The sequence below is a fragment of the Pinus tabuliformis genome, chromosome 1_2 (assembly GCF_031772625.1).
Source record: "Pinus tabuliformis cultivar Carrire ecotype Pingquan chromosome 1_2, CPIR1, whole genome shotgun sequence".
Classification (NCBI taxonomy): domain Eukaryota; kingdom Viridiplantae; phylum Streptophyta; class Pinopsida; order Pinales; family Pinaceae; genus Pinus; species Pinus tabuliformis.
In genome coordinates, this window is record NC_142298.1 from 320260485 (window position 1) to 320404663 (window position 144179).

Below are 144179 nucleotides of genomic sequence, written 5' to 3' on the forward strand. Positions count from 1 at the left end.
TCATCTCCATACATTCAATCATTTTTTTCACAATACATATTCTACGTCGTTTCTTATCACAGTTTCACTTCTATGGAACGAAGTGCATTAAACACCTTCTTGCATGCTTCATACTCTTGCAACAACTAATGTATTCCCTCTATATTACAATTAATCACTTTCATACATTTATCAAGATCAACTTCACAAGGAAGTTTGGGTTCCCAATCATTATGCAATACATAAGGATTTCTTAAAAAATGTGCATTTCCTTTAATAGGCACTTGACCCTTCATGTCATTGCTTGTCAAGGTTAAATGCTCAAAGTAAATGGGGAAGCTTGGCTCCCCCTTAATTTTCAATGCAAGGGAGCCAAATTTAAATACATATCTCAAGTCCCCCACTCAAACACATGATTCCTATGCACCCAAGCTTTAGTAGATGGATGTGGGTAGCTACCAATGGATAGATGTGTATTCTCTTACCTTTAGAAAATGTTGGAAACCCTCTCTCATAGTGCATAAAGGAAAAACTATAGTGAGAGGTAAGTTTGGAGACTAAATAAATACTATACAGGGTTTGCCTAAGGTCAACTTCCACCCATAAAATCCGAGTTTTGTCACAAAATTACCGCCCCTCGAGAGTTAAACCATATGAGTTGAGATCGCCTACATATTGATAGACTGTGCTCTTATATCAAACCTGCGAGTGATCATATTAGAGGCTAGGTTCATGCTTGAAAATGAGGATATTCAAATTGTAAGTAGAGACTATTGTACATTATGTAAGGTCATGATGTCTCCTTGTAAGGTGAACAAGGAGGCTTGTAACTTGTCTACCATTTTTAGCAAATAGGTATGAGGATTCTTTAATATCTCATTTAGGGTTATTCACCACTACAACCAATCTCCCATTATATGCCTTTGTCCTGTGAAAATTTCTGGACTCCAAGGAACCCCTACTGCAACAAATCTGAATCTACTTCACCTACTTGATTTTTAAATTACATTCATCAAGTTAATCTTCTGAATACTGAAGCAAATTACTTCTACAACCTACACTAATTAAATATTGATCTCATGAAACAGAAAACATAGCAAAGAACAAGATACATAGGACACTTATTTTTGGACACAATAGTCCCCGGAAAAACCCAATGTAGGAAAATCGGTGCAATAACTCTGAGGGTTTGATTATTATGCAGGAGAAATATATGACTACAAATCTAGGATGCTCATCTAGCAATCCTGTAAAGAGAAAATACTGGCGGAAAATATGAGTGAGTTTTACCTCACTTCACCTGGCAGAATTCCGACTGATCCGACACAAGATTGGCTAACCTCGACTATTTCTGCACTGGCTCTGCGTCAACCCTGTGTCACCTTCTCTGCCCTCTGCGTCAACTCTCCCGACTGTTTCGACAGTTCCCAACAGTTCCCGACAGTTCCGACAGTTTTGGATTGTGCGTGACAGACAATTTTTCTGTGTCAGCGCTCTTAGCTACTGCGCTGCCTCTATGTCAACTCTCCTGGCTGTTCTGCATTCTACGTGACAGGCAACTTTTTGCGTCAACTCTCCCAACTACTACGCTGCTTCTCTATAGGCTCTTTCTGCCTCTCTGTCAGTATTCTCCAGAAAGTCCTTCCGGATTCCCTCTACCCCTCTGTTGCAAGATCTCCCTAATAGATTTTCCTCCTGAGAACTTCTCACCTCATAAAGTCAATTTCCTCAATCTCTTTGTGTGTGTTTTCAAATGAACCCCAAGCCTCCATTTTGTACTTTTCCTATTGAGTCTTCAACGGCTAAGATTAAGTCTCTAATCAACGACTAAGATTAAAAATGACTTGATCCGCCTTCTAGATCATTCTCACCCATATTTTGATTAATACCCATTAATATTTTAATTTCCCTAAGTTTAGACTTAGGAACTTCATTAAAAATATTAATTATTTTAATAAAATACAATCCAAGAGGAATTTCACCAAACGATTTATGGGTTCTTTAGAACTCATGTGCCTTAGCCTCTCCACCAATTTTCAAGGCTAGAGCACTTCCAATGATACCAAAAAATAACACTCCCTCTTAGCGAGGAAAGTGCTCTGACATTAATGTCCACTTGCATGCTACTCTGCTTCTAAAGCACCTCCTTTCTGCATTGTTGCTGCCACCAACACTATGTTGTTGCTGCTACTGTACTGTTGCCCATGTTGCCCATGACACTTCCACTGCCACTGCTGCATCTATACTACAACTCCCTCTCAAATGTTTCACCTTCTATGCTGCTAGCATTGCCACTGTTAACACTGCATCTGTACTGCAACTCAGTTGCTCAGAGAAGCAATTGAAAAACATCCAAAATTAGCTAAACTTAACTGTGTTCAGCATAATACGATGACTGTTGGAATCTGACTGCTGTTGATTTTGTCGCTCTGAATCTTTTGCGTTGCTACTGACCTCTGCATATTGTCATCTACACTGCTACCAACCTTTCTTTGCGTTGATTAGTTTTTGGTCCCAAGCTACTACATCTGTCCTCCAAACAATCCATTGCATCATATGACACTAAGTCCATCTCGCTACTGCTGAATCTTGGGCTCCCGTAGCAAGGAATTGATCCAAGAGGTGGAATCCTTAAGGATACTGCCCACATGTAGTCCACTCGACTATAGCTCAATGTCGCCCCATTTCCCTCCTGGAGATGCGTGGGCACTCATCGCATACTCTTCCTCGTCTATCTTTGCAGCTGCAACCTATGGATCATGCTTCTCATCCTTATCATTTTGCTTCAAAGGACATTGAGATGCAAAGTGACCCATCTCGCCACATCTGAAACATTTCACCTTCGAAATGTCCTTCACTTCGGCTTCTACTGTCCCTTCGATGCTAGAGCTGCATTCTCCTCCTCCTCCTTCGTCTTTGTGCCACTCCCACTACTGCCATTGAGGTTGACCTTCACTAGGTCCCTCCTTAACTCATCCTGTTGAAGAGTTGCCCACATCTCCTCCCATGAAGGTAGTTTTTCTCTGCCCAATATGCTTTGGACGAAAACTTGCCATTCATCTAAGACTCCATTCAGGGCTATCCTCACCATCGCGGTTGGCTGAGGAGTGGACCCCACTGTAGCAAGTTGGTCCCTAGTGTCTTGAAGATGCTGAAGATGAAGGTTCACCCCTTCTCCTTTCTGCATAAAGGTCCGCTGCAACTTCTACTCTATATACATCTTCCGCTGTTTGGAAGAGCCTTCATACAAAAAATTCAAGGCTTCCCACATCTCTTGGGTTGTATCCTTGCCTTGCAAGTGTGAGACCACATGATATCGAACTCCATCGAGAATGAGCCTCTTCTCCTTCCCCTGCTCGACTGTGTACTTCTTCTTTTGATCGTTGTCAGCAGGAACAACTACAACACTATTGACATAGGTCTCGAGATCATGTTCCTCTAGAACAACTATGATTCTGGTCTTCCATATGACATAGTTGGAGGCTCCGTCCAACCTATCCTAATCTTTGAGCCCATGCAATGCCATTTAACCCAACTGTCGAACTGACTCCTCTAGTCACTACATAGCACTGCTCAGCTGCTCAACAAGTGATAAATTCAAACTTTCTAGCAAAAAGTTCTCTTAGGAGAAAATTCCCCTTCTACGTGTCTTCGTTCTTTTCCATAAGATTTCTACCTTGATAGAAACTGTGCCCTTCAAGCATTGCACTGATGCTTTGCATCACTCCCTCCGCCTATGCAAGCTCATGATTCAGAAATCGTACCTCTCTGTCGTCTCTCTCAGAGAGAGATTTCCTCAAATTTGCTTCTCGGTAAGAACTGCGCAATCCCTTCAAGGGGATTCGAATTGTTGCCAACTGCAGCTTTCGGCCTCACTACTCAGCACTGGATCTGCTCTTCCTGTTTCAAAATCAATCCTCTGATACCATGTGAAAATTCCTAGACTCCAAGGAACCCCTACTGCAGAAAATCTGAATCTACTTCACCTACTTTATTTTTAAATTACATTCATCAAGTTATTCTTCTGAATATTGAAGCAAATTACTTTTGCAGCCTACACTAATTAAAGATCTGATCTCATGAAACAAAAAACAGAGCAAAGAACAAGATACATATGACACACTTATTTTTTGACGCAATAGTACCTGGAAAAACCCAATGCGGGAAAATCGTTGCAGCAGCTCTGAGGGCTTTATTATTATTCAAGAGAAATATCTGAATACAAATCTAGGACGCTCATCTAACTATATTGTAAAGAGAAAATACTAGAGGAAAATCTGAGTGAGTTTTACCTCAGTTCACTTGACAGAATTCTGGCTGATTCGACACCAGACTGGCTAACACCAATTATTTCTGCGTTGGCTCTGTGTCAACCCTATGTCACCTTCTCTGCCTTTTGCGTCAGCTCTCCTGACTGTTTTGGCAGTTCCCAGCAGTTCTGACAGTTCTCGGCAGTTCCGGCTGTTCCGATAATTCTGGGTTTTGTGTGACATTTAAGTTTTTGGCGTCAGCTCTCCCGACAGTTCTAATAGTTCTGGTTGTTCCGACAATTTTGGATTCTGCGTGACAGACAACTTTTTGCATCAACGCTCCTGGCTATTGCGCTGCCTCTCTGCAAGCTCTTTCCGCCTATTTTTCAGTATTCTCCAGAAAATCCTTCTGGGTTCTCTCTGCCCCTTTGCTGCAAGATCTCCCTAATCGATTTTTCTCCTGAGAACTTCTCACCTCATAAAATCGATTTCCTCAATCTCTTTGTGTGTGTTTCCAAATGAACACCAAGCCTCCATTTTATACTTTTCCTGTTGAGTCTTCAACGATCGAGATTAAGTCTCTAATCAACGACTAAGATTAAAACATGACTTGATCCGCCTTCTAGATCATTCTCACCCATATTTTGATTAATACCCATTAATATTTTAATTTCCCTAAGTTTAGACTTAGGAACTCCATTAAAAATATTAGTTATTTTAATAAAATACAATCCGGGTGGAATTTCACCAAATGGTTTCTGGGTTCTTTAGAACTCATGTGCGTTAGCCTCTCCACCAATTTTCAAGGCTAGAGCACTTCCGATGCTACCAAAAACTAACAGGTCCATAATCCCAATGCTTTACTCAATTAAGGAATACTAAGTATCCAAGAAATATTTATGGCAATATAGAGGAGACCTTGAGGAACAATACCCCACTTCTACATGCTTAGGATCTTAAGCTAACCCCCATAACATCATTGCAGGGAAAAATGAGTGGAGTAGTGAATATATTGCATTACAATATGAGATGTTCTAGGAAGACTATAACCCACTTAGCATTCTTATAAAACTTAGAAGTCAATTGTAAAGCCAAAACACCAACCTAATATCCTGGTTCCTAATGGCACCTTCATAAACACTCTTCCATGACCTAATTTATTAAATCACAAAAATCATCATCAAGAATAATATACAATAAGTAATAACATAATAAACAATAGAACATATACATATACAACTCAAGTTCAAAAACAATTGCGTAGACTTTTCTGAAAGGAGTTGCCTGCAACTTAAGAAGGGTGTGCATGTTTCCACCCAACCATAGACTTAACTGGCCCTATCTTGCCTACAACTGACCAACCCCTGGCCAAGCCATGATACCACCAAGGGTAACTTGGTTACTCAAGATAATTTTTAGTTATGAAAACCACTTTGCATCATAGGAAAACACAGTAGTCACTCTCTACGCATTTGGCCAAGACTTCCACGAATTCCCTAGATGCCTTCCCAACTAGTTATAACTACACAAGGTAGTCCCTTCTTTACCAATGCAATCTTTTAACAACCTCCCTTCTTTGTGCTTACTCTCCAACCCAACTAGTATAATTCATAGCCCCCTTCTTCCTAGTTCAAGTTGGGTTTTCTTTCCCAAAATTAGCAGTGAAACTTAGGACTTAACATACCCAAACAATCAAGAATGGTCACACTTTGGATTTGACACCTTTTGGGCATGAATTTTGGCTTCACTAAGAAGTTTTATCTACTTGAAATTACCAATTAAAAAAACCACTCGTGAATTCATGCATTTTTCTCTCGTGGATGTTCTTTGCTCTTTGCAAACTCTTATTCTACACTTCCCAGGAGTTGAGCATACTCTCCACATTTAGCAAACTTTCTCTCTCCACCCTCCCGTTCATTCCCCTCCTCTAGTGAAGGAAGACCCATGTTTTGCTGGCCTCTATTAGGGGATTTCATGGGACAGAATATAAAACTCAAGATGGGTACTTATTGTACCCATCTCTGACCAATTTTAGCTACCCACTCAATCTCCATACGTCATAATTGTGGGTGGTTGGTTGCAGAACTACCTAGTCCCTTTGATAATTGATTTTTGGGAACTAGGAAAGAGAGAAATGATTTCAAATTCAAATTTTTAGCATTTTGACAACATGGGTTATTGGCTATGGATAATTTCTTAACAATTGAGGTGATTTCCCAACACCCTCACTGATTCCTACTAGTGGTGTCGTGGCTAGTACTAATGCTCCACCCTTCAATCAATTGGTTGATGGTATGTTTCAGTAATTAAGGGAATATATTTATTTAATATTGGTCCATCATAATTCAAAAATCACCAAAATGTTTATGCCACAATTTACAATAGCATTAAGTCATAATTACAATTACAAACTAGGAGAAAATGAGGTGTGCTAATGTTTTAATAAGAGTTCATCTTCCTTGGATGTAAGGAAATATGTTAATGACCCAAGACCCGAAGGCATTTGATAGGAGAGAAAATTTGCTCCCTTATTGATCACCAACGGTCATTTTAGGTGGCATGGTTTTCCCTAAATAAATGTGATGAATGAGTGTGCATTTAGTGATAACAACCAATGATGACAATCCTAACCATTGGATAATAGAGTTATGATATATTTTACCTCTAAAAAACTATTTTTAAAAATAAATTTCCAATACAAATACTTCTCTCTTCGAATCAAAATTTATTAACAAATTTTTAATTAAAAAATAAAAAAATTTGATAATGATGATAATAATAATGATCCAGGTGGATGTTGGTGGCCACCCACCAACCCATTTGGACCCCCACAACTGTCTCTTTCAGTCTTTTCAGTTTCCTAAATTGTAGCACAGTTTACTATTTTTAGCAGTTTTTCGGGTCCTGAACTTCCGGAGCCATTTTGAGGCCCTAAACGACGTTTTTTTGGGATTCTGTTGCCTCCCAAAGTGGTAGTACTCGGATAGATCTTTCTAACGAGCTATCGTACGCGTCAAACGAAGATCGTATGCCAAAGTTACGACCCCGGGAAATTGATGTACCAATTTACCCAAACGGGGCCCACAATTTGGCGTTTCATCTTCTAGGGTTAGGTTTCGGGATGTGAAGGGTTTTCCATTGTTTCTCAACAATAAATAGGCCTTCGAGCCTCATTGTAACTCAGTTCGGAACAGTTCAGAGGCATGTAGCCGCACATCTCTTCTCAGAGATAGCTACCATCGCCCTAACTGGTTTATTTCCATTTCTGGTTGTAAGCATATTTCGGTATTTTCCATTAATGAAATGAAGTATTATTTCCGCTGCATCTCTGTTTTTATGGTTATCGTATCTCTGTATTTATGGTTATCTCTGTAATCTATTGCGTTCCTGTTTAAATCCGGATCAGTGGTATCAAAGCGGTCTGCTTTTTCTCTGTTTTTCTTTGCATGTCCCCAACGAGGTCGGGATATAAGGAGTTAGGGCTTGAACTGGTCGAACCTTTGCAAGACCAGCCTCGCAAATCCCGACGGCCTCCCATGGCGGATGAGAAGAAAGACGAGGGGGCAGGAGATCCTATCAAAATCTTGCTCGAAGAAGCGCTTGAGCGGCAAAGGAACGCGATGATGGATAGCTTTGCGCAGATTCTTCAGTGGCTACCCAGAGGCGATGCATCGGCTTCCAACAGCGACTCTGGAAACGCCACACCGTTTAAGGTACAAGTTAATTTTGAAATCCCCATCTTCGAGGGTCAAATAGACGCAGATGCCGTAGATAAATGGTTAAATCTGCTAGATGGGTATTTTTCTGTTCACGAATTTTCAAGTCGGGAAAAGATTGTTTTCGCTCTTCTCAAAGCAGCCCCCCACGTCAAGGACTGGTGGGAAACCTACTGCGAGCAGAAGGATGAAAGTACAGGCTCACTATTTTCGGCCGCACCCACTTGGAATGACTTCCGGGACGCCATCAAGGAGCAGTACTACCCTGTCGGAAGCTATGAGGACAAATACATCAAATGGACCACACTGCGGCAGGGACGAGACCAAGATGTGCCGGAGTTCACAAACATTTTTCATACCCTTCGCACACAGTTGGGTATCAAAGATTCTGAGTTGCATCTGGTACTCAAATACCGCGGCTGCCTGCATAGATACATCCAGGAAGAGATGGTGTTCTTGAACATCCCCTCACTCGGCACAGCATACCGATACGCTGTCAAAATCGAGCAAAAGTTCAAACAGAAGAAGCGAGACTTTGGATCTGCAAATCCGAAGCCCAAAGGACAAAGCCAAGGCGGGGTGACCCAAGACAACCCGTCTAAGCCACAAGAAAAGAACAACACCATGAAGCCGAAGAAGGACACATGGAAGTGGTGTGAGTTCCACAAGAGTCCCACTCATAACACAAGTGAGTGTCGGACCAAGCAGTCGTTGGTGGCTGAGTTGAAGGTTTCCGAATCAGATGCATGTTCCTATCCTGAGCCAGAACTCGACAAGGGGAATGGCAAAGGGAAGCAGATCATTGATGCGGATCCCAGCGCCACTGTTGCCACCGCCAAGATCCAGAAAGATGAGTCCGAAAATCCAGAGGAAGGGGAGCGTCTTTTCCACTCACAGATGTGGGTGAAGGGTTCGCCGCTACAATTCATTGTTGACAGTGGCAGCCAAAAGAACCTCGTTTCAGCAGAGGTCGTGAAGCGGTTGGGCCTACCGACTACACCACACCCACAGCCGTACAGTATCGGGTGGCTTCATGAAGGACGAGATCTCAAAGTTCGCCAGCAGTGCCGCCTTCCCTACAGCATCAAGCCCTTCACAGACGAGGTATTGTGTGATGTTACACCCCTGGATGTTTGTGATGTATTACTAGGCCAGCCATACTTGTGGAGGCGACATGCTGTGTATGAGTCAAGGCCTCGTGCTGTCATTATTTCTTTGAATGATTCATTATACAGGATACCGGAGGTAGCCCCACCTACCGCCACATCTTTGATCACTACCAAGAAAGGCAGCAAGCTCATATCACAGACCAGGAAATTCATCTGTCTAGTTCACTCCAAAAATAAGGGGAAGATCGTTGCTACATCCATGACCCCTGCAAAGGGTTCCTCCACGCAGCAGCAGCAGCAAAGGGATACGGTCATGACAAAACACAGGAACAACTTCTCCTCAACCGCATGGGTACCACACAAGTTTCAGGTGGGCAACAAAGTCTGGTTGCATCGACAGAAAGAACGCCTTACCAGAAGCCATCAGAAGCTCAGACCACTCCGACATGGTCCTTACACCAGTACCAACGCTACGGGCAACAATGCTTTGAAGCACAACATTCCTCCATTCCTTCGCTTGCACCGAGTATTCAATGTGGACCATCGTCGACCATGCTTTCCACCATTTCTGGACACATCAGAGATTTCAGAACAGCTCACCAGAGAACCAACTCAGCAGAAGCTTCCTCATCTCAGGGAGGAACTCAACGCAATGGGGACCATTGCTTCCTAAGGGGGGAGGAATGATCCAGGTGGATGTTGGTGGCCACCCACCAACCCATTTGGACCCCCACAACTGTCTCTTTCAGTCTTTTCAGTTTCCTAAATTGTAGCACAGTTTACTATTTTTAGCAGTTTTTCGGGTCCTGAACTTCCGGAGCTGTTTTGAGGCCCTAAACGACGTTTTTTTGGGATTCTGGGGCAACATTGGTCCATGGACCGATGTTGCCTCCCAAAGTGGTAGTACTCGGATAGATCTTTCTAACGAGCTATCGTACGCGTCAAACGGAGATCGTATGCCAAAGTTACGACCCCGGGAAATTGATGTACCAATTTACCCAAACGGGGCCCACAATTTGGCGTTTCATCTTCTAGGGTTAGGTTTCGGGATGTGAAGGGTTTTCCATTGTTTCTCAACAATAAATAGGCCTTCGAGCCTCATTGTAACTCAGTTCGGAATAGTTCAGAGGCATGTAGCCGCACATCTCTTCTCAGAGATAGCTACCATCGCCCTAGCTGGTTTATTTCCATTTCTGGTTGTAAGCATATTTCGGTATTTTCCATTAATGAAATGAAGTATTATTTCCGCTGCATCTCTGTTTTTATGGTTATCGTATCTCTGTATTTATGGTTATCTCTGTAATCTATTGCGTTCCTGTTTAAATCCGGATCAAATAATGTCTGTAGTTATAACTTTCGCCAATTAAAAAAGAAGAGATTACTTAGTTTGCTATAAAAAACCTTCATAATTTTAGAAGTTAAAATATTCATAAAGTACTATAAACTGAAATTTAATATATAGATACTAAGAAAAAAATCTCTCTTTTCTTTATTAAAAAACTATAAATAGTTTACTCATAAATCCAACATCTCTTTTCTTTATTAAAAAACTATAAATAGTTTACTCATAAATCCAACATCTTATGTCACTTTGAAGTTCCTTTTTTATTGTTATTTTAATAATATTACTTTAAAAAATAAATCTTAATTACATTTAGAAAAACAAATACTCCAGATTTTGTGTAATAAAATTATATTTAAAAACATTTTTTTTTAACAATGTTAATCCTCTTTTTTTATCTTAACAACATCCATGAGAACCAATACTCCACCGGATTTTTTTCTAGTAAAATTACTTTCAAACCTACGAAAAATAAATAAATAATTAATTATTTTAATATATATAATAATATTTAAAATAACTAGACAAGTTTATATCCAATTTAAATTTAAATTTAAATTTATCAATTATTAAAAATTAAAATAAATTAAATAAAAAATAAAAAATTATATATATATATATATTCAAACTTACAAAAAATAATTAATTAATTAATTATTTTAATATATATAACAATATTTAAAATAATTAAACCAGTTTATATCCAATTTAAATTTAAATTTATCAATTATTAAAAATTAAAATAAATAAAATAAAATATAAATAATTATATATGTATACATATATAATAAAATGTAAATTAGATTTATTAAATATGGCGACAAATAATTTTTTTAATACATAAGATATAATCAAATAATTAAATTACTCCCACATTAAAAAATTTGAAAATATATAATTTCTTTAGCATAGTGTTAAATTATTAAAAATTTTAATATATATATATATATTTTAAATTTATACTGATTTAAACAATTTGCTTCTTCATATTAATTTAAATATTAAAGCTACACTTTTAATTCTCTGAATTAAACTTTAGCCAGACTTAAAGAGATAAAATATTTTTTTTTTACAAAATAACCTATAATTACCTGATTCGAAATTCATAATGTTCCCGGCACACCGATTTTTCATAAGATTCCCTCGTTCCATTTTCCTGCGCAGCACCTTTTCTTTTTCTGATTTGTCTTCGCATTGTGTTTGATGATTTGGACAGTCTTTTACTTTCTTCTTTCTGTGAATTATGTGTGCCTTTAAGTTCAGTAGGATTTTCGTGCCTGAGATCATCTCGGACGAAGGTCCCAAGTCCTACGATCCCATGACCACATCGCATTTAATAGAATTTCAATTAAAGATTTCGCCTCGGGATCGAATCCGCTTCCATCTGGTAATCGTCACTTTTGCAGTTAATCTGACTGAATGTCAAAGCTGTTTCTTTCCCTTGAAAAATAAACTTGGTAGTCTGTTCTCTGGCGTTTGTAGCGTTCAGCCGTGAAGTAGGGAGACACAATCGGAGAAGAGTTATAGTGGATATTGTCCACCTTCTTCAAAATTCATCATGGAGCCAAACGAGAAAAAAGTGCTGGAAGTGGTAAGAAGTTTCTATTGAAAGCCCTTGCGTTTATTTGAACTGACTGTGAATTTATACTTCAAGTTCTGTTAAAAACTTGCGTAGCGAAAGCATGGAACAAGAACCGCCTCTTATTGCCTATTGAAGAAAGGTAATACTAAATGTATTATATGCGCAAAAAATTGATAATTTTAAGTGCAGACACAAAATTTGGTAAAAGTATCTGGAGTTAAGACAAAAAAAATTCTTGACACTGTATACCGCAAAATTGCAAATTTCCAATATATATCGAAATATAAGGTGCGATTTCTTTTGGCAAATATATCACTAATTTTTTTATTTGAAGTTCAATTTATCAAGTGAAAGGACTGCTCCCCACAGACCTATATCTCCAGTTAAATTACTTTTTATTGAATAGTTTTAGAGATATTAATTACGTTATCGGCTTGCAGAATCCTTTAAGTCATCAGCTAATTTAATTTTAAAAAAGAGAAGCAGCACATTTTTGATCAAATTTAGTTGGACTTAACGCTGTTTCAAACAGGTTAATATCAAAGATACAAATCAGAATATTCATAAAACACCTGCCAAGGTACCTACACAGTTGTTAAAGAGTCACCGAGTTCATGTATATATGCATTTGTCCCCGCAAATTTTGATGCAAACACTAGCCTACTGATTTCTGGCTTTTAATGGCCTCACACAGACAGACAGTTGCGAAAAGGTACTGAATACATTTGGATTGATCTTCCTTGGCTGGACTATGGTTCATGTAATTCAGGTGGTTGTCCAGGGCCATCTCAGAAATGGTCCTGCTACTGCCAGTTTTGGGGCCCTGAACCTCTGGTGCATTTTTTGGGGCTCTCCCGTATCTTTTTTTCGCAAGTCTGACGTCTCAAGAAGAACATTATGACATTTACAAATTCTCTTTTCAATGAGCTAAAAGGAACCAATAACAGAGCAGCAAACCAAAAGTTATGGTCCCAAGAAGTTTACCTTTTTTTGTTTAGCTTGGCGTTAATGCTTAGCATTACTATCAAGTTATGGTTAAGGTCTCGCATCTTAGGGTTTTTCTTATTATGAAATGTAGTTTCAGCCTCTTGTGATGGGCTTTTTCAAATGATTACTGTAACCGCATATCTTGTCGAAGATAGCTACCATCATTCTATCCATTGTATCTATGTAGTGTTTTTCACCATTTTTGGGGTAACTGAATTTTGTTCTGCTATATCTGTGCTAACGATATCCTTCATTTCATTCTCAACATTATCTGGATCATCATGGGCCATTCTGGAAGCCAGCCAAACCTGCTCCGACAAAATGCTAGTTTTTTAAAGAGTGCACATGCATTCAACATAAACGTAAGAGTGGAGAGAATATGTAACATTAAATCAATGCAGGAGCAAATACATCGCGGGGTACCTGAGATAGGCCACCCACGTAAAACTTTCATACCACACTCTCACAACTAACCATCTCTAGGTCACAGAATTTATTACACCCTCATACAGTTACTCTAACATGAATTATATGTTGGTCGCATGTCACTAGCACTTGTTCTTACATCATGTCAATCCAAGGTCTAAGTACTTACATGTGTAAACCTTACTATATTTTGCAAGAAACATTACGCTTCTCAGTTTTTACCTCTTTATATATAAATAATACTGCATTAGACATTAGTCCTAACCAATTTGACAGTGTTTTTTTAGATTTCAATTTGCAAATTGCAATATATACAAACTTGTAATAAAGAGGGTTTCAGTACAGCTTTGGAACAGAGATTGTTGTTGCTTTTCCTGCTAGATTAACAACTAGATGTCGAGGTCTATTATTCAATTTAAATAATGTTCATAAAGTTTGTTTCTTTTAGTTTGAATCAATTCCATTCTCTTTCCTTGCAGAATCCAGTTACAGATTATTTTATTCCCTTGAACTCATTGCGTTGGTTGCACTTTATTTTTTTGAATGTAGTTTATGAGACAATTTTTTTTACTTGTCATCATGTCAAATACTACTGTTCTAAAATATATATGCTTACTTATAACCAAGAACCTTAGGCAGCAATTGCCAGAAATTCAGTAGATTTGCACACAATTGTCTCCTAATTATATTGTAGTTTTTTTGGATTGATGGTAATGGATTTCTCTTAACCAGGACGATCTTAATTTCCCAATAAATCAAATGGAATTTTGTTAATTGAATGAGACTGTTCTTGTCAACTGATTGCATTGAGAGAAGTGAGATGCGTTCTTCAATGCCGGATGGATGAGATGTGTAATGTACATGTGCAGTGTTGTAGGAACCGCCCCCCGGATCTAGAGGCAGATTCTCATCCTGTACGGATCCGCAACCGATCCTCCGACAGAACCACGGTTCTGAAAATCGAAACCGCAGTTCCACCAAAAATTTTGTAGTTCCTGCACCAAAATTTCAAACCGCGATTCTACAGGCCCAAACCGTGGTTCTGCCACGGTTCCAAAAGCCATTCACATGGTTCTGCAGGGCTTTTTTTGTTCTTTTTGGAACTTTTGAACTGTTATGTGAGGAAGTATGCTTCCTGAATAGTCTCAAGGTGCCCCTTGATGCTCCCTAGACACTTCCTAGACGCTCCCTATGTTGAATGGTGTTGTCATTGATGCCAACATTAGTCCTTGAATGCTCTTACTATACATCTGTAGATTGCATTGATTGGAAACTTCAATGAACAAGAAGTCTTTGAAGGATGAGAAGCTCTTGTGGTCTGGTCATGTGGCCCCTGTTGATGAAGATTCTGAATGGAAAATCAGTGAATTGGCAAGCAAGTCCATCATCATTGGATTGTCCTCGTCATACCAATTCCAATGGTAGGTTGCACGCCCCATAACTCCTCACGGCTGAGGAGATACACTTCTTCAAAGATGAAGCCCCAAATCTGTGGTCAGGATGCCTAAAATTGAATAATAAAAGGCAACCTCATTATTGGTCAAAGTTTGGGAGTATTATTGAATAAATATATTGACCAATCAGCCCTCAAAATGTGAAGTCAAATCAGCCCTAAAAGGAGGAAATTTTCATTGAAAAGATCAACTCCAAAGTTTGATTAATATCGGGCCCTAAAAAAGGATTAATTCAAAATGCTAAAGTTCAGGTCGGCTCCATATTTGAAAATTGAAATTGAAATTTTATTTAAGGCTGAGTCTTGGTTTTAAGGCCATGTCGGCCCCCTCCTTCTAATATATATAGAGGTTCAGATCTCTCTCATAAGGTAATCATTCATTAACACATATCTTAAGTAATTTCCTTCTGAGGTCAGGGAAGAACATTTATTCAAGGAGCGAGCCAAGTTCAGAAGGGTTTTGGGCATGTATTGTTTATATTTTTCTTGTTGGCTTTTGGCTGGGTTTAAGACAGATCTCTACGACTATCTACAACAAATATTCTCACATTGTCTGAGGCTTGTATGTGCTGGTTTTCTGAGGCTGATCTTGCATCGTCCGAGGCTCATTTGCGCTGGTTTTCTGAGGCTGATCCGAGGTCCATTTGGCCCCTTCTCTCGGCATACTTCTGTAGCATTTGATCTAAGGCTACTTCGGCCCTTGTTCAGTGGCATCATTGTGGTCTCTTCTGTGGCTAGGGCAGGGCACAATACAAAGGTGATTTCTGGACTTATTAGAAGATATTTTGTAACTCAAACTAGGACTTGTTTATCTGTAAATTAAGGTCTGTTTTCTTGGCATAATTCCAAGGGTATTTCAGCTACAAGAGACCCAGTTTGTGACATCCCTTCTACACTGATCTAAAACACTGGTTAAGGGTTTTCTTAGGCAAAGACTTGTAGTCTTGTTGGGAGCAGAAAGAAGAAGGCTGAACTGAGATTGCTTTGTGGCCATTAATAAATATATGTGAGGCAGATCCATAGCAAATTGAAAGTTTTATCTTCAAGTTTCGTTCTAAGGTTGTTTCCAGTCTATGTTCAATGACTGATGTAGGGTCAAATAAGACTTGCATTAAGGAGTGTTGAAGGACAGAATAAGGGCATCTTCAGGGCATAATGCTTGGTAGAAATCAGTGGCACACCTTCTATTAGCCAACTAAATCAAGGGTCAATTGAGAAGACTGTTGAATCATGTCTCTATGATACTGTAGCATTGTGTAAGGTTTATATCACTGTATATTAATGCAAGATGCCATATGAATATATTGCATATGCTATTGAGGACAGAGCTCAGTATGACTGAGTGAGGTTGTGTGTGGTAGAAGCTTCTGTGTATAATTGAGCCAGAGTGTGCAATAACAGAGTATGCCTTTGAGGACATAATTGAAGGTCTGCTGATCTATGACAAGTATTATGCTCATATTGATCAAGGTCATATCTGCTGAGGTAGGGTTGCCAAGCACTGTTACTCATCTTTATCAAAGACCTGAGAACAAAGGCTTATCAGTGTTATTGTCAAGGACATATATCCAAAAGGTATTGCTCAGGAATTAGAGCTCCAAGTATCTTGCTAATAGGCTAATAGTACATTCCCTACTCTATGTATCTTGCTAATAGTACATTCCCTAGATTGAGTTGCTCCAAAGAATTATGTTGCAAATCATATTCCTATTGAACCTATGTACTATTATGTACTTTTGCTAAGGGCATTATTGTTGAAAGCTGCTAGGAGTTGTCGGACAGAGCTAACATCAGCCTTGGATATATTGAGTAAGCTGCATGAATATTGACATAGTTGCCTTTGCGAAAACAAGTTGTTTAGCTAAGGTTTGTGAGGAGAGAGGTTCTCGTACTGGTCAAAGTATTGTTGAGATACTGTTAGGGCTTTGCCAGACAGAAAGCATTGTATAACAGAATTTGTTGCTGGCTGAGGAGTCAGAGTTTGTTGTTGCTAATGTGATGATTATTTAGACCATGTATCATTGTGCATGCTAGGAATTTCATTCCAGAGAGATAATTGGCTTGGTGTCTTATGATCTTGCTTTTCCTAAGGAAGAAGTTAGAGACAACTTAAGGTTGGGCACAAGACAGACTTGTGGCACATCGAATTGTGCATTCGCAGTAATATAGTGTCAAGTTTTGTGGTAGCAAGAATAGACTATTGGACAGAAGCAGAGGCAGTTCAGTGATAGTAGAATACAATGAGCTCTTGTTTCTATGCTGCTAGGGTTTGATCTTTTTGATGAGCAGTTGCTGCTAATGACCTTGTGCTAGTATTGCAGATCAACAAAATCAACAAATTGTTTTTTTGATATTATTTATGTTGATATTGAGCACAGGTGGATTTAGTCTGAAAATATATGAAACGTGGTCCACTGTGGTGAATTGAAAGTCGAAGCCTTTAGGGCAAATGGTGGCTTGTTGAGTAGGGTGGCAAGGTGGTGCAAAGGCGGAGATTGGAGTCTCCTTCAGGTTGAAGCCTGCGAACACTTCGGGGGGGGGGGGGGGCAGGGTGGTGCAAAGGTGGAGATTGGAGTCTCCTTCAGGTTGAAGCCTGAGAACACTTAAGGGCGACAGGGTGGTGCTAGGGAAAGTCAGAGCTTGTAGGGTGTTGAACCATCCTTTTAGTTGGATTTGATAAAATCAGGGTGTTGGAGCATCCTTTCAGTTGGAGCTTGTAAAACCATGGAGTTGGAGCTTCCTTCAGATCGAAGCTTGTAAATCAGGGGGGTGGACCCTCCTTCCAGTTGTTGTTGGAGAATCTCGGAAGTTTGAGCTTCCTGTTGATGTAATCCTTAAACCTATATTAAAGTGTTTGGTGTTTTTTTCTCCCAAAAGGGTTTCCGCCAAAAAATCTCTTATGCATTGTCTTTGATGTCGTGCATTGCTGAATGGTGTTGATTAACTGTTTAATATTTACATGTTATGGTTAAATTGTTAAAAAGAGCTAAATACTGATTCACCCCCCCTAGTATTTCCAATGCCCTAATGGTAATGTTAAATTCTTAAAGTAAAAGTGACATTCTCCTTTATCTTTCCTTTTCATCCTTTTACCTAAATTTTTAACATTACCATGAAATGACTCGATATGTTTGAGAGTGGTTCCAACCTCATCAGACTTCATATGGAGAAAATATGTAGTGGGGTTGGCCTTTAACTTCAGCTCACATGTCTTCATATTGTTTCATTCATGCATCTCCACATATCCAAGTTATTTCAAAGGATTGCCACTCAAATGGCCTCCTCCACATCATCTCATGCTCAAATAACCCTAGGTCATAAAGTAGCCACATGTGTGGGTCAACCCTCAATAAAGATGAAAATAAGCTCATAAAATGACCCATTAAGAGAGTTCCCATAGTTATCCACAATGCATGTCAAGAAGATGTCCATGTGTGTGCAAGTAGGCCCAAAATACTTCGGAAAGTGTGACTAATGCTTCAATATGGGTGGGTTGCCTCGATAAGTGTGAACTGCCTCAAAAAACATGAAAATGCACAAAATCAAGAATGAAGCTTGTTGCCTCAAAATCTAGCAGGTCTTGCGAGATGCCCCACAAGGTGAAAGTTAGATCAAGTCACAACAATGAAGTGGATGTCATTGTCACCTCCCCAATCCACCTTCTGCTCTTTAGTAGAATTTCACCACACAATAAGCTTCTCGATTTAGGTCACCTAAAGGATATTCTTGGTCTAGGATTCAAAGGTGACAATTGAATACGCTTACCCGAGATACTCAAGCTAAGGACATGGCTAAGTTCTACTAGAGAAGGAATAACGTACCTTAGGAGTAGCCTATGGAGGACTTGTAGCCCAGGGTTTCTAATATACAATTAAAAGTAGCACAACTAGGCATACAAGGAGAGAGAAAAGGTTTGCTATAAGGATATAATCAACAACAAGATCCACAAACCTTCAATTGACCCTAAGTTGAAGCCTTAGTGTTGAATTAAGGTTTTTCTAGCCCTAGAATTGCCTAGGGTTGATGACGTCAGCGCTAACGAAAGACTTCCAACAATCCAAATTGTTATATTTTGATGTTTTAAGGCTCAACAAGGTAGAACGACCTTCAACTGGCTCAATGCTCATGCCCTAGTTGAATTTGGCTTCAAACCCTAACCCTTGTGGCTTGCTTTGATGAGACAAAAATTTTAGGGGCCGAAAATTTCAGCGCTGAAATTTTCGGAAAAGAAGAGAAAGAAGAGATTTTTGAAGTTTTTGATTTTTTGACCATCTATGTGAAAGCCAATGCCTACTAATTACATGGTTGATGGAGTCTAAGTGAAATTACTATGGAGATATCAAGCCTTAGAGGGGAGTAAGGGGAAAACCCTAGTTTTCCACTTTCAAAACCCTAGCTATCTCTTCATGAGGGGATAAAATCAAGAGACTCTAGGAGGTTCTTAAGGGATATCTAAGATTCTCCAATTAAAGCATACAATATTTCGCCAAAATTTCATAATAAGATATGCAACTAAACAAGAACATAGAAAATCCTAGCAAATATGTTGCATGCAATAATCATTAAAAGATATCCAACAACAAAAGTACCCACATGATATTCATGAAAAATCCTTCATTATCCCAAAGTGGACATCTCCACAATAAGGACTAGTCTCCAATAGCATAAATGTCCACAAAGATCACATCTCCACAAGAGTAATAGGCTACAAGAGCAAGTCCAAAATATCTAAGGAGGCAATAGTCCGCAAGTGATGATGAAATACAACAATGAGGTGAACTCTATTTATATGAGGTGTACCTTAACTAATTTTAGCTTATGAAGCCCCTAAACAAGTTTGATAATGAGTAAACATAAAATAATCCTTGGGTTACAAGCCAACCCACTAGCTCAATGTGAAAATATGCCACAAAAGACCCACACATGTGAGTCGCAAGCCTCTAAATGATGACATGATTCCCTTTCTGGGCTTCAAATGCCATGTGATGGTGAGTATAAGGTTGGAGGTGTCTCAATGTGTCATGGTCATCCATCATTTGAGGAATATCCCTCAAATCCAACCTCGAAGTAGCTCCAGGGGTCCCAAATCTAGTTGGGTTGTCACCACGTCATCTCCATGGGTCTCCAATGGTCAACACAATGCCTCCTCTCTCCAATGTTAGGGCTCCATTAGGTGCAACAAGCCCTCCCTAGTCATCTCATGGAAGACCATCCTCATCTGGGCTCTGAATCATGGCTTGCCCATTAGGTAGTGTCAAGGCCAACCTAGGGGCATGCTGGGTCTAGTGGTGCAATCATTAAGAATCCTCTATGTTGGGTCAAACAAGATCAACGTCCTTGGTCCTGGAGGTACTCTTGGTTGTGCTTCAGTTGCTTAAGTCATCATATTGCTCGACGCTCTAATGTAAGTGGGCAATGTTGCATTTGCTAAGTCATCAACCTCTTTGATAAGGCTTGGGTACTTGTGGAGTGGGTGCCCTCAAGGCCTAGGTTGCTGTGGACCACCTGACAAAACCAACTTAAACTCCAATGAAAGCAACCATTCATTAGAGGCTAAGATCATATAAGCATCTAAGTGGAACAAACTTGCATGATAACGGCATATTAATACTTCAAACTTGGATCACTGATGCAGGAGCATTGTAAAACTCAATTGACCGAGAAGGTCAAACCTTTTTACCAGAGGAGTTGGTTCCTCAAAGTGTGGATTTGGTTAGACTAGGAAAACTCTTTATTTGCCATGTAATTTATTTATTATTAGGAATCTGTTAGGAGAGGATTGAAGAAGTTAGGGAGGTCGTAATTTGAAGCCAAAGTTGGGCCATCCATTCCAATATTTGTGGATATGGAAGGATGCCCACTCACGCATATAAACCAAGTAAAGTGTGGAGTGAGTGGAATTGAATTAGCGCCTCAAACTAGTCCTTTTGCAATTTTATATATGTTTTCAATGCACACTTGTATATACTAACATTCCAGGGTACTGTGTTGTGGCCAGGCTCTATTTAATCCCTATAAGCAAGACAGAGGCATTCTCGCCCATATAATAACCTGTATAATTTTATGTTGGAAACCTTAAAGATTGGAGACAAAGGTAGTGGCAGATTGTTCCAAGATCGCATGAGCGGGAGGCCTGTAAGTGTAAAGGGGCTGAGAACTGAATATACAAGTAGAGGAAGCGAACACTTAGACTTTCAGCAGGAGTGCGTCACTTGACAAGAGTCGAGAGACAAAACCAAGGTTTCATCAACAAATATCCATCACAGAACATAGGTTGGGCTGACATGTCCCAAGAGTCCTTTCCCCGAAAGGCTAAACAAGTTGTAAACAAAGGAAGCACCGAGATGATGTGGAGGAGCCGATGACTTGGAGAACATTGGGATGAGGTGGACTAGATGTATGAGGCAAATGGTATGCATGCCATTGAAAGGACCGAAGTGGGGACCACTTTAGACAAAAATTAAGAGTGGCGATTGACGAAAATATTTCCATTACCCAGAGTCTGTCTCCTGGAGGAAAGACCTTTGTGCACTGTTTGGAAGAACCAGGTTGACTCGAAGTCAAGATGACATGTAAAGCTAGCGACATATGAAAGGCCGGGGCGATATGGAATTCTTTCATTGGTGCAAAGATTGATCGGGGGTCCACAAAGAATTGTTGACTTGTCCTGGAGGTAAAAGAATTGTGCGCTTTTAAAAAGATCAGGGACAACAACGAACGAGAGTGGAACAACAGTTAATAGAGAATTTTTTGTTCCCCAAAATCTGTCTCCTAGAGGATCTCCTTTGTGCACTTTGGGATGAGCTGGGGTGATGTAAGTCAGGTGGACGTGGCAACTACCAATAAGAAATAAGCTGGGGTGATGTTTTAAGATGTGGACCAATTTCTTCCTTTGTTTTAATCATTATGGTTACGAGCACGGTTGCGTGAGCCGCCATTGTAAGTGCTGGGAGTAATGCATGGTTGAAGTTGTCTTCGCTCTTTTATGAGGGGGTGCTTGGCTACGGTGGTTCTTTTGGGAGTTTCGGCTTCAAATTCGACATAACCTGAGTTTGATTGCTTCATAAAGGAAGTTCTCCATTTGGTCAGTTCTAATTTGACCATAATTTGGGACTTGATCCCAAGTTCGACTACGGTGGTTCTGAAGGGGACTTGAGGATCTGAATTCAAATTGGACTGGATATGGATTCAACTCTATGCCTGCATCATTAATGGCATTAGAGTAGGATAGCCTGCTCAATTGAATTCTTTGAAATTGAAGAAAATTTTATAGCAGTAATCTTGAATTAAGTAAAGTCTTTCAGTAGAAATCACATAAGAGAAATTTTTGGCCGATGCGTTTCGAACCAACAAGTGTGGTTCATCATCAGGACCAGATGAAGAGGTAGACCATGGCAAAGGCTTAAATAGAGAGCAATGTAGAGACATAATTTCAAGTAACGACTATATTTGAACAATAATATTTAAATTATGATATTGATTTCTTAATGTATTAAAAATAAATATTATTAAGTAACGGCTATATTAAACGGCTAATACACGCCAAGATATGCAAAGCTGTTACAATGGTGCGAAGATTACAGGATGAGAGTGTTAGTTGCAGAGTGTAGAAGCACAAGTTTTGGAGCAGAGTGAAACAAGTGAAGCGAAGTACAGGATGATGGTTGAGAAGCAAGACAGTTGATTGAGATAGATTTGCAGTCAACAAAGAGGACTGAGAGATTGTAGTAGTGATCGAAGGAATTGGATGAAAAGGAATGAATTTTGTTTTTGCTTAATTTGGAAGTGTTAAAGTAGGTAGCAACAGAAAGAAAGGATATAATGGCAACAATTACAACTAGGGAGTTGTGATAGAGAGCAAGTAAAGCTCTTAAAGTAAAGCTTGTGGCATAAAAGTTGCAGCAAGGAATGCTGTAAGTAGATTTCAGTTGGAGACTAGAAGTAAGGGAATAGTGGAAGTTCTTAGGAGAAGAATGCGTGAGCAGAATGCAAAAGCTAGAGGAGAGCAAACGAGTGCTCAGAGGTTCTAGAGGGAAGAACTAATAGTACCAAAATTCTAATCTCAAGAGGAAGCTTGGTGAGGTATTGGTCGCAGGAACAAAGGTTTGCTAGAGAGAGAGAAGGCTTGGTTGCAACTCATAGTGGGCATGGAGAAGCTCATAGAGGAAAAGATGAAGAGGACTACACACAGTCAAAGGAAAATTTCAGGAGGAACCGTTAGCAAGAAGAAAGTGGATGTCAGGACAGTTGGCAAGAAAGAGAAGAGAATGAGTGATGAGGAGTTTGAGAAAGAGATGGCCAAGATAAAAGGCAGAACTCAACAACCTGAAGAAGTTGCTACAGAAGGGAATTAGAGAAGATTTGAGACAAGGATTTTATGAAGGGAAAAAGGTCAAGTGGCGTGTCACAGAGTTATTTGCTTAGAAGATAATGTAGAAAATAGAGAGAGAGGAGGCACTCAGGGCAACTGAGTACGAGATTAGAGAATACATTTGTGAACCAGAGAAAGGGCCAATTCTTGGAGAAGAAGACAATGATGATGAGATGACGAGAAGGGTGATAGAGGCATCTTCAGAGACTAAAAAATCTCATGGTTTTAATTTTAATTATTTGTGTGAGTGTGTATTTGCAGGTACTAATGATGATGGAGTTGAACAAATGTTAGAGATAGTGGGAAAAGCAGAAATTCCACAAAGACAAATTTTTTCTTATGAAGCACAACTAGAGTTAGTAGAGTTTGAAGATACACAGTCCCAAAGGACTACCACAAGAAAAGGGAATTCAACAAAACTTTTGCATATATGTGTATAAATGGTTCGGATATATATGGATGCACGTGAATATATATGTTTTTCTTTAAAATTTGAATATTTTATTTATTTTTTGGTCGACTAGTTTTTTACTGGTTGCAACTGATTCTTGATTCGGGGTGGGGGGGTTCTACTAGTTCGATGATTGGTCTGCTTCTAGTAACATTGGTTCAAAGAACCTATGGCTAAATCTAGAGGGATGAGATTTGTGTTGGAGATGCACAAATGGATTCCAAACACATGCTACCTTAATTAAATGATTGTCGTTATAAATTAGGGTTTATAGGGACAATTTGACAACATCCAAAATTTATGACAACAATAGAGAAATAACCCACAATCGATGATAAAAATAAACTATCAAAGGCTGTTTAATGGGAAAACAAGGGAAAATATTACAACAAATTTTTGATGGCTGAAAATACACAAAACAACTGCTAAAACCTAGACATCAAAACTAAAATTATGGATGAAAAGTGCATAAAAATGATATTTTTCCTTTTTGTTTTAAGAGATGCAATGCCTAACCTTAGGACTATGATATTTAAGGTATTTTATGTTATTTAATGTATATTTTTTCTTAATTTAACCTTAGATTGCCATAAAATAGAAGAGAAAGATTAAAATTTTAAAGATTGACGTACAAGGAATAGTGCCTTATCAATCTTGGGTAGATGGAGTAAAAAAAAAGGCGAGGTCAAAGGTGGAGTTCTTTGGTTGGATCGAGTAATAGAGTGAAAGGCTCTCAAGCAAGCCCTAGCAATTTTCAATCAATTGGAGATTTAAGGTCAAAAAATGTTATTTTAAGTTTCCTTGATCGATTCTAGGTGACAAGTCTTGCAAACGAGATTTTAAAGACAAAATATTCAATATACCATGAGAACTTCATAGAAACCCTAATTCTACAACATTGCAAAATGGACGAAGATACTCACCATAGCATTACTTCATGAATCCAAGAGAAAATCCTTCCAAGCAATTTGTGCCTCCCCAAGACCATTCACTATCCTTTAGTGATCCATTGCATCCAAGGGACAAGAGAAACTAGTGTGCACTATCTCACAAGAGAATAATGAGCGTTTGCGACAATTATCCTACTAAATTGGCCTCTCTCTATTTATATGAGGGCAACCAAGTCGATTCAAGGCAAAATTAGAATAAAAGCCCTAAAAATTATATTTTAAGTGTTTATAAGTTAAGTAGGTTGCATGCTATGCTAAAAGATAGCTATCTCAATGATAAAACATGAGCAAAAGTATCTCCAAAGGTGATGTCATCCTCCAATGGTGAATATCTCTGTCAAGAAGGTGCTAAGGATGGGTTAAAGAGTGACTCCTCACTCCAAGCCATCTCCTTATCGACAAATGTGTATCATCAAGCAAAAACCTCGTCATCATCATGTAAACATCGATCAAGCCCCAGGTCATTACTTTAGGCCTCATAAGGGTGATGCAACAAGCCTAGTGAATGATGTCATCATCCAAAAAGGTGTACCATCCCTTCCAAAGGGATCTCAAGTCATCATTGTCATCAAATTGGTCCATGAATAGGGAAACATTCTTGTCTAATTGGTCAATGTCCTGGTTACAGTGCCTTGTAGATATTAGAATAAATGTTATTTTAGTGTTTAATGCTCATTCGGATAAGAACGTATATGATCTTATTAGCAGTTTCTTAGAAGAAACTTGCTGTTTCTATTTCTTAGTAGAAACTTGCTGTTTCTATTTTTGTAAATACATGTGTATTATTTATTGAGCTTCATTTCTCATTGAAAATCAATTCAATTCATTCATTGATTATGGTATCACACTTGGACCTTTTCTGATCTTCCTATAGGGAAGAAGCCCATTAGCTGCAAATGGGTGTATGAAGTGAAATACAAAGCTGACTGAACCCTAGACAAGTATAAGGCTCACATTGTTGCTCAAGGGTTCTCACAGAAGGAAGGCATAGACTATGAGGAGACCTTTGCTCCTACAGCCAAGATGAATACCATACGGCTTGTCCTTGCCTTAGCAGCTCAGTTCAGTTGGAAAGTCCATCAGATGGATGTAAATAGTGCTTTTCTGAATGGTGACTTACAAGAAGAAGTATAGATGACACATCCTCCAGGATTCAAGATTGCCGGTCAAGAACAGAAAGTCTATAGATTAGTCAAAGCACTCTATGGTCTGAAACAAGCTCCTCGGGATTGGTACATGAAAATTGATAAGTACCTAACAGATCATGGCTTTCAGCGGAGTCCATCTAATGCAAACCTGTATATCAAGCATACTGGTAATGATATTCTATTTGTGGTTGTCTATGTGGATGACCTTATCATTACTGGCAGTTCAGCACATTTGATCCATGGGATCAAACAGGATTTGTGCAACATTTTTGATATGATAGATTTGGGACTTCTTCATTACTGTTTAGGGGGTTGAAGTCTGGCAGACTGAGAACAACATCTTTCTCTCTCAGTCCAAGTATGCTAGAAATCTTGTAGACAGGTTCAGAATGCAGGATTGCAAACCTGCCACGACTCCTATGGAATCAGGGCTCACACTTTCAGCTCAGTCATCCTCACCACTTGTGGATGAAACTTTATTCAGGCAATTAGTGGGCAGCCTCATCTACCTTACTGCCACTAGACCTGACATCAGTTTTACAGTGAGCTACATTTCACGCTTCATGTTAGCTCCTAAGGCTGATCATTGGATAGCAGCGATGCGTGTGTTGTGTTATGTGCGTGGCACTCTTGATTATGGACTTCTGTACACTTGGAGTTCCGATCCTACACTCAGTGGTTACACAGATTTCGATTGGACCAGTTCAGTTGATGACCGTAAATCTACAGCTGGGTATGTGTTTAGTCTGGGATCTGGTGCTGTCACATGGACTAGTAAGAAGCAGCAGGCAGTGGCTCTCTCCTCGATAGAAGCAGAGTATCGGGGAGTAGTTAAGGCATCTTGTGAGGCAGTTTGGCTTCGACGTATGCTTGCGGATATGCATGTTTCCCAGGCAGGTCCTACTCCCTTGTTCTGTGATAATCAGGGAGTGCTCAAACTTGCCAAGAATCTAGTCTTCCATGAACGAACAAAGCATGTGGAAACCCATTGTCACTACATTCGACAGCTTGTTGAAGACGGATCCATTCAGTTGCTGTATGTTCCCACAACGGAGCAGCCAACAGACATCTTCACCAAGCCCCTTGGTCCTGATAAGTTTGTAAAATTCAGAGGGTCTATAGGTGTTGTAAATAGATTGAGCATTAAGGGAGGGTATTAGAATAATGCTATTTTAGTGTTTAATGCTCATTCAGATAAGAACACATGTGGTCTTATTAGCAGTTTCTAGAAGAAACTTGCTGTTTCTATTTCTTAGTAGAAACTTGCTGTTTCTATTGCTTAGTAGAAACTTGCTGTTTCTATTTCTGTAAATATATTTGTATTATTTATTGAGCTTCATTGCTCATTGAAAATCAATTCAATTCATTCATTGATTAGTAGAGTCATCAAGTGGGGCTGGATGTCCTCTCTGAAGTGCTTCAAAAGTCTCAATCAATCCTTCAAGGGACAATGATTGTACTTGGGAAAAAACATCTGAAACATACCCTAAAAAATCAAGTGAGATCATCATCATAGGTGAAGTAACCATAAGAATATCATAATGGACCATATTTAATGCAAAAGCCACAAGAGTACTTCACACACATACGTCATTTTTAAATGTCCTTATAGCTTAGGGTTTGTAAACAAGTTACGATGCTTAGATATGGTAGAGTTATCTAGAGCCCCTATTAGGTGCTTCCAACCTTAAGGGGAGGAACAATGCCTAAGCTGATACATCAATCAACAAGTGCAAGTGGATAGTGGTATGGTGGGGGTTTACTTCATGGAAGATGCCACCATCTGTGCATTGCCTATAAAATACCATCATTCTTGAGTGTTATAATGTGAAGAGGGAGCAATCGTGGGACTTGAGTTACCCCTTTCCTTGGCCTATTTTTACCACCCCTCTTGTGCACCTTTTTCTTTAATGTTTTTTTCTTTTCTTGCGTAGCTTGGGTCACATGCATTAATTACTTTGTAAAGATGAATTGGTTTCTTGCTTGTTAGGGTTGGGATATCAAAGTTCCTTCCATTTTGATTTGCTTATGCATTAGCCAAGAGTTGGGTGAGGGCTAATGAGGGAGGTAGAGCTCAGGATAGACTTTTGTCCACGTACTTTATTATATCCTAGCCAATCTTTTGCATTTTATCATAATGGCTCATGCTCTTTCTTTTCTTTCTGTTGCATCAACCTCTTAGGGAAAAGTTTCCATCCTCCTAGACAAGAATGATGAAAACAAGGAGTCGATATTGGTGATAGATAGCACTCAACTTGAAGATTGTGATGTGGATATTGTGAGAATTTCTAATACGAAATTCTACTGCAGTAACTGATTTATTTCACCTACTTATTTCTCACAATAAGTTATTTACAAACACTCTTCGATAAACATTAAAATAAATTCTACTGCAGTTATCACATAATTACATAGAGAAAATAATAGTGATATACAAGCACAAGAATCAATCACATCAACATAGTTGTTTTTGGACAATTGTCCTCGGAAAAACCCAATGTGGGCAAACCGGTGCAACAAATGAGGGTTTTATTAATCTTGAACAACAATCTCTTTACAAGGAATGATTTCACAGAGAAACAGTGACACTACTGAGAGAAAACACTTGAGACAAAGTCTCCTCTTCTTGGAGAAGTTCTGACACCTTGGAGACCCTTCACCCACCTCTGCGTTAGCCTGCGTGCAGACTATGTCTCTAATGGTGCTGTCTACCTGCTCTTCCCTCTGTGCTGTCTCTCGAATTCCTTGCGTCACCCCCTCCTCAGTCACTGACCGCTGTTGCTGATGCCCTCCTCTTACTCCACCCTCCAACTCTCCCTCTGAAATTGAACTCCTTCTCCTTGAGAATCGATTTCCCTTGGAGTACTGAGTATTTGCCTTGTGTGTCTCCAAATCAATGTTGTTAAAAGCGCGAGCGGGATTAAATCGGCGCCGGGAATGAAGCGGAAAAAATCGCAAAAAGCGGGAAAAAAGCGTTTGGTACAAAAATATTCATTTTTTTTCAATTTTTTTAATATCTAAACCATCTACAACATAAAATAAATACATTGACACATAAATATGATAAGAAAACTAATATATAAGATGTTTAATATCATTTCTAGTGCTAAAATCACACATAACATTGAATCATGTCCTGAATAGTAAGTCCTGACTCCTGAGTCCCAACTCAGCCTCAAAATATCAACAAAAAATATGATAATGTATCTCATCATGTCATAATGTCATAGACTCATATACAATAAAATGAAAGTCTAATCCTATTGATTTCCTCTACCCCTCTTGTGAGAAAATGTCACAGCTTTCTCTTTCCCTCTAGATGTAGATGCTGGTGCCCGTGCTGGTGGAAATGGAAATGGAGTCTGATGTGCTCTAGAAGCTGAAGAACTAGAAGTATGAGCTACAGGAGGTAGACCACGTCCTCTACTGGTCCTAGTGGTAGCCCGGGTAGGCGGTGTCACCTCCTCCTCCTGCTCCTCCTCCTCCACCTGCTCCTCCTCCTGCTCCTCCTCCTCCTCCTCCCCCTCATCTTGCACTAACCAATCATCAGTAGAATCCATGAGAGGCCTCTCGGCCTCAACCCTCCATGCAGCAGTGGTGTCAATCCCATCCAATGAGATGGCATCCACATCAGGTGTCCTCTCAAGTTGCCTCACCCACAATCGAAGATTGTAGTAGACGTAGACCATGTCATTAAGTCGCTGGGACTCCAACCTGTACAAAGATCATGAAATAATAATTAATAAATCCAAATTTTCATTATAAATCGTGCTGCCACGGACCCCCGAGCTTTTTTACGAAAAAAGCGGGAAAATTTTTTTTAGGCGCTTTTTTCCCATAAAAAGCACGATTAAATCGGCTTAGGGAAAAAAGCGCGCTTTTTTGAAAAAAGCACGATTTAATCGCGCTTTTAACAACACTGCTCCAAATGACTCTCAAGTCTTCTCTTATACTTTTCCTGTTGATGAATCAATGACCGAGATTAAGTCTCTAATCAATGGCTAAGATTAAAACAGACTTAATCTTCGTCTCTTAGAAGCTTCTCACCCATATCTTTATTAAAACTCATTATTATTTTTATTTTCCTAAGTTTAAAATTAGGAACCCAATTAGAATATTAATTATTTTAATAACTCCTCATCCAGGTGGAATTTCTCCAAACGATTTTTGGGTCTTGGAGATCTCATGTGTCCTAGCCCCTCCACAAAATTTCGGAGCTAGAGCACATCCGATGCTACCCAAAATCAACACTCCCTCTTAGCGAGGAATGTGCCCTAGCAATACTTCCCAATAGAAGCATCACACTGATCCATGACATTGGTCCTTTACGCTGTTGATGCTCGGCCAATTGCCCCTCATCCACTGCGTTACTGCTACCTGTACTGCTGCCCATGACACTGTAACTGTCACTGCTACATCTGTACCACAACTCCCTCTGAATACGCTGCATCATGCTGCCCATAGCACTGTCATTGCTAACTGCTGCATTGCAAGTCCTTATACTATCCGCTTCTACTACTGAAATAGATTCTTCACCATCCCCATCTTCTCCCTGAAGTAAACAAACTTTGTTCTTCTTAGGGCCTTGGTGAGAATGTCTACCACTTGTTCTCATGTTGGAGTGTACCTCAACTGTACTGCCCCTTGTTGGACACAGTCTTTGATAAAGTGACACCTGATATCAATGTGCTTCGACCGATCAGGAAAGACTGGATTCTCAGAGAGCTTGATGCAACTCTGATTATCACACAAAATACTGGTCGCTTCCATCTTTCTCCTGAATAGATTCACATGCAATTTACTAAGCCATATGGCTTCGCACGAAGCTGTGCTAGCTGCCATATATTCAGCTTCAGTTGAGCTCAGGGTCACTGAATTCTGTTTCCTACTACACTAGGAGGTCATTCCTGATCCGATGCTGAAACAGTACCCAGTGGTACTTTTCTGATCTACCGAACTTCTAGCCCAATCTGCGTAAGTGAACCCACTCAACTTGATGTCATTGCCTTGGGCGTACATCAGTTCATGATTGACTGTTCCTCATATATATTTGAGAACATGCTTGGTTGCTGCCCAATGTGCCCTCTTTGGTTTTACCATGAACTGACTGAGGGTGTTGACAACGTAAGAAATGTATGGCTTAGTATTGACCAAATACATTAGGGACCCTATGAGATGCCTGTATAAGATGGGATCGACTTGTTTATCTTCAGATGCATCAATCTTCTTCCAGTTGGTGGTCATTGGAGTAGCCATAGGTCTACAATCTTGCATTCTGAACCTTTTCAAAATCTCTGTAGCATATCTCCCTTGCCCAAGGAAAATTTCACCTTTCTGCTGCCAAACTTCCAACCCTAGGAAATAATGCATCCGTCCCAAATCCTTCATGTCGAATTCTGTGGCTAGGTTCTCCTTGCAATCTTTGATGAGCCTGGATGATCCTGTCAAAAAGAGATCATCCACATATAAAACCAGAATTAGAAGCTCATTCTCTACAACCAGATAGTAGAGGTTACGATCAACGTCAATCTTGCCGAATCCCATCTTCTCCAAGTAACCATCAATTCGACCTTACCATGCTCTAGGTGCTTTGTTTAAGCCCATACAAAGCTTTCTTCAATCTGCATACATGAGATTCCTTCTCATGTGTCTCAAAACCTTCTGGTTGTTCAATGTATACTTCTTCTTCTATCACCCTGTTCAAAAACGATGTCTTGACATCCATCTAGTGAATCTCCCACCCCATCTGAGTTGCAAGGGATATCACAGATCTAATAGAAGTATACTTGGCTACTGGGGCGAAGGTTTCTTCGTAGTCTATCCCTTCCTTCTGAGCAAACCCCTTAGCCACAAACCTGGCTTTGCATTTTTCTACGCTTCCATCTGCAACGTATTTGACTTTGTAGAGCCATCTCGACCCTACAACTAACCTGTCTTGAGGCCTAGGTACCACTTCCCAGACATCATTGACCATTATAGAACTGTATTCCTCCACCATAGCATCTACCCATACTTGATGCTGAATGGCCTCTTGAAAACTAGAGGGTTCTCCAACCTAAGCCACCAAGGCTTGGTATCTGTCTGGCTGTCTACGCTCCCTTTTCTCGTTCCTAGGTGCCTCGACAAAATCCTTTGCATCTCGTAGTATTTGTCGAAGTTCCCGACTTGCTCTACCACTGGTAGTGGGTATATCTATCTGCTCCTCCTCTTCTTGAGGCTCCACCTCTGGAGTTTTGTCTTTAGGAGAAATACTAGCGCTAGTTTCTGCTGGTCGAAGTGGTTGTACCAACGGATCATCCTTTGACTGCTCTTCAGAAGGCATTTCTCGGGATTTTCTGAAGGCTCTGTCCTCCATGAACTTCACATCCCATCGAATTACGATCTTCCTATTCCTTGGAAGATAGATTCTATATGCCTTAGCATTCTCGCTATATCCTACAAGATATCCTTTCTTTGTAGTCTAATCCAATTTCTTCCTCTTCTCTTCGGGTACATGGCAATATGCCAAACTCCCAAATATCCTAAAATGACTCACCTCAGGCTTCTTACCGGTGAAGACACTCTCTAGAGTAATCTTACCTAATGCCCTGTGAGGAGTCTTGTTTTGGATATATACTGTCATGTTGCATGTTTTTGCCCATAGAAACTTGGGCATATCCCGATCATACAACATTGCCCTAGCTGCTTCAACAATAGTTCGGTTCTTCCTTTCTGCTACTCCATTCTGCTCTGGATTATAGGGGGTTGTCCACTCTCTTTTGATGCCTTCCCTTGTGCAAAAATCAGTGAAGTCCTTGTCGATGTATTCTCCACCATTGTCTGAGCGCAATATCTTTATCTTCTTTCTTGTCAGATTCTCAACTAGAGCCTTGAACTCTTTGAATCGACCAAAAACCTCATCCTTGGTTTTCAGAAAGTAGATCCAAGTCTTTCTGGAATGGTCATCAATGAAGGTGACGAAATATTCGGCACCACTAAGAGCTTTTGTGGACATGGGTGTGTAGATACTTGAGTGTATAAATCCCAAAACACTCTTAGCCCTATTGTTGCTTTTGGAAAATGCTACCTTAGCGTACTTACCTAGTGCGCATCTTCTGCATACATCATCTCGTTCGGTACTTAATTTAGGAACTCCGGATATTGTTTTATCGAGAACTCTTAGAGCCCTATGGTGTAAGTGTCCCATCCTCCTATGCCATAGTTCATTCAAATCTTTATCCCCACTACTGCCTATCAGTGCCATTGGAGATTTTAGCTGTAATCTATACAACCTATTACTTCTGATTCCAATTTGGGCCTTCTTTTTCCGACTCGGGTGTTTGATATATACTTTCTCCTTAATGAAGAAAACGTAATAGCCCTTGTTTTGAAGCTAAGATACAGAGAGTAAGTTCATCCCCAATCTTGGCACATGCAACACATTGGTTGCTTGAGCTGATCCCTTGCTTTTGTATGAAAGACTACAGTACCTCTTCCTACGAGGGTACACTTTGCCTTATTTCCCATGGTGATTTGAAAATTCATCCTTTCTTCCTGATAATTCGGAAAAAATTCTCGTATTCAAGTTATATGCCAGGAAGCTCCACTATCTATATACCAAACCTCAGAGGAGGCAGAACTTGCTAGGCAAGCGACTTCTTCTTCCAGTCTGGAAGCTAACATAGAATAATCGTGATCCATGTTCTTCGTGCTCTCTTCTTTCTCTGGAGATCTGCGTGAGTCCCTTTGAGTTGATGTCTCGGCATCATACTCCTGACTCATAGCAGATTCTTCTATCCTGTTGCCCGATCTCTGCTCTGATACCATGTGAAAATTTCTAATACAAAATTCTACTGCAGTAACTGATTTATTTCACCTACTTATTTCTCACAATAAGTTATTTATGAAAACCCTTCAGTAAACATTAAAATAAATTCTACTGCAGTTGTCACATAATTAAATAGAGAAAATAACAGTGATATACAAGCACAAGAATCAATCACATCAACACAATTGTTTTTGGACAATTGTCCATGGAAAAACCCAATGTGGGAAAACCAGTGCAACAGATGAGGGTTTTATTAATCTTCAGCAACAATCGCTTTACAAGGAATGATTTCACAGAGAAACTGAGACACTACTGAGAGAAAACACTTGAGACAAAGTTTCTCCTCTTCCTAGAGAAGTTCTGACACCTTGGAGACCCTTCACCCACCTCTGCGTCACTTCTGCGTCAGCTTGCGTGAGGACTGTGTCTCCAATGGTGCTGTCTGCCTGCTCTTCCCTCTGCGCTGTCTCTCGAATTCCCTGTGCCACCTCCTCCTTACCCACTGACTGCTGTTGATGCCCTCCTCTTCCTCCACCCTGCAACTCTCCCTCTGAAATTGAACTCCTTCTCCTTGAGAATCGATTTCCCTCGGGGTACTGAGTATTTGCCCGGTGTGTCTCCAAATGACTCTCAAGTCTTCTCTTATACTTTTTCTGTTGATGAATCAACGACTAAGATTAAGTCTCTAATCAACGGCTAAGATTAAAATAGACTTGATCTTCGTCTCTTAGAAGCTTCTCACCCATATTTTTATTAATACTCATTAATATCTTTATTTTCTTAAGTTTAGACTTAGGAACCCATTAAAAATATTAATTATTTTAATAACTCCTCATCCGGGTGGAATTTCTCCAAACAATTTCTGGGCCTTGGAGATCTCATGTGCCCTAGCCCCTCCACAAAATTTTGGAGCTAGAGAAAATCCAATGCTTACCCAAAATCAACAGATATGGGGATAGGTAGAAAATGTTAAGTATGGATTTTTATACCATGGGCACACAACTTCAATCAGTGCCTCCTATTTATGCCCCTCTTGGATAGTGGAAAGAAAATGCCTCAAACAAGGTTAGACTGGACTAGGGGCTGGGGATAATCACCAAGGTGAAGCATGGGAACAAGAATACAACCAAAATGTGTTCAATCATCAAACTCAACTTGTGATCCATACCAATATGCTCGTAAGCGTTAAATGAAAGCACTTGATTACAAAAGTGGTTAATGTACTTCAAAATGTATGACCCACCTCCATCTGATAAGTAAGCTAGATGTCACAAAGCACCTTCATCTGATAAGTAAGCTAGATGTTACAAAGCACTGTCCAGAGCATAGATGGAGGGCCTTTGAGGCTAGCTATCTGTAGATCAGATAGGGCTGCTGGCTGGCAAACTGAACAGAATGGGAGAAAATGTTTTCTTCTAGGGTTCACCCACTTGGATGGTTAAGAAGACTCTCTGTTTCCACTGTCATTGAATGGCTATAAATAAAAATGATAGAAATTGAGTTTTATTATTAGATAAGTTTCTTATACAAGTATCAGAAATGTGAAAAAGCTGATAAATTTACATGGATAGAATTTTACTGGCAATGACAGGTTGCTTCCTAGTGAATTAAGCTTGCAACTGTGACAATCTCCGTGTATCATCAACAAAATTAAAGCTAGAGATTATATTTGGATTCTTGAATAAGAATCAAATAAGAAAATCATGCAAGTTGCTAGTTATAGCTAATTGATAGCCAGTTTTCTTTTAGGACATTGTCATTTGCCACTAACTCTAGTGATACTAATCTCAAATGAGCTTCAATCTTTTGTGTTCTAGCAACAGGACCACTAGCAGAAATTATCTTACTATAGACATTTGTCATGAGTTGCTTTTGGTATGACCTATGTCATTTGTGTTCGGTTTCCTCACAATCAATGCTATTCTTCGTCAACTGTTGAAGCTTGGAAAATGGGTTTATTGAAGTTTCTGCAATTTAAGAATTTTCCTTCTGTTCTAAATTAATATGATGCTACTTCAGTTCTTCCAGAAAGTATATTTGAATCTCCAAGTTTGGTTGTAGTAATATAAAGTTTCTGTCTTTGTTTACTTTTCCTGAAATATTTAGTAATAATGATATTTTTCTGTGCTTTTTCAGCCTCCAAAAGTGAGGGCCTTTATCAACACTGTTATCGGTACTCCTTTTGAAAGTATAGAGCTTCCTCTGAAAACATTCAGCTGGGAGTATGAGAAGGTATATTTAAAATCTTTTGGTTGCGTTTTGTTGATATTGATGTTGCTCATTTTTTGAGAGTTTACTATTCTGCCTTTAATGAGAATGGTTCTGGTCTTTGCAGGGTGATTTTTATCATTGGGTTGATATTTTCAGTCATTTCAATTTGTTCTTTGAAAAATATGTTAAACCAAGAAGGGATTTCCTGTTGGAGGGAAATTTAATGGAGGATGATGCTCACTTTCCTCGAGAAGCTGTCATTCATGTCCTTCGTGTGACCCAGATTATCTTGGAGAACTGTGTAAACAAACAGTTTTGCATTTCATATGAAGTAAGTAACTCTGGTCTTAGGCTACTTTGCAATACTCACTTTCATGTTTTATGTAGAATTGGCACCTTTGTTTTAGGGAAATATTCCTATGTCACTTCCCCTCCATTTTTGCTTGTACAATTTGCTCTGTTAAGTTCTGGAGTTGACTTTTATGTATTGTCCTTTTTTCATCTTCCAAGGAAAACATCTTGCAGAAAACCATACAAATCCCTCTCCATGATCCATGAATGGTAAACTGGGTAAACCATTTGCCCTGATTACAGAGCCTAACTTTGAGGGAATCAAGAGAGTCAAACCATGACCTCCCCAACTATGGGGGAGAGATCTCATGTTTGGCTGATGACCTCTGTGTCATGTTCCGGGGGGTCATCATGTCACGTGTTGGATTCTCGTATTTTCGTGTCCTCCGTGTCCTTGTGTGATGTGAGTTAGGTTGTGTCGATGTAGGATGGCCACCCTAGAGCATTTGAAAGTAGGAAGTTTAATAAAAGAAAATGTTTAAAATCTACATATGACAAAGAGATGCTTGCCATCATGCATGCCCTAGCCAAATGGCAACATTATCTTCTAGGAAGCAAATTCTTGATATGTATACACCGCAATAGCCTCCAATATTTTCTTTGACAAAAACTCTTTCAATAGAACAACAAATATGGTTAGAGAAAATTGCTACCTTTGATTTAGACATACTACATAAAAGAGGTAAAGATAATATAGCAACTAATGCTCTTTCACAAAAAGATGAAGAAGCATTATGACTTGCAGTCTCAGCTATGGTTAGAGATTGGTTAGATGATTGTAATATCCCCAATTTTGATCTCTTATTTGAGGGGATTAATGGAGTTTATTGGGGAGGTGCTAAGCATAGCACAATTTTGTAATTTGGGCATTGGAGGCATTTTTGGCAGATGGACTTAGGAGAAATAGAAAATTATAGCTCTAGTGGAATGTGGGGGCCACAAGAGAAGGAAATTTGACCCAATGGAGCAATTCGCACTAGTGAGAAGAGAGAGAGAAAGGAAGGGGTGTGAATTAGTGGAAGGTGGGGGCCACCAAAGTAGAGAGGGCCAACAATTATAAATAGAGCTTGGAGGTCTCCATTTGGTATTTCTGATAATATGACAATTTAACATTAGTTCTCTTGAGCTGCTTAGACAAGACAACCGTACTATTCAACACAAATAATTTCGGAGCGGGAATTCCACCCTCATTTCGGAGAACTTCAAGTGTCTACTTAGTGAGGCAATTGAGGAGCTCAATTCAGAGTTGCCATTGGGCACATTTACAGTGATTTCCTTCATCTGGAGCGAGTTTCCCTTGGATGCAGAAGATAATTTGTGGCTCTTGGGAGGGCCAGCAAAAAGGGGAATTTGGGTCAGCCAATTAGCAAAGAATCCTTCCACAAAGAGGGCTGGAGTTTCTTGTCAATTTGCAGGTTTGTTGGTGAGGCGTTTGGGAGAGCTGAGTTGCTCCAATTCTTGGTCTGCACAGGGGCTCACTGGGCATTGTTATGCAATCACTTGGGCAAGGAGAGTCTATGGTGTGGCTATGGAGGAATAAGGGAAAATTTGGGAAGGAGATTTTCTAGGAGAAATTTGGAGCATTTTGTAGCAGATTTCATCTACAACCAGTTTGCTAGCCAGTTAGAGGTCCACGCACAAATTGGGGTCACTGGGGCACGTTGGACTCAGCCCAAATCCTCTCTAGGTTTTTTTAGCTTTATTGAGGAGAGGCCAAGATTAATTTGGTTGGATTTTATGGGCAGATTTGAGGGGTCAAACAAGGGTCCCAACTCAACCAACAACTAGAGGAGCTAGGGGAAATTCTGTTGAAATTCCAAGGTCGACATTTGGCCAATTCCTTCGTGGGTTTTTGTGTGTTATTGGTGGAGAGCCCGAGGTTAATTTCCCGGAATTTTTTGCGCACTGGAGGAGGCCCTAGTAGCCATTCCTTGCAGTCAATAGTGCAGATTTCAGAGGGATAATGTAGAGCTTGGTTGGGGACAACCACACTTGTGTCCGAGCAACTGATTTCATCACTTGGGCATTATTAGCTTGCATTGAGCAAGCCCAGGTGCATACATTCTGATATTATCTTGTAACCAACATCTATCTTAATAAAATGGCTTAGCTTAGCGCAAATTTTGGCATTTTCTGGGTGTTTGATGTGGTGTAATTTTGTGTGTGTGTTTTTGCTATGTTTGCTTTATTTATCATTGTAAATTTCTATTAGGAATATTACAGTGGTATCAAAGCCATAATCTTGGCCAATTGTGGGGCAACCAACTAGATCAGGGAAGATTTGTGCATGTATACATATTACACAGTGACGGGTTTAACCATAAACGACCCATGGCTCAAGGGGGATTTAATATGCGCAAATTCTTGACCCAGTTGATGAAGGTGTCAGGCTAGATCTATCCTCTTCCTTACAAAAGAGACACTAGAGTTGCACAGGCTGTGGGGGTGCAACCATCTACACAGGATTGTGGGGAACAAGTAGATACATCCAATATGATGCAGGGGTCACTTGTGTTGGAGAATTCCTTGACCGCGCCAGTTGACATCATAGTGGAGAGAGTAGAGCATACCCCCTGTAGTGCCATCCGTTGAGGTGGTGACTGGGGTCGTGTCCGAGTTTTTGAGTGATAGCAGCACACAGAAAATGGGTGAGGTACCAGGAGACATATCCACCCTTGATGAGGCGCCAAGAAATACAGAGGTATTGGACAATGGTCGCACACAATAGTGTCATCAGTTTCAAGCCAACCTTCTAGCATTAAAAAGGAAAGCCACATCAGTACGAGAGGCTATTCTGCTACAAAACGAGGAGCTGGAGGGCATGAGAGTGGTTTGTGTCGAGTCAGCGGCCAAGTTGGCTCACATTGGGGAACGATTGGATTCCCTAATGGTACAATTAGAGGGCACATTGGAGAGTCGGAGCAACCCTCTTCATGCATACATAGACGGGGCTAGCAACTCTGTTGGGTCACCTTTGCCCATTGGAGAGAAAGAGACAGAGCTACCTAGTCAGATCTCATGTGTTGACCTAGATAGCGGGATGAGACGACCTGAGTTGCACAGGGTGCAACATCCGCATGTTGGGGTTGTTCTATGTGCCATGGTTCGTGCATTCGATCCCTCTCTTGGGGTTGGATGGCGAGAGATCCTAAGTTGGTATCCGGTGGAGTGGGCTATGGAGATGGTGGTGGACTCGGGTGTTGCTTAGTAGGAGCTTCTAGGCCTTGGGGATATCGGAAGCTCAGATTGGCATTGGGATTCGGGTGGGACTACCTATCATTTCCCAAGAATGCTGGTTGACTACGATTTGGGTGGTACGGTTGACCTAGAAGTTGAGGGCGCACATTTGCTTGGGGAGTTTCAGTTGGCACTAGTGGCCAACTAGTTTCTGGACAGACTCTTTGGGTTGTCTTAGTATGATGATAATACATGGGATCACAGGATGATCAACATACTCTAGCAGGAGTTTTGTCAGAGGAGGTGGCATTGGCAGGCCACTAGACGGTGCCTTGTATGGAGCTGGGGATTTTTCACATTTGTGTGGGGCACAAAGGACACAGAGGAGCAGAACAGTGGTGGCATCACTATTGACACATAGGGAGATTTGCTTCTTGGATCCCTCAGGGAGGATTTGGAGCAGAGATTCATTCATTGGTGGGTATAGTGATGCGACGATGGAGGTGATGATATCGATCGAGTGTGGGCTGACATGTAGGGACAAAACTCTAGGCCATCACATCTAGGGATGTGTGAGAGCATCTAGTGTTGAGCGGTGGTTTACAGATGGGCATGGAGATGCATGGTGGTATGTCGGAGTGTGTTGGATTGCGTTGTGGAGTAGGGGTGTCTTACATCATATTGAGTACACGCGGGGAGTGACTGGTGCCTTGACATAGACAGGGCACGGGACGGTATAGGAGGGTATAGCGGTAGCGGGGGTATCCTGTGGTGTATAGGGATAGGCTGTGGAGTACAATGGCATGCCGAGGAGTGTGGTGGTACTTGGTGCTATGCAGTGGCATATGGTGCGACACAAGGGACCCTTGGAGTGTTGCCTCCAATGAGGCTTGTGGACATGGGCATCCATAGGGTTGTTCTTCAGTACCCCTGCAGACTCTTGATCATACCCTCGAGGACCTACCCAACCATGACTCTCCAGTTGAGACGTTTGGTGGAGGTACGAGCTGACAGATACAGGCTTAGGGATGGTGTGGTTTATTGTCGAGGAAGCATAGGTTCCACTCCTGGGCTCACACATGGGGAGTCGATTGCGAGGGAACTGTATGGTGCACTTCTAATGAGACAATTTGAGGTGTCATAGGAGCTTGAGGTACGGTGGATGGTAGACTTCGTCTACAGGAGGGCACCCAGACTCCAAGTAGTATGTAGGTGTATCATTAGGAGTTGCGATAGCGAATTTCACTACGTGGTCTGGTAGGAGCAAGGTAGGTTGGAATGTGTGGGACATACTCCTGATACTTGGGGTCCACCCATGGGATACATACAAGGGTCAGAGATGAGGGCCAGATGGGTTCCAACAAGTAGCAACGCTACGTATCACATCCCGTGAGGAGTGGGGGTTATGAGCTCCTAGTATGGTTGGGGGATCCAGGGATCCGGTTGGCAGGTGGACTACTGCACTTTGTGATGAGCAGGGTCATGGTAGAGGGTGATCCAGTTCACCTTGGGTTTGACACATGGGGGATCACTGAGACCTCCATTGCATGGCGAGGCAGACTTATCCTGTTGTTGCTCAGGGTCGAGATTGGTAGTGGAGGGGTAGACATTGGCATCATGGAGATGCCCGGGCAGAATGAGCTTTGCCTTCACAGATTTTTTGCCAATAGGCCCCAAGAGAGGACGATACAATCTGCGCACGATGGGGAGGATGTCATAGTCAGAGTAGCGTAGCGTCAGCATGGTGGCACCTCTCTGAGATTAGCGGGGGACTTTAGCATTATTGAAAAGTGTAACTAGGTTCGGTCTTCATAATGACATGTAATTGTATTTTTATGTAAAGAGATGAAAAGAAGAAAAATAAAATTATTGTAATGCTTGCATCATGGGTTTCATGAGCAAGAGATTTTATTTTTGAGTCAAGGCTCCCATTGAGAGCCTTTAGGAATTTTGTCATCTAGTCATAAAATAATAAAAGAGTCATTGTCATGTTATGAAGTCATGTTACACATTGTAAAGAGTCACACTTGTCTATGTAAAGTCATCCTCCAAGACCTTGTCACTAGCCCTCTTCAAGTCGACCTACAACGAATGGAGAAACCTAGAAGATCATGTCGGCCTAAAGGACATGAGGTAACTTGTATATATAGAAGCACTCGGTCTCATTTGGAGGTAAGCAATTTGGTGAAGAAGAGCCTACAAGCATAAGTGCAAAGAAGGACTAGAAAAGAGAAGCGAAGGATAAAAGAAGAAGAGCGAAGGAAGGGATACTTCTGGGAAGACATATCTGGGCGTGTATACTCTCCCACGTGCGAAGGTAGCAGATCCGAGGGCATATAGAGAAGGTCGAAGAACTTGCTGCTGCATTGAGGTGACCTTGTTTGGGTAAAGAATCTTGCAAGAGGAAGCCGAGTAGAAGTGCTATAGGTCTCTCTCTTGAAGAGACTAATCAAGGAGCGAAGAGTGTTCTAGGGTTTCTGGAATAGGGTTAACCTAAGAGACCGAGATTCTTTAGGGAGGCCGAGAAGAGCAATGTGAAGAGAAGGGACCGAGATTCTCTAGGAAGCCGAGAAGAGCAGTTCAAGACTCTAGAAGGAAGCCGAGAAAGGGAAGAGGAAGAACATCAAGGAGGCTAGTGACTTGGTCTTGGGAGGACTCTAGTGTCAAGGGTCTTTGTCATAGTCTTGGTATTCGTCAATTGAAGATCTATAAGAAGAATTTTTGATTGGGTTTTCCTCTCAAAGAGTGAGAGGTTTTGGCCCTGGTTGACAAGCCTACATATTGTGTCTCTTGTCTTCTATTGTTTATTTGGTAATTGTCTTGATGAAAAGAACACAATAATAACATAACGAAGAGAAGATCATAATCCAAGAAGTAAAAGTATATCACAAGCAATTATCAAGAAGAGAAATCTCCTAACTTATGATGCCCTAGATTTCTCAACATGGTATCAGAGCTTAGGTGCTAAAGTCAAGAAGGGGCATCTAATCAAGAAGACACACAAGAATCAAGTTTCAAAGAAGGAGCAAAGCAAGTCGAAGGACACCAAGCAAGAGATCAAGATCTTCATCATACCGAAATCCTAGATCGAAGAAATCTACTTTAGTAAGAAGTCTTGAAATCATATTCAAGAAGGAAGTGTGAAGAAAGACCAAAACCTTAGAAGCATTTCCAAGATCGTCATCTAGAGAAGGCTAGAACATTCAAGAAGGATCGTGAAGCAAACCCTCTCTCAATCTTTCAAGGAGTAATCTTCTATCAACATCAAGATTAAGGAGGAAGCAAGCAACAAATACTCAAGTAAGTTTATGACTTCTTTTGATACTATCAAAATGTCTTTTTGCAATGAAAGCAACAAACTAGTTGGGGCTGCGAACTTCCTTGAATGGAAGAAAAGAACAGACCTAAATCTCATTGAGAATGAAGTCATGGACCACATCAAAGGGTCAATAACTCAACCTCCCAAAGAAGATACTCAAGCACATGCTAGATTCATGAAGGGAGAAGTGAGAGCCCAGAGGATTCTTATAGAATCCATCAAAGACTCTCTCATCCCACATGTATCAAAATTAGACACTGCAAAAGCTATATATGACAAATTGGTAGAGTTATTTTCCGTAAGTACTGCTGGAGAAGTAATCTCTCTAAGGCAAGAACTCTACAAATTGAAGATCTCAAGGGAAGAAGGAATAGCCTCATATTTTATGAGGATTTCTGAAATAAGAGATCAACTTCAAGATCTAGGTGAAATAATGTCTGACAAAGAAATGACCATTGTAGTACTGAATGCACTACCAAAGGAATGGGGCAACTTCACTTCAAGTATCTATGGGAAGAAAGAAGCCACTCCTTTTCAAGATCTATGGTCATTGTGTAAGATCAAAGAAACTAGACTAAAGGCAAAGTCGGATGTAGGAACAAATGAGTAGAATCAAGCGTACGCTGCTATGTTAAGAAGAAAAGGAAAGTTCGGAAAATTTGGTCGTCAAAAGAAGAAGAAGAACATGGATAAAGTACAATGCTATGGATGTCAAGAATATGGGCACTATCGAAGAGATTATCCTAAGCTTAAAAGGGAAAATAACAGGAGGAATAAGGAAAAAGCCCATATTACTGAAGAAGTAGAAGAGCCCGAGACAAAGAAGCCTAAGAAGGAGGAAGTGAAAGATCTCTACTATGACTAAGAGAATCTCCTTCACTAAAAGGTACTCTTCTATTGTATTATAGATAGGAAGCTTTGAAAATAAGATAGGATGCATCATATTAGAGAATGACATCATGGTAGAAGCATTAGAAGTAAGAGCTCGTGACATATGTAATATGATGAATGTCTGGAACAAAACCTATGGAAGTCAACTATGTAGGATATAGCTCTTGGTAAACCTCATTAGAAGCTCAAGTGATACTTATGAAGAAGGAAGAAGTCATCTAGGAAAAGGGTTATCATACATTTGTCAAAAGGTAACATCTACAGGATAAGATATGCAAGATCCTCAAGATTCTCTGATGGAATCTTCATTGTAAGATTCACCGATCAAGAGGAAAAGTAAGTGGTTCTTCAAGAATTCCAATCTTGTGGAATTCATAGAATGATGGTATGATAACATGACAATGAAGCAGATCAAGGGAATGAAGTCTCTTCATTCAAAGGAAACTGCTGCAGGAAGTCTGGATGATTCAAAAGAAAGATGAGGTATGTATGCTCACATTTGATATTATGGAAGTCATGTCATATGGTTGCAGACAACAGGGATCACTGAGGCATGATCAAAGAAAGGATCTCCTCCCTCAAAGGGATGCAAGAATGCATGGTTCACATATTTAATTAGATGAAATCAACATAATATGTCCTCATATGGAGTATGAGGTAGTTGACTACAACTGAGGAACTTTGAAGCTCCTAGAAATGAAATATGTGAAGAAAGGAAGGAAGAGATCATGGTAAGGGCAGTCAACATCCAAAGGACCAAGAAGATTTGACTATGATATCTTCGAGAAAGATATGGAGACTCTGATGGAAGTCTGGAAAAAGATGGAGACCCTTGGCAATACATATCTTTAGGAGATGGGTCAACATCTAATGGCTACAGGAAGATGTCATGATGAAAAACCACCACAAAGGTAATTATGATTTGAATATTCATTATTGATGAACTAGTATCTAGATGGGCTTATGCAGGGCTACCTAAGGGAAGAGCTATGAATGTCTTCTATGAAGAACCATGTAGAAGGATGCAAGAACCTTCCGGAAAGAAAAGCATGATGAAGGTAGCATAACATGAAGCAATGTCGAATAAAGACTGATGGATCACTTTCTAATAAAAGGAATGATGACATGACTAACGCATGAATGAAAGTGATGGATGGTTTGTGCTCTATGAAGAAGTCCCAAAAGATGAAGACTCCGCGATAAAGAAATTCATGACATCGAAGGAAGAAGTTCTTCAAGCAGCTGGTTGTCCCATCATCTCCATCTAAGGAGCTGTTGTAGGTAATGTTGCTAACATCGACATTGGGATAAAATCGACAAGGGTCCGGAAAACCAAAAAATTGTAAAAATCGGGAAAATATTGGTAAAAATAGGCAAACATTTGCAAAATCAATATACCATCAAAATATCGGTAAAAATCGACAAACATCGGCTAGGCCAAAATATCGTGATTTCGAGATGTTCGCAACATTGGCTGTAGGCCCCTATTTTTAGAGGGAGCCTGAAAAGTTTCTTACTTGGAAAAAACTTGGAAACTCCTAAGCTAAGAGGGAGCTTAGGTACATTCCTTGTATAGGAATGAGTAAATTTCTTTATTGGAATAGATATGTCCTCCTTAATTGAGAGGGAGAGATAGTCACATCATTCTAGTCTTCAATTGGGAAGACAAAATGAGAGGATTGGGTAATCATTTGGCATCCGATACTCTTTGAGGATGAGATAGGGCATCCAAGATAAGAGTAGTCATGGAGGACCAATATTCTTTGAGGACTGGGAATCCAAGATAAGAATAGTCCTAATGGAACACACCCTGAGAACCCAGGTGGGGTATGTTCTGAGAGAGACAATGATGAGAGTGTTTATAAATCATTGGTCTCGCTAGCATTGAGCTCAGATCTTGTGGAGAGATAGAGCTATTAATCAAGGCCTTGCTATGTGACAATGCTGGTTGATATCAGTGTTTTACGACTCCGACCAGGACTCCGACTCGGCCGAGGATCGACTCCGACTCCGACTCCGAATCGGTAATGACTCGGCCTAGTCGATTTCAATGACTCGGTCGTTGTAAAAAATACATTAAATATTTATTTTTTTTATAAAAAAACATAATTTTAAATATTTTAAACATAATTTTAAAGATTTTCATTCATGTTTCCAAACACATAGCATTATAATATAGATGGAAGACAACATATGATCAAAGTAGGCTCATGGAGCTTCAATTTCCAAGAGGTGAAATACCTAAACCTTCCATCTCTTCCACGGAAGGTCACAAACTTGGTATCTAGAGATTTACCATTGATCCTCTATGCAATGATTAAAGTCATTCAAAAATTCAAACCACAGCTGGCACTCAGACACAAATGACCTAAAAACCAGGTCAAGTCAAGACATATGTGGTCTGACCCACAGACCACTGTCAACTGGACACTCTCCAGTAGAATGCCAAAGTTGTCCATTTCAGCTCTTTTTATGTTTTTGTGAAGGGATTTTTGATTGGTGAGACCAAACTCCAACAAGCAGCTAGGACACAACTACAACATACCTCTACTATTTTTAGGGTAAACTAAATACTGCAGATTTTCAACAGCAATAGCATCTCAGGCACATTTTGTGATTTTTGTTGAACTAATTTGGGGAGCTAGGGCACAAATTTGCACTTCTCAGGCTGTTTTCACCAGCTAGCTGTTAAGGCAAAACTTTATGATCTGATTTTCAAAGAATCAAGCTTCATCTTGTCACTTCTATGGCAGCTAGAGCACACTTTCAGACCTGATTTTTCACCAGAAAGCACAGCTATAGAACACTTTAAGCATATTTTCAGCGTTGGTTTCTTCACAACCAAGTTTTTCATTGCTAGGGCAGCATTTTTGTTAAGTTTCCGAGATCATTTTGAGTTGAAATAACTCATTTTCAGATCCAATATTCTGAGCAGGAGAAGGGCATTCAGCTGGCCCTCAGTCCTGATATATTTCGAAAATATCAACTTCAGATTTGACATTTCTCAAACATGGCTCGTAAGATTTATAATTATCATTTTCCCATTATTGCTTCATACCATGGTTCATGGCATACTTTATGCATTGTGTACTTCATAATAAAATTACAGACATCCAAACAGATTAATTTCACACCACAAATCCAAAAAAAAGTGAATAAAATTTATTTTTTACGTTGCCCAGCCGTTTTCCAATGACTAGGCCTGGTCAATACGGACTCGTCCTGGTTGACCGAGTCAACTATGACTCGGCCTGGTCATTGGATGACTAGGCCTAGTCATAGTTGACTCGGCCAACCTAGCCGGTTACTTGGCCTGGTCGTAATTTTTTTTATCGGCTCGGTTTGACCAGGCCGTTTCCGAGTCAACTCGGCCTGGTTGTAAAACAATGGTTGATATGATGCTAAACAAATGGGTTACCAATCCGATTCTTCTTATGAGAAATTCTTTAGATTGAGAATGACCAAGTACTATTATGAATACCTCCCTAGTTAAGAGGGAGTGTTGAAAAGTGTAACTAGGTTCGGTCTTCATAATGACATGTAATTGTATTTTTATGTAAAGAGATGAGAAGAAGAAAAATAAAATTATTGTAATGCTTGCATCATGGGTTTCATGCGCAAGAGATTTTATTTTTGAGTCAAGGCTCCCATTGAGATCCTTTAGGAATTTTGTCATCTAGTCATAAAATAATAAAAGAGTCATTGTCATGTAATGAATTCATGTTACACATTGTAAAGAGTCACACTTGTCGATGTAAAGTCATCCTCCAAGACCTTGTCACTAGCCCTCTTCAAGTTGGCCTAAAACGAATGGAGAAACCTAGAAGAGCATGCTGACTCTCCCTCAAGAAATCATGTTGGCTTAAAGGGCATGAGGTAACTTGTATATATAGAAGCACTCAGCCTCATTTGGAGGCAAGCAATTCGGAGAAGAAGAGTCTACAAGCATAAGTGCGAAGGACTAGAAAAGAGAAGCGAAGGATAAAAGAAGAAGAGAGAAGGAAGGGATACTTCTGGGAAGTCTGAGCTGGGCGTGTATACTCTCCCACGTGCGAAGGTAGCAGATCTGAGGGCATATAGAGAAGGTCGAAGAACTCGCTGTTGCATTGAGGTGACCTTGTTTGGGTGAAGAATCTCGCAAGAGGAAGTCGAGTAGAAGTGCTACATGTCTCTCTCACTTGAAGAGACTAATCAAGGAGCGAAGAGTGTTCTGGAATACGGTTAACCTAAGAGATTGAGATTCTCTAGGGAGGCTGAGAAGAGCAGTGTGAAGAGAAGGGACCGAGATTCTCTAGGAAGTCGAGAAGAGCAGTTCGAGACTCTAGAAGGAAGCCGAGAAAGGGAAGAGGAAGAACATCAAGGAGGCTAGTGACTTGGTCTTGGGAGGACTCTAGTGTCAAGGGTCTTTGTCATAGTCTTGGTATTCGTCAATTGAAGATCTATAATAAGAATTTCTGATTGGGTTTTCCTCTCAAAGAGTGAGAGGTTTTGGCCTTGGTTGACAAGCCTACATACTATGTCTCTTGTCTTCTATTGTTTATTTGGTAATTATCTTGATGAAAAGAACACAACAATAACATAACGAAGAGAAGATCATAATCAAAGAAGTAAAAGTATATCACAAGCAATTATCTAGAAGAGAAATCTCCTAACTTATGATGCCCTAGATTTCTCAACAAGCATTACAACTCTTCACAACTCAACAACCTTTAGGGATGAGCTGGCTACTATAGTGGGAGATCATGCAGATCTTCCATTGGGCTTTAACGAGTCACTGATGGAGTGGGGGACTTCATTAGCATGGTAGGTTGGTCAGCAGGACGATATCAGGAGAAGCTCACGTGAGTGAGACGCTATCTCTACAGGGATTGGGTGGTATCTTCGAGAGTTTACGCTTGGAGTGTATGGGATGGCCTATGTGGTAGTACATCTTCATGAGGAGTTGGGTATCATGATCCCCTACTCATTGATGGTATGCAAGGGACTTTTGGTACTTATAACGAGCAGGATAGTGAGTGGACCAAGGGGAGCTTCATGTTGATCAAGTTGGCTTGGGATCTTGGTATCGAGGAACTCCTTCACTATGGGGCAGTGCAGAGATCAGGGACGATCCAGTGACACATTTGGGACCCTGGTATAGTTTGCAGTGACAGTGAGGATCAACAGTTAGAGAGGGCGCTTGTTCAGGAATTGCTTGAGGACAAGCAATTTTTGGTGGGGAGGACTATAATATCCTCAATTTTGATTTTTTATTCAAGGGGATTAATGGAGTTTATTGGGGAGGTGCTAAGCATAGCTCAATTTTGTAATTTGGGTGTTGGAGGCATTTTTGGCGTATGGGACTTAGGAAAAATAGAAAATTATAGCTCTCGTGGAATGTGGGGTCCATAAGAGAAGGAAATTCGACCCAATGGAGCAACTCGCACTAGTGAGAAGAGAGAGAGAAAGGAAGGGGTGCGAATTAGTGGAAGTTGGGGGCCATCAAAGAAGATAGGGCCAATAATTATAAATAGAGCTTGGAGGTCTCCATTTGATACTTTTGATAATTTGACAATTTAACATTAGTTCTCTTGAGCTGCTTAGCCAAGACAACCGTGTTGTTTAGCACAAGGAATTCCCGAGCGGGAATTCCACCCTCATTTCGGAGAACTTCGAGTGTCTCCCTAGTGAGGCAATTGGGGAGCTCAGTTCAGAGTTTCCATTGGGCACATTTATAGTCATTTCCTTCAATTAGAGCGAGTTTCCCTTGGATGCAGAAGAGAAATTGTGGCTCTTGGGAGGGCCAACATAAAGGGGAATTTGGGCAAGGTAATTAGCAGAGAATCCTTCCACAAAGAGGACTGGAGTTTCTTGTCAATTTGCAGGTCTGTTGGTGAGGCGTTTGGGAGAGCTGAGTTGCTCCAATTCTTGGCTTGCGTAGGGGCTCACTGGGCATTGTTATGCAATCACTTGGGCAAGGAGAGTTTATGATGTGGCTACGGAGGAATAAGGGAAAATTTGAGAAGGAGATTTTCTAGGAGAAATTTGGAGCATTTTGTAGCAGATTTCATCTACAACTAGTTTTGCTAGCCAGTTAGAGGTCCACACACAAATTGGGGTCACTGGGGCACATTGGACTCTGTCTAAACCCTCTCTGGGTTTTTTTGGGTTTATTGAGGAGAGACCAAGATTAATTTGGCAGAATTTTCTGGGCAGATTTGAGGGGTCAAACAAGGGTCCCAACTCAGACAACAATTAAAGGAGCTAGGGGAAACTAGGCCGAAATTCCGAGGTCAACATTTGGCCAATTCCTTCGTGGTTTTTTGTGGGTTATTGGTGGAGAGCCTGGGGTTAATTTCCCAGAATTTGCTGAACACCAGAGGAGGCCTTAGCAGCCATTTCTTGCAGCCAACAGTGCAGATTTTAGAGGGACAACGTAGAGCTTGGTTGGGGACAGCCACACTTGTGTCCGAACAACTGAGTTCATCACCTAGTCATTGTTAGCTTGTCTTGAGCAAGCCCAAGTGCATGCATTCTGATCTTATCTTGTACCCAACATTTATCTTAATAAAATGGTTCAACTCAACGCAAATTTTGGCATTTTTTGGGTGTTTAATGTGGTGTAATTTTATGTATGCGTTTTTGCTATGTTTATCATTGTAAATTTCCATTAGGAATATTACACATTAGTAGCATAGGTGACTGCTTACATAATGAGAAGTTTAGACATCCTATTCAACTGAGAATATGCATGTCCTAATCAAGCATAGAATATAAACAAGCCAACGAGGCAATAAACACTTACGGCCTTCTCCTTGGACAGCAATGCCCCTAGCTAGTGCCTAAGCTACAAAACTGAAAGGCAAATTCAACAATAAAAACACATACAAGTTACCTCCAATAAGCTCAATGCACACCACACAAATCTTGCACCATTAGACCTCCAAAGTCTTTGTCTATTGAATGATATGAACAAGTACAAAATAATATTGACAGAGGTTCCCCAAGCTCCAGCTTCCAACACTAGAGAGCAATAGGAGTAAAGGCTACAATTTATAGAAGAATTGGGAGACAATCCCAAGAACAAGAGTGTTTACAAGTGTCCATGGGAGCAAATCCCTATGCCCAATGAATTCTCCAAGTGTCCCAAGACTTCTGTGCGAGTTTCCTCTTGCTGGTAGCATGAGGATCCTCGAGTGACAGCTCTGTAGGTGACAGTTGCCATGTGTGAAAGAAGGGGGGAGTCCTCCCCACTTAACTCACAGCCAACGAACATGTATACTCGACCATAAGCCTGTGTTGTAACAGCTGTCCCAAGTTCTTGCATGTAGATGCCTTAAGAGGGGCTGTGTGTGGCCTGTAGGTGGCAGTGCATAGCAGCAATGTAGACAGGTGTGTAGGATAGGAGTTTAACGGGGAGTTAACTCCCCACTTAACTCCTACATAATCCAAATCAAATCAGCCTCCAACAGCCAACAAATTCGTGATCATCACATGTGGGAATTCAACCCTCTAGCTGGCCCAACTTGTGCTCCTTCAACTGGCAGTCAACTCGGTCTAGATGGCAGTCATCACTCCTTCAAACTCGTGGGCCTTATTTGGCCTCCAATTCAGCACTGAATTCCTTCTTCTTTGCCTTGTCACTTGAGTTCATTGGCAGTGACCTTTGATTGGGAATATGTTTTTAATCTGTCCCTAGTTTATTAATTTTTGATTCTTCTTGTCTTTTTTCCACTTCTATGAGTAAAAGTGGGTTTTCATGGGGAAATATTTAGTTTTTGGACCCCAAAGTGGGTATCAGGATAATGTTGGTACTATGAGTATGAATTTTAGGTACTCAAATGCCATACAAAATTTCCTAGAGCCACTTTTTAATTATTACATAGAAATTTATTAAAAATTCCCGTTCTGTGGGAATTTTTTAATTATTAAAAAATCCTAAAAATACCTAATGTAATTTCGTAAGACTCTGGGAAATGCCTAGCATGGTAAAATATACATTGACCCTAGACTCAAAAATACACTCAAGGCCCAGTTATTAAGATGCACTCCAATTTTGGAGGCTATGAGTGTAAAAACTCGACTAATTATTTGTCGTTGAAAAGCAAAACCAATTAGTGAAATGAAAAAAACACTCTAGAGTGACTTCCTTAGTAACCATGTCCCAAGGGTCTAAGTCTATTACATAAGTTCATCATGCTAATGTCATTTATTACAATTCCCCCGTGGGGGTACGGAATTTGCATAGAATAAGATATAAGAAGAGAGAGAAGAAGGGGTAAGATTTGCCCTGTTGGACTTCTGATCTTCAAAAAAAAATCTGATAGGTTCCTTGTGCATTGGGCCATGGGGTCTTCATTTCTGCTAGGTACAACTTAGCAGGTAACAGTGCCCATTGCTGACTGTGACGAATCATGTTATGCCCTATCCTACCACAGTTATAGCACTTATACCTTTTCCAAGTTTATGGAGTATCTGATACTAGCTACTGTCTTTATGCCTATATGCTTGTAAGGCTTGCCTTCTCCTTGAACTTTGTTGCTAGGGCCACTTTCAATTATCTATTTTCTCATTTGCTATCAAATTAATTTTTCCACCTATCCCTCTGCGAAAGTTTGTTGCTCAACTGCTCAAAGGTTAGATCTATATCTTTAGAAGTAATGTTCAAGGTTATAACAAATTTTCTGTAGGATGACTATACAGTGTAGACTTTTCAAAGTGATAATCACTAGATCCTTTTCATCCATCTTTCTATCTATTGATTTCAGCTGATCTCTGATATCCTTGATTTTTAATAAATGGTCTTGAAGAGAACCATGATCCTCCTATTTTATTGAAAAAATTGTATTCTCTAAGGAAGGTGCCCTACCTTTGTTTGATGTTTTTCATGCACATTCCTCAAACTTCTCCACATTCTAGAAGCATCATCTTTGCCTTTAACTTAAGGCAGCATCTCATCAGTCACAGGGAGCTTGATCAGGATCATAGCTTCCCTGTTCTTGTCATTGTACTCGGCTTGAGCCCTTCATTTGATTCAGGTTGCAACTCCTTTCTCAATAGTATTCAGTCCAAACATCTGTACTCAAAGATCACCATCATTCTTTGTTTCCAAGTATTGAAGTTTTTCCATTAAATTTCTGATGTCCATCCAACACGATATGGGACAGACTGACCATTTTTAGATTTGTAAACAAATTTGAATAGAAGTTACCTCTCTCGCTGTTATAACTAAACATTTGACAACCCTACTGTTGTACTGTTACACCTACAAGGTCACTTACAATCCTACTGCTGCAATGACAGTAAATTCGTATAAAAAACTGCAGTACACTTCTTTGGAGATAAAAATATACTTGAAATTCTTCAATTTTTATATTCCTGAACTCAGAATGCAAACTTACTATTCATAAACAAAATCTTTAACATGATTACGTTTTCAGAACAAGATATTTAAAACGTTCTTAAAAAATTCATCTTCTTCAAAATTAAAATTATTAAATTCAGAATCAGAGTTGCACGTCACCCTTGCAGTTGTGTTTACTTTGGCTGGTGGTTACGTCAACCCTGGTTGACCCTTTTTCCTTTGCACCAAGTGTTGGCTTGCTGGGGCCTGATCCAGGTTTGGAGTTAATTAGCCAAACAAATCCCTGAACTACTGGCCCTTTCGGCAACAATCTGCGGAGCGCGGAATGAGGTTTCACCCGAAGTAGTATGGGGGGGTGCTGGAACCAGGTTTCCGCACCTTTGAGATGTCTGAGCGGTTCGACTGGTCCGACTGTTTGTCCCTGCACACAGGTCGCTTCGCGTACTTCCCAGGCCTTCACACCTTGATATACTTGCCTTCGATCAGCCCTAACCAGGGGCTGTGGGTCTTCTGCACTGCTGGAGTAGTGCTCTGCGCTATTCCCCTAAGTCGCACCTGAAATCTTACTTATCTTCTTATGCTTAGTCAATTGTCTTCGCGTAAATGGATGTCTTACGCTATATTTATTTATACAACATATTCTTAAGAGTTCGCGCAACAAATAAATAGTACACTTGCAATTTAAACCCAGTCATACATTAAAACAGGGAAAGATACATAGTAATATGGTAATTCTCTTTATTAATTCTTCCACTGATTACAGACTCGACCTGCCCTGCGCACTCAGCTGCAGGGGTCCGCGCACTCAGCTGCGGACTACTAGGCCTCTGCGCATTCAGCTGCAGAGCCTTCTCCTACTCTATAACCCAAAGACACACTTTGCACCCCGACTCAGTCTCTTAGACTTCTCATGCTTCCATTCTATTAGGTATGCCATCTCTACACTTAGAGCCTATTGTACATGGTCCGCGGACCATGGGTAGGTCTATCAAGCCGACATTACATTACAAAACCGTGGGCGGACAACCTTGTGACTTTATCAATTTGCGGACAACCTTGTGACTTTATCAATTCGCGGAGCTTTTACAAAAGACTTGGTCAAAACTTGGGCTTTAAGCCCCAAAACATGCCTTAGGGGGATTCCATGCCCAACAAGCCCCCAACACAAACATCGTGACTCGTCCTCGAGTCACTTTGTCGGCGCGGAGATCTTCGCGCGGAGTCTCTCCCAATTTGTCTGAACTGTTTCAAGGTCAGCAGTGCACTGAGCGGCTGCCTGCTGGATCTCCTATACACGTTGTTCCAAGACCGCGGTGTCGGAATTGCTTCCTTGCATCTGTGCCTGTGTTCCCTACATCTGTGCGAGCTTGCCTTCAATTGCTGCTGTGATGGTGAAGGCCTCGTCGATCCAAGGCTGAACGCGCGCCTTCAGGACTGCTTCCTTGTGCCGTGCCGCGTCCACCTGTTCTTTCAGCGCTTTGGCTTGTTGCATCCACGCGAGCCTCTGAGTGAGGGCCACTGTCTGCGCAGTTCCTTTCACGTTGTCATACTGTTGCTGGAGTTCTCGCGCCTCTGTCTCTAAGCGCTGGATGTTGGGGTCCTCCTGCAGATTCGTGAGGACCTCAAAGGACTCTTCCAACATTTTGGTGTAGTCTCGCACTGCACTGCCGATCTCGTCTAGTCTCGCTGTAATAGCGCTAGCGTGCTGTTCTCTTACTTTCGGAGGGGTGGACGGCTGCGCCTTCAACCGCAGCTCTGCAATCTGAAGGTTCAGCTCTAGCTGAACCTTTGTCATTTCCTCTCGCGCCTCGTGCACCCCTGTTGCTAGCTTGTGGATGCGCGCCTCTGCTGGTGTGTCTGCTAGGATGGCCAGCTCAGGGACGCTTTGACAAGCTTTGTCCAGTACCTATACCAGCTGTCGATTCTGCAACACCACTTCGTTGCGCTGCAAGCTCAACTGTTCCATGTTGATTTTCTACTCGCTTAGGACTTGCAGCGCGTGACTCTCCCTAGCTCGCAGTTCTGCAGTAATCCCATCCTGCAGAATGTATAATGTCTCCCGCGGGAGTGCAACCATGTTGATTCCGATACCCTTCAACGCGCTAATCGTAGGCCTATCGACCTCATTTGTTGTCACTAGTGCCCCTTCTGGCAACACTGTGGTATTTGTCACCCAAGTGCGCAACATCTGCTCTGCTGTCGAAAGGGTACTAGCCTGAGGAGTGCGCACCTGCAACTCCTACAGCTGCGCTCTGAGGGCCCCCAACACAATCTGGTTCTCCTGCATAAAATTTTGGAGGGCCTCGGAGGTGACATCGCACACTGTCTCGTCGATGTCGTGCAGATCACCCTCGGTAAGGGTGATCGGGTCAATAGACAACTTCGATGCCTTGACCTTCTTGCGCGGCCCTGTTCGCTCGGTCGGGTGCTGGCGCTTCAACTGTGTTGATGCGGTTTGTGGGTCTGCGCCTCCCTCCTCTTCTTCTGCTTCCTGCCCATGTGAAGGCGACTTTTGGCCCTCGCGTGCCTTCATGGCTGCTCCTACGCTGCTGCTGCCTTTCTCTGTTCAGCTGTTGTTTGTGCAGCGTCCCACGCCTCCTGCGCTTCTGCTGTTGCTGCCTCCTTCCTTCTCTTTTCGGCCAACTGTGCCATGCGCAGTTTGGCCTCCTCTTTCTTCCTTTGTGCCGCAGACTTCTCCATTGCCGCGATGTCTAGAGCGTGCCACTTCGGCAGCCATGTCTCCAGTACATTAAAGATTACATCGTTCGTGGCTACAAAGGGTAGCTCTCACCATTGCTTAGTCGGGTCCTTGCGCGCTCTGATGTATATGCTGTGGAGGTTTGCTTAAACTCTGCAAAACTTTGCAGGCTATTGTAGACAGTGGGTGATAACCGCGGCTTGCAGTTGATCCCCATTCTAAGGTTCATCTCCATGAACACCCATAATATCTTACTGTCGCGGATCCTGTTTGCATCCTTTGTGGCCCAGAGCGAAGCATACTTTGCGGCCTCTGGTAGATCCCTATCAATTGTGGGGAATTGACTATCTTCTGGTAATTCCCCTGCCACGAGCACTATGGACAGCAGAAGCCATGCATAGTGGAATGTTTTGCCTTGTTCCTGAGCTTCGCAGCAATTCTCCAAGAATTCCTTGTAGAGGAACTCGGACCAGTTAAACTGGACCCCCTCTGCACACTGCTCAGCAAGTGCTACCACTGGCGCGGGTACCTCGTCCGCGCGGCACTTGCGCATAACCTTTCCTGCCAGAATTTGGGTCGCCACTCTTACTGCTTTGTCGTTGATGCTGGATATGGCGTAGCCCCTCTTTTTCTTTTCGAGTTTATACTTTTTCTTCATGGCCTCCGCGATGGCCAAGTCACTGCTTTTCCCCTCAGATATATCACAGGGTTCTCTCCTTTGCATGGCAGCCGGGTGATGCGGTGAATCAAATGCTCCGTGATGGGGATGGGCTCCTCCAGCCACAAACACCCACCATGCACCAGGCATAGCAGCTGCTTGATGACGAAAGTTGTTATTGGGGCGCGGTGGAAATGCGGCACCCAAAGCAGGTTTAGCAGCCCTGCCTTTTCCACTCTGCGCAACCACTTTCACGGCTCTAATTTGGTAACCCCCGCCGCGGTGTTCTGCTTAGGCTTCATAAGCTGCACGGTCTCTAGGTGAGGGAACTTCTTGTGGTCAACGAGGTCCCAATCTTCAAATTTTAAACTAGGCACCCGTCCCAGGTGCGTGCCCTAAAAAATGATGTTGTCTGGGAGGAGCGGGGTCTGGAGAGAGCTCTTGCTCTTGTCAAGATCCTTGGGCACTTTAGCCTTCCCCTTCCGCCAATGTTTCACCAAGTCTCCGGGATGGGGAGATGCGGGTGCGGGGAGACGCACAAGGGGGACGTGTGGGAGTACCCTCAAATTTTAGGGAAATTTAGGGGGGATGGGGGGACGTCGGGGTATATAATTTTTTTTAATATATATTTCAAATTCATATTCAATAATGAAAGCATAAATACAATGATACATACATAATTGAATTAAGTTATAAAATACATTGATCCATACTCACCATCCTTACTAATACATACATGATTCATCCATAGACCACAAGATTCAATAATGAAATACTCTGATACATATTCATCATTCATTATTCACCATTCTAGAATCTACATTGATTTAAAAATTAAATTCATCATTCATCATTCTAGATTCTAAATTGATTTAAAATTAAAATTCATCATTCTAGAATCTAATTAGTACTAAGCAAAATTGTAAAATTTTGTAGATGTTCTATGCTAAGAGCAATTTCACTTTTCTCACAGCAATCATACAAGTAGATAAGCAAAATGCAGATAGAACATATAAGCAGATCTTACAGAAGACAAATCAGAAACAAGAAAAATGTATGTGTTCGTTTCGGCGGTCAACAGGATGCTTCAACCAGCAAAGTCTCCTTTGGTCAGCCAGCCCAGCATGTGTCACAACAACCCTCCAACCAGTAGATGAGTCAACCCAAGTCAGTTCTACAAAAGTCAACGCTGTCCTGAAAAGTCAACGCAGGGGCAGCAAGCTAAAAGTCAACGCAGCAGCAAAACGGTCAACCCTTTGACCTCGATTTTTGTGCCAGGTAGTACGGCCTTCAAAAATCGAACCTCCCACAAGTTTTCAGCTTGTTTGGACCAAGCGTTGACCAAAGTCAACGCTGGTCAAACTTCTGCAAAACCCTAGCAGCAGAAACCCTAGCAGCAAAAACCCTAGCAGCAGAAAAATCCTCTTCGTCCTTCCCACGTGTGGCTGAAATTCGTCCTCCAGGTAGCTCGTACTTTTAGGATGAGAGAGGAAGATGTGAGTTGTGTTGTTTTTAAATTCTCTCCAACTTTTCCTGTATATATATACATCAATGAGGGTGTGTGACACATCTGTTGGGCATGTGAGCCTACATTACAAAACTGGCTGACCTTGCACATATAATTTATTAAGAATAATAAATTCAAAATATAAGTTCTGCTCATCGGATTAAGACTATTTTTATATGGATTTTACACCTCTCAGAAAGAGGAATCCAACAAAAATATTAGCCTCTTAATCTGAGCATCAGAACATGGAGTTTGGACCTAGTTGTCCAAATTTAACACTCCCTCTCAACTAGGGAGAACTCCATCTATTAGTGCAATTAACATCGTGAGTCATCCCGCCGAAACTTGCTTTGCTGGCTTCTTTATTTCAGAACAGAAGTGGGTCAGTCACAAAGACATCATTCCCCGACTGACATAATCAGTCCAGAGGTCCCAGACCTCACAAATCTTGATCCCAGATCAAGTGGTTGGACCATGTCATCCTAGATAGAGAGTACGGCAATCTCTGATGCGTCCATCAGTCTTTGCTAATAGTCTCTAGCTTTTCCACACCTCATTGGCCAAATGAGAGGTACTTCCCATGAGCCCTGAACTCAATGGGTAGGATGCATACGGGGCACAAATTAAATGAGTGGTGAACCAGCTCAATAATCACAAGGGTGGGGCAGAAGCATTATGAGTGCTTATAGCTCCGAGAAGCTATCCCCAAAGCCCCCCAGAGCTCCCAGAGCTCATCGTCCAACAAGACCCACATCATAAGGTCTTTCCACGACACCAAGACTCTCACGGAAGGTTAGGAACTTGACCTTCCCCAGGGGCTTAGTGAGAATATCCGCGACCTGCTCATCAGTTCCTATATGATCGAGCCTTACGGCGCCTCGCTGTACCATATCCCGGATAAAGTGGTACCTGATATCAATATGCTTGGATCGGTCGTGGAACACAGGATTCTCGGTCATACGAATCCCACTCTGATTATCACAGAGTATTACAGTGGTATCTAGCACATGTTGGAACAGCTCACTGAAGAGCTTCCTCAACCAAACTGCTTCACAACAGGCCATACTAGCAGTAATGTATTCGGCCTCCGCGGTGCTCAAAGCCACCGACTTCTGCTTCTTGCTCATCCATGAGATCGAAGCAGAACCAAGATTGAAACATCATCCAGATGTGCTCTTACGATCCACCACACTGCCAGCCCAATCGGCATCAGTATATCCCCGGAGTATCACACTCCCGGCAGTGTATCTCAGCCCATGGTTTATCGTGCCCCGAAGATATCTCAAAAGATTCTTGGCACCAACCCAGTGAAAATGATGAGGCTCAACCATCTGTTGACTCAAAGTATTCACTGCAAAACATATGTCCGAACGGGTGTTCACTAAGAACATCAAAGCTCCTATGAGTTGACGATACTCAGTAGGATTGGCCAAGATAGGCCCTGCAGCGCTGCCACTCAACTTCTTAAAGTTGAGTTCCATTGGTGTCGACACGGACTTACAGTCCACCATCCCAAATCTTTCCAGAAGCTTCACAATATACTTTCCTTGAGAAAGGAAAATCTCTCCAGGGCTCTGCCAGACCTCCAGGCCTAGGAAATAGTGCATCAGTCCTAGGTCTTTCATCTCGAACTCAGCAGCAAGCTCCCTCTTACATTGATGAATGAGAGGGTCACCACCTGTCAGGAAGAGGTCGTCCACATACAGCACTAGAATGAGAGGCTTTCCTTCCACAACCTTAAAGTAAAGGTTTGGATCAGCATTGCTTCGAGTGGAGCCCAGCTTCATCAAGTAACTATCCATCCTCTCATACCAAGCTCTGGGTGCTTGCTTTAACCCATAGAGGGCTTTCTTCAACCTGCAGACATAAGTGTCTTGATCTTGAACTTCGAATCCCAGAGGTTGTTCTACATACACCTCTTCCTTTATTGCACCATGCAGAAAAGCGGTCTTGACATCCATCTGATGAAGACTCCATCCTTGCGTAGCAGCAAGGGCTAAGATGGATCGGATGGTGGTATATCGAGCCACAGGTGCAAATATACCGTCATAGTCAATTCTCAATTATCATGGATCTGCACCTCAATGACTGTAATGTTGCTCTCATTATACAGCATCACATTGCTACCCCAAATCAACAAGAATGACAGATCTGGTCTTTTCATTGTAATATACTCCTAGTGGAGATTCATATCTTCTTTGCTGTCTATGCATCATCACGCTGCATGCTACCCATGCTGCCTTTGCATCATCACGTTGCAACACTACAACACAGTCAGATCTGCACTAATTGAGGCTTACGAGCCTCCAAATTTGCTCCCACAGGTTGCCCAACCATCTGATCCAAAATTGATCAAATTCCTTGACCCAACACAAGGCATAAATTGTTGTTCCAATCTGTTTTCGCTGCTGCTCCTAATTGTGACTGGTTAGGGCATCCATATGCTGCAACAGCCCTTAACCAAGTCACCAAACAGCCTTCAAAAACTACGTGCTACCCTTGTATAAGTCCTCTGCATCCACGCTGTTGATTAGGGCTCAATCTAGCCCCAAAACAGTCCCACGCAATGCCTTTTCAGTGGGGTAAGGGCCTGCGGCCTACCACAGGTGGCTTCCTGTACCCACGGCCTGCTGAAACAGAGTTTCCAGCCCGCACATAATATTCAAATCAACCAGAATTTTGTCTCCTTTATTGAGGCTTTTCTGCTGGTTAATTTTCACTCCAAAACAATCATAGGAGTGACCTAAACGTCCCCTCTTCCTTCACTGGAAATGCCCTTACCTGCACCCAATAAAACAGAGATTTAGGGCCCAATATACTGCAGATTTAGGGCTCCTATTCTTAGCGAGTAAGGGCCTCTTTAGAACTGCGGATTCTCCTCTAGATCTCTCTGTCCACAAAACCCAAACACGTGGAGAGAGTGCAGTGGTAGTCTCCCTCTTAATGCCAGCTTCTCTGCAAAAATCTTTGAACTCATTTGACTCATATTCAGTGCCATTGTTAGTCCTCAAAATCTTGATCTTCTTTCCGGTCATATTTTCCACCAAGGCTTTGAAGGTACGGAACCACATGAAAGCCTCATCCTTCTTCTTCAAGAAGTATATCCAGGTTTTGCGAGAGAAGTCATCAGTAAATGTCATATAGTAAGAACATCCCCCCAGGGATGTTACAGGCAACATACCGGAAAGATCAGAATGGACCAGTTGCAATATCTCAGATGTCTTTGTGACACTTGAGGGGAAAGGTCCCCTTGTATGTTTTCCTTCAGCACAGCCCTTACATACACCTTCCTTGCATCTAGACGCCTGAACATAGGAGCATTCTTAAGCATATCAGGTATAACCATAAACCTGACTTTGCTGCCTCGAATAAAGACATGCTCCAATTGGGATACTTTTCCATCCTGTCACTGTTGTTCATGGACTGAGCTTTGATTACAGGTTAGGGCTTCAACTGAAACCTACAGCAGCCCACTACATAATTTGATGCAGCTTCCTTCCCTTTATCATATCTGGGAACTCGCTCTCCTAGATGACTATTCCTGCACCCTTTTTAAGCTTGATTAGACCTCTAAACAACTGCTACAGGACTGCAGCAAGCTCACCATAGGTATGTCTCCTATTTAGAAGAATTCCCAGCCATAACTATCCCAGAAAAGCCTTCTTCTATTGCTGCCTCCCTTTTATAAGCTCCTATCCTCCAAGCTGATTGACCTATCAATCAAAACATTACCAAGGAGTCATCTACAACCACCTTGCTGTTGCCTCCTTGTCATGATTTCTGTGCTTTACTGCTGTAGCTTCTTATCTCTGGTTAGGGCATCCAAAAACCCTCCAAAAATCTACCACAACAGTCCTCCAACCACTGTGTTCCCTTGTCACCCTTTGCTATCCTTCTAGGCTTCCAATCTGCTGTTGTATGTCCCAAAGAAACCACCTCAAGGCACCCTACAGATCTCGGATCTGCTACAGCAAGGAGTTTGACATTTAGACAAGGGTTTACACCTTTAGTTTGGGCTGCGGTGTCTCCTTAGGAGCTGCGGCTAGGCGAGAGGACCCTTACTAGGTCTCTCGGCCTCTCAACAAACCTCCACGCATGCTGCTGTAACATCATCACCTGCGGCCCAAAACAGAATACCCAAATACTGTAACTATGCACAGAAAACCCTTTAACCTTACCGCTGATCTGTGGTTTTGTTTAGCAAGGGAGACATGCCACAAACTGTCCACACATCTGCTCTTTAGGTACCTTCTAGCTGTGGCTTTCTCCACAGAGAAATCTGCACCAAAACGCAGAGAAGAACCTCTCCTAAACTTGGCTGCACTCTCCTCATCCTTGCCTCAGATCCACACTTCAAACGTAGAGGTGTTCTTAACCTTTTTGATTCTCTTCTTATACTTGTGTTTAGCAGCAGAGGCATTTGATGGAGGTTCTTGAATCTTCCCTGTCACATGATCTAGGAGATCATGATCTTCTAATTTGAGATCTAATAACATCTTCCAGGCATGGAAGTCATCACTTCCAGACAGCTTGTCATTCTCCCTGAATTCAAGCTTAGAGGAATCCATTTCCTTCGATGATGATTGCTATAGATAGAGTTTGTCTTCACCTCAGCTCTGATACCATGTAAAATTTTGTAGATGTTCTATGCTAAGAGCAATTTCACTTTTCTCACAGCAATCATACAAGTAGATAAGCAAAATGCAGATAGAACATATAAGCAGATCTTACAGAAGACAAATCAGAAACAAGAAAAATGTATGTGTTCGTTTCGGCGGTCAACAGGATGCTTCAACCAGCAAAGTCTCCTTTGGTCAGCCAGCCCAGCATGTGTCACGACTCACAACAACCCTCCAACTAGTAGATGAGTCAACCCAAGTCAGTTCTACAAAAGTCAACGCTGTCCTGAAAAGTCAACGCAGGGGCAGCAAGCTAAAAGTCAACGCAGCAGCAAAACGGTCAACCCTTTGACCTCGATTTTTGTGCCAGGTAGTACGGCCTTCAAAAATCGAACCTCCCACAAGTTTTCAGCTTGTTTGGACCAAGCGTTGACCAAAGTCAACGCTGGTCAAACTTCTGCAAAACCCTAGCAGCAGAAACCCTAGCAGCAAAAACCCTAGCAGCAGAAAAATCCTCTTCGTCCTTCCCACGTGTGGCTGAAATTCGTCCTCCAGGTAGCTCGTACTTTTAGGATGAGAGAGGAAGATGTGAGTTGTGTTGTTTTTAAATTCTCTCCAACTTTTCCTGTATATATATACATCAATGAGGGTGTGTGACACATCTGTTGGGCATGTGAGCCTACATTACAAAACTGGCTGACCTTGCACATATAATTTATTAAGAATAATAAATTCAAAATATAAGTTCTGCTCATCGGATTAAGACTATTTTTATATGGATTTTACACCTCTCAGAAAGAGGAATCCAACAAAAATATTAGCCTCTTAATCTGAGCATCAGAACATGGAGTTTGGACCTAGTTGTCCAAATTTAACAAGACTATAATAGATACTGAAATCTAAAGACTGGAATAGGAAATTGATGTAACTAAACTCAAAAACAATGGAGTGATGAGTCTAAAAGTCACTTTGAAGTACACAAAGGGCTTGGTGCTCTTGATTAAATACTAATTCCATACCTTTGTACATGACAAAATGCAATGGAAACATTGCAATCCATCGAATCCTGAATTCCTGAAAAACTGTTAAGTCTGCTGGATTTTGAGTGAGATCTAAAATTCTACTTTCTCCAAATGAAATCCAATGAGGTCGGAACCACTCTCAAACATCCTGAGTCATTTCATGGTAATGTTAAAAATTTAAGTAAAAGGATGAAAATGAAAGATAAAGGAGAATGTCACTTTTACTTTAAGAATTTAACATTAGCATGAATTGCATAGCATTAGTAGGGCGATATGATCAAATACTAGGTTTCCCCTGTCATAAATCATTGTTTACAAGCAAATTTAAAGGGGTACGCATAGCCCGTTTTGAGGGGGGGCGCCCAGGCGTCGCCCTTTTGGGGAGTCACATCCCCCACATTGGGGAAACGTCCCCCCTTGCGTCTCCTCACGTCTCCCCAAAAGGGGGACATGGGGAAACGTTTCCCCAGACGTCCCCTTGTCCCAGGTGCGTGGGGTGCGAGGGGTGCACGCACCCGACCTTGGGGGACGCGTCCCCGTGGAACACTGCCTTCCGTGGGGGGATATAAGCTGGCAGCTTTGTTGGAGGGTGCGTAGGCTCAATTTCCTCCTCCATCCCTTCGTCTTCTTCGATGATCAGGTCCTCTAGGGATTCCTTCTCATCGATTTCTATGTTAACGAATTTCCCCTTTTCTTCCATCGTCAACCTGGTGCGCAACGGGTTTCGCGAGGACACACGTACGGGAACCATTGCCTGTTTTTCCTTCTTTGGTCTTGGCGTGTGTGGTGATTTCGAGATTTCTGCCACAATCCCGACGCCTTTAGGGGCATCCCCCACAGTCAGGGCCTGCGTGGCCTCTTCGGCGGTCATCTTTGTGATATCCATAACTTCCTCAGATGCTACCATCGTGTCCGACCAGAAATCTATCGTTCGCGTATTCAGGGGCTCAATGAATGCTCTGCATAGGTCAAACAGGGCTCTGCTCAGGCTACGCGGGGTATACAACTGCTCAATTCGCAAATGACCAAGTGTTGTTTGTTGGGCAGCCCTTTGTAATTTATAACGCCTTTTGAATTTGAATTCGACCGTTCCCCCCAAATCCGGTTCATTAATGCTCCCTTGGCGGTAGATTTTCCCAAATCTTGCCCATAAATCGCGTCTTAAATGCCTGCCGCCCGCTCCATTTGGCCTCAAGTTGAGCATCCCATCGTGAATAGTGACTTCAACAGTCACTTTCTGGCCAACCCGCGTGGCAACGTAGGCCCCCTTGCGCAGTTGCGGACCTCGTGACTCCTTGCTTCTGCGTGCAGCTCCAACATTGCGCATCTTCCGGGCAGAGTAGTTTACAGTTCCACGCCTCCTTTCAACTGCTTGGAGCGCTAAGACTGTATTTCCCTCGGCTATTCAGGTGGCTGCCCCACCTGTATAGGGTGTCATCTGGTTATCCATCACTTTTCCTGGAAACTACCCACATTTTATTGTTTCTGTTGGCATCTCACACTTTATCATTTGCAGCGCGCCACCCTGGTTGATTCTCTTAGTAATATGTGGTCCAAGCCAAGGCATTAGACTGATCAATTCGCGGTGATAGTCCTCAAACTTGTCAGCGTGATCGTGCGCACCCTGTCTTATCACCCTGGTCTTCTTATCGAGAAAATCTTCCTTTATCTCGTCCTCCAGCTTCTTGACATCCACTTCTACCATAGCGCTTTTTCTCCTTAATCGCACCCTTTCTTTCTCAAGTTCTTGGAGCCTAAAATTTCCCTGTTGGATTTCTTCTTTCAAGGTTCCGCGAACCGTTGTATCTACTGGTGCTGTGATGCGCGGAGTCGGCATTTCATGTACTATAGGGCTTCCAGTGTTCGCTTCATACTCCAGCCTTGGCGATGCTTGCGCTGTTAGGTTCTTGCACGCGGTCCTATAAGCCCATAGAACCACTGGTACGCGCAGGTCCTAGTTAGTGCGTTTCGCATTGTGGACCTTGTTCAGTGCTTCACATACTTTGTTAAAGGCTTCTGCGTGGATAACCTTCTGCGCACTTGGTCGTTCCATACTTCGTGGTTCCAACCGGAGGGGTCATTCGCGCCATTGCCTTGCCCGCACCTGCTTACTGACCGTGTTTCTTAACACGAAGGCTGTGTGCATCTGAACAGGTGGGCGCGCAGACCGTTTCGTCTAGCAATCTTGTCTGTTAATCGCATCCGAGGCTTCCCAAATAGCATGCGCATCATCCTTGTGCATTCTCGCCAGTCCTCAAAACTTCTTTGGTGCGTACCCCACCACTTCGCGGGCGTAGCACGCAGTACCCATTTCAAAGCTTCAAAACGTTGCTGTTCTGGCACCTCTCTTTCAAATTTGCTCAGGAAGTCATCTACCTCACTTAACCCATCATACATAGGCAACTCCTTTGCCTCTGTTGATATGCAGTGCAGTGACTTCGTCATCATGTTATAGTTCAGCATGGTTACCTTGTGTAACCAGTTCTGCCATCGTTTTATTTCCTCGTCCGAATCCGATGTGCAAGAGCTTTAGCGCTCCCATGAGATTTGTCCATCCGCGGTTGGATTCACCTAGTCTTGCTCTCGCGCGGTTATCTTGTAGATGCAGTCCAAGTCATCGTCGCTGTTGTTGTCGTGCACCGGCTTCGTGTAGCACGATCCTACTGCAGGGTCCAACAATACAACCACGCACAGAGACTTTTTCTCAAAAATCATCTTGTGCTTCTTTAGGTTTATCACCCCATTCATGTCAGTGGCCCAATCTATTCCTATTAGCGCGAGGTAGGGATTGTTGTCATCAACAATCTCTATCACTTCGAAATCTGCTAGCGCACTTGCTCCTTCGATATCTACTGTGATTCCCTACAATCTCCCCATAGGTAGGATCTTTTGTTGGTTTGCCATTCGTAGTTGGATAGGAGACCATTGTAGTGTAGGCCTTCCCATGCGCTCCCATGTCTGCTTCGGCAGGACATTCGTGTCTAATCCTAGATCCAGAATCACTTGGTCCATCTCATATTCTCCAATATGCGCGGTCAATCTCATCTCCCTTCCCGTTCGCGTTGTGTGCTTTTCGAGCTTCCGGACTACGCGCGATTCTCCTTGCGCGGTCCCAGCGCATCTATTTATGAGTTCTTGTAGCCCCTTTACAACCTTGTTGTCGCACAACAACTTCATGCATGTTTCCAGGAATGTGGTGAGCATTGATGGGTCCATTTCTGGCTCCAGTCTGTCTTTACTTCCTGAAGTGGAGGCATCAGCGAAGCTCTTCTTGGCTTCCATGAAGGTTTCCTTAGCGTGCTCCAAATCAAACTCTGGTTCCTTCGTTGGGGCCTTGCAAACCCAAGTACTTTCTTCAGGCTGCTTGCCTTTGTCATCCACTGTCGTAATTCCACTTTGGAGCACAATATTCACATTAGGGTCGTCCTTGCACGACTTTGACCTCATCATTTCCAGGTTCTGAGTTGGGGGAGGTTGGAGTGCTCCTTTATCGCGCAACCTTGCTATCAGCGTGGGACAATCCTCTGTCTCGTGATCAAACAATGTATAATACAAACATGAGGGCCGCCTTGGATTTGTACAATTGCGGGCATAATGTTCTGGCTCTCTGCAATTGTAACATATCAGCTGTCCGCGACCTCTTCCGGGTCGTCCTCCACCTCGGCCTTGTCCACGTCTCTGAAATTCGGTTCGCGCCATCCCTGCATTCTGGTCAAGGGGCTGCGTTTCGGCTTGAACTTTGTAGGTAGGAGTCCGATCCATCATCAGCTCATAACTTCTACACGCACGCTCATCATGGCGTACTGATCTACAGAAATTACAGAACAACTGCTGTGAAGTCTGCGTATACTTCTGCAATAAATGGCAGTTATCCATAGCATGCTTTCCTCCTATCTGACAAATCGCGCACCATAGTGCAGGCGCTGCGCTTGGTCCTGCTTGTGCCTCCGGTCTCAATGGCATTGGCCCTCCTCCTGCGAGGTAATTTGCGAACACTAGGCAGTGGTCCTTGTCATGTCCCTGGCCCTTGCACTTTACGCACCATACCTCATCGCACACTTTTGGGCGGGTTGTTCTGTCTTGTTTCAAACTCTGCATCTCAAGGCACAAGTTTTTCAACTGCGTGTGAATCTGCTGAACTCCTAGGTTGGGATCTTGTATCGGAGTTTTGTGCAATCTCATCGCGACCTCCAAAGCCTCGGCCTGAGTTGTTAGCCTCTGTTGTGACAACGTGTTCCTTAGATGCGGTGTTAACGATGCTACAAACCATTCGCGACGTTGTCCATCTGTCAATGTCATGTTACCTTCATGAATTGTACACTTTAGTCTCTGATCCAGCTCCTAAGGGGTCTCGATTGGCAAGCATTGTGATTTCCTTAAACCCAATGATCGACTGCGCCTCTGACTTTGGCTTGCTAAACTCTTTGTTCAGCGCAGCTTGGATATCTGCGATCCCCACATTCGGATTATCATTGGAATGCTTAATGTACCAAGTTAGCGCGCGATCCTGCAGAGCGCTGACCAACGTTGCCTTCTTTATATTGTCATCCATGACTCCCTGTGCTTCCCATATAGCTTTTATCACGAACCAAAATTGGTCCGGATCTTCATTCTCTATTCCCTTGAACATCGGCAACTTTATTGTGCTCGCCATAATGCTTCGCGGCGGTGGTGGAGGTGGTATGGGCGAAAATGGGGGTGAAGACGGTGAAACTGGCGGTGGTGTGGGTGGGGGTGGTATGCGCGGAATTCTCTGCCTTATCAGATTGATCGCACTTCTTGGTGAGACCTGCGCAAGCTCTTCTTCGCCTCCTCGCGGAGGTGAAATCAAGGGGCTAGTTTCTAGTTCTGTACTACCTTCGTTTCTGTAGATTCTCCCACTTCGCGTAGCCCCAAACATCAATTTATTTGCATAACCCATTTTTCACATAGTAGCATTTTAATCCAAGTGTTCAAAGATTTAATGTACTTACCTCGCGGCCCTTTGAGGAAGCGTCGTTCTGCCTCGCTATAGTTGACTGAAGTATCTACTGCGAACTCGGTGATGAATCCTCCTATGATTTGATCGAGCCAGTGATCAACAACGCGCGCGATCTTATCCTCCGATGCTTCCAATCTGCACACCAATTTTGGAGTCCACACAATAGGTCTGTCGAGTTTACACCTTCCTTGGCTGTCTGCTAGCTTCGCGATCCACTCGTATAGCTCAGTAGGGAAAGATGCGAAGAAAATTTCGTGGATCTCTGTATATAAGTAGCAGTCTAACCACTCTTCCTTTGATAGTCGCAGATTCCTGTTTTCCTGTGCCGCGAACTCGTGAATCTTCCTATCCAACCAATCTTCAATTCCTTTCTTTGTCGGATTCCAGTGATACGACATCAGACATCTCTATGCAGATCCCAGTCTCGACAACGGAACAATTTGTTGGCTTGTTGGGGCCTGACCCAGGTTCGGAGTTCATTAGCCAAACAAATTCCTGTACTACTGGCCCTTTCGGCAACAATTCGTGGATTGAGGCCTCACCCGAAGTAGTATGGGGGGGTGCTGGAACCAGGTTTCTGCACCCTTGAGATGTCTGAGAGGTTTGACTGGTCCAACTGTTTGTCCCTATGCGCTGGTCGCTTCGTGCATTTTCCAAGCCTTCACGCCCTGATATACTTGCCTTTGCGCAGCCCTAACCAGGGGCTGTGGGTCTTCTGCGCTGCTGGAGCAGCGCGGTGCGCTATTCCCTTAAGTCGCGCCTGAAATCTTACTTATCTTCTTATGCTTAGTCAATTGTCTTCGCGTAAATGGATGTATTATGTTATATTTATTTATACAACACATTCATAAGAGTTCGTGCAACAAATAAACAGTACACTTGCAATTTAAACCCAATCATACATTAAAACAGGGAAATATACACAGTAATATGGTAAACTTCTTGTTGTCGCATAGATTGTCTAGGCAGCGCGACAACGCTTAGACCAGGGGCTGTCACCCTGATCCCCGATCTCTCCATTTAAGCCATCTCCCTAGGCTAAGGGGGGTAGACCCTATAGGATAAAGGAATACCAACTGGAGACAACTGGCTTGGGAGATACAGCAAGGAAGATTAGCACCTGATTGATTTTAGAAATTAATGTACCAGTGCCTTATGGAGTTAATGATTAAATAATTGTTTATCAAATGCTGCAGAAATATGAACTTTATAATTCCACGATTAACAATCATTTATCATCAAATAACCCAAGCAAATGCAAGATATTCAACAAACGCACAACGCTTTTTCAATGCTCGAGCAATTAAATTTCTAAAGATCAAATACTTTAAGCAACCACGAAATTTAAATGCTAACCAGATTCAAATAGCTAATCTCTAGATATAAACATTTAAGCACATTTAACTCTACCACAACAGAAAAGGACTTTAAAAGGAATTTTCAAATTTTTAATTTTTTTTTAATATATTTTTATGATTTATGATTTATTTTAAGACCAAAAATAAAACAAAACTAAACTAAAGGCTCAAAGGAAATAAAAAAGAAGACTAATACCTAATCTCTGTATATATAACAAAAATATAAAGTTTCAATCCTGATTAAATGAAATTAAAATCTAACTCTAAATCACAAAAATCAAAACTAAAATAAACAAAAGTTTTAAATCTAAATATAATGAAAATGAAACTTGAAATAAACAAAGCTAATAAAATTTTAGAATCTAAACTACATAAAAAATAAAATCAAAACTAAACTTATATATCTAATCTAAACAACAGAACCAACATAAATCTAAGCTATATGTAAACCTAAGATTGAAACTTCTAACCCAAATCGTAATGAGTTTTTATTGTGTTTGTTTTGCAGGTTGGATATGCAGAAAAGCGCTGCACGATGGAGCTGGACGGGTTGCGTGAACGGTAGCGTGAAGAGACTGAGGTAATGGCAGCGATTAGGGCTAGCACGCAGAGAGAGTTTGCAGATGCAGGGAGTGGGCTGGCAGCGGAGGGAAGAGCAGGACAAGATAGCAGAAGGGAAGTGCGTGGATAGAGCTGCGGACAAAGACATGGGAAGAAAAATTGCGGGTTTGGAAGAGGGAGTGAGGAGTTGCGTGAGGAAAATGAGCAGCTCGATGGCCAGACGGGGAGGAGGGCGTGGTGGAATACGCAGGTTGGACGAGGTCTTGCAGATGATGAAGACTGGTTGTGGACAGGAAAAGATAGTATAGCTGGAAAGGAGCAACGTTAGAGAGGAAGGGAAAATAGTGGTCACGTAGGTTTAAAATTGTAAATTCTTTTTTGCAGGTGATTGATGGGAATGGCACGCAGAGGAATTGGCAGCGTTGGAGCTGTGTGAGGGAGCTGGAACGCAGAGATGGGTGAGGACAGGGATAGCGTGGAGAAAATGATTAGGCTGATGATAGTTTGGACGGAAGAAAGTTTTAGCAGATGGGCAGCGATGATGGGTTCGACAGCACAGTTCAGGAAGGAGGAGGGAAAAGGGTTTACACAGGGATTTTTGCAGGTTAGGGAGCAAAGAATAAGTAACGTTGGAGAGGGAACACTGCCCATTGTTTGGGTAATTCGATGGCAAACAGAGATAGCTGCGTATGGAGCAGGACTCAGGTAGATTTGTGTGGATTTGTATGGATTTGTATGGCTTGGACAACCTTGAGCTTCTTCTGAAACCTTAAAAAATTTAACTCCCTTTGCTTCTGATGAAAACCCTGCAATAAATTTCTAGATCTGAAAGTGACTGAATTTGAAACCCTCGAACAACAAAACAATGACCCTGTAAAAATTGGTTGTGAGGCCAGATCTTACCCACCAGGGCCTAGATCTGGCTTCCAACAAGAAACTCTTCTTGCAACCTGCAAAAAGAAACAGAAAACCCAGAGGCAAAATATGCAAGGAAATAACCCAAAATTTAACTAAATAATTACAGTATTCACAAACTAATGACTCTAAGCAGCCAGATTTATCAATAATCCACAAAAATATTTTCAAAATTTTAAATTTACTATGAGATGCTTCAGAAAACCCCTCATGCATTCAGAAGAGAAATTTAAATGATAAACCCGGGATCAAAACTGGCTGGGCTCTTCAAAAAAGTGCTTCTTGGGAGTTGGCTGGTTCAGCCGAGAACTTCCCCAAACGCCCGTTGATCTTCAAAATCTAGATTTTCCTGCACAACTTACTTCAACCATCAACAAAGAGGGAGAAAACAATACTAAAATCCAAATCTAATGGAGATACCTGCCATCACATTCAGAAATTCCACTACCATTCAAACCCTAGTGTCTAAACAAGATACCTGTGTTTAAAATCACTCTTCATCAAGCTATTATCAATGGCTAAAATTAAATTTATGCAGAAAAATGAAACATCTTACAATATTTTCAAAAGAGTAACACCAACAAGATTTCAACCCCAAAGTCTTTCTTTATTGCATATGAAAAATGACTACAAGAGAGCTTTCTTTAGCACAAGACTCACAGATCGAATGATCTCAAATGACCCCTGACACCCTATTTAAAGGAAAATTTCGCAACGGCTAGTTTGAGTGATCCATGTCAAAGTGCTCTCGACTGTCGATGAGGATCAAAATCTCTTTTAGTCTCATCCGTCGAAATTTTAAATGCATTTTAATATATTAAAAAATAAAATTTTGCATTTATTTCCTCAAAACTTTGACTTATTATTATTTTATTTTATTTTTTAATTTATTTTTTTGAATTTTAATTTATTTTAATTTTAATTTTTTAATTATTATTTCTTAATTTTTTAATATTATTATTTTTTATTGGACCCTCAAACTTAGCCTTTGGAAAAATCACCTAGGACCTAGGACCTATGAGGGGATAAACATTTTCTAACCCTCAAGACACTTTACATCATGACTTTTACAATTTTACATCTCAAGGGGGAAAACCCATTTGACATAGACCTTCATAGACCACCCAGTTCTACGACACAAATATAATCTAGCAAATCAAGAAATTTGTAATAACCTAACCAAATAGTTAGGATTATTTCCAAATTACTTTTACATAGACTCGAAGCACACTAGGATTCCCCTAAGATTCTAATGACAAAATCCATTCCGGCTTTGGGGTTAGGCTGAAGGAAAACTCTGCCGACCATGGGTCGGTGAGACAAAAAACCTTCCGGAACGTAGATCATCACTAGAAAATTAGGTTTACCTAGGCAAATACATACATGACACAGATCTGCTAAGATTATTTACAAATTTACACATGCAGACTGGGTTTACAACATAATATGATCGGGCTGATGATGACAGTCGAATGGCATGGACATATTGATCAAGCGCTATCCCTTTTACAAGAAAGGGGGTGTACTACTATGGGTAATTGACACGTAGTGGTCGACACTTCTCTTTATTAATTCTTCCACTGATTACAGACTCGACCTGCCCTGCACACTCAGCTGCAAGGGTCTGCGCACTCCGCTGCGGACTACTAGGCGTTTGTGCACTCAGCTGCGGACTACTAGGCCTTTGTGCACTCAGCTGCAGAGCCTTCTCCTACTTCACGACCCAAAGGCACACTTTACACCCCAACTCAGTCTCTTAGACTTCTCATGCTTCCATTCTATGAGTTATGCCATCTCTACACTTAGAGCCTCGCTCTATTTATACAATTCTATGGTCCGCAGACCATGGGTAGGTCTATCAAGCCGAAATTACATTACAAAACCGAGGGCGGACAACCCTGTGACTCTATTATAACTTCGTGCTCTGCACCCATAATTCGTGGAGCTTTTACAAAAGACTTGGTCAAAACTTGGGCTTTGAGCCCCAAAACATGCCTTGGGGGGATTCCATGCCCAACACCTAGTAAGCATGCATGCATAGGCTCTTCTATTCTTTGTTTCACATGGCCATACATTGACCCTTTGTCAAATTTGGCCCTATGTCAAACCTCAAATTCAACCACTGTTATGTGTCTGCTTAGGCTTTGCTATGCTGTGAGCTTCTCTTTGTAATCCTGTGACCTTCAATTTATCCTCTCACAGGGCTCCATGACTCGATTGTGCCCTAAACAACCTGGATTCTTCATATTTCTTCATGCCCTTCTATGACCAATTCAGTCTGCAAGTGTACCTTTCTGTGGCGAATTCAGAATTTAGACTCCTTTGATGGACTTAGAATGCAGACTCCTGTTTTCATGCCTAGATTGCGAGCTGTAACACATTGAATCTATGTTATATGTTACCTTTCTTGTTATATTGTCCAGGTAGGCTTGTAACTATGCCTTGCTGTAGGTATATATTGGCTTTATGCAAGCTAGTAATATGCTGCTATACATGATCCTTGATTCTACCAAATTTGGCCAGAAGCTTGTTTGCTCTTGCAATGTCATGAACATTAGGATTTATGCAAGCTTGTAATATGCTACTATACATGATCCTTGATTCTACCAAATTTGGCCAGAAGCTTGTTTGCTCTTGCAATGTCATGAGCACTAGGATTTCTGGCTTGTATATCTACTGTAACTGCATAGGCACTAATATCTCTTGTAACAATGTTTTTGAGCACTATTATCTCCTGTAATAATGCTTGACTTAACACAACCTCCTTTGCAAACAATCATATGCTCTTTTCTGCAACTCAGATTCTCTGTCCACAACTCCATAATTCTTTAAACTTTTATGTAAATTTTGACCTTGTAAATTTATTCACCATTAAAAAATGAAATAAAAATATTGATTCTGTGATGGCCCGAGTGCACTTGTCTTCTTGTGTAGTCAGCTTGTGTTTCTTTCTGTTTCACTTGTGTATTTGCATTTCCTTGTTCCATCTTTGATCTGTTGCAGTCCTTAGGCCCTTCACCCTCTCTCCCCTCGGCTCCTCCTCACCATGGCATTGATAACATATCAAAGATTCACAGGCAGACACGAAGACAAAAATACATGAAGAATATATGAAACTATTGAGTGATGCAGTGTCTCAATACACAGTAGGGTAGAAGGGAGTGTGTTATGTAACACTCGAATACCTAGTCATGTAGTAATTCAATCTTGATTAAGTCATGATTACATCACTTTTTTAAATGGACTCTACGGACGTAATTTATTATGACTTAACTATATGACCAAAAAGTATGGCGAAGTCCTAATTATGACATTATATCTAACATATCTAATAGGATATGTCATTATTTTCTTCGTATAACCGGAAAGATACTATTTTCCCTATTCTTCCCTCGGGCCTCTATGACAAAGCGAGATGATTTCACTGTAAATAGCTTTAAAAAATTATCTCATCTTATAGTTAAGAAAGTTCTCTTTTGTCTTGCAAGCAATGCTATGAAGATGTTTTGTAATTATAATTAGTGATTTTCCGGTTGTTTTTGCCAAAGTAGCAGAAACTTGTTTATGATTGAATTTATATCTATTTGGTATGCTTTTAATGCAGCAACATATTTCTTCTTTGCTCGCTTCTACGGATGCAGATGTAATTGTAGCCAGTTTACAAACTTTGGCTGCATTTAGAAAGAAGCCTATGGAAAAATGCTCACCCCGAGATGCTTCTATCAATGCAAAGCTATTTGCCTTATTGCAAGGGTGGGGTACTAAAGAAGAAGGTCTTGGGTTGATAGATTGCTCCCTTGAGAATTTCTGTGACCCAGTTGCATATGAGGTAGGGTGCAATCTTCACTTTGAATTTTATATAAATGAATGTATTCCAAAGGAAGATATAGGAAATGATGAGCTGCAAACAGCAGGATTACAAGTCATTCATCTTCCTGACGTGATTTCACATTCTGAAAGTGATCTTCAACTTCTAAAACATCTAGTACATCGATACAATGTGCCCCCTGCCCTACGATTTTCTTTGATCACAAGGGTACGTTATGCAAGGGCCTTTCCATGCCTAGTCACTCGCCGACAGTTTGTTTCTGTTCGTCTTTATGCATTTATAGTGCTTGCACAATCAAGTAGTGATGGTGATGACTTGGCTGCTTTCTTTGTTAATGAACCTGAGTTTGTGAGTGAGCTTGTGACATTATTGTCCTATGAAGATATAGTCCCAGAAGACATTCGTATTATAGCAATCCAAGCCTTGACTGCTCTGTACCAGGAACAATCTCACCGGATGACAGTTTTAAACGCTATTATGTCAGGAAGATATCATGATACCTTAACGAGCCTTATGCAGAAAGAAGTTGGTTCTGTTACCAGTGGAACAGCCAACAGTTCGACTGCTTTAGTTCAGGCCCTGCTCTCTCTTGTCACAGTCATAGTTTCATCATCTGCAGGATGTTCTGCACTATGGGAAGCCGGTTTTGTACCTACTTTGTTGCCTTTCCTAAATGAGTTGGACCCACAGCATATACATTTGGTAAGTATTGCTGTTCATATTCTTGAGGCTTTCATGGACTATAGTAGTTCTGCTGCTACATTGTTCAGAGATTTGGGAGGTTTAGATGATGCAATAGCACGGTTGAAATTGGAAGTTTCTTTTGTAGAGGAGGTCCCAAGGAAACCTGAAGAAGAATTGAAATTATATGGCAAGGAAAATTCCTCTATAAATAGTGCTGGCCACATAGAGAAAGTTCATTCTCATCCTTTGGTTTCTTATCAAAGGAGGCTGCTGATGAAAGCTTTGCTTCGGGTTATATCTCTTGGAATATCTGCACCTGGCAGTACAGCTCATTTTTATGGATCACACGAGAGCACATTGCCATTTTGTTTGTGTACAATATTCAGAAGAGCAAGAGACTTTGGTGGTGGGATTTTTTCACTCGCATCAAAACTGATGAGTAATCTTATTCACAAAGACCCTACTTGCTTTTCTGTTCTGAATGTTGCTGGTCTTCCTAATGCTTTTCTAGATTCTATCATAGCTGGAGTGCTTTCTTCTGCTGAAGCAGTTACTTGCATTCCAGAGTGTTTGGATTCTCTGTGCCTTAACGACCTTGGTATTGAGGCCATCAAAGATCGAAATGCTTTACAATGCTTTGTAAATATTTTCACCTCTAGATCCTATTTACAGGCTCTGAAAGGTGATACTCCTGGTTCTATCTCTTCTGGCATAGTTGCACTGTTGCGGCATGCTGCTTCTCTGCAAGTGGCTGGTGTGGACATGTTGATTGAAATTTTAAACATCATTTCAAAGATGGGATGTAGTACTGAAGCATCTGCATTCTTTCTAGAGTCTGGTGGTTCTTTTGCTCTTGTTCCTACGGAGATTGATTTGGAAGAGAGAACAGCTACTTCAGTTGGTGAAGGAGGTTCATCAACACAAGAGACTTCTGAGCAGGCAGTTGAAGTGTCTGTTGAAAATTCATCTTCAAATATCGAGGTATTTCTTCCAGAATGTATTAGTAATGCTGCACAACTCTTAGAAAATGTGCTTCAAAATTCAGATATTTGCAAGGTATTTATCGAGAAAATGGGCATTGAGGCTATTTTGCATTTGTGTAGTTTGCCTCTTTTTCCTTTGTCATTTTCAATTGGTCAGAATATCTCTGTTGCTTTTAAGAACTTCTCTCCTCAGCACTCTTCTGCACTTACAAGAACTGTTTGTTCTTATCTTAAAGAAAAGCTCGAGATGGCAATTGCCTTGTTGGAATCTGTGGCTGGAACTAAGTTGTCAAATGTTGAAGGATTAAACCGACTGAATACATTAAGATGCATGTCAGTCCTTGAAAGTATTCTGTCTTTATCAACTTTCCTTTTAAAAAATACTACAACAATGATGCCTGATTTGGGATCTGCAAATGGAGAGATAATAAATGATATTGGGCAGATTTACAAAGAAGTACTTTGGCAGCTTTCCCTCATAAGTGATGCAAAGGTGGATCCTGAGAAAGAGGTTGAAGGTGAAGATACTAGAGGCCTGTGTACAACATCAAATATTCGAAGTAGGGAGAGCGATAATGATACAAACACAGTTTTGGCTAGAAATTTAAATCACGTGTCTATAAGGAATGGGCTGACATCTCACTCTGGTGTTGGACCTGAACACCTTTTGAATATACATCCAGGAGAACCATTACAGTATTGCAGTCCAAGGAACTATGAAGAAGAGGGGAGAAGAAGAAGGCATCTTGTTCATATTGAGCGAGATGCAGAGGTTTCACCGATTGACATAGGAAGTCCTAAAAGTTTGGGAAAAACATTCCAAATTTATGAGACTAAACAGCATTTTCCTGACCTTGACTATGAAATATTAAACAGATTTGCATGTTCTTTGCATTCATTTTTTACCACTCTTGTGAAAGGATTAATTGCTCCCAATCGCCGACGAACTGACATTGGAATGTTCAGTATAACAGCAAAAAGCTTGGCAGCTGCCCTTGCCAAAGTTTATCATGGCAGTCTTAGCTTTAATGGGCACTCTAATGTATCAGGGCTGGAGTCATCACTCTCTGCAAAGTGCCGGTACCTAGGAAAGGTTGTGGATGACATGGCAGCAATTATTTATGATAACAGAAGGCATGTATGCAATACGACGATGGTTACTAATTTTCATGCATATGGTACTATTAAGGAGCTTCTCATTTCATTTAAGGCAACAAGTGAGCTGCTGGGGACACTTCCACAAGTCTCACTGTTGATTATGGAAACTGAACATGTGAAGCAGCGTGAGTATGACAAGTTAGAGCATAGCTCATGGTTGCTAGAGACCTTACAGAGTTATTGCAGATTTTTGGAACACCTGGTCAATTCTTCTATGCTTCTATCACAATCCTCTGTATCGCAACTATTAGCTGAAACTGTTTCTGGTGGATCTTGCTCTGCTCCAAGGGACCCTGAGGCCTTTGTCCATATGTTACAGGCTCAGGTGCTAGATGCTGTTCTTCATTTATGGAACCACTCATTGTTCCCTTATTGTAGCACGACTTTGATTACATCTGTGATAACTATCATCAATCATATATATTCTGGCATAGGTGATGTGAAAAGCAGGAATGGAGGTCCTGTAAGTGAAAATCAACGTTTTATGGCTCCTCCTCCTGATGAGTCTGCAATCTCTTTGATTGTGGAAATGGGCTTCTCAAGGGAAAGAGCACAGGAAGCCTTAAGGCATGTGGAATCAAACAGCGTTGAAATGGCCATGGAGTGGTTGTTCAGTCATCCTGAGGAGCCTGGGCAAGAAAGTGATGATCTTGCACGAGCTGTTGCTTTATCATTGGATAGTTCTGTGGAGTCCCCAAAGGATGATACCAGTGAGATAGAGGCACAAAGTGAAGTTATAGTTCCTGAAGCTCCCCCAGTTGAGTTCATACTAGCTACTTCTATGAAACTGTTACAAAGTGCAGATTTACTAGCATTCCCCTTGACTGATTTGATTATAACTTTGTGTAACCAAAATAGAGGTCAAGATTGTCTCAGAGTAGTTTCACATCTTATTCAGAAGCTAAAGCTCTTTAAACTGGATAGTCCTGAAATAGAGAGTGGTCCCATAAGTACAATTTCTCATATTTTGGCTTTAGTTCTGGCAGAGGATGGCAGTGAAAAGAAAATAGCTGCAGACAATGGTATTGTCAGCATTACATTAGATATTTTGATGAACTTCAATACTACAAATACTGCAGGTGGAAATATTTTAGTTCCCAAGTGGGTGACTGCTTTATTACTAGTACTGGATCACATGTTGCAGTGTAATCCTCTAATTTCACCAGATGGTCCAGATGCAGCAGGAACTGGTGCAAATTCTCGTGTCAATGCTTCTGAAGATGCGACTTTGTCTACTACTGTCTCTGCAAAAGAAGATAAAATCATGAATTTAAATACTTGTAAACAGGATAAGAATCCATTTGCAGGGATTGTAGAAAATACACTGGGTTTCATGACTATTGATGAGCATCAGAGGGCATTTGATATTGCTTGTAATTTCATACAACACCATGTTCCTGCAACTACAATGCAGGCAGTCCTTCAGTTATGTGTTGGGCTAACAAAGTCACATCTTATAGCAATTCAGTTTCTTGAAAGGGGAATCTTGATTAACCTTTTGAGTCTTCCTAGAGGCTGTTTATTCCCAGGTTTTGACAATGTGGTGGCGGCCATCATACATCACCTGCTTGAGGATCCTCAAACTCTTCAAGTTGCCATGCAGGTGGAGATACAGCAGAGTCTAATGAGCCTTATAAATCAGCATGATGGTTCTGTCACTCCTCGGCAATTCTTGACATCTATGGCTCCAGTTATTTCCAGAGATCCTTTAATTTTCATACGTGCTGCGACCTCAGTTTGTCAGTTAGAATCCAATGGGGGGAGTCTCAATATCATTTTAAAGGAGAAAGAAAGGGACAAGGACAAGGGGAGAGAGAAAGAAAATGCAAAGGATAGAAACAAAACCGAAGCAATTGAACAGGTTGAGAATGGTATACCACCTGTTGATTATGTGCAAGTCCATGAGGAATTAGGGAGGATGGATGATGGTTCGGTTAAATATACAAAAGGGCATAAGAAGGTTCCTTGTAGCTTTACACAAGTGATATACCATCTACTGGAGATCATCCTTCACCATCCACTTGTAAGCAAGCATGAAACATGTACAGGTCCTACAGTATGTATGGAGGTTGATGAAGGTGCTTCCAAGGATAAAGGGAAATCAAAGGTCGATGAGATAATGAAACCAACAGGTGATGGTGTTTCTGAAAGTTCTACAGAGCTGGCAAAAATGACATTTGTTTTGAAGTTGATGAGTGATATTCTTCTTATGTATATACATGCAGCAGGTGTTGTTCTGCAATGTGATTCAGAGAGTCGCCTGCGATGTGGGCCTTGCCACCCAGAAACAGACGTCATAGGGCATAATGGGCTTTTGTATCATGTGTTGCATGTGCTTCTCCCATACAATCTTGATACATTGAAAGAAAATGATTATCAGTGGCGAGAAAAGTTGTCTGAAAAAGCTTCTTGGTTTCTGGTTGTTCTATGTTGTAGATCTAGGAAAGGAAGAAAACGAGTAGTTGATGAGATTGTGCGGGCACTGTCAGCAGATGCAAATTCTGAAAAAATAAATTTAAATCATGTGCGGCTTCCTAATAGGAAGCTGCTTTCTTTTGTTGATCTAGTGACTTCACTTCTTTCAAAACATTTACCTGGAAACATGACAGCACCAGGATACTTTCCTGATATGGCAAAAACAATGATTGATGCTGGGATGGTTCAAGCTCTAACAAGTACACTTCAGGTGATTGACTTGGATCATCCAGAAGTCCCTAAAATTGTAAATCTTATATTGAAGTCTTTGGAGGTTTTAACAAGAGCTGCTAACTCTGGACAGCAAGTTTATAAGACTGAAGGTAGCAATAAACAAAAGTCTCTAGCTGCAGTTGAAAGGACACAAGATCAGACGAGCTTGCCTTATAATGGTGAAGAATCCCAACCAGTGTGTGGTCAAAATACAGGGAGGGTTGAGCAGCAGATGACTTTTTTAGCACAAAATGAAGGGCATAGTACAGAGGTTACATCTGAGACAACAAGGGGTCAAGAAGAAAATCAGAATGGGGGCATTGAACATGATGTGGCTACAGCAATGGATAGAAATGTAGAGGCTCACCCTATAGTGGAACATGGATTGTTCATGCATGGAGTTGAAGAAGCTGCCATTATGCATGGTTCAGATGCTGTTGAAATGACTTTCCTAGTTGGGCACAAGGAATATGATGGTACTGCTGCAGAAGATGAAGAAGGTGATAGGGGTGACGATGGCGAGGATAATGTCGAAGAGGTTAATCAAGATGATGATGGTGATGAGGAGGATGGAGGAGAAGAAGGTGCTGCTCCTATATCATTATCTGATACAGCTATGGAGGACCATGAAGATAATGTTCCAAGGGATGAATATGTGGATGATATAGTTGAGGAAATGGATGAAAATTTTCATGAGAATCATGTGCTTGAGGTAAGGTGGAGGGAAGGGCTAGATAGATTAGATCAGTTGCAGTTATTGCGGCTTATTGGGGGTGGTAATTTCATAGAAATTTCTGCAGAACATTTTCAGGGAGTCCATGTCAATGATTATTTTGGCCTTAATCGATCAGTTGCTGTTGATCACCATCGCCAGCGACCTAGGGTTGAGCAATCTGGATTGGATCTTGGAGGTTCTTTTCAGCATCCTCTACTTAGAAGGCCTAGCCTGTCTAACAATCCAAGTCAGCTAACCTGGGCTGTTACTGGAAGCATGTCTAGAGAGGCAAATGCTGTATCTGTTGGGAGTTTTAATGTTGCTCACTTTTACATGTCTGATGCTCCTATTCAACCCCCTGAACAGGCCAGGGCTTTTCCTTTTGGTGACCACAGGGTTGGAGGTTCACTATCTTCACATGAGTTTCGTGTCAATCCTTTGTATTCAATAAGAAGAAGAGCTCTAGGAGATGGCCGGTGGACTGACAATGGTCGAGCACAGGCAGGGGATCAAGCTGCAGTCATGGCCCAAGCAGTAGAGGAGCAATTTATTCATCAGTTGTGTAACTTAACTGAAGTTAATGATCATCGTGGACAGGGGTTGGTTGATAGTACAAATCATCATGATGAAAGACTGCAAATAACTATACCTCTAGGAGATGCTGACTCTCAAAGCATCTTGACAGTGAATAGCACTAGTGAACAACAATATAGAGAATCTCAAGTGACTGAAGTCACAGCAGCAGTGACTCAAGAGACTGAAAATATTGAAGGCAATAGGTCTGGATTCACAGAGTTCATTATTCAAAATAGAGTTGAGGTGGATGCTGCATTAGCAGGGGAAGGTGGTGAACCACTGTTAAGAAGTTCAGATTCGGGATGTCAAGATGGTGTTGGAATTGTTTCTATTATAGGTCAAAGTTCTTGTGGTTTGGGAGTTGAAACTGGAAGTGCAAATAGACATCCAGAAATTGAACTTAATCCAATTGCTCAGATGCCAGCAACTCCAGGTGCACATGATTTAGTGTATGGATGTCAAGAGAGTCAGGCAAATGGTACAATGACCGTTGAACTTGAAAGTCTTGATTCTTTTGGAGTGGAGAGTAGAAGTGCATATGGATTCCCAGAAACTGAGAGGGAACCCGTAATTCTAAGTGTGGGAGCTTCCAATGTTGGTGTTTCAGATACAGCACCAGGAAAAAGAAATGAAGCAGGTGCTCTTAATTTAGATGAAGAAATAGAAAGAACAGTCCTAGATAATGAAGATGAAGAGGCAGCTGCTGATCCAAATCACACATCAAACGAAGCACCTCCTCAACAAGTTGAAGGATTTGTTGACATTGGTATTGAGGGTGAACAAGTTGATAGAAACAATGGTGATTCAGATGCTAATGCTATTGATCCTACATTCCTAGAGGCAATTCCAGAGGATCTTAGGGCTGAAGTTTTAGCTTCTCAGCATGCTCAACCTGTTCCAGCTGCACATTATGGACCTCCTGCAGAAGAAATTGATCCTGAGTTTTTGGCAGCTCTTCCTCCAGACATCCAAGCAGAGGTTTTGGCACAACAACATTCTCTAAGAGTTCTCCAAGCTCATGAAGCTGAAGGCCAGGGTGTTGATATGGACAATGCTTCATTTATTGCTACTTTACCTGCTGATCTACGTGAAGAGGTTACTGCCTTTTACCTCATTCTTGGTACCATGCACTGGTTTTTCATACTCATACAAATATTCAGGTCTTATTTACATTGTTAATGCAGGTTCTTTTGACTTCCTCAGAAGAAGTTCTTGCTGCCCTGCCATCACCACTGCTTGCTGAAGCACAAATGCTAAGGGACAGAGCAAGGAGTCACTATCAGGATCATAGTCTCTTTGGAGAGGACCATAGGCCTAGAGGCAGAGAAAACGGTATGGTATACAATGGCCAACCAGAAATAGACCCAGGTACTGTTGACAGTGTTGGTCTCTCATTACAGAGCAAGCTCAGTTCCTCACTTATCAATAGTGTAGAGGTGAAGGAAGTTGAAGGGAAGTCTTTGGTAGATACTGTTGCTCTGAAATCACTGCTCCAGCTTTTGAGGCTAGCTCAGGTATGTACTTTTCCTAATCCTCACACTTAAGATTTTAATATGTACCTGTGTTAAGAACTTAAGAGATGGATATGCTGTTTACCTGTTCCATTGAAGCTTATTCTTCCATGATTGTGTCATCATCTGCTCCATGAACTTTGAAATGAGTCGATCAATTATTGCTTCTTTCATAACTACTTGAAGGTTATTTTATTTTACTGAAGTTTGTTTACATTGAATAGGATGCTGGAATAGGTGAAATAAATGATGCTTTTAAGCTTGCAAATGTACCATGAATACCCAAAATTGAAGACTTTTATTTGTATTCTCCCTTCTGAAACAGCTAAAGACTACAGTTGTAGTTTGCAAATGGATGTTCACTGTTCCTTCAATGTTTAGCAAATATGATCTGTGTTTCGGGGACTATGAAGTGCTAACACATAATTATACTAACTTATTATTAATATCATATTAATAATAATTATTTAGTTAACTGTGCTATTTTATGAAGAGATTTGCATATGTGCTAATCTAACAGAACTTACAAAAGAGATATGCACTAATAGCCTATTATTAGATGGATATAACCTCTTCTCATGAGTTCTGGAACAACATGATGGGCGAAAGGGTCCCCAGATGGGCTAGATAACATCCTAAAATTTTTTAGGGGATGGAAGGAATAGGGACGACAATCTATATATATATATATATATATTTCTGTCCCTTCTTCCCTGAATATCCAAATAGAAGGTGAGTCAACCACCAACCACAATAGCAACTGGTAAACCCGACTGATTCAACCAGAGTCCAGACTTGAATCTTTGACCTATGGCCTCCCGATTGGCAATATGCCATAGGTGGATGAGTCAACTGATTGAGCCTGGAATATCTGAATAGAGGGTCGCTCAATTGCTAGTCACAATAGTAGCTAATAACCCTGAGGGGCCCAAACAGATTTGAAGATGTGACCTATGGCCTCCTGATCCGAATTGGATGTGAATAAAAACAATTGGCTATGGTGCAGGCTCTACGATGAACGACACTGGCAAGGTTTGAGGCTATGGATGATGAAGGAGACCAGTTTGTTGGTGTGAAGGTCCCAATGCCATCATGTATAGTGTCCAACACTACATATAATCAAGACATAAGGCAAACTCATAAGATGTGATGCTAGGGAAGAGTATTATTGAAAAAGTAAAATAATTGATGTATTGAAATAAACTCTCATAGACCTTCCCTCCATGTACAAAATGACAAAAGATAAAAATAGAGGAGGATAAATGAGCTTGGTGGGGAAGCTGAAGGGTTGGGGATGCTTGACTTTCCAGCTCCCGCAGCTAAGCCTACCTCCTATATGCTGGATCTTGGAGATGGAGAAGGGGTTCGTTGGCTGAGAAAGAAGAGTAATGCTGCTTGTATTTTGTGAGGAGCAAAGTTGTTGAGATTCCAAATTCGTCCCCAATTTCTTTTCCAAGTTGCCGAGAGCCCAAATTCGTCCTCAAGACATTTTTCCAAGTTGTTGAGAGTCCAAACTCACATCCCCAAACATTTTTCCAAGCCGCTGAGGGTCCAAACTTGTCCCATGTGAAGCCCAGATTTGGGAAAATTAACTAAGTTTAACAAATTCGATGCTCAGAATCCAGACAGTGATATTTAAAGCAGAATTTACCAATTTAATACACAAATACATACCTGACTTCGACGTTTGAAGTCGATCCCGAGCTGTCGTAGCTTCAATTTTTCCCTCGTTACCAAAATGACGAAATCCTCCCTGCCAAACTGGGCACAACCTCAGTGCTCAGTTCTAGAATACTTCACAATTGAAGCACTCTGGCCCCGTGCCCAAAACCCCAAGAACAATCAAGACTCAGTATTCACTCTCTATTTGTGACTCTCTCCACCATTCCTCCTGCATCCGTGAAACTAGAAATTCTGAATCCCCCTTCATGCCCCCCCTCGTTCTCTTTTATTTTTCTTCGATGTCCCTTTGTTTAGAGACGGTGGAATTTTATTAAATGGAGTGTTTGGGTATAGTCTTTTAATTATTCGTTTGGGTATAGTCATTTATTTATCTAATTTATAATTTATCATTATCTTGTTTTGATTTAAATTACTTTACTTATGTGTTAATTAAATCACTTTAATTAAAAATTAATAAATTAGTTTATTTACTTTAGTTAGGTTAAATTATAAATTAATTACATTTAATTCATAATCCATTGCATTATATATATAATATATATAATGGTGGCATACCTATCAAATACCCTACTTGATATATTCATTATATTCTGGTGAGTTAGGAATTTATTTCAATAATAATTTTATTACCTTAAACATTTTTCAATGTTAGCCAATATGTGTACTAGTGCAGTACATGCGATATATACATATGTAGTTATCATATGCATGCTAATATTTCTATGTTTCCTATTACTCGAGGTGGGTCATTACATCCACAAATGTTTTTCCATGTTGTGAAGAATTCAGGTTCTCCCCCAAATGTTTTTCTTTATTGTTGTGAGTATAAATTTGCCCTTGGGCGTTTTATAGAGTTGTTGGGTTTCTAAATCAAACTCCAGATGTGTTTTTGGAGTTGCTAGGCGTAAAATCCACCCTGGGCATTTTCCTTGCTATCAAGTGTTTAAATCCATCCAGTAAACATTGCCTTGCTGCTGGTCAACTTAGACATCAGATTGAGTGTTATCTTGTCATAGGGCGACTCCTTTTATATCTTGGAGCACTAATTCTACTTGTTGGTTGATGTATTTACTTTGTTAGGTTGATTCCTTATAGTTGGGCATCCTTTATTATTTGACAGGGAGTAAGAACTTTCTTATAGGAGTTGTTACAATAGTTGTTTACTATGGGGGTTGTTGCTGAGGAAGCTCCTATCGCAGAATTTGTTGCTATGAAAAGTGTTAGTTTTTGGTAGCCTCGAATGTGCTCTAGCCATGAAAATTGGTGGAGAGGCTAAGGCACATGAGTTCTAAAGAACCCCAAAACCATTTGGTGAAATTCCACCTGGATTGTATTTTATTAAAATAATTAATATTTTTAATGGGGTTCCTAAGTCTAAACTTAGGAAAATTAAAATATGAATGGATATTAATCAAAATATTGATGAGAATGATCTAGAAGGCGGATCAATTCATGTTTTAATCTTAGTTGTTGATTAGAGACTTAATCTCAGCCGTTGAAGTCTTAATGAGAAAAGTATAAGAAGGAGGCTTGGGGTTCATTTAGAAACACACACAGGAGAGAAAGAATTGATCTGGAGTTCGATTTTTGGGGCTAGGAAGCTGAGAATTCGAACTGAGTGATCAGTTGTAGCAAAGGGGCAGGGATAGTTCAGGAGTACTGACAGAGAGGCGGAGAGAAGCTACTGGAGGCAGTGCAACAGCTAAGAGGACTGACGCTGGGCCAATCTGGGCCCACGCAGGCCTGACGCAGAGCCAAAAGGGCCAACGCAAAAGTAGAAGCTACCCTCCACGCAGAAAGCTGGAACTGTCGGAACAACTGAGAAAGTTGACGCAGTGGGCAGAAGAGACAGAGCAGAGCTGACATTCGGCCTACATAGGGCCAACGCAGAAGTAGCCGGGGTTAGCCAGTTTTGCTGCCGGATCAGCTGAAATTTGCGGGTGAAGTGAGGTAAAACTCACTCAGTTTTTCTGCCATTGTATTTTCTCTGTCACTAGTTTTTCGGGAGGGCAACGAACATTGTATTCAGAATTGTTGCTTAATAATAGAAAACCCTCAGAGCTGTTGCACCGGTTTTTCCGCATTGGGTTTTTTCGGGGACTATTTTGTCCAAAAATAATTGTCCTATGTATCTTGTTCTTTGCTCAGTTTTCTGTTTCATATAATCAAATATTAAAGTAGTGTAGGTTGTAGAAGTAATTTGCTTCAGTATTCAGAGAATAACTTGATTAATGTATATTAAAATCAAGTAGGTGAAGTAGATTCAGATTTGCTGCAGTAGGGGTTCTTTGAGGATTTGGAATTTTCACATGGTATCAGAGCCAAGTTGATTTTGAAACAGGAAGAGCAAATCCAACGCTGAGCAGAGAGACCAATAGCTGCATTTGGTAGAAATTCGAATCCCCTTGAAGGGATTGCGCAGTCCTTGCCGGGAAAGCAGAGATTCTAAGGAAATCTCTCTCTGAGAGAGTCAACAGAGGTACGATTTCCAGTTCGTGAGTTTGCAGAGGCAGAGGGAGTGACGCAAAGCCTCAGCGCAGACTGCAGTGCTTGAAGGGAGCAGTGTCTGCTGGGGCAGAAATTCGTCGGAAAAGAGCGAAGACACATAGAAGGGGAATTTTCTCCTTAGAGAACTTTTTGCCAAAAAGTTCGAATTTCTCACTTGCTAGGCAGATGAGCAGTGCTGAGTAGTGACTAGAGGAGTCAGTTCGACAGTTGGGTGAGATGGCATCGCATGGGCTCAGAGATCAGGACAGGTTGGAAGGAGCTTCCAACTATGTCATATGGAAGACCAGAATCTTAGCTGTTCTGGAGGAGTACGATCTCGAAGCCTACGTCAAGAGTGTTGTGGTTGTTCCTGCTAACAATGATCAAAAGAAGAAGTACAAGGCCGAGCAAGGGAATGCAAAGAGGTTCATACTCGATGGAGTTCGAGATCATGTGGTCTCACACTTGCAGGGCAAGGATACAACCCAAGAGATGTGGGAAGCTTTGTCTTCATTGTATGAAGGCTCTTTCGAACAACGGAAGATGTACATAGAACAAAAGTTGCAGCGGACATTGATGCAAAAGGGAGGAGTTAACTCCTATCTTCAACATCTTCAGGACACCAAAGACCAACTTGCTGCAGTGGGGTCTACTCCTCAGTCTATCGCGATGGTAAGGACAACCCTGAATGGAGTCTCGGATGAATGGCAAGTCTTCGTCCAAAGTATATTGGGCAGGGAAAGACTACTTTCATGGGAGGAGATGTGGGCAACTCTTCAACAGGAAGAATTAAGGAGGGACATTGTAAAGGTCAACACTCAATGGCAATAGTGGGAGTGGCACGAAGACCAAGGAGGAGGAGCAGAACGCAACTCTAACATCAAAGGGACAGTAGAAGCAGAAGTGGAAGAAGGACATTTCAAAGGTGAAATGTTTCAGATGTGGCGAGATGGGCCACTTTGCATCCCAGTGTCCTTTGAAGCAAAAGGATAAGGATGAGAAACATGATCCTAAAGATGCTCTAGCAAAGATTGATGAAGATGAGTTTTCCATGAGTGCCCACGCATCTCCCAGAGGGGAATGGGGTGATATTGAGCTGTAGTCGGGAGGACTACATGTGGGCAGGATCCTTGAGGAGTCCACCTCTTGGATCAATTCCTTGCTATGGGAGCCCAAGATTCAACAGTAGCGAGATGGACTTAGTGTCAGATGATGCAGTGGATTGTTTGGAGGATAGATGCAGTAGCCTGAGACCAGAGACTGATTAGCGCAGAGTAAGGTTGACAGCAGTTTAGATGGCACAATGCAGAAGTCAGCAACAACGCAGAAGATTCAGAGGGTCAGAGACTAGAGTAGTCAGATTCCAACATTCATGGTATTATGCTGAACATAGTTAAGTTCAGTTAATTTTGGATGTTTTTTAGTTGCTTCTCTCAGCAACTGAGTCGCAGTACGAATGCAATGTTAGTAGTGGCAGTGGTAGTAGCATAACAGATGCAACATTTGAGAGGGAGCTATAGTATAGATGCAGCAGTGCCAGTGGCAGTGTCATGGGTAGCAGTACAGTTGCAACAACAACGTAGTGTTGGTGGCAACAATAGTGCGGAAAGGAGGTGCTTCAGAGATAGAGCAGCATGCAATTGGACATTGTTGCTAGAGCAATTTCCTCGCTAAGAGGGAGTGTTAGTTTTTGGTAGCTCGGATGTGCTATAGCCATGAAAATTGGTGGAGATGCTAAGGCACATGGGTTCTAAAGAACCCAAAACCGTTTGGTGAAATTCCACCCGGATTGTATTTTATTAAAATAATTAATATTTTTAATCGGGTCCCTAAGTCTAAACTTAGGAAAATTAAAATATTAATGATATTAATCAAAATATGTGTGAGAATGATCTAGAAGGTGGATCAAGTCATGTTTTAATCTTAGCCATTGATTAGAGACTTAATCTTGGCCGTTGAAGTCTCAACGAGAAAAGTATAAGAAGGAGGCTTGGGGTTCATTTAGAAACACACACAGGAGAGAACAAATTGATCTCGAGTTCGATTTCTAGGGCTAGGAAGTTGAGAATTCGAATTGAGCGATCAGTTGCAATAGAGGGGCAGGGATAGTTCAAGAGTATTGACAGAGAGGCAGAGAGAAGCTACTGGAGGCAGTGCAACAGCTAAGAGGACTGACGCTGGGCCAATCTGGGCCCACGCAGGCTTGACGCAGAGCCAGAAGGGCCAACGCAGAAGCATAAGCTGCCCTCCACGTAGAAAGCTGGAACTGACGAAACAACCGAGAACGCTGACGCAGTGGGCAGAAGAGACAACGCAGAGCTGACATAGAGCCTGTAGGGCTGACGCAGTGGCAGAAGAGACAAGACATAGCTACGTAGAGCCTGTAGGGCTGACGCAGGGCCTACGCAGGGCCAATGTAGAAGTAGCCGGGGTTAGCCAGTTTTGCTGCCGGATCAGTTGCAATCTGCCGAGTGAAGTGAGGTAAAACTCAATCAGTTTTTCCGTCTTTGTATTTTCTCTGTCACTGGTTTGCCGGGAAAGCAACCAACATTGTATTCAGAATTACTGCTTAATAATAGAAAACCCTCAGAGTTGCTGCACCGGTTTTTCCGCATTGGGTTTTTTCGGGGACTATCTTGTCCAAAAATAATTGTCTTATGTATCTTGTTCTTTGCTCAGTTTTCCATTTCATGTAATCAAATATTAAAGTAGTGTAGGTTGTAGAAGTAATTTGCTTCAATATTTAGAGAATAACTTGATGAATGTATATTAAAATCAAGTAGGTGAAGTAGATTCAGATTTGCTACAGTAGGGGTTCCTTGAGGATTATGAATTTTCACAAAAATTACCGCCATAGAAGCTATTGATACGAAAGTTTCCGTTCTAGAAGCTATTGCTACAGAAGCTTCTGCATAGAAGTTGTTTGCTACAGAAGATGGCGAATGGGTAGTGAATTCATAGTTATACAAATATCAATTGAGATAAATTCGTGTTGGTGAGATGGACGGGCCAAAGGCCTTCCACTACACGTCCTCTTTATTGTGTTGGAGAGGTGTCAAGCCATCTAACATTGCTCTTTCCTATACGTTATAAACCCAACTATGGGCTTCCATCTTATTAGCTACCCTTGTACCCCAGCATGTGACCCAGGGCTGCCCCTTCTCATCTCCTACTTCATTCACCTATTTGTCACATGCCACCTCCTTTTGAGGGATGTACCTTGAAAATATTATCCCCTTTAAAAGTAGAAACCACCTAATAGGATACTTGGTTAACCCCATTTGGAGTCTAGGAGACATTGGCACATCTCGAAGCCCATTATGGAAGGGCGGGCCATTATGAAGTCCCCACCTGTGGTCCATGGTTGGTAAGTTCATTTACTTGATTTCCCTAATGACTTGTTGTATTGGAAGGCTAGGGGACACATTGGATCTTATGCAGGATTGCAGATGGTTTCCATCTTGGGTTTGGTCTCCCTATACGGGGTCCTAATCCTCTAGAGGGATACATTGGCACATGTAGGGTGTGTGTTGAGAGCCATGGGCCTTCATAGCAGTAGACAACACTCCATGGATCCCCGAGGATGATCAGAGATGCTCGAGATACTCCCATTGGACGAGGATGATGCACCTGGTTCACCTTTGCCCAGCCGGCCCCACATATGTACCATACACTTGGAAATTGACCCAGGACTCGTAGGATGATGTGGCATCTCCTACACCATCATCAGAGCCCTTGCAGACGATCTACATGCATCCTCAACTCATATGGATACCCATGAGGTTATTATTGTGTCCCCATACCCATTGGGAGCACCACAGGTTTATTGTTTGGAGAACAAGGGGCCAACCCCTTGTCCATCACTTTTGAGGGTCCTACTCTTCATTATGGCACCCATGGACCCCGTTAGGCCTCTTAGAGGACCCTACGACATGTAGAGATTATTATTTGAGCTCTTGAGAGGTTTATTCTTTCATTTGTGAGCTAGTTTGGTGGGCTTGTCACCAAAAGTTCGATTATTATAACATTATTTTATTTTTGGGGCTTATGTAGGCCAAGGAGGCTAATTCGAACTCCTCATTAGTTTATAAATACAAGTGAGATGAGGTAATTTGCACATCATCACTTTAGATTGGATCTCTTCTCTCTCTTGAGAATTTCACACTTTTTCGTGGAAGATGAATTGGAGCTTTATGGATGAATTTTGATATGTGGATTTGGCTTATCTTGTCTTGGAGCTTCTCTATTGTCAAATTGTGGATGGTTGGATATACTCTATTACATGTAAGTACATGCTTTTAATGCTATTATTGTTTTACTTTGCCATATACATTGTATTAGGATTTCCACTATTTTTAGGGCTAATTGTTGCATGAATTTACTGCTTAAATTGTGGAATTTTGTATCTATATAACATCTCTCAATGTATGGGCCATGTAATTTGAATGAAATCTCCTAGGGGTAATTCTATCAATGAATTCATCTTGAGAAGCCATCACCTTTTGCACATCGAAGTATAAAAGCTATGAGATTGCGTCTCTTTGACCTAGAAGGCTAGCGAAGTGGTCTTGAGGCCTCCTTGACCAGGAACCAAAGGTCCTCATTCATATTTACCATAGCAATTCTCCCAAGACTAAGGCACTGATCTACCAAGAGGTGATCACCTAAAATAAACTCTTTTTCACCTTTTCTAGGTCTATCCAAGTTGGGTTATCTTGAGCATCATTTTCCCGATAAGATAGCCCTCCAAAAATTTCGATCTCCTAGCCCCTCCTGCGCTAGTGTCTCCTCAAAGCCTCCTCCAATTTTGAAGCCATTCTGATGGTGGAGTGGTGAGAAAAGCCAAGCCCTTGCTTCGAGATCAAACTTTGTCGTAGTATCCCCAAAGCTAGTACCTCATAGGATCAATTCAACACCTTTGAGTGAATATTCTTTCTTTGATCCTTTCCCCCACCTTGTCTAGGTTAAGAACATCATTGGTTGCTAAACTCTTACCTCCTAACCTAGGCTGGGTCCACTTGGTCTCGTGTGGTCCCGTTCCTTTGAAAAGACAATTCTTCAAGAACCATTCAGGATATCAATCTCAATAGGGATTTTAGGGATTGGGAAACTCTTTCACGAATCATATTCCCTAAACCTAACCCTCAAATCCTCTCAGTCCTTTCCTAGAAGACCTTGTACCTTGCTTAGAAAGCAAGCAAGTTCTATCCTTCAACCTCTTCTGGAAAGAGATCATTTGGGTCACTCTGCATCCACTCATCCTTCATTGGTGACTCCATAATATACCGGGTCTCCTCCCATCGGTGAAAGTCCGTAAATAGTAGGGAGCCTTAGATGAGGTGACAGTGGGCTAAGTCTCCATTTGTTTCCCTTGTTCTAGCATTTTCCTTTAGGTCCCCTGCTAGTTTGAGCGGTAATGGTTCCTAGACCCAAAAACCTTCAAAATGGAGGCTTTCTGGCCCTCATGCCCAAAATTCCAAGAACGATAACTCAAATCTCCCAATTGTGGTTCTCTAAGAATTCCTGCCTTTGTCTTTGCTTCCCTTTGGATTGATACCCCCTATCTAGACCCCCTTTCCCTTCTTATAACCCCAAAATTTCACCGCCCTCCAATTATAATAAGGTTTCCTTCCTTTAGTCGGTTATCTAGCATCTCAAAAAGTTTTCTAGAGGCGGTCACCTTTAAATGATGTCATATGGAACAATCGTGAGTTTTATGAGGCAATGAAGTCTTAGGAGTTTCATATATATATTTGAATTTAACAGTTCTACTTCAATTCCCCTTTATTGACTTATATTTTGATTAAAGTTTGTTACTTTATATATTGTAAATTTATTTTATATATATACTTTCTAAAACAATTAATAATTAATTAATTAATCTTCTTCTTTTAGTTAATATATATAATTTCTCCCAGTTAATATAGTAAATAATATATATAATATAATTCTCTTTTATTTGCATAAGCCAATGCTTTTACTTTCCTTTGAACAATATATTAGTTATATTATGATAGTGGGATGTATAACTTTTACCTCACAATACATTCATTATATTCTAGTGAGTTAGGTATTTACCCAGTACTTCAGTAATTAACTCATTACCCTATAATTGGACTTTTCATAATTGATTAGTGCATATACTAGTGCAGTACATGCGATATATGCATATGTAGCTATCATATGCATGCTAATATTTCTATGTTCCCTATAACTTGAGGTGGGTCATTACACATGCTGAAGTACAAATCAGATTGAATTTGATCTTACTACAGCAGATTTGTACCAGCTACAAATTGCCCCTGTTAGATTTCTCTTTACTTAGTCAATTCACCCAAATAATTCTGCCTACTATTATATCAAATTGGCATGATAAAATTGGAACTGCCAACTACTCAAATCATCACGAAAAATATGCTGTAAATCAGACTCAACCCTTCACCTACCCTTCAGCAGTCCATGGTAAGCAAGATGCTTTAGCAAATTAGCACAGAGCAATTCTTCTTCTTGCCACACACTAATGGTGCACCAGGTCACATTTCAGCAAGGGTTCACCAAGCAGTATTCTGTCAGGACATTCCAACGAACACATAACTCCTTCCAACCATGTTGTCCTTCATCGGAAAGTGGTACCATTTACAGAAATTGGGGATGATATCCTCTCAGTAAGGAGGAATTGATGAAACTGAGTCCTTAAGTACCTAGTGGACTTTGTTAGACTTTGTATTATGATTGTAGTTTACACAATTTTCTTTATTTTCCAATCTATTGTACATAATTCATAGGGGGCTTGGTCACACTTGATCACTGACCTAACCTTAGGAGACTTGCTCAAACTTAAATCACTCTTCAACAATTTTTACATCTACAAATAACTATAGAATGAAACGTATATCATGTATGGATACATCACAGTACTCTCCTTTTCACTTGCATGCTTGCTCTCCCTTTTTGGTTTTCTATCCTTGTATGTCAGTGTTCACATTGTTATTGTAGCCCATATCAAAGCAACACCTAACTACATGGAATTTTGCAATATAGTAGATATGGCTCACAAATCACGGAGATTACCCTTGGGCTAAGATGCCACGACTGGGGAGTATCTATTCTTCCAAATTTACCCAGGACTTTGTGGTTAGTACATAGGTGAGGAATTAATATTGCGGATGTTCATGGGTTTCTCAGACGCAGATACAACTGGGCTGACAGCTGTGAGTTTTCTTTACACAGATGAATGAAAGGCAGATTTAGCACAGGCAGAAATCCAGCAGTGTCAGACAGAATTACAGGGTAGAAAAAAGAAGAATACATGGGAAAAATAATGGATTAGCAATGGTTCTATGGTATTTGGTGGGAGTAGAAACAAAACTAGGAGAGAATTCTCAATTAAAAAGGGGGTGACAACAAACAAATAAAAATTGAAGTGGCTAACGGAACAGGGGCACAACAGGGAGGTTGAATGAATAGACAAAAAATCCTGGATGGAATAGATTATTGTTTTTAGTTTTATTAATTACTGTTCAAAGATGGATCTGAGTGCAGATAATAGTTGCTCAAACTTGAAAATAAGGAAAACTGTAGGCATATGGATGAAAGGCAAAAGAGCATGCTAATCAATTTTTTTTTTCTGTTTATATTTGTTCTTTGTCTCTGATTTAGAAAGATGAAATAATGGAGTTGGATGGAAGAAGCAAAAAAAATGAAGTAGATTTACACAATGGAAGAATGAGTGACGGAAAAAGCAAAAATAGACAGAAAGAATACATAATCAATGACTAACTTCTCTGATGCCATTTGTGGCAAAACTGTTTGAAGGATAGATATCCATTAAAATCATAATTGGTGAAAGATAGATATTACAATAATCTGTTTTGTCTATATTAATTCTTACAAAACTGGATTGTCTTTATATAAGGGTTCTAAGGACTTCAGGTTGTTGTGCTTTTGCTTGAGAGAGAGGCTATGTGTAAATTCAAATTTGGATTGAGTTTGGTTTTTAGCTTGATTTTTAGTTTGCAGTTGACTGAAGTACAAGACTATCATATTCCTCGGTTGGACTTGTGTGAAATTTCCTTAATTGCAGTAACTAGAATTTAATCTTCTATCTACTGGAGATTATTTGTCTTCAAAAATTTATTTACGGCAAAAAACAATTAATTCATTACTACAATCTTCACAAAATACAGGAACTGAGAAATGCTGCACACACAAAATACTGGTATTTTTGGACAAATTATCCTGGAAAAACCCCAATGTGGGGAAAACCAATTTTGCAGATGAGGGTTTATATTATTAATAAATATTCAGAATAACTGAGAAATACAATCAGCTTGCCTCTCACTGGCAAAGCTCTAACTATATCTCTACTGGAAAAATCAATCTGGAAACCTAAGTTTCCTTTTGCAAAATTAACTCAGCCTCAGTGCAATTTGCACTCCCTGTCTGCTATACCCACTGGCTGCACTACAAATGCATACTACTCTATCTGGAACTCGCGTTGCCTCTAAAAATCAGCTCTGGCAACGATCTTTGCCTCCTGCAAATTTACTGAGCAACTCGCACCTCCTCCGGCACTTGTCTCTGGCAACTGGAAATTGAATTGCTGCCCAGCTCTGCGCACTGGCTAATTTGCACTAACTGGTACGACCTCTCTACAGAATAATTCGGCCTCCCTTCCTCTCCTGGAATGCTGGAATCTCTGTGGTGAATTTCTTCGGAAATTTGCTTCCCAATCTCTCTGCTGAAACCCCGCTGCTGGTGTCTCCCTCTAAGCCTTTGCTATCATTGCAATTCACTATCTCTGAGTGATCTCCAAAGCCCCATTGACTTGCTCTTATAATCTCTCGTTGGACAACCATCGGCCATGATCTAATCTCAATCGATGACTAAGATCATCTTGACCCCATCAAGTGACTTTTCCGGAAGTCCCTTGAGAAAAATCAACTTACCTCAATTAATCTGATTTAATTAACAAGTTTTCCTAAGTTTGACTGAGGAAAATATTTAATAATTGGCTAATTAATCTAATTAAGACATTTCTTGTGAAACCTTTTCTGTGTATTGGAGAAAATGTGTTCCTTAGCCTCATAGACACTATACAGACTAGAACATCTGTCCGCTGCTACCAAAAACTAATCTGTACTGCCAAAAATAACTACTTTGATTGCAGATATATTTATGAAATTTCAAAACTCTCTCATATTTTGTATTTGCATATATATGCTTTATCTTGTAATTTTTTCCCTTTCAAAAAAAAAAATTGTCTTAATTTCATTTTTTTCCTGTGTCCAGCCATTAGATAAAGAACTTTTACAGAAGCTCCTCCTAAATCTTTGTGGACACAGTGCTACACAAACATGTCTAATTCAACTTTTGCTAGATATGGTGAGGCCAGAAACTGTGGTATTAAGAGAATATTCAGATGAGGCTACATCTCAGAGGCTCTATGGTTGTCAATGGAACGTAGTTTATACTCGGTCACGATTATCAAATGGTTGGCATGATCTCCTTAAAACTATTTTCAAACTTAATCTTTGAGGTGCTTAAAGTTCATTTCTAAAATTGTCTTCAAGGGTCCATGCTAATTTTGTGCCCGCAGGATTCCCACCTCTTCTTTCTCGTCGAGTACTGGAAATTTTGACATACTTGGCAACAAATCGTTAATCTGTTTCAAATCTTCTAGTTTATATGGAACCATGTTCAACACTGGAGTCATCATGTAGGACAACTTTAGAGTTGAAGAAAGCTAAAGGGAAAGAAAAGTTACTTGACAAAAAGTGCGTTTCGTGGTCTTTGGATGGCTCCCAGAAAGGAGAAATATCTCTGGTTGTGCTTCTAAAACTTCTTAATGAGCCACTTGTCTTACGAAGCAGTAGTCACTTGGAGCAGGTATTGCTCTACTTTTCATTAGATTTAGCTTGTCCTCCTTGTGATTCAACTGTTTTTATGCAGTTGCTGAACATGGTATTGTATTTAATATTCATTAAAAACTTGGCTGTACCCATAACTAAACTACAGTTTTCCAAATGTGTTGGTTGATGCCATCATTTACTTTATGCCATACAGGTCATGGATCTTCTCAATGTGGTTCTCAAGAATGTTGAACTCAAGGATGAATCACATTCTTCATATGGAGAGGATGTTTTGAATATGGGGAAAGAAACTCAAGCTATGCCTGAAATGGTGTCTAATGTGGCTTTAAATACTGAAAGGGATGAATGTTCTACAACCAGACCTGAAACTGAGATTCACAAGAGTGATGTGGAAACTAAAACAAATGGTGTTTCTGAGGCCTCTATTTCCGGTGTCAACAAGGCTACACATCCACATGACATTTTTTCGCATCTTTCTGAGCCAGAGTTACAAAACATATGTAAACTTCTAGCAAAAGAGGGGTGAGTATCGGTCACAATTTTACTCTTTGGATGTTCAATATTAATGAATAATCCTAATTGGATGATATGTGTTCTATTTGGGATGAAGCTTGCTACTTATAGTATGCAGACATTTATTATTTATTTTCCTTTGTGTTAAATTGCCTTCTAGAATCTAATACAATGAATTTACGCAGATTGTCAGATAAGGTGTATTCACTTGCAGCAGAAATTCTGAAGAAGCTGGCCAGTATGACATCTCTTCATAGTAAACACTTGATTTCTGAACTAGTAAAATTGGCTGGCGGTTTAAGTGATGCTGCTATGTGTGAACTAATGACTCTAGCAAACACTGAGATGTTGGGATTAAGTTCACACTCCATGGCTGGAGAAGCGATTTTGAGAATACTAAAAGCATTGACTACATTGGTTTCAGGTATTAGTGATGGATTAGATAGCCATAAAACTCAAAGGTATGATAGGGAACAAGAAGGAACTGTTATTTTTAGAGAACTAAATAAATCTCTTGAACCATTATGGCAAGCATTAAGTGTCTGTATAGGCAAGACAGAAACAAAGTTGGGGAATATTTCGACCCCTTTTATGACTACATCAAACAGAAATTCTGCACTAGACATTATTGAAGCTACAGCTGCCATGTCACCTCCTCTTCCTCCAGGTTCTCAAAGGTTGTTGCCATTTATTGAGGCATTCTTTATCTTGTGTGAAAAAATACATTTAGGAAGTAGCATTATGCACATGGACAATTGTGATGTGACTGCAAGGGAGATTAAAGAGGCTGCAGCATGCACATCATTTTCATGTGTAAAATCAGCTGCTTCCCCACAGAAAAAGGAAGAGGGAAGTGCAATATTTGTCAGGTTTGCTGAGAAGCATCGAAGATTTCTTAATGCTTTAATACGACAAAATCCAGGATTATTAGAGAAGTCTCTTTCTCTTATGTTAAGGGCATCAAGATTAATCGATTTTGACAACAAAAAAGGCTATTTTCGTTCAAGGATCAGAGAGCAACATATGCATGTTCCCTCTGCACCACTGCGTATTTGTGTTCGTCGAGCTTATTTGCTGGAAGATTCATATAATCAGTTACGGATGCGTTCAAATCAAGATCTTAATGGGCACCTATCAGTGCATTTTCAAGGAGAAGAGGGCATTGATGCTGGTGGGTTAACAAGAGAATGGTACCAATTACTCTCTAGGGTGATTTTTGACAAAGGTGCTCTATTGTTCACCACTGTTGGGAATGAATCTACATTTCAGCCCAATCCAAATTCGGTTATTCAAACAGAACATCTATCCTACTTCAAATTTGTAGGATGTGTGGTAATGCTTCTCTTAAACTTTAGTGGATCATTAATCTGAAAGGGGTTTTTAAGTTTCATCTTTTTGTATGATATATTTCTGAAGTCTTTTGCTGATTATGTTCTTTACAGGTTGCAAAAGCATTATTAGATGGCCAACTCCTAGATGTCTATTTTACTCGATCATTTTACAAGCACATACTTGGTGTGAAAGTTACATATCATGACATTGAGGCTATTGATCCTGGTTATTATAAGAATTTGAAATGGATGCTGGAGGTATGTAGCAGTTTTTGGTGTTGTTATTTCTTTCTAATAGGCTTCTCCTTGCTTCTCTTTTAACTGGAGTTACCATGTGTCTTCTGCTCTATGAACAATCCTCAGATTAACATAGCATTTTAACTTTCTCTTTTTATTTATGTGATACAAGTCACTGATGAATTAGTTAATGTATTCCTCATTTTAACGTCGAAGTTCTCTTTCTGCTGATAGAATGATATTAGTGACATCCTTGATTTGACATTCAGTATAGATGCAGATGAAGAGAAACACATTCTATATGAGAAAACAGAGGTATTATTTGTTCTCTGCTTGGTACACTAATCTACGAATGCCATTTTTTGAAACTTTTTATTCTGATAATTTATTCCAAACAAAACTTTTCCTTTTTGTATCCTTGAAATTTTCACAGGTAACAGACTGTGAACTTATACCTGGAGGAAGAAATGTAAGAGTTACAGAAGAAAATAAACATGAATATGTGGATCTTGTAGCTGAACATCGATTAACAACTGCCATTCGCCCTCAAATCAATGCATTTATGGAAAGTTTCAATGGATTAGTACCAAGGGAACTTATTTCAATCTTCAATGACAAAGAGCTTGAGCTTCTGATCAGTGGACTTCCTGAAATTGACTGTAAGTAGTTCTCCGTTCAATATATTTTTCCTCCTTTTTGGTTAATCTTGTAAGATAACCTCTGATTCTTGCAACATATTTGATCTTGCAGTTGAGGATCTCAAAGCCAATACAGAGTACAATGGGTACACTTCTGCATCTCCAGTTGTCCAATGGTTTTGGGAAGTTGTTCAGAGTTTTAGTAAGGAGGACATGGCACGTTTACTGCAGTTTATCACTGGGACATCTAAAGTATTCCTTTTTCCTTTGAGGAACATCAGCCATAATTTAAATCTTATTAAAAATAAAACTTATAAACTGTCTTGTATCCTCCCATTTGGGAATTTGTATTTATGCTTAGTTTGCCATCTCTACAATGATAATGCAGCCTAAAAATTGTTATTTAATCAACACTTTAAAACTGGCAGGTCCCATTGGAAGGATTTAAGGCTCTTCAAGGCATATCTGGAACTCAGAGGTTTCAGATTCACAAAGCATATGGATCCCGGGAAAGACTGCCTTCAGCACATACTTGGTGAGTGATTTGTTAGTACGAAAATCAGACAGTTCTTTAAGATCATGTCTAATCACCTTCCAAAGATCTTATGCTTTGCGATATTGTGCTTTTGGTGTGCAGTTTCAACCAGTTAGATCTGCCTGATTACTCCTCTAAAGAACAACTTCAGGAGCGATTACTTTTGGCAATTCATGAAGCTAATGAAGGCTTTGGCTTTGGTTGAGCCTGTCTTATATTGACGAATTGAATGGCTCCAGAACTAGTTGACTAGTATGTGAGTCTGTTGTAGTTTATACAGGTGTGACTAACTGCATGATATATTGTATAATGCGTTTTATGTGCGAAGAAGCAACTTGTCTAAATTTTCTAAACTAATTTATGTAAACACATCATGCTTTGGGACTGCAACTGTTAATTTGTTGCAATATGTCTCTAAGCAAAGGTAGAAGGTCCTGTATTTTATTATTTATGCCTCCAATATGGCATCATTGTGCAATTCATTCTTTTGAAATGTGGGAAATACAGTATGGAAAGTTTAGCAGATAGAGCCACGAATCGATTATTACATAAATGCTAACACATATATGATATTGCAACTCAAACTTCTGAATTAAGGAGAACAGGCACTTCTGCTTGTTACTGCAGGCCTTTGGGAAGCTTTATAACAAATACGGATGGTACTATGCGTACAGATCGGAAGAGGCTTCCAAATCATGACCTAAAATTATCTAAAGGCTTCTGATTACCCATTACCCATTTTCAAATACTGCAGAATGATAATGTATACGGGAATTTGGCGCATTTATTTTTATTTAATTGGCCGGCATTTTTAAATCAATTGGCAGACATTTTAAAATCCAAATATTACATGGATTTCTAGTCATTAGAAAATTAGAAATATTAGTGGCTTTCCATAGTGAAAAACAAAACTTTTATTTAATTGGCAGACATTTTTAAATCCAAATATTAGATGGATTTCTTGTCATTAGAAAATTGGAAATATTAGTGGCTTTGCAGAGTGAAAAACAAAAGTAGAGTCTGGAGGAGAGAGAGGGAAAGCGGTTTAATTTTGATTATGATTAAATTTTTTATTATAGATAATATATTGAATGTAAAATTAATAATTTATTTAAAAAATGTTGTACGGTAATTTAGTGTTTATCATTCAAATATGCTTTAGAAAAAATTGTATAAAATATTATAATTTGTATTCATCAATGTTAAATTAATAGTGATTAATAGGGAAATCCAACCATATAGTGCTGATTTGACATAAATTAATAAATTGAGATGTCTACACATTTACAATTTTACTCATATTATTTTGAGTAACTCAAATTATATCCAATTAATATAACAAAAAAATAATAATATATAAATAATAAAGTTTAATAAATTAATTAGAACACTAACATAAAAATATTATGAAATTTAAATATAAATATAATGTAAAAAAAATACATTAAAACATATAACAAACCCTTAATCTCTTTATATATATATATATATATATATATTTTAATAATAAAGTTAATTTTTATTAAATTTTAATTAATTTAAATAAAATATTTTATAATAAATAATTAACATTTTTCTTATAAAAAAATATTTAAATTAAACAAAATTAATTTAAAGAGATTTAAATATATTACTACAAAATAATAAATAACATTGCATTTGTATTATTCTTAATTTATTTATATAACATCAACATATTTTTGTATAATTTTTGTTTTGTTTTTTATTTTTATATATATATAACAAAGTATCATATTTCTATGAAAAATCTTAAAAACAATATGGGACTATATAATATAATATAATATTAAGCAAAGTCTTTAGGTAGAAATCACATAAGAGAAATTTTGGCGGATGCCTTTTGAACCAACAAGTGTGGTGTGAGTGTGGTTTGATAGACCACACTTGTTGGTTGCCTTTTGAACCAACAAGTGTGGTGTGAGTGTGGTCTGATAAACCACACTTGTTGGTTCAAAATGCGTTAGCCAAAATTTCTCTTATGTGATTTTTAAATTCATTATGGATCACAGAAGCTTGAATACAGAAAATAATATAATATTGCTTATGAATTGTACTAAATTGTCACGGCCACTGTTAATTGTCACAACCACTTTATTTGGGTTGTTATAGAAAGGCTTTTAATTTTTTTCATGTATCATTTCTAAAAAAGTTTTTAAGAATTTCTATTAAAATAAAAAAAGTAATTGCTTAGTTTGATTCAATAAGATCAAGAACATGAAATGTGTATTTAGTCTATTTATTCATACAATAAATCTAGACAAAGAAGCTATATAGTAAATCTAGACAAACATGGAAGTGGAGATGATGAACTAGCTGCTCATAGATGATTGCCAAATTGGCGTGCTACAAGAGCTCAAAAAATCATCGAAGAAAGATCTATTTCTAGATTACGGATGGCTCATAGGCTCCGTCATAGAGCACAAGAGTCATGCCCATATAATGGTAAAAGTAGTAGTCAGGTATTTTATTACCATATGCGACATAGAGTTCAAAAAAATTACAGAAGGCACAAGAAAACAATAGTGAGAAGTGGTGAGTACAATAGGAAACCATAGTGAGAAGTGGTAGAGTAAGAGAACGAAAGTGAATAATACAAATTTTTTTGTATGTCATCTTTTCATTCGTTGTGGACGAAGAGTCTCTCCCCTTAAAACCGTACCAAATAAAATAAATAAACCATTCAAGAGTCCTTACCGCCATTGAATTTATAAACGAACCTACGACCAACTCATTTACTCCAACAGTGTAGATGTAGAGCGAAATATTGAGAAATTATATTGAAACACGGTGTATATATATCTATATATATATATATCCCCTGAAACACGATCTAACAACACGGTGATACGAAGTAGACAACATGCATATATATATAAGGTTTAAATGCAGTTATTGTTCATTATTGTTCGTCATGATTTTCTTTGGTTTCTTATAAAATGAAATCATGATTTTAATCTATGGGTTTGAGGTTCAATAACTTGTGATTTTGTCAATCACCGTTTCTAAATAAACATAGCTATATTAAATTTACCACATAAATATTACTTATAATTTATAATTATATTTCTATTAAATATTATATTTTTAGTTTTCTTTTCCAAAATTTTTGGTTCCGTAATTAAAAAAATAAAAAAACCTTTGCTATAGATCGATCAAGAATACTTGTTAGAGTTGAATCTTTGAAAAGACATACGATTAATGCATTTACTTCCATAGTGTAAAAGAAAGAAGAAAGAAATTATTTTAACGTCCACGAGGCTAAAGATAGCCTATGGGGTCTAGTCCAAGGCAGGGTGAAAACAAAGTTACACCAGCAAATAGAGAAGAAAAAAACATGGACACATACAACCCCACAACCACTCCGTTGTTATGGTCATTTGAGCTCTATGTTTGCGAACTCATGAGCATGAAGAAAAGAATTGAATTCATTGAGCTAAAAGGGCAATTCGATGATCTTAAGTTAAAAGAAATTTCAGAGGCCAATCAGAAACTTGAAAAGGAAAACAAGATCCTCAAAGAGCAGGTAATAAACTTACAAAGCAGTATGGAAAGAGGGCAGCAAGAATTGGTCACATTGAAACAAGAATTAGAGCAAGTGAAAGTGGTAGAGGAAAAAGACATAGGGACAAGGATAACTAACAAAGAAATTCAGATGGAAGAGCTTTAGTCAACAATTGCAAACAGGGAAATGAAAGAAAACAAAATAAGACAACAAATAGAAGAGGCTAAACCTTGGGCTCAAATAGTAAATGAACCATTGGTTGAGCAAAAAGAAACCATAGAGAAACAAATCAAGAAGCAAATAAGAGAAGAAAAAGATAAACAAGACAAGGCCACAAATTTCATCATCAAAGGCTTGAATGATTATGGAGAGAAAGAGAGAACAAATATTTTAACAAGGGATTTTCTCAGGGATGAATTGAAATGGACAGGTTATATCCAACAAGCAAATAGGATAGGTAGGAACAAAGAAAGCGGAAGGAATAAACATGTGAGAGTTACTTTAAGAAGCACAAAAGACAAAATAGATATCCTAAAAAATATGGGGCTACTTAGAGGCACTTGCATTTATCTAGATGATGATTTGACATGGGACCAACATGAAGATCGAAGGAAGGAATGGGAGAAGGTGAAATCCGCAAGAGAAGCAGGAAAGTGGGCGTGGTTGAAAAATGGGAAAGCTCAAGTCAGTGAGCGTTTAACAAATCACAAATAGGGATTCAGAGCCCCCTGGGAGTATCTAAGCATGGTAAGTTGGAACTATAGAGGTTTTCCATGGAGAAGAGGATCATGTTTGGGGCCCATAGCAGAAGGGAAAGACATCATTATCCTTTTAGAAACCCATGAGCATGAGGGTTGCAGGGTTCCAGAATATGAAGGTTTCAATAAGGTTTCAGTGTGGAATGAAGAAACAAGAACATGCAAAGGGCACGGAGGGATCATAGTGTTAATAAGAGAATCATGCGGTAGAATAGTAAAAGTGGAAAAAGAAGATCCAAATAAGCAATTTATATGGTTGAGTATAACTAACAACAAAGTAACATTCAGGTTGGCTGCATGTTACTTTGCTCCAAAAAACTCAAAGTTTTACAAGAAGACAAATTTAGATAACGAAGACATTTTTGGTGCTTTAAAAGAGATATCTTTGCCTTCAAGATGTTAGGAGATATAATGTTAATTGCAGACTTTAATGCTTATCAACAAACAATCAGTCTATTTAATTGGGAAGTGATGAGAATATGGACAAAAACCTTCTTTTCTTAGAAGAGGTTGAGGATCACACGTGGACAAGGACCTCTCAGGATGGGAATGACAGTGTGTCCCACTTTGGCATTGAGTTGTTAGGCTTATGTAGCCTCTACGACATGGTTATTTGCAATGACATCAAAGCTTGGCCAAGATATGGGGGAATCAAATGTAAAAATCACAACGGCCAAAGTGTGGTGGACTATGTGATATGTTCCTTTTGTGGCCAGCAACAACCCCCCTTCTTATTTAGTTTTATCACTAATACTAAATAAGTGGGGACCCTTATTCAAAAATTTAAAAAATCGATTAATGCTTGTATTTCCTTTTTTCAATAAAACTTACTATCATAAACTTAGGAGAATACCCTCAAAAAATCTAAAAAGACTTAAAAATATGATAAGTTAGAATAAAATCACTCCTTGAAGTGCGTCGCATCGTAAAAAGGGTAATGGATGCCTTCCTACAAGCGGAATTCTAAAAGTGCGAAATCGTGATGCGAAATCATGCATCAAAAGACCCTCATCGCATCGCATGCCTCAAACATCACTTACGCTGAAATGCCTTAAACCACCGATATGCGATGGCACATCTCGCAAATTGCATTTCGCAGAAAACACATTGACAGATGATTACCACACGCAATGGATTTGCGATATTGCGATCTGTGATATTGCGAAGCAAATCGCAAAATCGCCTTATTGCAGATCTTCAGGGCTCGTTGTTCGAAAAAGATTTTTCCATAAACCGAGGCCCAGTTATGCGCGTTAATGTTAATCAATGAGTTAGTTGGCAATCATTAATGAAATATGGTTTTGATCTTATCGAAGAGCCATTTCACGTAAGGTGGTATATTTTATATGTTTTTCGCATTTAAAGCTTTCCCGTCACCTTTTTCTTATCATTATTCTCACCTCATTTGTAAACTGCAGGAGCGAAGAGCAGAGAAGTATACATAGCAGTGTTCAGGATATTATGGGAAAGAAGGGTAAAGCTTCGAGTTCTGAAGATAAAGAAATGACGCCCTTGTACACAGAAACCATTTGTAACAAAGATGCCAATATTACTACTTGGGAAGGCATGTACATTCTACTTGAGGAAGAAGATCCCAAGGTAATGGAGGTTATGGCTACTGCAGGCTCACACGGGTCTTCTGAGGCATCTATTACAGATCTAGCATGTTCATTCTTGCACAGGATAGCGGCAAGGTCCAAAATTCTTCCATACACGGACATGGTTAAATGGATACTAGATAGTGCTGATATCACAACAGAAAATTCAAGACTCAGGGTCAAGGACTCATTGGCTCGTTCACTCCACAAGATTTGAGGCTCATGTATCATCTACCATAGCCACAGGCGACTTATAACAAACAGTTCATGGAGAAGTTCGCTAAAGAAAATGAAGATTTAGAAGAAAGCACCAAGGATTGGTCAAGAAGGGATGAACCACTAAAAAAGGATAAGCACGATATGTATAGTACTGGTTCTCTCACCTCCCCATATTGCTTTGCTACTGCTATGCTCTGTAGACTTTTTGGAAAGCCAGACGTTAACAAATTTTCATCTGAATGGCTACCATTATTGGATGCCGCCACTAATGCTACTATTGTGGATTGGGCTAAGATATTGTCTGACAATTTAGCCACAACCATTTTGAATTACCGGTCTAAAAGAACTATTTCTCAGAGAATTTATCCCCCTTTCTACTTATATGCATATGTGATGGATGCAATATGTTATATTTCCAAGTTTCCTCTAATGGGTTGGAAATGGGTTGGAAATGGACTACTCAAGATCCCTTACCCATTCATATTTATCACAAAGAATTGTGGGATTCCAAGTTCACTCCGTATTTCTACAAGATTTGTCATGGAATCATGTTACCTCTGTACAAAATGTTGTATGATAAAGACGCTCCAAGATTTTCTCCTGAAGCAGAGGTCGATATGCTCCCTGTCGCAAGATGGTTTAGAGAAGAACTTTTCACATATGTCAGGGTATTCGGAAGTCTCGCTTCCCCTCATGTCTTACCTTTATATGTTCCTGATAAACTACTGGCACGAGAGATTGCTTATCAGACCTGCGGAGGAGGTATGAGTAAAGATTTGAAGGACAAGAAGAAGGCCATTTGGCCACAATTTCCTGTGGCCTGTTGGGCCTTTTCACTATTTGATGTAGGCCATGCATTCAAAGAAGTAAACAACATGTTTTTTTTCCGTGGAAAACAGAGTTCGTAATTTCTATTAAAAAGTTGTTAATAGATATTACAAGTTGTAGATGCCGAGGCATATGCTGAAGGGTGGCCAGAGCCACGTTACAAAGTAGAAGCTAGATATAAATCCAGAGTGAGTCTAGGTGATTACATGAGCTGTATATCACCCATAATACAGATTCCCCAAAATTCAAAAATAATAAAGCCCCAAGGCCATAGGAAATAGTACATCCCTATGTCTATACAATATATATCCGATTAGCAAGATTCCTGCTATACAAAAAGAAGCTCCCAAGTAGCAGCTACAAAAAAAACTAGTGAGGGGGAGAACCCCCTATCAGAAGGCCGTCGATGTAGGGACGATGATAGAACCTATGTATCCCAGCTGGTGTGTGTTCCTTAATCTGCCAGTCTCCTAGAGGCCGATCCGCCACCTCTTTCGAAAGCTGGTCAGCAATCGCATTTCTTTCCCTGTAGATATGAGAAACAATGATCTGGTCAAAATGTGTTTTTAGAAAAACAATTTCTTCCAAGATATGTTCCAAAGAATATGCATGACAGATAGATTATTGTTTATCCAATCAATCACTATCTTTGAGTCCCCAAAAATTTGAATTTGTCTGCAATGTTTAGTGAGGGCAAAATAGAGAAGGTGTCTCAAAGTGATAAGCTCCGCAAAATTATTCGATCCCGTCCCCAGTCCCAGTCTCAGGTGAAAAAAATGTGTCTCAGATAGGAAAAAAACAATCCCTCCACCACATCCTTGTGGCGGAGCTGCCCCGTCAAAATATGCCCAAGGCATATCCTTATTTATGTTTTTAGGCTGAATAAGTCTAGGTCGGATGGGTGTGCTCTCAAAAGGAATTTCATTATATGCAGCACAGATGGATGCCGAGAGAAGCTGATTGTTGACTCTACGGTTCTCAAAAATATAGGCGTTCCTGCTCTGCCATATGTTACTCGAAATCACTGCTGGGAGATTTAAGGCCTTTTCTGTGGCAAATGCTGTCCACCAATTTGTCCATGCCGTCGGTATGTCCTCGCCCTGCCAATTCGTACTGATATTCAGTACCTGTGTGACCAGTTGCCATATTCCTTTAGTCGTCTCACAGTGGAGGAAAAGGTGGTTCGAGGATTCTTCATTACTTTGGCAAAGTACGCACCAAGATGGTCCTGCAATGGCCCGCTTCTTGAGGGCATCCCCTGTAGGCAATTTGTTTGCAATAATGTTCCATAGGAGAAGCCTGTTTCTGGGCTGCACCTGTAACTTCCACACAATTTTCCACCAGCCTAGCAAATTTGCGGGTTTTCTGGCTTCCATAAGCCTGATATATCCCAGCTTGGGTGAGTATGTCCCTGATTTAGCAGGAGCCCATATAAGCTGATCTTCATCTTCCCGAAGTTTGATATGAGATTCAATTAGTGCTCGTATATATCCATTCCACTGTTCTGTCCATGCCTCCGGGATCTGTCCAAGCCCGTCATTAATCCAAGCTTGGGAAAATATAGTGGAGCGCTCCCGATCTCCGATCTGAGCTAAAAATTTGATGCCCCTGTGGTTGAGGTGTTGAATCAGATCTCTGGGCAGAATGTGAGCATTCCCCGAACCAGGCCAAGGGTCAAGTCCAATGCGAACCTGGGCCCCATTGCCCACCCTCCAGAGTAGATTATCTCTAATAAGGGGCATCGCCTTGAGAGTGACACGCCAGATCACTGAAATACCCTGTTGATTCCAAGAAGGTCTGCGAAGCCACTCCGTGAAGCAGGATGGCCATATGTATTTGTGGTGAATAACCTTAGCCCATAGACTGTCCATCTTGGTGAGAGACCAGCCCTGCTTTGCCGTGAGGGCAAGTGCAAATTCCTGTAGGGACTTTAGTCCCCAACCACCCCATTGCTTTGGTAGTGCAACGGTGGACCATCTGGTCCAGGCAAAAACCCTTCCTCTTTTGTTTCCATTCCAAAGAAAGCGGGAGCAAATTTGTTGGATCCTGTTCAAAATGCCTTTAGGGATCTAAGTCAGAGACATCCAATAAACAGGGGTGGCCTCAAGGACTGTCTTGATCAGTAGGAGTCTGCCAGCTTTAGACAATAGACGGTGCTGCCAACCTGTTATCCTTCTTTCAATTTTGTTAATAAGCCAAAACCAGTGAGTATTTTTATACCCATCCGGCTTCAATCTAAATCCCAGATATTTGAAACCATCCATCAACTGGCATTCTAAGAATGGGAAGAACTGGCCAGCTAGAAGAGCTTCCTGCTGTGAGCAATTCATCATGGACCTGGTGGACTTCTGTTCGTTTATTTCCATGCCCGTGGCTTTACAAAAGAGGAGTAGGATGTCATTAAGGGCAACGCTGTCCCTGATACTGCCATTCAGGAAAATTAATATATCATCCACAAACAATAGGTGGGTAAGAACAAACTGCTCCGTAATTTTGAGACCACTTATGTCTCCCGTCCTTCTAGCTTCCGCAATAAGCCTGCTCAAACCTTCCATAACAATGAGGAAAAGTAATGGGGATAGTGGACATCCTTGCCTGATCCCCCTGGAGATATGAAAGCGTTCCGAAGCCGCACCATTGATGAGTATAGCAAAAGATACCGAAGTAACACAGCCCATGATCCAATTAATGAGAATATGAGGGAAACCTAGATGAGTAAGTATCATCTTCAAATATAACCAATTAACTTTATCAAAAGCCTTGGCAAGGTCAATTTTTAAGGAGATGCCTTTCAGGTTCTTTTGCTTGATAGAGTGTAAAGCTTCTTGGGCAGTGCCAATAGCCTCTTGAATATGTCGGTTCCTGAGGAAGGCAAATTGCTCAGCTGAGATATGAGTGGATAGGATTGGCTTTATGCGGTTGGCGATGATTTTGGCTATGATTTTATAGAGACAGTTGCAGAGGGAAATAGGCCGAAAGTCATTGAAGGATGAGGGCTCGTCAGATTTGGGGATCAAGGCTATGAAGGTCTGGTTCATGGGTGGGTGGATGTGACCCGAGATCCTGCTTTCCTCCACCACCGCCAATAGGTCATCCTTCATCATCTCATAGAAAGCCAGGTAGAATTCCACAGGCCATCCGTCTGGTCCTGGGCTCTTATCCTTTTTGAACCACTTAAGCGTGCTTTCAAGCTCTTGTTCACTGACTGGTTGGCAGAGATCCTCAATGTCCTCCTGTAACACAAACCTTGGAAACTTGCCAGCAAGTCTGATAATCTCTGGGAGGTTAACTGAATTTGGGGCCGTATAGAGACCCTTGAAGTGAGTGATCCCCAGTCTAGCCAACTGTTGATGGGTGGTTGCCCAACCATCAGGCTCCATTGGAAGCTGCCATATAGTGTTAGCGGCCTTCCTGCCATTGGCAATATTATGAAAAAATTTGGTATTGTTGTCCCCTGCTTTAAGCCAGATGGCTCGGCTCTTCAGACGCCAGAGTTCTTCTCTTTCCTTTAAGATCTTCGATTTTTCCTCTATCAGATGGCAGAGTTCAGCTTTTGTTCCATCCGATTGATAACCTATTCCCCTTTCGTCTGTTAATTGGCCTATTCTATCTTCCTTATCCTTCAGGTTCTGTTCCTCTCTGCTTCGCTTCAGACGAGCCCAGGTTTCTGACATTTTGTTGAGCTTTTTAAGCCTGTCACAGAAGTCCGAAGCTTTCCTCCCTTCTCTCAACTGGGGCTGTGTGGTCCAGAAATCCGTGACCAACTTGTTGTATTCTGGGTCTTGAAGATGGCCAGCAAAGAATTTGTAAGGGGAGCGCGGTTTTGGTGTGTTGCCACTAATTTGTAGTAAGATGGGGTGATGATCAGACAAACCCCCGATGCTGACCCACTGTCTATATAATGGGAATTTCTGTATCAGCGCCTCATGCATCATGTACCTGTCCAGCCTCCTTCCTAAAGCAGCCTCTCCAGTACGCTGATTGTGCCAAGTAGGTAGTTTTTTATTCATGGGTATGTCCACAAGCTGCTGGGCTTCGAGGAGCATGGACATTTGTTCCGCGATAGGATCCCCTTGAGATGATGTCCCCCATGTCTCCCCAGATCCCAATGAGAAATTAAAATCACCCCCAATAATAGTGCTCTGTGTAATATGTCCTTCTGAAAGAAAGTTTTGCCAAAAGTCGAGCCTGTTCTGATTGGGTCCATAGATGTTGAGAATTCTGATGGGTAAGCCCAATTCACCCATAGTGATGTCCATGCCAAGGAATCCTCTTCCTCCCCAAACCGAAAGAGGTCTGTGTAATCTAGGATTGATACCAATGAGTAGACCACCAGATCTACCACAGGCATCCACCCCATGCAGGAACCATCCAGGGAGGAAAGAGTGTAGACATCGAACTGCTAGTTCAGAGGAGCATAGGGTTTCCTGAAGAAAAATGATATCACATCTGGATTCAAGTACCAGTCTCTTGAGAGCCAAACGTTTTTTAGGGCTGGCTAAACCCCTACAGTTGAAGGAGAGGCAAATCATGGGGTCACCCTGTTCTGGGGCTCATTCGCTCTAAGTGCCCTCTCAATAGTGATCTGTCGACCCGAAGCCACATCTGCCACCGCAGATAATTTCGCAGAAGAAATTTGGGATGGCCGGCCTCGCTTTTGTTTACGATGCCTACCTGGGGAGGATCCCAGCCCAAGTATTTTAGGCCGAGTTCTGGAACGCAAAAGATAATGGTGCCCACCAGATACCATCGTGGAGGGAGGGGAATCCGGGTCACCATTCTCCGGGAAATAGGAAGGGGGGGTAGTTGAGAAAGTGGGGAGGGGAGGATCGATGGGGCAATGGATGGTGGGTAAGGATACACTTTCAGAAAGGGAGGTTCTGAATGCAGAGTGCATATTGGATTGCAATTCATTCAAAATAGAAGGTTGACAAAAAAGAGTGGAGTTATCACCTGAATGTGAAGATGCCGTCTCCATTGGCTTTGCTGCGGCTTCAGCTGTCTTGGATCTGGTACGCGGCGGCTCAGTTGAAGGCACAACAAATTTCCTGGATGTTCTCTTTTTCCCCCCTTCGCCCGGCCCCTTTGTTGGCGTCTCCTGTTGCCTCGGGTCATTCTCCATAGCATTGACATCTACCTTTGGAGTGACAGGAGGTTGATTTCTGGGACCATGCATGCTCTCCTTGCCCCCCCCTGTAATCAATGGGCAGTCCTTATAGAGATGTCCAGTCTTGTGGCATCTGTGGCAACGAAAGGGTACTCCTTCATAGTCCAGTATCTGCTTCCTGGTGACATGGTTGTGATAGATTTCGATAATCTCCTCCAGTCCCGGTCTAGTATCCATGTGAACCAAAATTCGAGCCATGGAGCGTTTACCCGACTTCTCGTATGAGCGATCATGCTCCAGGTAGGTGCCTAGGGTGTCGCCTATCTTCTTGAATACATAGGGACTCCAAAATTGCCATGGCAAGCCTGGTAAGCGCACCCAGATAGGGCCAGCTCCAAGTTGTTCGCGCTCAGGATCAAATAAGGGATCCCAGCGTTTAAGGAGTACAGGCATAAGCTCAATGTGCCAATATTTGCCCAGAATCCATTCAGCGAATTGTTGGTGGCAGAAGTGCAGAGCGAACCATCCTTTGGAAAGAACCATCACCTCCGGTAACTCTTTAAGCAGCGGTCCCCATATCTCCTCCACCCACGACTTAAGCCTCTCCGCCGTGTAATTTCGTCCACGTACACGGCCAACAAGAACCTTTCGCGCGGCATCCATAATGTCCGGCAGCGGAGCTTCAGGCCCCAAGTTTACCTTAAAACCAGAATTATTAGCTTTAAGGCATCTTCCTTTTGTAAACTTCTCCGAGCGTTTACCCGCGAGTGTCTCTCGGAGTAACCTGCGACACGGGTCCGAGGAGCTTTGCTGAGCTGAATGTACCGACTGTGCAGGGGTAGGCGTAGTAAAGCATCCAGAACGAATAGGGGAGCGAGGGGCCGAGGAACCGATACCCTGCAGGTTCGGGCCGGAAGTAGGGGGGGGCATACGCTGATTCAGCGGCATAAATGAGACCGAGAGGGAGTGAGAGCTAGATGGAGGGGGAGGGGTCGGGGGAGGAGGGAGGGGAGGTCGGATGGGTTGATGGAGAGGAGCGTCCAGAGATGGCGAAGCTGGGAAACATGGACCCAAGAGCTGAAGAGTCGCCGGAGAGAGAGGTGGGCAGTCAAGAGCGACGTCCAGGGGAGGATATTCCGGTCCCTTGCCTTTCCCAGTCGGCAGCTGTTGCTGAGGCCGTGAGGAAGTGCCAGCCGTTACCCCAAGAGCAACGCTTCGCGGTATCATCAACGGTCTGGTGGAATGTGCCCATATTTCTTGGTTGGGCATGGGGTCCTCCCCATAATCTAACAGGTCCTCCTCAAGCATATTTAACTGTCGGTGGGAGCACAGCAGGACTCGTGACTGGGGCCGTCGGATGCGGGAAACGGAAAGCGGCGCTTGGTGGGTTCGATACCGGGTCGGCAGCAACAGAATCGGAGGTCGACGGCAAGTGATGGCGAGGAGGGAGGGAACCACGGGGGAGAAGGTAGTATAACGCCCAAAACGAAGCCGCGTATCACGAGCAAACGAGCAAAGTAAAATGTCAAGCGGCAGGCGGTCAGCCCTGCCCTATGGCAGTGGCCCCATCTGTAAAACCTTGGAGGGCCCAAGTGTCAGCTTCCATTGTCGACTAGCGCGCCAGCAGAACGGGGTCTGTAGATCCCGAGCTAGGGTTCCGCCATCGCCGTTGCAGAGCTCCCTCGGCTACTCCACTCTACTATGGAGTATGTGGCATATATTGTTGCACAATTCCATGAAAGTAAACAACATGTTATGTCTACGACTGTTCAAATTTCCAGGAAGACCGTTCGACCTTTCTGATATTGTTAAGAATTTCACTACCGCAGTCAAAATAAAGGTGTTTTCTAAAGAAGATGATCTTTTTGATGATATGTTCCAACAGAAAAGTACATTTAAAGAAGTTTTGAATTCGGACCAATTGCGATTTCCTCTAGCAGAATTTCAAGAATTCAAAATATACAGAGAAAGGAGGTTGGCTAATATCCCTTTGGATAAATTATTCTTGGAACCCGTGAGGGAACCAATTCCCAGTATCAGTCTCAGTGGAAGTTCAGGCACAGACAGGTCTAAATCTAAGTCCGGGAGAGAAACGTCAGAACACTCCAAGAGGTCCGAAAGTGACCATAATAAAAGCGAAGGGTCAGTAAGGGATACTGCCCAGTCTAAGGAGCTCCCAGAGCAACAAGTTTTGACCTCTCCATAGGTATATCCTCCCCCTCTCATTGTCCAACCACCATCAGTCAGAACTGAGTTGGATAAAGAATGGGAGACATTCAATGACTTAATCAATATTGAGGGACAGAGCACAAAAACACATGAGAGTAATGTACAACGGTGAATGATATAGTAACAGGAACAATTAGCAATGTCCCAGAAATGGAACATATTCCCATTACCCCATCCTCTGAACTTATGCTCAAAATAGAGGAAATTCCCCCTCTCGATGTATTTTACAGCCTGCAGCATAAGGCTGTGGTGAGAAGACAAAGAAAGAAAAGGAAATTGGAAAGCGTGCTCTCATGATGTAGAACAATTAGACATCCTTTGGCAAGATCCTATCACCGATCTTACTGAAAATCTCACTAAATTATCCCAGATCGCAGGAGCATATGCCTCTGCGACCATTGATAAAGCATATGAGGTACAAAAACTATTGAAAGAAAAAGAAGATCAAATACAGGTTTTGCAGCAACAGCTACAACAAGCCAACACCAACAACGAAGCACAGAAACAGCTTGAAAGATTACAACAGGACTTTCAAAAAATGCAGATAGGATACTAGAACAATTTGGCCGAAAGAGAAAAACTGTTACAGGTTATGCAAGAGATGCACAAGGATGATCCTATGCTTATAGAATTCATCACAAAATCCATTTCCTTAAATGATCAACTATTATAGCAACAAGAAACATTGTGCCAAAAAAATATCACAGTGGAGCTCGTATTGCGAAACAAGCGATAGAATTACTAATCAAGTTGTGGACTTGCGACATGATTACAATTTAATTGATAGAAGAGTTACTGAATATTTGGCTTGGCAGGAAATAGAGGAAGGGAAAAAGGCAGACGCACCAATAATAAATAACACCCATAAAGAAATGTTCTTTAATAAGTGGGATGCACAGATCAAGAAAGCAGAACAAGCGGCAGAAGAAGCAGCCACAGTAGCAAATAATGTCATTGACTGCATCAACGAAAATTTACACAGGGAAAATCTGATCTGAGAGACCACTCCAGGATATCTACCGAATGTACAACATCTACAGAAGAACTGGAGATAGAAGGCTCAAGAAAGGGCAGAGTCAATCGAAAGGTTAACCAAGTTGAATTGGGATTATTACTGGATGTACTTGGTAAAACCACACAGCCAGTGCATGACTCTCAAATGTATCATCAACTCTGCCGAGAAGATGGCGCCAGCGCTTATCGATTCTGTTTTCACAGGACAGATAAAGTCTGAAGTCGGCCAACCAACTATCCTCAAGCAAATGCTGAACGCTTGCGACTACAAGGAACAGATACATAGATAGTTAGTTATTAGTTTTAGTTTCAGATTCAGTTTTAGTTTTAATTTTGCTTTATTTTTTCGTGAAATGAGGACGGTCATTTAAACCGCATCCTACATTTTTGTAATATTTTTTTTTTTAGATTTAGCTAGTAGTATTTAAACCCTTCTCACGCATTTAGAGAAGGGTCCAAAAATTTATCAAAAACTTGTCCTCAGAACATGCACTTTTGCACCCTCCGAGGAGGTTTTGATGAATGAATGGAACATGATTTATTGATATCTGCGTTTAATATCTACTACTAATGTTTCACTTTTGTACTCTTAGTGGATGTTGGATTAAGAAGAGATAAATCATTATTTCTTGAAGCACATGAGTAGAACTAGTTATAAATGGTACTTTTATCTCTTAACTGTTTCTGCTTATGTGTTAAGGTGATATTCATGTTCAGTGATTTATATATGAATGTGTAAGTTTTTGAGTTATCATTTGGCAGTTTTGTACGGTGCTAGTTATTTATTTATGCTTAATATATGAGTAGCTTATTATGCGATATGTTTTTCACAACTGTTTCATCTAACTTTTTATACGAAATGGTTTATCTTTATTGAATTCTTTTCTCATAACAATTGAATGATCTTTATTACCAACTGTTATTTGAAATCATTTTAGATCGCATAACGGAAATATTACATCCCAGGTTAGTTTAGAATTAGATATTTCTGTTTATTAGAATACAATTGCATGTTGTTAGATTAGATTTAGAATAAAAGCATTTTACTTAGAAATTATTAGAAAGGAAATATCAATTCTCAACACACACACACACATATATTGGGATACTGGTCCCATATCCCCAGTCGGACCCACTATACCAAACGGAAAAGGAGCTGCTAACCAAGGTCCGGGCCGGGTGAGTGTCCCCCTTGTTGTAGACCCGATTTTCGGGGCTTCAATATATTTGGTACTAAAAGGAGGGCCCCGAACTGTGAATGGCAAGTAAGTCTAAATCTAAATACCATTCTGAGAGTAAATCGCCCTCACCATCTCCCTCGACTTCTCCATCGCACTTAGAATCTTTAAATCTTGAGCGAGAAGTCGAAAGAACAACAATCACTACCACAAACCCTGATATTTCAGAGAAATCTACTATTGAACCTCCTGAAGTTGAATCTTTGATTCATAAACTTCAACGATTTTCTATATCATCTCAAAGATCTGATAAATCTCAAGGCAGTGTGACTTCGCAATATAACCCTACTCATCTTCTCACCAGATTAAAGAGCAAAAAGTTTGGTATTGAACTAATTGAGTTACCTCTACCTACAAGGAAGAGAGCAAGGAAATCACCTAAAGGGTCTGATAGTGAGACTCTTTCATCATCATCATCCATCTCAACCTCTCCACCGCAAAGTCAACCATCCACCCCTCCACTTCAAAGTATTATCCACCAGTCCACTGGAACTTCAACATCTCCTTCTCAATCCTCTGGAACTGTAATATCCGCATCTTCCCAACAACAGGAATCATCTTCTACGCTTTCCTCTGTTAGTAGTTCAGCGATGGCCCAAATGCCATGGAAAAACCCAGGGGCAGTCTTAATGCCTGTGCCCTTGAGTCAAATATTGGCCCATCCCGAAAAATGGTTGCCTAAGTTTAATCTTGAAGCAGGCATGCTAGCAGAAGAACACATAAACAACTTCATGTTATCCATAAATCTCAATGGGGTTACTAATGAAGACGTTTTCGTTCGGCTTTTTCCTTACACTTTGCAAGGAGTAGCCAGATCATGGTATTTCTCATTACCATCCAGGTCTATTACTAGTTGGGATATTTTCCAAGAACAATTCTTGACTAAGTTTGGTGATGACAGGTCCACTGCGACACTAATCAATGACCTATCTAACCTTAGGGCTGAGTCAAAGGAACCTATCAAAGATTTTAACTCACGTTTCAATAAACTGTTGAACAAAATTCCTACTGCTTCTAAGCCTAGCGAAGAAGTGCGAAGTGAATGGTACATTTATGCTTTACCATCAAACATAGCAATCTTCGTTGATAGGGCTAATAAAACAACTTTAGCTGATAATATGAAGGAAGAAAGAGTGGTAGAGAAATGTATCATAGACTTAGAAAAGAAAAACGCTGTTGATGAACATAAATCTAAGAAGGTTTCTTTCAAAGAAGATCCAAAGAAAAAATAGCCCAAAGACCCATTTGATTTAGAGGGATTGCAGAAAGCTTTGAAAGCCATGTCTAACGAAATGATTGACATAAAGAAACAAGTAGTAGAGACTTCTTCTAAAAATCCTTACAAGCCTTATAGAAGAAATCCTTCAACTGATTCAAAGCCTCCCAATGCTATTACTAATGCTGAATCAGAAGAAGAAGAAGAGGAAATTGCTACCGAAGAGCCTACCGATGAAGAAGAAGTTGTAGAGGTACAAGGTATGTGGGATTTCATCCTCCCAGATGAAGAGGATCAAGAGGCATCGCCGGTTAGTACTCGAAGTAGAAATCAACTCGATCCTCCTCAACCTACTCCTAAGCCAAAGAGCGCAAGCTCAATGCCTAAGGATAAAGTCGCAGCCAAGAAAACGACATCCAAAGCGACTCAAACAAGCCCAGTCCAAACAGATTCACCAACTCCATCTAAAACATTGATTGTTTTGGATGAAATGGAGTATAATATCATAGAAGACATGAAGAAGACTAGGGCTAATATTACTTTTTATGAATTGAGCAAGTTAAAACATCAGCAAAAGATACTTTTGAAAGAATTACATGCAGTACCAGTTGCACCTCTGCCTGCCGCTGTAATCTCTCAAGCTTCCCATGAGATGGGAAGACCTCCAACTAATGTGATTAATAAAGTTGATCCAAACGATATCGCTTTAATTGGAGGAAGGTCGAGATCTCATACTCCCCCATTTCTTCTTACTTATGAAGTTTTCAACAAAATTTTTCATAATTGTTTAGTTGATTCTGGAGCTTCATCTAATATCTTACCTAAATCGATATGTGCAAAGTTGAACGTTCAACCTAAAAAATCTGCTGTGTATAGTGCAGCTGGATCGGTCACAATTTGAAGTGATTGGCGAATTAAATCAGGTTACCATAAGGTTGTCATCTAATCCAAAGGCATGTCAAGTTATCGACATTTTAGTTGCATATATTCCAGAATTTAATGGCTTAATTCTTAGCAGAGATTGGTAAAAAAAACTTCATGGATACTTTGCAACCGATTGGTCGCACATGTGGCTCCCTTACAATGGTAAACCAAATCAGATAAAGGTTGAGCGAGAAAGACATCAGAAATACATAGTAACAGAATTGGAAGGAGAAAATGAACCGGTAGCATACAACAATAATATTATTGGCAACTATTTTGTTGATTCTTTCTTAGGAAATTTTAATGCTCACACTTCACCTTACTTAGAACATTCTGTTTTATCTCAAGTAGAAATTTTTTCTCAAACAGATAGTTCTAAATGTATTAATTTTATAGATAGTCCTGTAAATAAATCTTTATTTTGGAAGTTATTTTTTGACGGTTCTAAGTCTAACGAAGGAGCAGGAGCAGGATGCGTATTAATCAGTCCAGAGGGAAACAAAACTATGCTAACTTGTAGACTCGAGTTCGATTGCACCAATAATACTGCAGAATACGAGGCTTTAGTCCAAGGATTATACAAAGCAATTGGATTAGACATCAAATATCTACAAGTCTTCGGAGATTCTGAAATTTTTATCAAACAGGTACAGAATACTATACATTTTCTATCAGGTCATTCAAAGCATTGCCAATCTTTAGTACAAGATCTGACTGAACATTTAATAGCATTTAATATTTCATCAATTTCTAGACTCCAGAATGCTAGTGCCGACCTCTTGGCAAACGTAGCTTCCAAGCTCATTCCCTCAGAAGACTATAGCCCTGGTAGATTTTCAATCGAATTAATCTTTGGACCTTCGATTTCTGATAACATTACCAATTGGAGAATTTTCAACAATGATCCTGATATCGCAAGCTTCCTCACATATGAGGGATCTTACACCAATCAGATAATTGATGAAGACCAACATGACAAATAATTGCAACAAGATAGCACTAATAGTGCTATTCCAAAATCAGTAGTCAAATTAGAAGACTTATACGATTTGAAAGATTGATTCAAAAGATCTACAAATTCAAAACTTCAAAGTTCAACTCTGAACTATGAATTAGTAAATCTAGGAACTGATACCAAGCCATAGAATATCAACATAGGCCTTGGCCTAGCTCCTGAAGAAAGATTAGCATACGTTTGTCTCTTAAAAAAATAGAAAAGTGTCTTTTCTTGGAACTACGATGATTAAGACTTACGACACTTCTATCATCCAACATACTATCCCAATGATAAACGATGAAAAACATGTCCAGCAGAAGCTGAGAAAGATCCATCATAATCTAGAAAACCAGATCAAATCTGAGCTCAATAAGTTATTGAAAGTGAAAATCATTTTTCCCGTTCGACATTCTAAATGGGTTTCCAACATGGTTCCCGTTAGAAAGAAGAACAGAGACATTAGAATTTGCATTGAATTTCGAAATCTTAATAAATCTGCCAAAAAGATAAATTTCCTTTGCCTCCTATGGAGCAAATATTGCAGGCAGTTGCAGGATCATAATTAATGTCCTTCTTGGATGGTTTCTTCGGCTACAACCAAGTTTTGGTCCATCCTGATGATCAATTAAAAACCACATTCAGAACCAAATGGGGTACTTATGCATATCAAAAGATGCCTTTTGGTCTGATCAATGCTGGTGCCACATTCCAAAGGGCCATGGACATCGCATTTAAGGGATTAGTAAACAAATCAGTAGTAATCTACCTGGATGATATAACTGTATATTCCAAGAAGCGAGGCAATCATCTCAGAGATTTAAAACAGATCTTCCAACGTTGTCAAAGGTATGGAATTTCACTTAACCCAAAAAAGTCCTTTTTTGCATTAAGTGAAGGAAAACTTCTTGGATTTATAGTGTCAAAATCTGGAATCCATATTGACTCGGACGAAATCAAGGAGATTTCTGAAATACCTTTGCCTCACAACAAGAAAGCTATGCAATCTTTCCTTGGCCAGATTAATTTTGTAAAGAGATTTGTTCCAGATTTTTCAAGAATCATATCTCCTTTACAAGCAATGATTAAAAAGAACTCAATCTTCAAATGGGGCCAAGATGAATATGAAGCATTCAATCTAATCAGACAAGCGATTGTTAACGCTTCATCTTTAGCAACTCCAAAATTTTCCGATCCTTTCATTTTATATACATTTGCCTCTGATAGATCATATGCTGCGATACTCACTCAAGAAAATCAAGACAAGGCAGAAGCCCCAATTGCCTTTTTTAGTTCAAATCTACAAGGGGCTGAATTAAATTATTCAGACGCCGAGAAACAAGCATATGTTGTTTTCAAAGCGATAAAATATTTCAGACCCTTTTTGGTTAAAACCAATAGAAAAATCATAGTACTGTTTCCAGCGGTAAGGAATCTCTTAGTACAGAAAGAGGTGGGTGAGAAAAGAGCCAATTGGGTTACCGCATTACAAGAATATGACGTTGAAATTAAACCAACGTGTATTGTAAAAGGTCAAGGCTTTTGCAAAATGCTCGTTGGAGCATCGCTTATTTCCGAAATACCATCTGCAAAGATACAAATGTACGAGGTAAGCCTAAACGATGTTGATTCATTATATGTTGATATCATATTTTATCTAAAGAACGGATATGCCCCTTCAAACCTCGATTATACTAAGAAAAGAGCTCTAAGGTTGAGGGCTAAGCAATATCGGCTCGTGAACGATGTACTTTTTAGGATGAATTATGATTATGTTCTCCGTAGATGTCTTGAGAAATCTGAAGCTGAAAAGGTGTTGCAGGGACTCCACGATGGACGAGCAGGTGGACATTATGCTGGAGATGCTACTGCACATAAAATCCTCCGTGCAGGCTATTACTGGCCCACACTATTCAAAGATGCGCATAGCTACGTAAGAAAATGTCAAGTTTGTCAAACTGCTGCTGGGAGACAAAAGAAACCATCGTTTCCTTTGCAACCAGTCAACATTGAACAACATTTTGATCAATGGGGTTTGGATATAATAGGTGAGATCATTCCTCACTTTTCTAAACAGCATAGGTATATCCTTACAACTACAAATTATTTTATTAAATGGGTAGAAGCAGTTCTTCTCAAGACAGCGAATGCCGAACACATCATTGATTTCATAGATCAGTTCATAATCACCAGGTTTGGTTTACCCTCTGCTTTAATGTTTGATAATGCATCATATTTTTTTGGCAATGCTATGACTGAATTTGCACTCAAAAGAGGTTTTAAGCTTAAATACTCTGCCAATTATTACCCACAGGGGAATGGGTTAGCTGAATCTACGAATAAAAACTTAATCAGAATCATTAAGCGAACCATTGATCAAACTCACAAGAATTGCACAAGTATTTAATATATGCTTTATGGGAAGACCGAATAATGCATAAAGCCTCTATTGGCACTTCTCCCTTTAATTTAGTTTATGGGAAAGAAGTGGTTCTTCCAACCCATCTAGCAATTCCCTCTTTGGCCTTAGTTGAATATATTGACAAAACACCAACTTCTTCCTTACAACTAAGGCAGCTGGAAATACTTAAGCTAGAAGAGCAACGAGAACAGGCTAAAATAACCCATGCGTATCACCAAGCATTAGTAAAAGATTCTTTTGACTCAAGCATGATGTCCAGAAAAGACTTTCAGATAGGGGATCTAGTTTTAAAATGGGACAAGGGTCACAAGGAAAAGGGCAAACATACAAAATTTCAACGAATGTGGCTTGGACCTTTCCAAATTGCAGAAATCATAGGCCCATCTACTTTTATGTTACAGGATTTAACGGGAAAAAGAGAATCTTTACCTATTAATGGACAAATCCTCAAAAAATACTTTCCTTAGGAGATCATTCTTCTATATTTTTGTAGATTAGTTTTTCCTTTATTTTGATAATAAAACTAGTGGTAAATGGTTACATTTGGAATTCACTAAAAAAACAATTATTATTTATTTTATTTTATTTCTTTCTTGTTTTATTTTTTATTTTTTATTTTTATTTATTTATTATTATTATTATTATTTTTTGCTTGTATAAATAGAAATGATTTAGAAAATTGGTCATTATTATTCAAAGATATAATCAAAGGCTATAAGCCTGAATATGGTACTAGTTTCAACCTTGTAAATTTTGATAAAAGGGGACCTTTAGTAAGAATTTGTTTTATATCAGTGAAATGAAAGGTATCAATAACAAAACGAAGATTCTCTGTAGAAAAGCTCTTTCCAAAAAACTCTACCATTTTCGTTCAGAGCTATTCTTAAGGAAACAATGACTTCCTCCCCACCTAGGGAATTACAAGCTTTAAGGAATAATCCAGTGATACACTTTAAACTTAAAAAATAAGAGGTCTCATCACGAGCCGACTTATCATGATCATAGATATTATATCTTGCTAACTTTGCCAAAACTGCATACCAAAATAGGGCAATGACTCAAGATTGTTGCAATCAAAAGACAAGGGGTTTCATCATGAGCCAGCTTGTTCAGCAAAGCTATAAATCAAGTGAGTGGGACTGTCATAATTTGGCTACCAAACCAAGGCATTGCTCTTTAAGGATTAGTAGAAAATGAAAGCAATAAGTGTAGATATGGATTTCTCTTTGAAAATTGTATATTTCTCCAAGTGGGATACAGGATCATTGCTGGGTAACAGGTAACCCTGTTGAGGCTATAAATGCCTGCTGGCAGCAGTGGCTCTACCTACGACAAATGAGAAAATTTAAAACTGATTTACAGAGAAGGCTTTGTTTTTATCTTTATAAACCAAGTAGTGACTGATGTAGATACAATGACTAGCTCTAGGAAGTAAATAACCAAAGTTAACATAGAAGAAACAAACTATCATAGACAGCTAAAAGCATAATGTATTTTATCTTTCTATAATAAAGTTTGATTTTCTAGAAAAATTTCTGTTTTGGAAGTTTAGAAAATTCAAAAGAAAAGCAGAGATAACTGGTTCTTCCAAGTGAATCGCCAATTATTGTGGCCAACAACAACCCCCTTATTATTTAGTTTTATCACTAATACTAAATAAGTGGGGACCCTTATTTAAAAATTTAAAAAATCGATTAATGCTTGTATTTCCTTTTTCAATAAAACTTACTATCATAAACTTAGGAGAATACCCTCAAAAAATCTAAAAAGACTTAAGTTTTATGATAAGTTAGAATAAAATCACTCCTTAAAGCGCGTCGCATCGCAAAAAGGGTAATGGATGCCTTCAGTTTTTTATATATGAATGCGTAAGTGCTTGAGTTATCATTTGACACTTTTGTACAGTGATAGCTATTTATTTATGCTTAATATATGAGTAGCTTATTATGCGACATGTTTTTCACAACTGTTTCGTCTAACTTTTTATACGAAATGGTTTATCTTTATTGAATTCTTTTCTCATAACAGTTGAATGATCTTTATTACCAACTGTTATTTGAAATCATTTTAGATCGCATAACGGAAAGATTACATCCCGGGTTAGTTTAGAATTAGATATTTCTGTTTATTAGAATACAATTGCATGTTGTTAGATTAGATTTAGAATAAAAGCATTTTACTTAGGAATTATTAGAAAGGAAATATCAATTCTCAACACACACACACACATATATTGGGAAACTGGTCCCATATCCCTAGTCGGACCCACTATACCAAATGGAAAAGGAGCTGCTAACCAAGGTCCGGACCGGGTGGGTATCCCCCTTGTTGTAGACCCGATTTTCGGGGCTTCAACATATTTGGCGCTAGAAGGAGGGCCCCGAACTGTGAATGGCAAGTAAGTCTAAATCTAAATACCATTCTGAGAGTAAATCGCCCTCACCATCTCCCTCGACTTCTCCATCGCACTTAGAATCTTTAAATCTTGAGCGAGAAGTCGAAAGAACAACAATCACTGCCACAAACCTTGATATTTCAGAAAAATCTACTATTGAACCTCCTAAAGTTGAATCTTTGATTCATAAACTTCAGCGATTTTCTATATCACCTCAATGATCTGATAAATCTCAAGGCAGTGTGACTTCACAATATAACCCTACTCATCTTCTCTCCAGATTAAAGAGCGAAAAGTTTGGTATAGAACCAACCGAGTTACCTCTACCTACAAGGAAGAGAGAAAGGAAATCACCTAAAGGGTCTGATAGTGAGACTCTTTCTTCATCATCATCCATCTCAACCTCTCCACCGCGAAGTCAACCATCTACCCCTCCACTTCAGATTATTATCCACCAGTCCACTGGAACTTCAACATCTCCTTCTCAATCCTCTGGAACTGTAATATCCTCATCTTCTCAACCGCAGGGATCATCTTCTGTGGTTTCCTCTGTTAGTAGATCAATGATGGCCCAAATGCCATGGAATAACCTAGGGGCAGTCTTAATGCCTCGCCCTTGAGTCAAATACCGACCCATCCCGAAAAATGGTTGCCTAAGTTTAATCCTGAAGCAGGCATGCTAGCAGAAGAACACATAAACAACTTCATGTTAACCATAAATCTCAATGGGGTTACTAATGAAGACGCTGTCGTTCGAATTTTTCCTTACACTTTGCAAGGAGCTGCCAGATCATGGTATTTCTCATTACGATCTGGGTCTATTACTAGTTGGGATATTTTCAAAGAACAATTCTTGACTAAGTTTGGTGATGACAGGTCCACTACGACACTAATCAATGACCCGCCTAACCTTATGGCTGAGTCGAAGGAACCTATCAAAGATTTTAACTCACGTTTCAATAAACTGTTGAACAAAATTTCTACTACTTGTAAGCCTAGCGAAGAAGTGCGAAGTGAATGGTACATTTCTGCTTTACCATCAAACATAGCAATCTTCGTTGATAGGGCTAATAAAACAACTTTAGCTGACAATATGAAGGAAGCAATCGCAGTAGAGAAACATATCATAGCCTTAGAAAAGAAAAATGCCGTTGATGAACATAAATCTAAGAAGGTTTCTTTCAAAGAAGATCCAAAGAAAAAAAATTCCAAAGACCCATTTGATTTAGAGGGATTGCAGAAAGTTTTGGAAACCATGTCTAATGAAATGGTTGACATAAAGAAACAAGTAGCAGAGACTTCTTCTAAAAAGCCTTACAAGCCTTATAGAAGAAATCCTTCAACTGATTCAAAGTCTCCCAATGCTATTACTAAAGCTAAATCAGAAGAAGAAGAAGAGGAAATTGCTACTGAAGAGCCTACCGATGAAGAAGAAGTTGTAGATGTACAAGGTATGTGGGATTTTATCCTCCAAGATGAAGAGGATCAAGAGGCATCGCCGGCTAGTAATCGAAGTACAAATCAACTCGATCCTCCTCAACCTACTCCTAAGCCAAAGAGCGCAAGCTCAATGCCTAAGGATAAAATTGCAGCAAAGAAAACGACATCCAAAGCTACTCAAACAAGCCCAATACAAACATATTAACCAACTCATCTAAAACCTCAATTATTTCGGATGAAATGGAGTATAATATCATAGAAGACATAAAGAAGACTAGGGCTAATATTACTTTTTATGAATTGAGCAAGTTAAAATATTAGCAAAAGATACTTTTGAAAGAATTACAGGTAGTACCAGTTGCACCTCTTCCCGCCGTTGTAATCTCTCAAGCTTCCCATGAGATGGGAAGACCTCCAGCTAATGTGATTAATAAAGTTGATCCAAACGATATCGCTTTAATTGGAGGAAGGTCAAGATCTCATACTCCCTCATTTCTTCTTATGAATTTTTCAACAAAAAATTGCATAATTGTTTAGTTTATTCTAGAGCTTCATCTAATATCTTACCTAAATCGATATGTGCAAAGTTGAACGTTCAACCTCAAAAATCTGCTGTGCGTATAGTGCAGCTGGATCGGTCACAAGTTGAAGTGATTGGCGAATTAAATCAGGTTACCATAAGGCTGTCATCTAATCCAAAGGCATGTCAAGTTATCGACATTTTAGTTGTAGATATTCTAGAATTTTATGGCTTAATTCTTAGCAGAGATTGGTTAGAAAAAGTTCATGGATACTTTGCAACTGATTGGTCGCACATGTGGCTCCCTTACAATGGTAAACCAAATCAGATAAAGGTTGAGCGAGAAAGACATCAGAAATACATAGTAACAAAATTGGAAGGAGAAAATGAACCAGTAGCATACAACAATAATATTATTGGCAACTATTCTGTTGATTCTTTCTTAGGAAATTTTAATGCTCACACTTCACCTTACTTAGAACATTCTATTTTATCTCAAGTAGAAATTTTTTCTCAAACAGATAGTTCTAAATGTACTACTTTTATAGATAGTCCTATAAATAAATATTTATTTTGGAAGTTATTTTTTGACGGTTCTAAGTCTAACGAAGGAGCAGGAGTAGGATGTGTATTAATTAGTCCAGAGGGAAACAAAACTATGGTAACTTGTAGACTTGAGTTCGATTGCACCAATAATACTACAAAATACGAGGCTTTAGTCCAAGGATTATACAAAGCTATCGGATTAGACATCAAATATCTACAAGTCTTCAGAGATTCTAAAATTGTTATCAGACAGGTACGGAATACTATACTTTGTCTATCAGGTCATTTAAAGCATTACCAATAATTAGTACAAGATTTGACTGAACATTTTATAGCATTTAATATTTCATCAATTCCTAGACTCCAAAATGCTAGTGTCGACCTCTTGACAAACGTAGCTTCCAAGCTCATTCCCTCAGAAGACTATAGCCCCTAATAGATTTTCAATCGAATTAATCTTTAGACTCTCGATTTCTGATAAAATTACCAATTAGAGAATTTTCAATGATGATTTTGATATTGCAAGCTTCCTCACATCTGAGGGATCTTACACCAATAAGATAATTGATGAAGATCAACATGACAAACAATTGCAACAAGATAACACTAATAATGCTATTCTGAAATCAGTAGTCAAATTGGAAGACTTATACGATTTGAAAGATCGATTCAAAAGATCTACGAATTCAAAACTTCAAAGTTCAACTCTGAACTATGAATTAGTAAATCTAGGAACTGATACCAAGCCACCGAATATCAACCTAGGCCTTGGCCTAGCTCCTGAAGAAAGATTAGCATACGTTCGTCTCTTAAAACAATACAAAAGTGTCTTTGCTTGGAACTACGATGAACTTAACACTTACGACACTTCTATCATCCAGCATAATATCCCAATGATAAACGATGAAAAACCTGTCCAATAGAAGCTGAGAAAGATCCATCCTAATCTAGAAAACCAGATCAAATCTGAGCTTAATAAGTTATTGAAAGCCAAAATCATATTTCCCGTTCGACATTATAAATGGGTTTCCAACATGGTTCCCGTTAGAAGGAAGAACGGAGACATTAGAATTTGCATTGACTTTCGAAATCTTAATAAAGCCTGCCAAAAAGATAATTTTCATTTGCCTCCTATGGAGCAAATATTGCAGGCAGTTGCAGGATTAGAATTAATGTCCTTCTTGGATGGTTTCTCTGGCTACAACCAAGTTTTGGTCCATCCTGATGATCAATTAAGAACCACATTCAGAACCAAATGGGGTGCTTATGCATATCAAAAGATGCCTTTTGGTCTGATCAATGCTGGTGCCACATTCCAAAGGGCCATGGACATCACATTTAAGGGATTAGTAAACAAATCAGTAGTAATCTACCTGGATGATATAATCATATATTCCAAGAAGTGAGGCAATCATCTTAGAGATTTAAAACAGATCTTCCAACATTGTCAAAGGTATGGAATTTCACTTAACCCAAAAAGTCATTTTTTGCATTAAGTGAAGGAAAACTTCTTGGATTTATAGTGTTAAAATCTGGAATCCATATTGATCCTGACAGAATCAAGGATATTTCCGAAATACCTTTGCCTCACAACAAGAAAGCTATGCAATCTTTCCTTGGCCAGATTAATTTTGTAAAGAGATTTGGTCCAGATTTTTCAAGAATCGTATCTCCTTTACAAACAGTGATTAAAAATAACTCAATCTTCAAATGGGGCCAAGACGAATATGAATCTTTCAATCTGATCAAACAAGCGATTGTTAACGCTTCATCTTTAGCAACTCCAAATTTTTCCGATCCTTTCATTTTATATGCATTTGCCTCTGATAGATCATATGCTATGATACTCACTCAAACAAATCAAGACAAGGCAGAAGCCCCAATTTCCTTTTTCAGTTCAAATCTACAAGGGGCTAAATTAAATTATTCAAACGTCGAGAAACAAGCATATGTTGTTTTCAAAGCGATAAAATATTTCAGACCCTTTTTGGTTAAAACCCATAGAAAAATCATAGTACCGTTTCCAGCGGTAAGAAATCTCTTAGTACAGAAAGAGGTGGGTGAGAAAAGAGCCAATTGGGTTACTGCATTACAAGAATATGACGTTGAAATTAAACCAACAAGTATTGTAAAAGGTCAAGGATTTTGCAAAATGCTGGCTGGAGCATCGCTTATTTCCGAAATACCATCTGTAGAGATACAAATGTACGAGGTAAGCCTAAACGATGTTGATTCATTATACACTGATATCATATTTTATCTAAAGAATGGATATGCCCCATAAAACCTCGATTATACTAAGAAAAGAGCTCTAAGGTTGAAGGCTAAGCAATATCAGCTCGTGAACGATGTACTTTTTAGGATGAATTATGATTATGTTCTCCTTAGATGTCTTGAGAAATCTAAAGCTAAAAAGGTGTTGCAGGAACTCCACGATGGACCAGCTGGTGGACATTATGTTGGAGATGCTACTGCACATAAAATCCTTCGCGCAGGCTATTACTGGCCCACATTATTCAAAGACACGCATAGCTACGTAAGGAAATTTCAAGTTTGTTAAACTGCTGCTGGGAGACAAAAGAAACCATCGTTGCCTTTGCAACCAGTCAACATTGAACAACCTTTTGATCAATGGGGATTGGATATAATAGGTGAGATCATTCCTCACTCTTCTAAACATCATAGGTATATCCTTACAGCTACAGATTTATTAAATGGGTAGAAGCAGTTCCTCTCAAGGCAGCGAATGCCGAACACATCATTGATTTCATAAATCAGTGCATAATCACCAGGTTTGGTTTACCCTCTGCTTTAATGTTTGATAATGCATCGTATTTTTCTGGCAATGCTATGACTGAATTTGCACTCAAAAGAGGTTTTAAGCTTAAATACACTGCCAATTATTACCCACAGGGGAATGGGTTAGCTGAATCTACGAATAAAAACTTAATCAGAATCATTAAGCGAACCATTGATCAAACTCACAAGAATTGGCACAAGTCTTTAATATATGCTTTATGGGCAGACCAAATAAAGAAAAAAGCCTCTATTGGCACTTGTCCCTTTAATTTAGTTTATGGGAAAGAAGTGGTTCTTCCAACCCATCTAGCAATTCCCTCTTTGGCCTTAGTTCAATATATCGACGAAACATCAACTTATTCCTTACAACTAAGGCAACTGGAAATACTTAAGCTAGAAGAGCAACGAGAACAGGCTAAAATAACCCATGCGCATCACCAAGCATTAGTAAAATCTTCTTTCGACTCAAACATGATGTCCAGAAAAGACTTTCAGATAGGGGATCTAGTTTTAAAATGGGACAAGGCTCACGAGGAAAAGGGAAAACATACGAAATTTCAATGAATGTGGCTTGGACCTTTCCAAATTGCAGAAATCATAGGCCCATCTACTTTTATGTTACAGGATTTAACAGGAAAAAGAGAATCTTTACCTATTAATGGAAAAATCCTCAAAAAATACTTTCCTTAGGAGATCATTCTTCTATATTTTTGTAGATTAGTTTTTCCTTTATTTTGATAATAAAACCAGTTGTAAATGGTTACATTTGGAATTCACTAAAAAAACAAGTATTTCTTTTAGATTTTGTTTTTTCGCTTGTATAAATAGAAATGATTTAGAAAATTGGTCATTATTATTCAAAGATATAGTCAAAGGCTATAAGCCTGAATATGATACTAGTTTCAACCTTGTAAATTTTGATAAAAAGCGATCTTTAATGAGAATTTGTTTTATATTAGTGAAATGAAAGGTATCAATAACAAAACGAAGATTCTCTATAGAAAAGCTCTTTCCAAAAAAATCTACCATTGTTGTAAAGAGCTATTCTTAGGGAAACAATGACTTCCTCCCCACCTAGGGAATTACAAGCTTCAAGGAATAATCCAGTGATACACTTTAAACTTAAAAAATAATAGGTCTCATCACGAGCCGACTTATCATGATCATAGATATTATAGCTTGCTAACTTTGCCAAAACTGCATACCAGAATAGGGCAATGAGTCAAGATTGTTGCAATCAAAAGACAAGGGGTCTCATCATGAGCCAGCTTGTTCAACAAAGCTATAAATCAAGTGAGTGGCACTGTCATAATTTGGCTACTAAACCAAGGCATTGTTCTTTAAGGATTAAAAGAAAATGAAAACAATAAGTGTAGATATGGATTTCTCTTTGAAAATTGTATATTTCTCCAAGTGGGATACAGGATCATTGCTAGGTAACAGGTAACCCTGTCGAGGCTATAGACGCTTGCTGGCAGCAGTGGCTCTAGCTACGACAAATGAGAAAATTTAAAACTGATTTACAAAGAAGGCTTTGTTTTTATCTTTATAAACCAAGTATTGAATGATGTAGATGCAATGACTAGCTCTAGGAAGTAAATAACCAAAGTTAACATAGAAGAAACAAACTATCATAGACAGATAAAAGCATAATGTATTTTATCTTTCTATAATAAAGATTGATTTTCTAGAAAAATTTCTGTTTTGGAAGTTTAGAAAATTCAAAAGAAAATCAGAGATAACTGGTTCTTCCAAGTGAATCGCCAATTGTTGTGACCAGAAACAACCCCCCTTCTTATTTAGTTTTATCGTTAATACTAAATAAGTGGGGACCCTTATTCAAAAATTTAAAAAATCGATTAATGCTTGTATTTCCTTTTTCAATAAAACTTACTATCATAAACTTAGGGGAATACCCTCAAAAAATCTAAAAAGACTTAAGTTTTATGATAAGTTAGAATAAAATCACTCCTTAAAGCGCGTCGCATCACAAAAAGGGTAATAGATGGATTCTTACAAGCGAAATTCTAAGAGCGCGAAATCGCGATGTGAAATCACGCATCAAAAGACCCTCATCACATCGCATGCCTCAAACATCACTTATGCTGAAATGCCTTAAACCACCGATATGCGATGGTGCATCTTGCAAACCGAATTTCGTAGAAAACACATTGATAGATGATTACGACACGTAATGGATTTGCGATAATGCGATCTGCGATATTGTGAAGCAAATCGCAAAATCGCCTTATCGCAAATCTTCAGAGCTCGTTGTTCGAAAAATATTTTTCCATAAACCGAGGCCCGGTTATGCGCATTAATGTTAATCAATGAGTTAGTTGGCAATCTAATGAAATATGGTTTTGATCTTCTCGAAGAGCCATTTCACGTAAGATGGTATATTTTATATGTTTTTCTGCATTTAAAGTTTTCCTGTCGCCTTTTTCTTATCATTATTCTCACTTCATTTGTAAACTGCAAGAGTGAAGAGCAGATAAGTATACATAGCAGTGTTCAGGATATTATGGAAAAGAAGGGTAAAGCTCCGACTTCTGAAGATAAAGAAATGACGCCCTTGTACACAAACACCACCTGTAACAAAGATGCCAGTATTACTACTTGGGAAGGCATGTACAGTCTACTTGAGGAAGAAGATCCCAAGGTAATGGAGTTTACGACTACTATAGGCTCTCACGAGTCTTTAGAGGCGTCTATTATAGATCTAGCATGTTCATTGTTGCACAGGATAGCGGCGAGGCCCAAAATTCTTCCATATATGGACATGGTTAAATGGATACTAGATAGTGTTGATATCACAAATAGACAATTCAAGACTCAGGGTCAAGGACTCATTGGCTCATTCACTCCACAAGATTTGAGGCTCATGTATCATCTACCATAGCCACAGGCGACTTATAACAAACAGTTCATGGAGAAGTTCGCTAAAGAAAATGAAGATTTAGCAGAATGCACCAAGGACTGGTCAAGAAGGGATGAACCACTAAAAAAGGATAAGCACAATATGTATAGTATTGGTTCTCTCACCTCCCCATATTGCTTTGCTGCTGCTATGCTCTGTAGACTTTTTGGAAAGCCAGGCGTTGACAAATTTTCATATGAATGGCTACCATTATTGGATGCCGCCACTAATGCTACTATTGTGGATTGGGCTAAGATATTGTCTGACAATTTAGCCACAACCATTTTGAATTACCAGTCTAAAAGAACTATTTCTCAGAGAATTTATCCCCCTTTCTACTTATCTGCATATGTGACGGATGCAATTTGTTATATTTCCAAGTTTCCTCTAATGAGTTGGAAATGGACTACTCAATATCCCTTACCCATTCATATTTATCACAAAGAATTGTGGGATTCCAAGTTCACTCCGTATTTCTACAAGATTTGTCATGGAATCATGTTACCTTTGTATAAAATGTTGTATGACAAAGACGCTCCAAGATTTTCTCCCGAAGCGGAGGTCGATATGCTCTCTATTGCAAGATGGTTCGGAGAAGAACTTTTCACATATGTCCAGGGTATCCGGAAGTCTCGCTTCCCCTCATGTCTTACCTTTATATGATCTTGATAAACTACTGGCACGAGAGATTGCTTATCAGACCTGCGGAGAAGGAGGTATGAGTAAAGATTTGAAGGACAAGAAGAAGGATAGTTGGCCACAATTTCATGTGGCCTGTGGGGCCTTTTCACTATTTGATGTAGGCCATGCATTCAAAGAAGTAAACAACATGTTATGTCTACGATTGTTCAAATTTCCAGGAAGACCGTTCGACCCTTCTGACATTGTTAAGAATTCCACTACTGCAATAAAAAAATAAGGTGTTTTCTAAAGAAGATGATCTTTTTGATGATATGTTCCAACAGAAAAGTACACTTAAAGAAGTTCTACATTCGGCCCAAATGCGATTTCCTCCAGCAGAATTTCAAGAATTCAAAATATATAGAGAAAGTAGGTAGGCTAATATCCCTTTGGATAAATTACGCTTGGAACCTGTGAGGGAACCAACTCCCAGTATCAGTCTTAGTGGAAGTTCAGGCACAGATAGGTCTAAATCTAAGTCCGGGAGAGAAATGTCAGAACACTCCAAGAGGTCCGAAAGTGACCATAATAAAAGCGAAGGGTCAGTAAGGGATACTGCCCAGTCTAAGGAGCTCCTAGAGCAACAAGTTTTGACCTCTCCACAGGTATATCCTCCCCCTCTCATCGTCCAACCACCATCAGTCAGAACTGAGCTGGATAAAGAATGGGAGACATTCAATGACTTAATCAATATTGAGGGACAGAGCACAAAAACACTTGAGAGTAATGTACAGACGGTGAATGATATAGTCACAGGAACAATCAACAATGTCCTAGAAATGGAACATATTCCCATTACCCCATCCTCTGAAATTATGCTCAAAATAGAGGAAATTCCCCCTCTAGATGTATTTTACAACCCGCAACATAAGGCTGTGGTGAGAAGACAAAGAAAGAAAATGAAATTGGAAAGCGTTCTCTCTCATGATGCAGAACAATTAGACATCCTTTGGCAAGATCCTACCACCGATCCTAGATCGCAGGAGCATATGCCTCTACGACCATTGATAAAGAATCTGAGGTACAACAACTACTGAAAGAAAAAGAAGATCAAATATATGTTTTGCAGCAATAGCTACAACATGCCAACACCAACAGCGAAGCACAAAAATAGCTTGAAAGATTACAACAAGACTTTCACCAAATGCAGATAGGATACCAGAACAGTTTGGACGAAAGAGAAAAATAGCTACAGGTTATGCAAGAGATGCACAAGGATGATCCTAAGCTAACAAAATTCGTCACAGAATCCATTTCCTTAAATGATCAACTCCGACAAAAACAAGAAACATTGTGCCAAAAAAATATCACAGTGGAGCTCTTATTGCAAAATAAGCGACATAATTACTGATTAAGTCGTGGACTTGCGACATGATTACGATTTAATTGATAGAAGAGTTACTGAATATTTGGATTGGAAGATAACAGAGGAAGGGAAAAAGGCAGGCGCACCAATAATCAATGACACCCATAAAGAAATTCTCTTTAATAAGTGGGATGCACAAATCAAGAAAGCAGAACAAGCGGCAAAAGAAGCAGACATAGTAGCAAATAATGTCATTGACTGCATCAATGAAAATTTACACATGGCAAATCTGATCTCAGAGACCACTCTAGGATATCTACCGAATGTACAACATCTACAGACAAACTGGAGACAGAAGTCTCAAGAAAGGGCAGAGTCGATCAAAAGGTTAACCAAGTTGATTTGGGATTCTTACTGGATGTACTTGGTAAAACCACATAGCTAGTGCATGACTCTCAAATGTATCATCAATTCTGCCGACAAGATGGCGCCAGCCCTTACCGATTCTGTTTTCGTAGGACAGCTAAAGTCAAAAGTCAGCCAACCAACTCTCCTCAAGAAAATGTTGAATGCTTGCGACTACAAGGAACAGATACATAGATAGTTAGTTATTAGTTTTAATTTTAGATTCAGTCTTACTTTTAATTTTGCTTTATTTTTTCCTGAAATGAGGACGGTCATTTAAACTGCATCCTACAATTTTGTAATAAATTATTTTTAGATTTAGCTAATAGTATTTAAACCCTTCTCATGCATTTAGAGAAGGGTCCAGAAATTTATCAAAAACTTGTCCTCAAAACATGCACTTTTGCACCCTCCGAAGAGGTTTTGATGAATGAATGGCACAGGATTTATTGATATCTGCGTTTAATGTCTACTACTGATGTTGCACTTTTGTACTCTTAGTGGATGTTGGATTAAGAAGAGATAAATCATTATTGCTTGAAGCTCATGTGTAGAACTAGTTATAAATGGTACTTTTATCTCTTAACTATTTCTGCTTATGTGTTAAGGTGATGTTCATGTTCAATTATTTATATATGAATGCGTAAGTGCTTGAGTTATCATTTGGCACTTTTGTACAGTGATAGCTATTTATTTATGCTTAATATATGAGTAGCTTATTATGCGATATGTTTTTCACAACTGTTTCGTCTAACTTTTTATACGAAATGGTTTATCTTTATTGAATTCTTTTCTCATAAAAGTTGAATGATATTTATTACCAACTGTTATTTGAAATCATTTTAGACCGCATAACGGAAAGATTACATCCTGGGTTAGTTTAGAATTATATATTTCTGTTTATTAGAATATAATTGCATGTTGTTAGATTAGATTTAGAATAAAAGAATTTTACTTACGAATTATTAGAAAGGAAATATCAATTCTCAACAAACACACACATATATTGGGAAACTGGTCCCATATCCCCAGTCGGACCCACTATACCGAACGGAAAAGGAGCTGCTAACCAAGGTCCGGACCGGGTGGGTATCCCCCTTGTTGTAGACCCGATTTTCAGGGCTTCAACATATTTGGCGCTACAAGGAGGGCCCCGAACTGTGAATGGAAAGTAAGTCTAAATCTAAATACCATTCTGAGAGTAAATCACTCTCACCATCTCCCTCGACTTCTCCATCGCACTTAGAATCTTTAAATATTGAGCAAGAAGTCGAAAGAACAACAACCATTGCCACAAACTCTAATATTTCAGAGAAATCTACTATTGAACCTCTTGAAGTTGAATCTTTGATTCATAAACTTCAACGATTTTCTATATCACCTCAAAGATTTGATAAATCTCAAGGCAGCGTGACTTCACAATATAACCCCGCTCATCTTCTCACCAGATTAAAGAGTGAAAAGTTTGGTATTGAACCAACTGAGTTACCTCTTCCTACAAGGAAGAGAGAAAGGAAATCACCTAAAGGGTCTGATAGTGAGACTCTTTCATCATCATCATCCATCTCAACCTCTCCATCGCGAAGTCAACCATCCACCCCTCCACTTCAGATTATTATCCACCAGTCCTCTGGAACTTCAACCTCTCCTTCTCAATCCTCTGGAACTGTAATATCCTCATCTTCTCAACCGCAGGGATCATCTTCTGCGCTTTCCTCTGTTAGTAGTTCAACGATGGCCCAAATGCCATGGAATAAACCAAGGGCAGTGTTAATGCCTGCGCCCTTGAGTCAAATACCGGCCCATCCCAAAAAATGGTTGCCTAAGTTTAATCCTGAAGCAGGCATGCTAGCAGAAGAACACATAAACAACTTCATGTTATCCATAAATCTCAATGGGGTTACTAATGAAGACGCTGTCGTTCAGCTTTTTCCTTACACTTTGTAAGGAGCAACCGGATCATGGTATTTCTCATTACCATCCGGGTCTATTACTAGTTGGGATATTTTCCAAGAACAATTCTTGACTAAGTTTGGTGATGACAGGTCCACTACGACACTAATCAATGACCTGTCTAACCTTAGGGCTGAGTCAAAGGAACCTATCAAATATTTTAACTCACGTTTCAATAAACTGTTGAACAAAATTCCTACTGCTTCTAAGCCTAGTGAAGAAGTGCGAAGTGAATGGTACATTTCTGCTTTACCATCGAACATAGCAATCTTTGTTGATAGGGCTAATAAAACAACTTTAGCTGACAATAGAGAAGTGTATCATAGCCTTAGAAAAGAAAAATGTCGTTGATGAACGTAAATCTAAGAAGGTTTCTTTCAAAGAAGATCCAAAGAAAAGGCAGCCCAAAGACCCATTTGATTTAGAGGGATTGCAGAAAGTTTTGAAAACCATGTCTAACGAAATCGTTGACGTAAAGAAACAAGTAGTAGAGACTTCTTCTAAAAAGCCTTACAAGCCTTATAGAAGAAATCCTTCAACTAATTCAAAGCCTCCCAATGCTATTACTAATGCTGAATCAGAAGAATAAGAAGAGGAAATTGCTACCGAAGAGCCTACCGACGAGGAAGAAGTTTTAGAGGTACAACGTATGTGGGATTTCATCCTCCTAGATGAAGAGGATCAAGAGGCATCACTGGTTAGTACTCAAAGTAGAAATCAACTCGATCCTCCTCAACCTACTCCTAAGCCAATGAGCGCAAGCTCAATGCCTAAGGATAAAGTCGCAGCAAAGAAAACAACATCCAAAGTGACTCAAACAAGCCCAGTCCAAACAGATCTACCAACTCCATCTAAAAAATTGATTGTTTTAGATGAAATGGAGTATAATATCATAGAAGACATGAAGAAGACTAGGGTTAATATTACTTTTTATGAATTGAGCAAGTTAAAACATTAGCAAAAGATACTTTTGAAAGAATTACATGCAGTACCAGTTGCACCTCTGCCTGCTGCTGTAATCTCTCAAGCTTCCCATGAGATGGGAAGACCTTCAACTAATGTAATTAATAAAGTTGATCCAAACGATATTGCTTTAATTGGAGAAAGGTCGAGATCTCATACTCCCCCATTTCTTCTTACTTATGAAGTTTTCAACAAAAAATTGCATAATTGTTTAGTTGATTCTAGAGCTTCATCTAATATCTTACCTAAATCGATATGTGCAAAGTTGAACGTTCAACCTCAAAAATCTGCTGTGCGTATAGTGCAACTGGATCGGTCACAAGTTGAAGTGATTGGCGAATTAAATCAGGTTACCATAAGGCTGTCGTCTAATCCAAAGGCATGTCAAGTTATCGACATTTTAGTTGCAGATATTCTAGAATTGTATGGCTTAATTCTTAGCAGAGATTGGTCAGAAAAACTTCATGGATACTTTGCAACCGATTGGTCGCACATGTGGCTCCCTTACAATGGTAAACCAAATCAGATAAAGGTTGAGCGAGAAAGACATCAAAAATACATAGTAACAGAATTGGAAGGAGAAAATGAACCGGTAGCATTCAACAATAATATTATTGGCAACTATTCCATTGATTTTTTCTTAGGAAATTTTAATGCTCACACTTCACCTTACTTAGAACATTCTGTTTTATCTCAAGTAGAAATTTTTTCTCAAACAAATAGATCTAAATGTATTAATTTTATATATAGTCTTGTAAATAAATATTTATTTTGGAAGTTATCTTTTGGCGGTTCTAAGTCTAATGAAGGAGCAGGAGCAGGATGCGTATTAATCAGCCCAGAGGGAAACAAAACTATGCTAACTTGTAGACTCAAGTTTGATTGCACCAATAATACTGTGGAATACGTGGCTTTAGTCCAAGGATTATACAAAGTAATCGGATTAGACATCAAATATCTACAAGTCTTCGGAGATTATGAAATTGTTATCAGACAGGTATGGAATACTATACATTGTCTATCAGGTCATTTGAAGCATTACCAATATTTAGTACAAGATTTGACTGAACATTTTATAGCATTTAATATTTCATCAATTCCTAGACTCCAGAATGCTAGTGCCGACCTCTTGGCAAACTTAGCTTCCAAGCTCATTCCCTCAGAAGACTATAGCCCCTAATAGATTTTCAATCGAATTAATCTTTAGACCCTCGATTTCTGATAACATTACCAATTGGAGAATTTTCAACGATGATCTTGATATTGCAAGCTTCCTCACATCTGAGGGATCTTACACCAATCAGATAATTGATGAAGACCAACATGACAAACAATTGCAACAAGATAACACTAATAATGCTATGCCAAAATCAATAGTCAAATTGGAAGACTTATACGATTTGAAAGATCGATTCAAAAGATCTACGAATTCAAAACTTCAAAGTTCAAGTTTGAACTATGAATTAGTAAATCTAGGAATTGATACCAAGCCACAAAATATCAACCTAGGCCTTGGCCTAGCTCCTGAAGAAATATTAGCATACGTTCGTCTCTTAAAACAATACAAAAGTGTCTTTGCTTGGAGCTACGATGAACTTAAGACTTGCGACACTTCTATCATCCAACATACTTTCCCAATGATAAACGATGAAAAACCTGTCCAGCAGAAGATGAGAAAGATCCATCCTAATCTAGAAAACTAGATCAAATCTGAGCTCAATAAGTTATTAAAATCCAAAATCATTTTTCCCGTTCGACATTCTAAATGGGTTTCCAACATGGTTCTCATTAGAAAGAAGAATGGAGACATTCGAATTTGCATTGACTTTCGAAATCTTAATAAAGCCTACCAAAAAGATAATTTTCCTTTGCCTCCTATGGAGTAAATATTGCAGGCAGTTGCAGGATCAGAATTAATGTCCTTCTTGGATGGTTTCTCTAGCTACAACCAAGTTTTGGTCGATCCCGATGACCAATTAAAAACCACATTCAGAACCAAATGGGGTACTTATGCATATCAAAAGATGCCTTTTGGTCTGATCAATGCTCGTGCCACATTCCAAAGGGCCATGGACATCGCATTTAATGGATTAGGAAACAAATTAGTAGTAATCTACGTGGATGATATAACTGTATATTCCAAGAAGCGAGGCAATCATCTCTAAGATTTAAAACAGATCTTCCAACATTGTCAAAGGTATGGAATTTCACTTAACCCAAAAAAGTCCTTTTTTTCATTAAGTGAAGGAAAACTTCTTGGATTTATAGTGTCAAAATCTGGAATCCATATTGATCCCGACAGAATCAAGGAGATTTCCGAAATACCTTTGCCTCACAACAAGAAAGCTATGCAATCTTTCCTTGGCCAGATTAATTTTTTAAAGAGATTTGGTCCAGATTTTTCAAGAATCGTATCTCCTTTACAAAAAATGATTAAAAATAACTCAATCTTCAAATGGGGCCAAGACGAATATGAAGCTTTCAATCTGATCAAACAAGCGATTGTTAACGCTTCATCTTTAGCAACTCCAAATTTTTCCGATCCTTTCATTTTATATGCATTTGCCTCTGATAGATCATATGCTGTGATACTCACTCAAACAAATCAAGACAAGGCAGAAGCCCCAATTTCCTTTTTCAGTTCAAATCTACAAGGGGCTAAATTAAATTATTCAAACGTCGAGAAACAAGCATATGTTGTTTTCAAAGTGATAAAATATTTCAGACCCTTTTTGGTTAAAACCCATAGAAAAATCATAGTACCGTTTCCAGCGGTAAGAAATCTCTTAGTACAGAAAGAGGTGGGTGAGAAAACAGCCAATTGGGTTACTGCATTACAAGAATATGACGTTGAAATTAAACCAGCAAGTATTGTAAAAGGTCAAGGCTTTTGCAAAATGCTGGCTGGAGCATCGCTTATTTCCGAAATACCATCTGTAGAGATACAAATGTACGAGGTAAGCCTAAACGATGTTGATTCATTATACACTGATATCATATTTTATCTAAAGAATGGATATGCCCCATAAAACCTCGATTATACTAAGAAAAGAGCTCTAAGGTTGAAGGCTAAGCAATATCAGCTCGTGAACGATGTAATTTTTAGGATGAATTATGATTATGTTCTCCTTAGATGTCTTGAGAAATCTAAAGCTAAAAAGGTGTTGCAGGAACTCCACGATGGACCAGCTGGTGGAAATTATGTTGGAGATGCTACTGCACATAAAATCCTTCACGCAGGCTATTACTGGCCCACACTATTCAAAGACACGCATAGCTACGTAAGGAAATTTCAAGTTTGTTAAACTGCTTCTGGGAGACAAAAGAAACCATCGTTGCCTTTGCAACCAGTCAACATTGAACAACCTTTTGATCAATGGGGATTGGATATAATAGGTGAAATCATTCCTCACTCTTCTAAACAGCATAGGTATAACCTTATAGCTACATATTATTTTATTAAATGGGTAGAAGCAGTTCCTCTCAAGATAGCTAATGCCAAACACATCATTGATTTCATAGATCAATTCATAATCACCAGGTGTGGTTTACCCTCTGCTTTAATGTTTGATAATGCATCGTATTTTTCTGGCAATGCTATGATTGAATTTGCACTCAAAAGAGGTTTTAAGCTTAAATACTCTGCCAATTATTACCCACATGGGAATGGGTTAGCTGAATCTACGAATAAAAACTTAATCATAATCATTAGGTGAACCATTGATCAAACTCACAAGAATTGGCACAAGTCTTTAATATATGCTTTATGGGCAGACCGAATAACGCAGAAAGCCTCTATTGGCACTTGTCCCTTTAATTTAGTTTATGGGAAAGAAGTGGTTCTTCCAACCCATCTAACAATTCCCTCTTTGGCCTTAGTTCAATATATTGACGAAACACCAACTTCTTCCTTACAACTAGGGCAGCTGGAAATACTTAAGCTAGAAGAGAAACGAGAACAGGCTAAAATAACCCATGCGCATCACCAAGCATTAGTAAAATCTTCTTTTGACCCAAACATGATGTCCAGAAAAGACTTTTAGATAGGGGATCTAGTTTTAAAATGGGACAAGGCTCACAAGGAAAAGGGCAAACATACGAAATTTCAACGAACGTGGCTTAGCCCTTTCCAAATTGCAGAAATCATAGGCCCATCTACCTTTATGTTACAAGATTTAACAGGAAAAAGAGAATCTTTACCTGTTAACAGACAAATCCTCAAAAAATACTTTCCTTAGGAGATCATTCTTCTATATTTATGTAGATTAGGTTTTCCTTTATTTTGATAATAAAACCAGTTGTAAATGGTTACATTTGGAATTCACTAAAAAAACAAGTATTTCTTTTAGATTTTGTTTTTTCGCTTGTATAAATAGAAATGATTTAGAAAATTGGTCATTATTATTCAAAGATATAGTCAAAGGATATAAGCCTAAATATGATACTAGTTTCAACCTTGTAAATTGTGATAAAAAAACGACCTTTAGTGAGAATTTGTTTTATATCAGTGAAATGAAAGTTATCAATAGCAAAACGAAGATTCTCTGTAGAAAAGCTCTTTCCAGAAAACTCTACCATTGTCGTCCAGAGCTATTCTTAAGGAAACAAGGACTTCCTCCCCACCTAGGGAATTACAAGCTTCAAGGAATAATCCAGTGATACACTTTAAAATTAAAGAATAAGAGGTCTCATCACGAGCTGACTTATCATGATCATAGATATTATAGCTTGCTGACTTTGCCAAAACTGCATACCATAACAGGGTAATGAATCAAGATTGTTGCAATCAAAAGACAAGGGGACTCATCATGAGTCAACTTTCAGCAAAGCTATAAATCAAGTGAGTGGCACTGTCATAATTTGGCTACCAAACCAAGGCATTGTTATTTAAGGACTAAAAGAAAATGAAAGCAATAAGTGTAGATATGGATTTATCTTTGAAAATTGTATATTTCTCCAAGTGGGATACAGGATCATTGCTGGGTAACAGGTAATCTTGTCGAGGCTATAAACGCCTGCTGGAAGCAGTGGCTCTACCTACGACAAATGAGAAAATTTAAAACCAATTTACAGAGAAGGCTTTGTTTTTATCTTTATAAACCAAGTAGTGACTGATGTAGATACGATGACTATCTCTAGGAAGTAAATAACCAAAGTTAACATAGAAGAAACAAACTATAATAGACAACTAAAAGCATAATGTATTTTATCTTTCTATAATAAAGTTTGATTTTCTAGAAAAAATTATGTTTTGGAAGTTTAGAAAATTCAAAAGAAAAGTAGAGATAACTGGTTCTTCCAAGTGAATCGCCAATTGTTGTGGCCAGCAACAACCCCCCTTCTTATTTAGTTTTATCACTAATACTAAATAAGTGGGGACCCTTATTCAAAAATTTAAAAAATCGATTAATGCTTGTATTTCCTTTTTCAATAAAACTTACTATCATAAACTTAGGAGAATACCCTCAAAAAATCTAAAAAGACTTAAGTTTTATGATAAGTTAGAATAAAATCACTCCTTAAAGCATGTCGCATCGCAAAAAGGGTAATGGATGCCTT

At 40.0% G+C, this 144179-nt stretch overlaps 1 protein-coding gene across 1 annotated transcript; it reads left to right on the top strand.

Moving 5' to 3' along the window:
* The first annotated feature begins 11525 nt into the window (after nt 1-11525).
* LOC149205660 (E3 ubiquitin-protein ligase UPL1-like) lies at nt 11526-101358 on the top strand. Its single transcript, XM_089395135.1, is given in 16 exon segments — nt 11526-11783; nt 11879-11987; nt 35708-35803; nt 35907-36113; nt 74787-82910; nt 83000-83329; nt 96788-96989; nt 97095-97384; nt 97562-97890; nt 98067-99213; nt 99324-99470; nt 99684-99764; nt 99883-100108; nt 100200-100339; nt 100516-100622; nt 100725-101358. Coding segments are annotated over 15 exon segments (11562 nt in total). The 5' UTR covers nt 11526-11783; nt 11879-11954; the 3' UTR covers nt 100828-101358.
* The last annotated feature ends 42821 nt before the right edge of the window (nt 101359-144179 follow it).